Source organism: Lepisosteus platostomus, chromosome 15 (genome assembly GCF_059453375.1).
Source record: "Lepisosteus platostomus isolate fLepPlt1 chromosome 15, fLepPlt1.hap1, whole genome shotgun sequence".
Lineage (NCBI taxonomy): Eukaryota > Metazoa > Chordata > Actinopteri > Semionotiformes > Lepisosteidae > Lepisosteus > Lepisosteus platostomus.
In genome coordinates, this window is record NC_142625.1 from 15,250,109 (window position 1) to 15,394,287 (window position 144,179).

The following is a 144,179-nucleotide window of genomic DNA, read 5'->3' on the forward strand; positions in this document are numbered from 1 at the left end:
CATCCATCACCTGTGAAGCCTGGTCTGACTGACAACCACCGTGACTCATTTGAGGCAGACACACAAATAAAATGCTCTTTAACACACACAAAAATAAACAAATGTGGCTTCCAACCCATGCAAAATATAAGAAACTTCAGTATTCCGGGCCATAAACCACTTTCAGATGAAAACCAAGAAGAAAGCTAAGTCAGCAAACAAGACAGAGCGCGTGGTCATGAAGACATATTTCATTTCAACCCACTGTATCGTCGGCCCAGTTACCCATCTGATGTTTTTAAGTCATAGACCTGAATGTAAACAAATGCCCAGAAGATATAGACTTGTAATTTCAAAAAGAAATAATTTAATGCCATTACAAACTCTTATAAAACTAGAGCCTGTCTCTATACTGATAATGCCTACTGGATTTTGATCGACGAGGACAGTGGGGACAGTGAACGAGAATAATGTCAACTGGGCTGCCACTGGAAAACGCAGAAGACAGTTAAAATATTGCTGAAATAAAATCTAAAAGCGTATTTCACATTATTAACATTTAATTGTTACTTTTCTATTTTTGTGCCCCACTATCAGTGCCTCATGGGGTTTTACATTTGCATTATTGCATTGGAAATAAGTATCCAAAGAGAGACAATTTTCTAATTAAGTATAATATTGTCTGTCAAACTAAACTTTTTTGTTAATGTTAATTGGAACAAACATTCATCACAGAAAATATCAGTTATGTCAGTCTGATTAATTTAAAATACAGGGTGCCAATATATACTGTATGCTCACAACTCTATATTATAATAATAATTGCTTACACTTATATAGCACTTTTCTGGACACTCCACTCAAAGTGCTTTACAAGTAATGGGGACTCTCCTCCACCACCACCAGTGTGCAGCCCCCACCTGGATGATGCACACATAGTGCACCAGTACACTCATCACACATCAGCTCTCAGTGGGGAGGAGAACAGAGTGATGAAGCCAGTTCAGAGATGGGGTGTGGGAAATGTGGAAATGGGAAATGTGGCCAGGACACTGGGGTTACACCCCTACTCTTTTCGAGATAGGCCCTGGGAGTTTTAATGACCACAGAGAGTCAGGACCTCGGTTTTACGTCTCATCCGAAGGACAGCGCCTGTTTACAGTATAGTGTCCCCGTCACTATACTGGGGCATTAGGACCCACATAGACCGCAGGGTGAGTGCCCCCTGCTGGCTCCACTAACACCTCTTCCAGCAGCAACCTTAGTTTTTCCCAGGAGGTCTCCCATCCAGGTATTGACCAGGCTCACACCTGCTGAGCTCCAGTGGGGTTGCCAGTCATGAGCTGCAGAGTGATATGGCTGCTGGCAATTATTTTGGCTATTCATTCCAACAATGCTGAAGTACAGTAATTGGTCTTATTAGAACTTTTTCCAGTAAACTAGCTAGCTATTAAAGCTTAGACAAACAGGCACAAGCAACATCGCTGAGTTACTGACAATCCACAGCATCAGCCACTGTTTAATCTGCAGCATTAAGTAGGTCTGTAATTAGTTTGGCTTCTTAACTCTGTAAACCCCTACACAGCCCAAGAGACTTGAATTATTCCTAAACTACAGTAAAACTACTGCACTGATACTGGAAGCCATTGATGGCTCATTCAGAACTGCAGTATTTCACTTCACTACAGACAGTACTGTATAGTCAGCCAGGATTAGTGGAAACTGAGTTTTGAGAGGAGCAGCCAAACTGGAAGATGGCTTTGAACAAATTTGGTTTCAGATTAAATATAAGCACCAATGGTCATTCTACTGTTTTCCAGATTGAAGAGGGGAGGCAGGGCATTAATATCATTTTTGTAAGGCCGGAGAACTATTGGGAAGGACAGAGAATTGGCCTGTCCAATGTGTTTACAATGCTGCCTACCAAATACAGTATATGTGTAATTTCAGGTGGGGCCTTTAAGGGACACTATTTTGTAATAACTGATGCCTAAGGAGATCTTAAATAACTAAATTAGTTTTGACTGCTTTCTCCCCTTTGGTGTCAGAAATGGTTTGCTTCAGCTGTACTGTTGACAAGACATTTAGCAAACTGACAAGTAAAGGTTTATTCCAGGCTGACAAGAGAAGAAAATCTGTGGCTTCACAGCTGAAACATTGTGTTTCTTTTCTTCTCTTGTCAGCCTGGAATAAACCTTTACTGGTTCCTTTGCAGCCTACGCATGCTGATGCAACTACCTACTTGAACTATTTAGCAAACTGGTTGGTCTGTCCTCAACTAAATGAACACAGTGTTGCTCTCCTTGAAATGTTTAAACCACTTCACCATTCATTCAATCACTCTTATAATAAGCAATGTTAGTACTGCATGAGGGTCGTATGGTGGCATTGTGTTTAGCACTGCGACCTTGCATTGCTGGGACCCTGGGTTCAATGCCAGACCTGGGGTGCGATCTGTATGGAGTATGTTCTCCCTGTTTTCCCATTGGTATCCGTAGGGTGCTCCAATTTCATCCATCAGTCCCTAAACATACTTCTTTACTTCTGTGATAACTGGCCCTAGTGTGAGTGTGTGCAAAGTCTGTGTCTGTGTGTGCCCTGTGATGGACTGGTATCCCATCTAGGATGGACCCTCCTTCGCACCCATTGCTAGACTCTGTCTCTCCAGTGACTCTGAACTGGATGAAGCACTTAGAACATGGAAATGTAAATTTCAGATACATAGTCACTGAAACAACCTTCAATAATAAGGGGGGCAAGGAAAGTCAGCAGCTCTGAAGGAGATCTTGCTGATTTCTCATTCTCAGATGCCTTGTTTAAACGTACAGGATTTCAGACCAACGGTGCAGTTAAAGGACTTCACTGATTCAGAGGTCAGATAGGTCTGGTCAAAGACCAGAGGATGACCAGCACAAAAAATAAAACAAAACACCAGTTTAAAGGGAAGCTTTTGTTGTGTTTTCCCACTGCCCAGGTCTTTGTGTATGGAACCATAGTGGATCTATCTTCATTGTTTTATCTGAAATGAACATAAAAATGATTCCCGAAGAGATCTTTCACAGCAGAAGTATAATACATGAGGGATGGGGGTGAAAGTCAGCACAAAGCAGGTATCGGTTCAGAATTCCTCGCCAAGCAGCACGTGAAGCCTATCTACACTTGAGGCATAATACTTTTATCTGTACAAACACTTTCAATACACTTTCCTCTTACTTCTTGACCTGCATGATGACCATTTACTAAATGATAGTGCACTCCTACTTTCAAGAACTGTTCTATGAGCTCCCATTTTAATAACAGAGCCACTGTGATGTGAGCACAGTCCCCAGGGTTCGATAGCAACTGAATATAGAAATTGGTGACAATGTACTGAGTCTTATCAAGCTCCATGTTGTGAGTGCCACTTTAATAAAGCCAATGGAGGTACGAAGTTAAAGAAATTTTCCCTAGTAAAATTAATAAATTAACTCAAGGTGTCCAATATTGTGAATAGAGCATAAAATGTTTGATCCTTTACTAACAGAGACCATCCACTGTCAGTAAAGGTCCTGCACATGTGAAAGAGCAGGGGAGTGTAAGATTCCCTGGGCCACTGTAGTACTTCTTACATGCAAATCTCTGTTGCAGAAACAAGCGCACAGGAAAACAACAAAATGGAAAGAAGAAAGACAGCATTTCAAAGAACACAACACTTCTCTTAAATTCACAAGGTCTTGAGGTAAAAGTGAGCACAAAGAAACCAATTTACCACACTGAAATATGTCCAAATACATCAGCTAATGCAATAACAAACATGATTTGAATAATGAAAGATGTTAATGTTAACAAAAGGCACAAATGGTGACCCCCCAATTCATTTGTTTGTGTGAAGCGAAATATGTTTATTCTCCTTCCTGCTTGTAGGTGTACTGTTACACAGTGCCACAGCAGAGTGGAGCTCACAGTGACTGCCATCTTTGTCCCACAGCTTAGAGTGCCACCTGCTGGAGCTGTCACACATGGCATCTGACAGCACTGATCAGTCAACGCCCAGCCTGGTATTCTGTTCCAATGGGCTTTACCCTTTATATACATCAAACCCGTCTTTGAGGCAAAACAAATCGGTTGACAAAAACAAAGAATATGAAAGTGAATTACGTTTGATACATGTGTAGCAAAATACTGCAGCTGGGAAGCAGACCTGCATTTTTTCAGTGCAAAGCAATTCCATTAGAGGGTTAGAATACTGATTTGCCAGACAGGTACAGTACTTCACATTTTATTTTCAACACTCCAGTTTTTTGGATCTAGTGCTCAAAGTTACAATGGGCGTTTGTACCACTTTATTGCAAACTGGAATTCATCCTTGTAGGGCTCAGAGTCCTAAGGAACTTAGAAAAGAGCCCGATCGACCACTTTATTTCCTCCAACATACACAGTCAATTGCGCAGTCTGTTGGACAGGGATATACTTTAATACAGGCCCAACCTTTTCAAAGTACAGCTCTGACAATGCACATGAAATATTCCCATAGCATATTTTTTATCATAAAAATCAAATGACCCATGAGCGCCTATTTTATAATAAAGACCAAATCACAATTAATCCTACTGAAGAATGAAGTTTTTTTCATTGAGGGTTAGAGTTAGCTCTGTTCTGTTTAAAGATTTTAGCCACCATGATTAAACCAACAGCCAGTATGCAAAAACATGCTACATCAAAGAAATCCGAACTGTTTTTAAAGAACTTTTTTCGTTCCTGTTACATTTTGAATACTCAGACACATTGCCCAGTTAAGACAGAATCCCACTATTTGGTTTCTGATAATCCTTATATACTGTATAGAGGATATATAGGATAATCCTTATATACAGAGTATTTATACAAAAGCGTATCCAATCTGGTCATTTCCCCCAGAGCACAGGGGCTGAGGACAGTGGAGTCCTGAGGAAACGGGGAATAATGTTCACACCAGCGGAACACTAAACAAACCGCTGCATCTGAACCAGAGGAAATGCTATGTAACTCCATATCTCCAACAGCAGGTCGAATTCAATTCCACAAAACCAGAGCACTGGAACTAAAGAATCTCTCTTGCATTCTGCTCAAGCTTTGTTCTCAGACAAAAGCCAGAGTGAACCAACCCTACAGCACAAACAGATGCATATGGGGACAAACGTTCTTTTAGAGCATAGCAAGCTACCACATTATAAATACAATAGCTTGAGATATGGTCAGTAACCTCTCCCAGTAAAGGCCAGAGAACAGGATATTTTACCAGTGTCGTTAATTCAGGAATGACTAAAGACCTTGTGTAACAATATTAAGTTTGATGGGTGAAGAAAACATCCCTAGAAACCCCAAAGATCACCTCGGATAAAGCAACTCTCCTCAACAACAGAGTGCCTCAGAAAAAAAAGACATCTTTACCAGTAACGCTTCATTTTAAAAAGTACAGGGATATCAGGGTACATTTCACTTTTAATCTGTTTGAAAGCCAATCCTGTGAGCCTGCACACCTCTGTCTACACTTCTGTGCTCCGTGGTCAATCGTGGTCAATCACCTAATTGATCAATGAGCCTGTGGCTTTGCAGCTAGCTGTTTAGATGCAAGACACATCCTTAACAGCTAACTGCAGTGCCTCAGACTCAGTGATCGTCTACACTCTGCACTTTTTGCATGGTCTGGCGTGTTTTATTTCCTCACTGCTACATATTTATTGTTCTCAACAACATATTTGTTGTTCCTGTTGTTAATATTTATTATGTTTGTAATGTACTGTCTACATTGTGTGGTGTTGTCTGCTGTACTGGATATGCTGGTACAGCAGGGGACTCTCACTGCACCGTGTTTTAAACAGCGCTCTTACGCAACCTCCAAGTGAAGGTTACCGGTAAATTATTTTGAGATACATTTAGATGAGTTTACCCATCTCCTTTTAAAACACAAGTGCTTTTTGCTTTAGAAACCACGAACACCCTCTGCGTGCAATGCAACAACAGAGCCTCGTTAAGGCCTATAGTGCTTCATAGTGAAATACACTGCATCTTTTAATACAAAGAGATTAAATATGACAGTTATAGCCGCCAAGGCCGGTTGCTCGGACCAGCACCAACAGCCCCACGCCACCCTTCACACAAAACCATTTTCCGCATCTGAAGTTTGTGTGTAAATGAAGCTCATATCACGTGTCAGATGCGCGTCTTTGATTGGCCAGCCAGAAAAGCTGATGTATTTTGCAGCCAATCAACGTACAGAACCTTTAGCACCACCCTCCTGCCACACTTTCCCCGTTAATGTACACTACAGTCGGCAAAAATGGCAGCTCTGGGCGATTGCGTGGACCGGCTTGTTAGACTGTGGGGAAAAGCTCATCATTATTTATGTTACATGTTCATACTGATTTCATTCACAGGGTCCTTGATAAAGGAGATGCAAGTGCTCCCGGATGGGTTTTTCAGTGACAGACGAAATTTCCTGAACGTGTAAGTCAGTGCAAAGTGTGCACTTAAAATATATAGTACTCTGCGTGATCTACCTCAGACCGACATTCATTCACAATTTATTTATTCCAGTTGTCTCAAGTTTTGAATTAGCCGCTGTTGTGGACAAGGAACGGGCGTTACTCCCTGAAAGGTCCGTCGGGATTATACAGTATGTTCTTCTGTTGTCTTTAATGTGTTAGGATATGACCAGTCAAAAAGTTAAAACGTCCACAACATTGGATGGCTTTAAATCCTATGCTGTTAAAAAAAAAGTCTAAGCGATGTTTTTTTTTAAAAAAATAGGAAATACTTTTTAAGCGATTCAATTTATTTTATTTTTATTTTATTCATTTATATGTTATGGTACCCGTGTGACACTCGGAAGAGTGAGATGGGACACAGTGAGACTGTGTAAAGCCTAATTTCTGAAAATGCCCAGTGAAGAAACGCTACTAGTCCATGGATTGCTGAAATGGGTGTTAGTTGGCTACTGTAAAAGTTATTTCATCACGTACTCTAACTAAAGCCACGGTAACTATTGCATCAATTTGCTGCCTTTAGTGGGGCAAATGTCGCCACCCCGTTGTTAGACAAACTCGTTTTATGTATTTAAGTGTGCAGTATTATTATTTCTAGTGCACAATATAAAGATTTCAGTAAAATCCTTTCAATATTAATCTGCAGGTAGCACAGCGACCTCGGCTGGCGAAGTAAAAACATAATTCAATGTGCAGTATTGATCTCCATCCAGAAGAACAGCCGATATGATTACCTTCGAAATAATCTATGATCACTTCGCAAATACTGTACTTCCAAGCTAACCGGTCATATATTAAACCGCAAACACGAAAGAAGACACCTTGCACAATGGACAAACACACACCAAGGGCAAACAGGGCACGGTTATTTCTGCGCGGAGGGGCTCTGTCGTTTCTAAAAATAAAGTTGCAAAATCCGGCCTCTTTATGCAGCAGTAGCTGGTATGCAAAGGCTGTTTTAGTTCTCAGTCGCGGTGGTGGGGACGAGTACAGGGTAATGAAAACCAGACAATTGGGAATGCACATTCTGGGTTTACAGTCTGAAGAGCAGTGTATGAACAGGGCTCTCGCAATTTGACATATTAAGACAATCTATCCTTCCGTTTTCTAACCACTTCATCCAGTTCATGGGAGCCGGAGCCTATCCCTGGCAAACAACAAACGGGAGACGAGATACACTGGATAGGACACCACTTCGTGGCAGGGCACACACAAACACAGACAGGCTCACACCACGGCCAGTTCTCCCAGAATCCGGTTAACCTACAGTACCAGTGTGTATTGAGACAGTGGGAAGAAACAGGAGCAACCAGAGGAAACGCAGGGAGAGCATACAGTCTCCACCCAGGGCCAGAGTTGAACCCAGGGCTGCAAGGCAGCCACGCTGACTAGATTTTCAGTATAGCAGCCGAACTGGAAGAATCCGTCAAGTTAGGGAAGCTGAACCTGTGTGAAAATCACATTGTTGCAAAATGAATACAACCCCTGTTCAGGTCAGTTTAAATGCAAAAACTGGAAACCATTATTTTTTTTCCATCACGATCAAAAGGATAGCAACGTCCTTTTAAGATCATTAGAATTGTACACAATTCCATGCTGTAAGAAAATCATGTTCTGTTGCTCCTAGATACATTGTATTTCCTCTTGCTGAGCATAGCTATTAATGTTCTAAGAAGAAAATTTCAGACGGCAATATCTTTGTAGCAAACTGCCAGTGATAAGTTCTAATAATAATAATAATAATTGCTTACACTTATATAGGTCTTTTCTGGACACTCCACTCACAGTGCTTTACAGGTAATGGGGACTCTCCTCCACAACCACCAGTGTGCAGCCCCACCTGGATGATGCGACGGCAGCCATAGTGCACCAGTACGCTCCCCACACACGAACTCTCAGTGTGGAGGAGAACAGAGTGGTGTAGCCAATTTATAGATGGGGATTTTTGAGAAATGCCCTGGGATTTTTAATGACCGCAGAGAGTCAGGACCTCGGTTTTACGTCTCATCCGAAGGACGGCGCCTTTTTACAGTTTAGTATCCCCATCACTATACTGGGGCTTTAGGACGCACATGGACCGTAGGGTGGCCCCACTAACACCTCTTCCAACGGCAACCTTAGTGTTTCCCAGGTACTGACCAGACTCACACCTGCTGAGCTTCAGTGGGGCTGCCAGTTGTGAGTTGCAGGGTGATATGGCTGCTGGCCATAATATAATGTATCCTGTGTATAGTAGTTTGTACGCTGATGGAGTAGAATGTGAATTTGGTTGTCTGGTATCTAAGGAAATTACGAATTTAATTTAAGTTACTAATTCGAATGAATTTTCTGCTGGCGTTTGGCCTTCCGCAGGTACTTTGTCAAATTTGCCTGGGGGTGGACCTTGTTTCCCCTGCTGCCCTTCATTGCCATCTCCAACTACTGCTGCACCAGGGACGTGAGCTTTGCGCTGCGGCGGCTGGGCGCGCTCGCCGTGGGGACGGCGGTCTGGTACACGTGCACCCGCGCCTTCCTCTACATCGAGGACCTGACGGGCGCCTGCTACGAGCCGCGGCCCGGGGGGGCCCTGCGCAGCGCCCACGCGTCCAGGCCCGCCTGCCGGGGGGCTGGCCACCACTGGGCCGGCTTCGATATCTCTGGCCACTCCTTCCTGCTGGCCTACTCGGCCCTGCTGATCGGGGAGGAGATGGTTCCCATGGGGCACGTGAGGAGCGGCCGGGCGAGTGTCCCCCGCCTCTGCGGCGTGCTCCTCGGCGTGCTGTACCTCGGCTTGAACGTCCTAGTCGGCGTCTGGGTGCTGATGTTCGCCTGCACGGCGGTGTACTTCCACGACGCGGCCCAGAAGCTCCTGGGAACCGCGGTCGGCCTGCTGGCGTGGTACCTGACGTATAAACTGTGGTATCGACAGCCGTTTTCTCCGCGGCTCCCTCCACAGCCAAGAGAACGCAGAGCAGAGTGACACCGAGGCACCAGGGCGGTCAGGGCCTCGCGGGGGTCTTTGTGTAACACTACGCACATCGGAAACGTTGCCTTTTGTTTTCATAACCGGGTCCAGAACAAAACGCCTTTATTTTATGCCGTAGTATTATGCAAATGTATCATGGACAATTGTGGAGATGAGAATATTTGCAGTTTACTGCATTATATAAAAAAAGATAGCTAACTGCCTAAAAAGGGTGAAGAGCACTGTTTTAATAAGTACTGAGCATTGCTCCAGCTGCCTCACAATTACTGGTTTTAACTAAAAATGTATTTTAATGTCATTGGGTCCCATATATCCAGTACTGAAACAGAGGGGTCAGCTATGTTTCCAAATTGGGAGTAGAAAGTTACTTTACTCTTTTGAAAAATACTCTGCATATTAAACCATTGACATTGTATCAGTGTCGAAAGTGGCAGATTGGAGTGTTGTTTTCGGGAGCAGTTGTTTCCCAGCTGTCTAACGTGAGAACGACCTGGGTAAACGTTTTATCTTGCCAACCAAAATAAAGAGTGTTTTGTATTCTTTTATTTTTTAAATGCAGTAGAGGGAGTAAGAGAGAGTAATTTGCCTTGTTCTTGTAAATAGTGGTGGGCTTCTTAAGTATGTAAAGTGCAAAAGCCAGTATGAGGCAGTGCTCCAAAATGAAGTGGGAACAAGATTAAATTGTAAAGTGCCGAATGGAAAAAATAAAGTCTGTGCGGTTATCAATTTTTAAAAGTTTGAAATGTGAACTTGTTTTTGTACTTTTCTATCATAATACACATGTGGGAATTGCACCAGTACACTATGCCAGCAGACAGTACAGTATCCAGAATGTCCATGGTTGGAACATACTGTAGGAGAAAACCCATGCAGATGTGTGAACGTTTTACCCTTCCACAGAGATGTTAAATCGCCTCTTGAAACACGTCTAGGTTATGAAATGATGGAAAGCCTGGATATTTGAATTTGATAGCAGATGTGGTGAAAACCTGCAAGTACCAAGTTGCAAATAATATGAATTTATTCTGCTGCCACTTACAGTTCTGTGAAGCAGAGCGCTGAATACCTAAGAATTTAAAACTAGGGTGCTGCAGTCGGCTCCAATTTATTTATAGCCTTGATACAATGTTGCTGATAGCTGGTTTGAAAAGTGTGGATGTGATATCTGTTCCAAAAGTATACAGAAGCTTTCTAAAATAATTGCAGATGTATTTCTAAATACATATTCCATGTTATACATGGAGAATATCTCTGGCTTCTGATACTATGTCTCCTGCTTTCTTTAGTTCACACCCTAAAATGTCCTATTAGATTGAGGTGTGGAGAGTGACATGGACAAACAATAACAGTGATTTTATGCTCTTTTAACCATTTGACAGTAGAATTGAAGGTGTGCTTGAGACTGTTAACCTTATGCAAAGTCTTTGCAGGCTAAGCTTAAGCTTCTTAGCAGGGAACCGGGATTCTGGATAAAAGATCTCAGTAGACTTCGGTATCCATCCATCTTTCAATATTGAAAAGAGAACCGGGCTTACAGGTGCAGCAGGAAAACTGTTATGCCTCCATACTTTACAGAAAGGATGAAGAAAGGGCTTTTTTTAACATGAACCTTACCTTTCTGTGTCAATTGTTCCACCCCGAGGCTGCCGAAAAACTCAATTCCTATTTCATCCAGCAACAATTATTTGGTCCTATTTGCCTTAGGTTCTGAGCCAATTAGTTGCATTTGTAGATTCAAACGTTTTCTTTTTATGTCGCCATGGAAATCTGTTGCACACACCAAAGGTCAACTACGAAAGGTAGTCCTAGAGATATTGTATCCTAATTATACCAGTTTTGTTGTGAACAATTTTATATTCCCAGACAAACCATCCTTATATTTATATTTTCTTACCACTTTGCCAGCAGTGGGCGCAAGGCAGGATCCATTCCGCCAGTCCATTGCGGGGTAAGCACCAGGGCCGATTTCCCCAAGAGCCAATTGAATTACCATCACGTCTTTGGACTGTGGGAGGAAACTGGAGCACCCAGAGGAAACGCACATGAACATATGGAGAATGTACAAACTCCACACAGATAGCACCCAGGGCTAAAAACACGTAATTAAGTACAATTCAAAAACAACAATATCCATTTCTCATTCCACCTGATCTCCCTCATTATCTCAGGACTTCTGAAAGATTTCGGTGATTTTTGAAAGTTCCCAATAGCTGTCCATGAGTGTGAGCCAGGCTCACAAACCGCTTTTCAGCAGTTCGGTCAAACTAATTAAGGCAGACAAGGCATAGTGAGGATAATTGGGGTGACTCACCTGGATGAGGAGAAAGACAGTCCAGCTGTAAGGATGGAGGTGCTGGTCCCCCCCCCAAAATGAGGGATAAACCAGCAAGATGATACAAGCATGAAGCCTGCGAACGAGTAAAAGCAAGAAGCATGATGTTTTTACATACTGTAGGCAGGTAGAAGTGAGTAAGATCAGGGCTTGACCTCCACCTGAACCTTTGTTTAAAACTCCATTTCCCATCAAGCTTCAGTAAAACATTCATACTTCCTCTTCTTTATGGGATAGCAACCACCCATTACTCTTGAGTGTCCGGATGATGGGGACACCTTAGTCAAAACTAGGATATCTTATGGCTATGGATCTCATATTTGTAATTGTCACAAGTGTCACAGAGATTGATAATCATCTATGTCAGATCTCTGAACAATCCTTTGACTCCCCCTGTGATGTTGTCTTTCTGAGTGTTTTGCGTCTTTGTTCACCTTCCTGGAATACCCCATGGTAATCAAGATAACTATCCAGTATTGATAGCCTTACAAATGATCATATGTCCAATTATGTATGCAATAAATAATGCACATACAGTTGTATTTCTATTTAAAACCAATACATGGAAATTTCAGTTCAGTCTCTTTGAATCAAGGGCAAAAATACATTTGGAGCCAAATGTATGCTATGTACTGTAAGTACGAAGTCAAAATGGAAATGGGAGTTGTTTTGATTTAAATGGTAATATATTATACTGTCATATTGTATTGATCACTACACTTGGCAAACTGTGTAATATGTAAGGTTCAGTAACACTCAAGATATTACTGCTCCTTCTAACTCTTTGTTCAGTGATTTTGACCATCTGGACACAAAAATCAGATGGAAGGTTTAGAAGCTGAACTGCAAGGGAACCTGTTTCATCGAAAGATCATTCCCCTCTGAATAGAAGAGCTTTGATGAATATTTTATATTTTGCTTTGGATTCAAGATGAGATGCAGCTTCTCATCACAGATATCACAATGTTAGGAAGCAGATTTTATCATTTGTTTTGAAGAATGAACTTCTAATATGGAAAAAAAAAAGATCTGTTCCCATCCACCATGTAAAGTAAAATAGAAGAAACTGTTTGGAAGAAACAAATCCAGATACAAATCAGTGTAACCACCCAGTTTCAGTAAAACACAATGTTTTAATTCTAGTTTAAAATCCATAGATGATCCAACTGTCTGAATTGTCAGAAGTTTCTGAATCTTCTGTTGAAAATAACTGGGAAACTCAAGTTACATTCCTACAGGAGAGTTTCTCTTCTGAGCTGTAAAATTTAAATCTAAGATTACTGTAGGATCAATAGTATCCATGACATCAATAGACAATCACACTGCTTTTTGCCAAGGAAAAAATAACAAGGAATTGGACCTAACATATTAAATGTATAAGTCACATCAATAGCTACAATACAATCTAAAAGAACTTGTACACATGGCGATTCCTCCTTTCTGGCTTCACTAGCTGAAAACAACAAGAACAGATCATCCCAATCAATGTGAGGATTTTTTAAAATCTTAGCCATGGCTTTTCATGAACATGTCTCAGTTGGATCATTTGTCCCCGCATGACTTGATAAACCCAGCATTCCTTTAAGATGATGATCCATCATCAATGACCCGGTACCGGGTGGGGTAAACCAAGTCACAGTAATGTTGGTTAGAATGCTGCAGAGGTTTAATCTCATAATTTTGCAAAGGAAATGTTCCTGAATGAGCACAGGCAGAAGGCGTTAGGTGTGACCCAAAACGACAGATCTTCATCCAGCTGTGCAACAACACATGATGAAGGGCTTAGTGTTCGTTTGGGCACAAGGCCATTGAAAATACAGTTTTCAGCAAAGATGATGCCTAATCCTTGGCACATGCCAGTTAAAAGTTGTAGCACAGTGAAACGGAGATTTCTGCTGCCTGCCACAAACTCCCTATTCCAGATGATTCCAGGGATGTGACGTGACGTTTTTGTCGGACTCAAAAAATAATGGCTATAATCCATACTTTCTCCTGCAGTGTTAAAAAAAACCCTGGTTGTCTCTTTCCTGAACCCATCACATTCCCGAAAATAAGCAGACACTGTACTGGCATTCAACCAAGTGACCAAGTCAGCACTAAAAAAATATTTCTTACTTGTGTATGTTACCTTTAGTTGTATGCTCAGTATGCTTTTTTATTTTTGCTTTCTGCTCTATTCCTTTTCAAAAGATGAGTATGACAAGGTAAAGAACATATGATGGTGAAGAACTGGTAAAGAAGGCAACACCTGATGACTGGGCCATAGAAGATTTTACTCATGCCCACTGTCCTTCTCGGCACTTCTTATACACGAGTAACAAAGTTCACCTGGAACCTAGTGTCGTTCCACTCCACTAAAATAACTGCAACACTTTCAGGAGAATCTGTTCTACAGGCTAGTTGACGAGTTAGAGGAACAGAAGTACTGAGAGATCACCCCTGGGGTTTATTTCACACTGAGACCATGATAGGGTTTCATCTGACCACACTGCCTATTTAGATTTTTAATATCAAGACTGCACCAAGGCTTTAATACCTGTCTGTACAATTAATAATCATTCACTGCAATGACTACAGTGCTTCCCAAGTCTGCAATGTGCTGCACAAGGCCTGCTGCTTAATTTGTTTTAGATCCTCCCAAGAACACAAATCATCATTTCTGAGTAATAAGTCACATTAGTCAGCTTATAGAACAGTGTCTCCCCCAAGATACTGCTCCCAAAGACAAAAGCACTATACCTGAAGGACTGTACTTCCATAAATGATTTGTATAAACAAAAGGAAAAGAATACAAAACGTGTAAACTGTTCATGGTTTTACATTCTGTACCAGGACATGTCAAATTGTACAATTGGTACCTACAGTGTAAGACTTTTGCATGTCCTTGTTGATTTAAAGAACCTTACCTATCTCACAGTGCTCAGCCAAGTGCGTCATTACAATATGTCACCTGGCAAAAATAGACCAAATGTGAAACAAGAAACCCAACACGACTCAGATTCTAGTTAACAGACCTCAATGGAAAACCTGAGTGAACCATATTATTTTCAAGGAGAGGGATTTGTCAGGGAAAGTCGCTTGTGCCTAAAAAAATAAACAAAATCAAGGAGGGATTAAACCGGCATTGAGTGATATGTTCTGTGAGGCCCACTTTGGAACACCCAAAAACCGGCTAAAAACACCCTTCCTTTCAATTCCAAACTCGGACTTAATTTATCCCACGCCCCCCACCTAAGAACCACAGAGAACTAAAGAGAAACGTGGCTAACTCACTGCGTTTCCCAAGAAACCACAAAATTAGTGTCAAATACACAGGTTTGTCACAACAACCGAAGGCATTAATCATCAGAAAAGCATGTGCTGTAGAGAATTCCGTGTAATGGAATATACCTTTTTTTTTTGTCGTTGATGTGTTTCTTATCCCAGATAAATATGACTATTATTTATTTACGTTTTTTTTATTTTTTGTCGCCGTCGCCAGACATCGTTACAGTTATTAGGCTTGAGACGTCACACAAGTACACAGACTCTAAACACAACAGGAAGCGTTTACTACATGTATTTCTTTTTTAAATACCAATAGGCAAAATATCCCATTCCGCCCAGGGAGCCCATGAGGAAGGAAGCCCCGAAGAAGGAAGGGGGCTTTCTCTTCACCATTCGGAAAGCGTTGGGCAGCACGGCCGACAGCAGGGTGGTGTGGATGTCTCCCAGGACCTTGCGGAAAGCGTAGCGTTTCTGCACGCGCTCAAAGAAAGACTGGAGATTGGGCCGGCTCCCATCCTCCCAGTATTTCTTTGAAAGTCCCAGGAATTTGAGGCGGTGCAGTGTGGAACCCAGTGAGATATCGGCGAGGGTAAAATGTGGCCCACAGAGCCACAGCTCGCACTTTTGACCTGCGGGGGAAAATGAAGCACATTGCTCTTATCTGTCTCCCCACATTCCTAAGCGTGTTCTCAGTTGTGTCGTATCAGGCCAGTTAAGGTTCCACACCTGAGGAGCAATGTAAAGAAGACGAGCAGGAAAGCGAAAAGAGGGATGAGGGACATTATACAGTATCAGGATATCAGGTGGTCAGACTGACTGTGTCTTCGTTTACTTCAACAGAATGACAGACAGACACACGTCCCTGAAGTCCCACAAGGAATCCTGTGTGATTCTCTGACACATGTGAAGAACACATCGGTGAGGCGCACACTTTTCCCCTCTTAGCAAACACAGAGATTAGTTTCCTTATTAGATAAAGACATTAGGACACTAAAAGACAACAAAGATGGACACCTGGACATAAAATAACCACTGTTATCCGCTGCTTTTGCTGATGTTATTATATAAAGCAATTTACAGGTGTTTCAGATACCTATTTTCTGTGCATAGAAATATTAATGCTAATTTTAACAGCTGGGTTCGCTGGAGCATTGTGGGTAAGGTACCTTGCTCATTGAGCCAGTAGCAGTATCCCCACCTGGGATTTTAATCCTCAACTCTAACCCCTACTCCACAGCAGGGACAGAGAAGTACAGACAGACATGAAGCCAGACACAGGCAGTTGAAAAACTACAATAACAAACACTTCAATTAGTAACCAACCTTGATATTCTAGTTTCCTCTTCTCCAGTTCGGCTTCTACTTGATCAAGCACCATGGCGAGCTCACTGAGGATTTTCTTCAGGTAGTTCACGTTGTCATGGTCAAGAATCTTAGCCTAGACACAAAGACAGGAATAAGCGGCAGCCCTGCAATTGCACCTATCACTCCTAGATACTGTCATGCCAGCTGTCAGGGAAAATGCTTGTTTGTTTGAGCTAACAATTCATTTTAAGAAAGGCAGGGAAGTAATGCAAAATTCGGCCTTGTGCAATGTCTGCTGTTGTAGAGAAAAGCTTTCCTTTCACGATCAATCTAGTTTTTAATTTCTAATCTTTAATGTCTGCATCAGAGTTCAAAGAAAATAAAGTCCCGAGGGTCTACAGTATATTTTGTGTTTTCAAGAACTTTCACCAGCCTGTAGTAATAAAAACACAATTCTGACCCTTTTTGTGGTCAAGACAGTGAAACGTCTACCACAATTAATTACTGATGCCTTGTATCTCTCTTTCCTCTAAAGAATCTCTTTATAGTTACTGTGCAGTATGGTCATATTCAATCCAGCAGCCTGTGATCATATAAGACACTGATTGTTCTGGCTTTTCCTAAGAGCCAACAGTTGCTGCACAATTAAGAAGTGCTGCCTTACACACTGCAAAACCCATCAAAATGTCCCCTTTTCGCAGCTCTTATAGAGCAAATTGATTTTTTTATAACAGAATTCAATTAACTTCCAATGGATAACAAATTCCATCTTAATTAGAGCACAAAAAGGAGTGCTTTGAATTTAAAAGGAAAAGGTGTTTGAATTTATGAGACTCTCCAAATTGCACAGAAGCAACAAGAGTTTTCCTCAAACTTAATAGCTTGAATTATGTGGGTACAACTGGATGGGCATCTGTGTATTGGTGCCTGCTGCTGCTGTGAAGACTCTACCACATGTCTACAATGGAGGATGAACCATTCCCTTACCATGAGTTTTTTTTGCTTGGATAGATATGGCTCTGTCAACTGAGGCTCCTCGTGGTCCAGCTTCATCAGTTCTGAGGCAGCGTTGGCCAGGTGTCCTGAGCAGAGACAGGGAAACCACTGTGACAAGGATCATGCCCACCTGTTCCTCAGAACACCTGGCTTGCCCATTCAGAAGCCCCCCTCCTTCCCTGCGGGGGGCTTTGATCAAATACGACAATAATAATAATAATTAATCATAATTGCTTACACTTATATAGTGCTTTTATGGACACTCCACTCAAAGCACTTTACAGGTAATGGGGATCCCCTTCACCACCACCAGTGTGCAGCCCCACCTGGATGAAGCGACGGAAGCCATAGTGCTCCAGAACGCTCACCAAACATCAGCTATGAGTGGGCTTCAGAGCTGAGTAATGAAGCCAATTCATAGAGGGGGATTATTAGGAAGCCATAATTGGTGAGGGCCAATGGGAAATTTGGCCAGGATGCCGGGGTAACACCCCTACTCTTTTCGAGAAATGCCCTGGGATTGTTAATGACCACAGAGAGTCAGGACCTCGGTTTTATGTCTCATCCGAAGGACGGCGCCTGTTTACAGTACAGTGTCCCCGTCACTATACTGGGGCATTAAGACCCCCGGCTGGCCCCTCCCACCTCTAAAGCCATTTCTCCTGTCAGCAAGCCCTGAAAAAGTCATGGACAGAGAAAGAGGACCTGAGTGTAACAATGAGAGAAATAAGTGTGGAGGCACATCTGCTGTAAATGAAGAGCTTTGGAAATGATGAAAAATACATTAGATACACAGAGCACTTGAAGGCAGTTGCAGAGAAATCTGAATTGCACTGGCAGAGCATAATTAGGCTTTTTTGGAGCTTTATTATTATTTTATTTGTTATCGTCCAGAGCTACTGTAAGTCCCTGGGAAATGCAAAAGACTTGGCCAGGATCACACTGAAACTGAATTGTTCAAGAAACCTGGGTTTCCTGATCATTTCTTTCTATGGAAATTGATAACATTTGTTTAAGGAACTATTCAATTAGACACACCAAGTAGATTTTGCCATGAAGTTACAAAACATACTGCCAACTTTGCATTCTCCTGGCAGGGAAAATTGAAGAAGAAACCATTGCACAGCATTTTTCTGAGGCTGAGCACAAGTAATACATTTTGTATTTTGCACAAGTGCTTGATGCCAGTGAGTGGGTTGTGGGCTCGGTCGACAATTCTGAAGTTGTATACTTCTGAGAGATTTTTGCTTTAATCCAGTTTATGCTGCATTTGTCATTGATCAATTAGAAAAAATGAAATTAGTCGCACCAAATAAATTCTAAATAAATAAATAATGCCCCAGTATAGTGACGGGGACACTAAACTGCCAGACTTCACATGTAGCTCACAACTACTTTTAGCAGAAAGCCCAGATACTGTAGGCAAACGAGTTAACCACAGAAGAGAATTGAACATGTACATGAGAAAGTGTCATTGCGAGTCACTATGGTCTCCGAAATATGATATGCCACTGGAAAAATAAATTAAGGTAAAAAATGTGTTCCTGTCTTATTTTTCATACAATATTATATTTCATCTAGAGTATTCATGGTGGTCGCTGGGAATTCAAAGTAAATGACCCGTCAAAGGTAGCTAAATACAACCTAAACATGATTAGTTGAAGGATTTTACCCCCACAATTCCTTGTTTGAGCAGGTTTGGATGTCCAATTGCCATTTATTCTTTTGCACTTTCAAAGCAATGAACTGGTGCCAAAAATGCCACTGTTTTCTGAATAGTGTATAGTGCATAAACATAAATTTTCCATTTTGGGAAAAAAAGGACAACCCTGAGCCACCACAAAAGACTCCGTCGTAAACGACATGCCTTGCGTGCACATTGTGATCGCGCTGCCTACCCAGCCTGCTGACAAGTTCGCAGACTGCTATGGAGTTGTCATAGGAACACAAGACGTGTTGCAACTGAGAGAAGGCCAATGCAGAAGCTCTTCCAGCTGCTGAAATGCACCAGGGTGTGGGCTGCACAGCTTGGCAGGAAAATCCAGACCAACGAGTGTAAAGAAGTAGGTGAATTTTGAAAAACTCTCTGAGATTCCTTTGTGACTGGGAATTGACGAGGTCACTCTTCTTTGAGCTTTGGGCCCGGGCGGCAGTGCCTGTTTTCCCACAGGTCAGTCAACACCGAATAGATGCTTCGCAATCGGAAGGCACTGAAGTCTGCAAACTGGCATCACTTACGACGTATTTCAGCAGTGGCGTACTTTGGGATCATGGAGTCGGTGGTCAGCTCTGGGTGCAGGATGCAGCCGTGCGTGTAAGCGTCCATGGGCAGGGTGTCCAGGAGCTCGCGGTACTGCAGGACTCGGGCATTGAGAGGAGATCCAGGCTCGGGGATCAGCTGGGGGACGTTCTCTGAAACCGAAAACAGACACACATACAGTCACGGGATGCACGACAACGTAATTTCTACTTCAGAACACTGTTTATTTAAAAGATCAAGCTAGTCTAAATAGTTCTCGTGGTTTTACTTCTTAAATTGATTGTATGTAGTATCTGCACCTTCATCAGCATGAAACCAGATGGTGATGTCCAGCACTGCCACTGGGGGATCACAGCTACTGGCACTTCCCAGGCTGAAGCTGGAGATGTCTGGGCTACAGGCTTCAGACTGCGCTCTGTAAGCGGTCCTCTGCAGCTTGAGCCATTCAGGAGTCCCTCACTTGTTCCTCTTTTACACCTGTAACCCACACCTCACTTCATGGCAATTGAAGCTGCTCGGCTTGGCGGTGTGTGCAGGGGAGACTAGAAAAAATGACTTCCTATTTCTCTTCACTGCTGTGGCAATGATGGGGTATTTTCTGGTGGCTCACCTAGTAGACTCCTGCCTGCTGTAACCCACACCATCTCTCACTCAACAATAGTGGCCATATCTGTGCCACAGAACAAGCTCCAGCAGTATAGAGATGTCCGACCGTCTGCACAGACACCCTTGTCTAAATGCATAGCAGCAGCTCGTGAGAGACTAGTCAACTTAGAGTGTGCAGCGATGTGAACTGTGGCTGGCAACTGCCTGGCACTTCAACTTCACTGTGTTAAAAGACACCATTTCCCGGACAGTCGTCCGTGAACGATTCACTGCTTATATTCTCATCCACTCCTTTTAGAATATATTCACTTACACTCTTGGAGGAGCTTACTAGTATATAGAATAAGAGAGCATTTACTTCCTTTATACCTAAAATCATTCAATTATTGAACAATAAAAAAAAGTGCTTGCAGGCAGGGATCTTCATATTATTGATTTAGACTCTTTACAAGCACATTGTTTTTATTAATCATATGGCCCTGGAAGAGTTCTGATTGAGTGATGTTGTTGAATGTTGTTTTGTATTATGGTAGTGTACCGTGGTTTGTATTGTATTGTTGTCGTACATGTTATATGTTTATGAGCTCTTGAAGTGCAAGACAAATTCCCTTAGGGGCAATAAACGTTAATTCAATTCAATAATTCAATTGTCTTCAGAAGTCGAATGGCAAGGGGGGTATTATGGTGATGTAGGCTGACAAATAATAAGCAGATCTGATTCTGGCAGACAAAAGGTGATGAGTCAGAAATAAAGCATTTAAAACAAAAACGAAAAAAATAACATGTTTTGCCTGTTAAAGCTCTTAGCTGCTTGACTCAATAAAATAATAAGTGAGATAATTATGTAAGTTAAAAAAATAAATTAGTAGAAATTAGAATTCTTCCTTGAGGTCCGCTTTTCAGTAGTATTTAATGGTTAACTAATATCAAGTAATCTGGGTTGTGTACCTTAGTAAAACAATTTGTATGTAAAAATAATTGTGTAAGTCAATTTGGATAAAAGTTTCTGACTTCTGAAGCGATAATGAATTCATAATAAAGTTGTTTACCAGCTAGAATCAACACTTAATCAACACACTCTACACATGCTGACATATATGGTGTTGCACCCATATGGCTGATTTGTGATTAAAAAACAGTGGACATTTCTCATACACTTTACTTTTTTTAAACATTGTGAAGCTATAAGATAAATGTTTCAGAAACTAAAAAATAATTTGAGGTGTGCTGCAAAATGACTTGCAGTATGAGTCACATCCCAAAACCGACTCTGGTCTTCTGCCTTCCTCCAGCTTCCACAAGTGATCTGTGTTTCTGGCAGGAAGGCCCTCATACTCCTTCATTCACCTCCAGCGGAAGACCAGAGTCACAGGTGGACACCTACTTCCTTAGGAACCAGGTGTTTTCAGATTGACAAACCTCCAGATTTTCAAATGTACCAGCTCCACAAGATCGATAGTCTGTAGGTCCTGACACCTGCAGAATGATATCTGAAGTAGGGTTTTGGAAATTGCATTTCTAAATATTTTCCAAATAAAAGAAACCAACATAATATGCATTATGTGCTCAAAAAAACTCAGACCCTCTTCATAATAAATGAAACCTTGCAGATCTGACCACATCTACTAAAGACAGAAGTTAGATCTTTAAGTAGAGATCTTTAGCTCCTTTTATCATCACTTAATGCTAATGGATGCAATTCAGGTATTTCCCAGCCATATTAGAAATGCAGTTAGGATCCTATAAGTAGATAATGCACAGTCAGTTGAGCAAGCTGACTTCAGTCAGCAGGGATTGCATTTAAGTGTAGTCCCCTGGGTTCAGGTCCATATGACTTTACAGCTTTGAAAATCATGAGCACAAAATAATATGAAGATTTTTTGTATATATAAATGAAAGACCTTTTTCTGAGATTTGAACGAAGATGGTGACTTTTGGACGATATCCCTAGCCAAGAGTCTAGTTAAAAATTGCTAGGCATCAAGGAGGACACTATTATACTCAATGGAAATGGATTATTGTTCATCCCTGGGTGAAACACATTACATTTCCGTAGTGCCAAATGATTCATTCATCCAACGATTATCAAGACACTGCTTACTCCTGATTTGGGTCTCAGCAAACAAGAGTCTATCAGAAGCACTGGGTGCAAACAGGATTAAACCTGGAAGAGACGCTGGGTTTTGGCGTCTCAGTTGAAAGACACAAAAAGGAACACACATAAGCACGGAGACAACAATTATCCCAGCGAGCACAGTCTTTGTAAGGTAGGAGAAAACATGATAATCGGGCAGCACACAAAACCCACAGAGACCATGCAAACTCCACACAGAAGGCTCCCCAATCTGGAACTGAACCCTGGACACTAGAGCTGTGAAGCAGCAGTTGACTTTTATGAAACCATGTTGGCCTACAATGATGTTCAGCTGACTCTTATGAAAATATTTTGTTTTGTATTCCTTCACAATCGTTGGTTTTCAAGGGTGTTCAGAAATCACAGTGATTAGAACACTACCAAATATTAGCAGCAGTTTATCAATGCCAGCTCTCTGATCTGCTGTGTCAGCTCTCTCTAATCTTACCGATTACAAGTTATTATCCATTCTTAATTTGCTCACTGATGGATTGATGAGGTGTAATAATTAAGACGCAGTCAGCGCTAAGATGGATGGTGAAGACAGACATCATGAAAATGCATTATTCAAAGCTGACAAAAGGACGTGACTTCTTCTAAATGTCTACAGTAAAAATAGTCCTACGTGGTCCTCTCCAGAAGCATTGATGACTTTACAAAAGTTACTGAACTTTTCTCTTGTTTCTATACCCTCCCAGTGTGGAAGTACTATCTGTGAATTAAACTGTGTTATTCCTACAACCTCTGTACCAAGATGGAGGGATCAACGCACATAGAAGCATCTTCCTAGCAGGAGAGTCCACTTGGACTAAGGAGCAATACTGCTCTCACAGCCAGCTCTGCCACGTGTGACTGATGGCTCACAGGGGTCTCTGGCTTGGGGCAGAGCCAGTATCTATCCTCTTGCACTCCCAGGGGTCTCCAGTCAAGTGTGCACCCAGTAACACTCAGAACACTGGTGTCTCTGGACTGCAGACAGGAGCTACAGACAAGGGCCTCTACTCGTTGAGCCATTTGGGACCACTTAGTACATTTCCTTTGGAATTAGTAATAATTTTTTATTACATACCCACTCAATTTGTTTAATAGTTGGCTCTCAAGCTATGAGTCCTGTAACTGCGGTCAGAACACAAGACTGGATGCGAATGAGAAGAGACCATTCAGCCCGTCTAGAATGTCTGGTAATTAACAGCTACAGTAATTAATTAAGGCTAACAGCCTCCTGTTCTTGGCTGGAAACACATTCCACAGAGCTTCCACCCGTGTCCCGTGTCCCGTGTTCAGTGTTTCACATCTCATTCAGAACGCAAACTTGTTCACCGACCTACCAGAACTATTCGTCTTGGATGGTTGAGTATGAGGATCTGGAGGAGAGGTGCGTCTCCCTGTGGGCAACCAGCAAGTCACAAGTGTTGCAGTTGTCCTAAAAGTCCAGAACATACAAGCCACGTGGCACCCATCCCATCATACTGTATTTCAGCACCTCAGCCAACTGTGTACTTTTATTGGGGAATCTCTGTCAGCCTATGTTATGACCCTGGCTTAACTCACCAATATCCAGGCCACTGAGAGTTCACGCCGTGCTCAGAGTGAACAATTTTCCTGTATGAGATACTCAGGAGCTAATTTTGTAATGTTCAATATTTTATCCCATGACGCAAGAACCTACTAACGTGGGCCAGAATAAAAATCAGGAATGAAGCAACTGGAAACCCCATCTAACACACACTGTATATCTGGGCTTACCCCTTGCTGGCATTTTTATTTCAGATCTGCATAAAATACTATATCACGTCAATGGGCTTTTCTTTAAAATCCATCCATCCATTTTCTAACCACTGTATCCACTACAGGATCGCAGGAGAGCCGGAGTCTATCCCGGCAAGCAATGGACGCAAGGCAGGGCACTTCCTGGACGGGACACCTGTCCATCAGGGGAAAGAAACAGATGCAAACACACACACTCACACCAGGGCCAATTTGTTTCAGAAGCCAATTAGCCTACCTATGTCTTTGGACTGTGGGAGGATCCTGGAACATCTGGAGGAATCCCACGTCAACATGGGGAGAACATACAAACTCCACACAGATAACAGCCTGGGACCCCAGCACCATGAGGCAGCAGTGCAAACCCTTATATCTCAATCTTGCGCTCAAAAAATCCCTACCAATTGAATTTATCAGTAGACCGTAAATAAGAGTATTACAGTTCTTGGGTCTCTTATATAAAGAATACCTCTTGTGTAGTATATGGGGCTGGCAATGACTAGCACAAAAGCATGTGGATTCATAACAGACAGGTTAAGGGTTCGAGTCCTTGCTGCAGACACTACTCTACTACAAGTACAAGGATCAGAGTTGCTGGGGGCAATCCATGGACTGGTGGTGGACTGGTGTCCCATCTGGGGTGAGATCACATGCTTTCATTAAGCTTACCAGACAACCTGGATGAGCTCTGTTCCAGTGAGCCACTGTGATCTGGTACTGACTTTGTCCTCACCTTTGCCTACATAACGTACTGTAATATCTGAAAGACTGCAAATATGCCTAAATTATCAGTGATCCTGGGTTTCCCATTCAATCCATTTAATGTAAGAAACAAAATGAAATGTTAATCAACTGGGGTTGATTACAATAAATAGTTATTCTCCCCATGCAATGGCCACACCAATAACAATTATTAGAGTTGACAAAACAATTACCTTTAAAGGTAATATGCGTGCTTAATATGCACGAGCATTTTAAAATCCAGCTCAGAGTAAAATTCTTTTGTGCCTGCAGGCACAATGATTTTGTAATCTTGGTAAAGAGAATAACTTCAGAAACCCTTAATCCCCAAATACTTTGTTTAATATACTGGATGTTCAAATCAAATTGGGACAGAAACAAGCCTTTGACCATGTTTTCCGTACCGCTTAAAACATCAAATCTGGAAATCTGAAGCTAACCTCTACTGAAATCGGAACAATTCAAAGTTTGGCTGTTACTACAAATTGCCCTTTTCAGCTGGGCTTAGTTCACCTGAAATGACTACAGAACAGTAACAAAGGACAGGAATACTAAGGCATGCTTAAGCTACAAACCAAAACCTCTGAGGTCTTCTATAATAGAATACATAGTGTGCCAACACAACAGCAGGCTTGTGATATCACCGTGTAATTTTGTTGACTGTCGACTTTATTAAGCCTCTTGGTGTCAAGGACATCTTTCAATGTCTTAAACATTAGGGTTTTTAAGTTGAAAATAATCATTGCAAAGACTCCTAATTCAAGGTAATTTCTTGGTATATTACTGTCCTTTAGAGTGTAGATGGTCAGGGGATACATAGAGAGCTGTCTCATTTCTTTTCCTCACTCACATATAACAAAAAGAAATGAAAGGGGCATTTGAATATCTAGGAACACATAAAAGTCAATTGTGAATAGTTCTAATAGTTGAAATGAGATCTGCGTTACCTTGCCCAGTCATGAAGTTCTAGTTTGTATTGCAAAGCTGTTAAAGCAGAGCTACCTCTCTCCAGTCAGTTCTTGTCATGAGTTACTTCTTCTACAAGAGGTTCATTAGGCCTGGAAGTGTGTTGGAACATTTTAAGTAAAAAAAGATCAACGTTTCCCCCTATATTTTAGTTTTATGAACAATATCTGCTACACAACACGAATGATTATCTGTAAGGAAAATTAAATTAATAAATAATAATGAACAAAGTCAAATTCAGCACAAGCATTACATTTAAAATAAAAAAACAATACTTAAGTGTGAAAATACATCAACAGTTCCTTCTCTGATTCTGCAAAATTGCTATTCAGGAAAGATACTTTTCCAAGTCGACCACATTAAGGCCTGTAAATTACTGATCACTCTTGCCAAGCATAAAACAGTGGTGCTGAAGAACAGATTGCATATACTCATACAAAATGCAGAGAGAAAAAAAAAAGAAACGGTAAGACTTTGTTATTTTGAATTTAAATACCTCCCACAAAGTTTTTCTCTAAGTAATCAATAATCTGGTTGTAGTCACTGACAATGGTGTCGCCGTGGATCAAGACGGGCACCTCCTCGCCCAGGTTGAGCCGCATGAACCAGGGCTCCTTGTGCTCGGTCAGGGGCAGGCTCACGTCGCGCTCGTCACACAACAAGCCCTTCTCGTTGATCACCAGACGCACCTGGGGCACAGGGACAAGAGCAGAGTCAACCCGGAGGCCAGAGCACAGACCCAGTAGCGCCCAGAAACCCAGAATCACCACACCTGAACTCCTCGAAACCACTTCCTTTTGCCTTGTTTACAAATACGCTTCTGATGGGATTAGAATTAGCCCCCGCTGTCTTGAAGACAGTCATCATCTACTCCTTCCAGTTACCAGAAGCTCTACATCCCGGTTGTCTACTTTTATACAAAGTGACTTACAGCGTGTATGCTATGCAACACGATGCAAACATTGTATAGAGGAGAGGACAACTGCAAAGGCAGAGCAGAAAGAGGTTCAGTGCTTCTCTCATGGTGATGCAGTGAGTCAAGACGAAGGCATAGAAGGGGAAATTGTACAGTGGCGTGGGCATTAATCATGTCAAAAGAAATTTTTTAATCTACTTTTATCCGAGGAGCAGTCACAGTGGCTATCACCCTTTTGTTCTAGCTGGAGTAGAGGGAAGATACTCTTTATTGACCATATACAATTTCTTGCATTAGGAGTTTGTCTTTTCACATACCCCAGCTTGCTCTCCATTAGACACACAGACAAGGGGGGAGACGCTTGGGGTCAGAGCGCAGGGTCAGCCATTTAGACCAGCGCCCCTGGAGCTGTTGGGGGTTAAGGGCCTTGCTCAGGGGCCCAACGGAGTAGGATTCCTCTGCCGGCTGCGGGATACGATCTGGCAACCTTCCAGCCACAGGCGCAGATCCTTAGCCACAGAGCCACTGCACCGCCCAAGAGCACAAAGAAGCACGAAGGAGATCAGGTGATGACTTGGAAACGATACTGCTGGACACCGTCTACACTTTTTGGTTGAGATGAGATGCTGACGGACGATGGCAGATGAGAGCCAGCACTGGAAGGTGGTCAGGGACTGGGCAGTTCTGATTTCTGTACTGTTACAATTCAGCTCCAGCAGGATACAAGTACACAATAGCCCGAAACGTACTAACAAAGTCAACTCAGCAGATTAACCCAGAAGACATGAGCACAAAGGAGAGTAATCAGGATTAGGAACAGGAGACACTTTCTTTACATATAAGGAGCTGGGTACGTGGAATAAGATGCCAAGCCATATTGAAGTAGGGTCCTGGGAATCTTCATGAAAAGGTGGGTAAGCCTCGGTAAATGGCCTCCTTTATTTGTATCCTTCACATGTACTTTGTTGCCAACAGAAAACAGGTGTGTTGAAAAACCTATAATTGTATTTAAACCTTCTTTGAAACTGTGGACATCCAACACAGAATACAAGGTTACAATTTCATGTGAGGTGAGCAGGTGCCCTCAGAAGCCGACCTCATTTAAAAACACACCACTGAAGTCGAGTATCAGATTATGGATTATTAAATCATTAAAAATTTAATTGACAGTTCCTATGAGCAGCAGGGTTTTCCACAAGAACTAAATAATTAACCCGCAACAAAAAGATCACATATTTCTGACCTACTTAAGGTTCATGTTACAGACCATCCTAAAATGTAGTCCAAACTGATAAAGTTCGTACACTGCAGGAAGATTTCAAGAGCAATTTGAACTAGAATTTCCTCTTGTATCTATAAGGATTACCTACTACACCTCTACATCCATCCATTTTCAAACTGCTGTATCCAATACAAGCACACAAGACAACCAGAGCCTAACTCAGCAACTCAGGGGTACAAGGCAGAATGTAACTTCCCAGTATGTCTTTGGACTGTGGGAGAAAACTGGAGCACCTGAAGGAAACCCACCCAAACAAATTCAGTCGTCTCCGAAACCATTTGCACCTTTGATAAAGTTGATCAAAAAAGGCTTTATAACATAAACAACACAGGTACTGAGCTGTATTGTATGCCAGGAAATATGGAAAAACTACATTTTTCATATTGAAATACAATTGCTCGGAGAAAAAAAGTTTTTGTTAGTACGTTTTATGCTCAAAACATAGGCTTTATTGGCACCCCTGAAGTTTATAATAAAATTCAAGAAACGTCAATCTGCATTAACGTTTTAGCTTTCTATGTTCATCTTAGTCTTAAGGAACGATACTGTTGCCCTCCATGGCTTCCTGCTTGTGGTATAAAAATCCAGAAACAAAGTCAGATTACTTTAGTCATCCGCCACCATGGGGAAAGGCCAAGAACTCTCACATGAAAAAAGACAAAAGGTTGTTGACCTTCATAAATCAGGCAATGGGTAGAAACTTTTAGTAAAAAACTACACATACCACTTACCACTTTTAGGGTAAAAATTAAGGCATTTAAAATCACTGCAACAGCTGTAAACATGCCTGGTAGAGGATACTAATGTATTTTACCCTTCTGCACAGTGTCACTTGGGAGGCAAAACAATCCAAGGGCCACATGCTGCTGAGTTAACTGGATTCTGGGTAAACTGGCCCTGGTGTAAGTGTGTGTGTGTGTGTGTGTCTGTGTGTGCCCTGTGATGGGACTGGTGTCCCATTCAGGGTGCATTGGATAAAGTACTCAGAACATGGATGAATGTGTATATAGATATAAAACAATAACTACTTTTATATTCAAATGCTAATATGCCAGGGACCTTTAAAATGTAAATGTTGACAATCTAGGCAGATTAGCTCCAAATGGGTTAATGAAAGCATTAATCATTTCCCTAACACTCATTTTTCAGGACACATCAAAATCGTATGGCATTCCAAGCCATTAAACTGTGCTTGTGCCTTCATCTTCATAGTAATCTTTCCCTTTGTTGGATTGGCATGTTGTGTCAGATCATGTAAATACAGTAGGCATCAGTTAGTCTCTGGGGAGACCTGTCTTTAAGCTGAAAAGCACTCTACTGAGCTCTTTTTCAACAACACAAAATCAGGTCTTGACAGAATTTACTACTAAACATTTAATCTTGTGGAGTACGACAGAGCAAACCTGAATGATTCTGAAAGATTTAGAAGTCCTTCCTGCAACTATGCCATTATTTATTAGAAATAACACAGTTTAAAAACGTCTCTGTTTTTGCTTCAAAAGACAGATCCTTTTTTCTCCTGAAGGTTTTAAGAAGGAATGGTTTTTCTCAATGTCTGGCATAACAATTTACTTTTTAGTGTTTGTCTTTTTGCATAAACTATCAAATGAATTTACAATTCAGTGCCCTGGGTGTATATTACTTGAATAATACTTTATATTGCGATGACATTTATTTAAAATGTGCATTTTGAGAGAGTGTGTGTCTTTATTATCCCCATGGAGCAACTTGTTTTGCAGCAGCAGACAACAGAAAGAAAACACACACACACAAACAATATACAAACGTGCACAAGACAATCAACTATGGCCACAGATACAGTACAAATGAGAACTTGAACCTGTTTGTTTTTAAACTGGGAAATCTGAATATGCATTCTAAGGAGAATAACTGGACATTGTCTAAAAAAGTGATGTTTGTCTGAAACCAACACACAAGTATTTATTTATAGTAGTTTAAGGAGGTAGCTACGTCAGCATGCGTAGGCTGCAAAGGAACAAGTAAAGGTTTATTCCATGCTGAAAAGAGAGGAAAAGAAAAACAATGTTTAGACTGTTGGGCCTTAAGACTGCATAAAGGAATGCACTTGGAATATAGGTATGATTTGCCAGACAAAGCCTGTACTGCCATGATATGTCACTATTTAACTTTTCCCAAAACGAGCACCGCAGTATTGGAGAAAGGCAGCACGAGCCCAGTCTATCCTAGTTAGCCACACACGTGGACTAGGAATTAGGATCACTGATCACAATGTACCTTCACACAGTTCAGATTATGATTCAAATAAATAAACTCAATTAATCAAAACAAGTTTTACTTTCAGATATTTTGGCTTATCCTCCTCGAACTAAAAGGACATGAGTACATGTTAAAGATTACAAACAAGGCCATGCCATCGAGCTTATTTGGCTGAGGATCTGAGGATCTCATCTAGCTTTGGTCTGGAAGGAAACCAAGGTGTCATCTTCACCTACTGGTCCACATTTGCTTGTTCAAGGACTCCCTGCCCCCTGTTTGAAATAAATAAATAAAGCCAGCAGCCATATCACCCTGCAACTCACAACTGGCAACCCAGCAGGTGTGAGCCTGGTCAGTACCTGGATGGGAGACCTCCTGGTAAAAACTAAGGCTGCTTCTGGAAGAGGTGTTAGTGAGGCCACCCTACGGTCCATGTGGGTCCTAATCCCCCAGTACAGTGGGGGGAACCTAATACTGTAAACAGGTGCCGTCCTTCAGATGAGATGTAAAACTGAGGTCCTGACTCACTATGGTCATAAAAAATCCCAGGGTGTTTCTCGAAAAAGTAGGGGTGTAACCCTGGCGTCCTGGCCAAATTTCCCATTGGACTTTACCAATCATGGCCTCCTAGTAATCCCTATCTATGAATTGGCTTCATTACTCTGCTCTCCTCCCCACTGATAGCTGGTGTGTAGTGAAAGAACTGGCGCACTATGCCTGCTGTTGCATCATCCAGGTGGGGCTGCACACTGCTGGTGGTGGAGGGGAGTCCCCATTACCTCTAAAGTGTCCTGAATGGAGGGTCCGGAAAAGCGCTATATAAATGTAAGCAATTATCATTATTATTAAAAGAACCCCCTCTTCTACCCTGTTGTGCTCTGTCTTAAATGCACCATTGGTAACCAATTTTGTTCTGTGCGTCATGTTTCGTGGATGATCTTGAAGCTGTTCAAAAGCTGTTGCTTTGTCAACATCTCTGAAGATTTTGAATGTCTCTGAGGACATTCAACCTACACCCACTTATGTAAAAATCCTCTTTAAGGGCATTTTAAACATTTTCAAAATTTCTTACATTTTCATTTGCTATTTTCAAAACTTCATGGAGGCTTCTAATCTTATTCTATATTGTCCTTCTTTTAGAGGAGATAGCACCCTTGTTTTCTTAAGTTACTACAAAACCTGAGCAAAGTACTGAAATATCTTGTCAATGTTATCCAACTAGGATAATTTCTTTCTCTGCATACTGGAAATAGGAAAAAAAACACGTTCAATATTTGCTGATATGAAAAAAACTCTTAACATAACTTCAGCTCAAGTTCATACCTGGATACATCTTTTTCTGTAAAAAAGAATATTTTTTATGATCAGTTCCCTTCTCTGCTCAGTCATTCTGAGTTTAATTACAATAGCAGTCAGAATGTATCCTATTTTTGGTATAAATGTTTTTAAAGACAAAAATGTTCCTTCCTGAGTTTTAACCAATATGCTCCAAGTGATTGAACAGTATAAAGGTGTTGAAAACATGCATATTGTTATCAGCAGGTCTTTAATAAGAGGGACCTGACATTAAGCTTTACATTTCTGTTTCTCTTTCATTTGATGATTTTATTAATGCCAGCAATTAGGAGCACACCTCCATGGGAGATCTGAGACTGGAATTACCATCATCTCCAAGGTTTTATGTACAAGTAGGAGGTGCAGCCAAAATGAACAAGCTCAGCAACAGCCGTTTCATGTACAGTATGTAATGGCAAACAGAATCATGTGCTTGGAGTTGAAAACTCTATGGGAATAGGAATCAGGAACCGGAATGACATGATATGTTCAACCCAACAGCAAGACAGATCACAACAATCATGTCAAAAAGAAATCTGAAACTGTCTGTCCTGGGGTGTGTGAAGGCAAGGCAGTGCAGAACACAACCTTGGGATTCTCTAGCACAGTAGCTACTGACAATATTTTGAGTCCCGAAACACTTTGAAATCAGTCCAAACACAATTAAACAAATTACTTATAATCATATTAATTGTGCATGTTAAAAAAAAAAAACATTTTGAATGCAGAACTACAATGCCCCATTCTCATTATCATTATCCTCTGCACTAAGACACAAGCTGATAAAACAGATTGCAGCCTGAATCATGTTTGAAGCCTGAATTCAATACAGTAAATATGGAAGGGCAGGCAGTTATTAAATTACATCTGATTTAACCAGTCAGCTGCTATTGTTAGGAATTCCCAGAATGGTACAGTACATTAGCATGGCTGGCACTGAACTGAAGATCACAAAAGAGGGTTTTAACAGAGGTATCCAGTACCATGATGGAAACAGTTTTAGCAGAGACAGAAGAACCACAACTCTCTCAGCTCCCAGACAGATGTCCATGTTTACAACTGTGTGTACAATTCTGATCTCTGAGACACGAGAAAGATATTGCTGCTCTGGAATCAACCCAGAGAACAGCAACCAGTTTCAATCCTTATCAAAGGAAGGTCCCATACTGAATCTTTTTAGTCCTGAATGGAGAAAATCCTGAGAACCTGGTTCAAGGATTCATAACCCTTAAAAGCATTTTCAAAGTCAGTAACAAAACTCAAACCAGGAGAAACAAGTGAAATTTACATGGAATTATATTTTTTTAAAGAAAAGAAAGCTCTTCAGACAGTTCAGTATACATTGTAAAGATCAAATGCTCTTTTTATTAGTTTGTTTGATGGTTAAAGCATACTTATTTGAAGTAGTGTCTTGGAATGAAGTAAAATTCATGTAGTGTATGATACTTGTACTTTTTGCCTCAGTTTTAATCAAAGTCCATGAAAATACGTTTTGGAGAACACAGGGGCAGAATAATTTGAAAGGTTTAGATGTTCATGTTTACAATCTATAGTACCTGACCATGTTGATCTATTTCAGATTACCTACAAAGGCAGCTTAATGCTATAACACACTATAACCACTGCTTGTAAAACCCACAGGCTGAATGAATATGTCTGAATTGACATGTTAGCCTATTCTACTGTTACCGTCAGTGATGCACATGAAGGAAATGGACCAAAAACCTTAGCTTCTTCTGAGGTCACCTACAGTATATTCGCCTCCTTGTCCACAGCACAGCACACTGAAGAAAAGGATGATCTGCTATGACTAAGATAGTCTTCAGGGACATTCTAGTTGGCTGGCCACATCCTCTGCTTTGGTCACAAATATGGAACATATTGTAACACATACGGCCTCCATTGCTTGCGAGAGCTGGCTTACCAGCGCGGTGACGTCACCGCCCTTCCCTGTGGATAGCAGGGACCGCAGCCGCGGGGCTGCCGGGAGATTTCCCTTTGGCTCAAGAGGCTGGGTCCCTGTTGAGTGACACTGGAGGCCTGGGTTTGAATCCCCGACGGTGGGGGCCGACCTGATGGGGCAGTGGTGAGGGCGCCCACGTGACCCCCGAAGCATTACAATATTCTCCAATAATAATAATAATAAAAGAGCAATGTTTAACTAACAATTAGAAGAATAGGTTGATTGATTCATTCAGGTAAAGGGCTTTTCACTAGGAGATTTCCACTTAATAACTACGTGTGGTTGATATGCAGCTCACCACCTAGTTTTTGTAAAGTGACTTTGGATTAAAGAGTCTATTAAGTAAGAGCTCTGTATCTTCTGTATAACACTGCATTGTTCTGCAGTCAAGAACGTAAAACAATTGTAAGATCCTCGAAGATGATGAAATGCAACTCCTTAAAAAGGAATGTACTGTAGTTACAAAAATAAATACTTCAAAGTGCCAACCATTGCTTCAGATTTTTTTTTATCATGGGCTCGTCACTAAAGGTTTGACGGAAGGGCGGACAAGATTAATATTCCCCATTTTACAGAACGATTCTTCGAGTAGTGATTTTTGGGGGTTCCAACAGTCGAAGCCGTTGCAAAGGGAAGACTTCTCCCACCTAGAGTTACAGACAGTGTGCTGAAGCAAGGGGGACCTTCTGCTTCTCATACGGTCCAGATCTCACAGCTAAGATCATATCCAGTGCACGAGGATTTTAATTTTTGTTTTAAGCCTGAGGAGTTAAGCATCCTCCCCCGTTTAAACAAAATGAAATTCTACACCATTAATCTCGAAATGATGACAGACTGACTCACACTCCAGTAAGTAAGCTATGGATTTTTAACTGAACATAAAAAAAACATCTAGTCACCACAGTCAGAGTCACACTCAGGTGGTTGTAATTAAAGAATAATTCTCACAGCTCACCTGTTTTGTTGCCTACGATTTGGCATTTTTAAAACTATGCACTATTGGCAAGCTATTTTCCTCAATATCTATTGAAAACATTTGCCCACTTTGTAACCTATAGATTACTGCATGTCATTAATTCAGAGGATTCTTTGAAAGCAGCCTTAAAGAATAGATACAAAATAGATATAAATAAATCTTTTAATTTCATTGACCTCTTTGGATTGTTTCACTTCTTCTTAACCTATTAGTATGATTGACTGCTGTTCCTCCTGTCTAGATCAAATACCTCAACCTTATTCATGAAAAAGGTTTGGGATTTCTGCAACATTTTACTTTTTTATTCTGGAGACGTACTTACTGTACATTGAGTAAGATTTATATTAGGCAATGTTCTTACAACTATTAGTAAAGACCCCTCAGCTCATATCCTCTTATCCTCTATAGCTGCTGCTACCTACAGATTGAAGCCAAGTACTGTAACTGCACCTTTCAGACATCAAGCTCCATTCACAACTACCCCTTTCTACTCCCTATTTCCTATTCCTCCATATTTAAGCAACCCAGAGAAGATCAGACAACATTTTTGTCAACCCATCAAGGGGAACCCAATTATGTGTGGTTTAAAATCATGACAAGAACAGTCTGTCATCAACTGGTTTCTCCTACTTTCAATTGCTCAAATCGGCAGTTTTAAATGGACAGAAAAAGATGAGCGTAGTCTCACAGTCTCAGATCCGAGCACCAGCCCAGCACACAGGACAGGGAGCCAAAGACGGAGCAGCCAGATTCACCAAAACAGAGCCTGCCGAGATCCTGCTGCTGCTGGTTAAAACCCCAGCCCGTGATCTTAGTCATGTGCAGGGTGTAAAACTGGACAGTAGAGAAAATTGAGATCTTCCAACATTCTTCATGGATCCCATCTTTTTAGACATGAGGTTTTGGTACCAGTCTTTGGGTGAACACTGAATTTCTACATTGCTGCTCTCTTATTAGCCTTGGGGTGGTGTTAGTTCAGCACCACTAACACTGTAGTTAAAGTTATAGCAAATGCAACAGTTAAATGATCAAGATCCACCTTGTTCTGTTTGTTCTGTCTGTTACCTTCATTTTACATGCTGGACATGGTAGTAGTTTGGAACCAAGGCACTAATATAACAGATGTATTTGACATAATTGGAGATTTTTTAATATTAATCTTTTTGTAGGGCCTTTATATTTTACTTCATGTTTTGGCTTCAGTATTAGCTAAGAAACTTAACTTACTGTACATTGATTTGTGGTTGAGATGAGCATGCATTTTTAATTGTGTTGACATTCTCTTGTCCACTTAAACTAGGAGAACTGGGAACTAAATGGTGTGTTTAGTTCTGAGAATGTCTGTATTACAAGAACATAAGGTTATAAATCGGCTCATCTAGCTTATTTGGTTGCCAGCAGTGGAGCAATCCAAGAACCTCATCACTTCTTGAAAGAAGCCAGGCTACCAGCTTCAACAACATGGCTGGCTGGTTTGTTCCAAACCCCCACATCCCTTTGTGTAAAGAACCACCACCTGTTTTCAGTGTTAAATGGACTTCCCAGTGGCTTCCACCTTTGTCCTCTTATTGGTTTATGAACTATAAACATGAATTAGAAGATACAATGCTTTGGGCTTTTCTTTTAAAGGTCATAATAATGCAACCTTTAGTCACTAGTGCAAGTGTTTGATTGGCTGGCAATAACTGCAGAAATTATTTTCATACAATCCATCCACTTTCAAGTGCTTTATCCAATACAGGGTTGCAGGGGAGCCGGAGCCTATCCCAGCAAGCAATGGGTGCAAGGCAGGGTACACCCTGGATGGGACACCAGTCCATCACAGAGCAAGACACACAAACACATACAGTACACACACACACATTCACACAGGGATAATTTCCCAGAAGCCTATTAATCTACCAGTAAGCCTTTGGACTGTGGGAGGAAACACTCACAGACATGGGGGGAAAAGAACATGCAAACTCCACACAGATAGCACCTCAGAAATTGAACCCAGTCCCTCAGTGACGCAATGCACCAATGCTAACCACTGTGCCAACATGCTGCCCTCTTTCCTTTCAATGAACATTGAATTGACCTATAGATGGCTACATTTAGAAAAATAAGAAGTATTACGGTATATTATGCAGAGCTTGTTTCAGATTGTCTGCAGCTTGAGATGAAAAAGGAAACAGATACAATTCCATGCCAAGTCATGTTTGTGCCTTGTGGCAAAGAGAAGGAACTGTATATTTATGACAAGTGATAATTTTAGACAGAAATGTCTACATTTTCAAACAGCCTGCAGTGGAGAAATTTAATATCCTTACAGGAACTGTAGACGGTCTGTAACTGCAATTCCTCCCCAAGTCCAGGTAATATTAAATTATGTGGTATCTGCCACAATGAAAGACTCACTCTTCAGCAGCAGTGATACTAATTAAAAACGTTTGTCTTATGACAAAGGCAAACAACCACTTAAAACACTCTTATCTTCTGTCAAGTCCCCACAATTTACACCAAAGTACCTCCTGGATAAAGTGGTAGAGTAAGTCCTTTGATTCAAAGCTTGAACAGTTGATGAAACTTAAAAATCTTAACTTGAAAACAGGGGGTATAAAAACATTTTTTGTGCTGGAATTAATAAAGTACCATGTACAGTACCTGCGACTGAGCAGGTTGTCAGGATTCCAGGAATCCAACACAAGCTGTTAGTCAGCGTTTGGACGAACAATACAAAGCTGCATTTCTTGAAAGTTGGACCAGACCTAACTGCCTTGTGCTGAAATTATTATTATTATTGAGCTGGCTGGTTAATAAGGTTCAAAAGGCTCTATCTATTTGTTACGTACAGTACAACACGATTACAAACACACAACAGAGGACACGTCGAAATACAGCATAAGCAAGACGTATCTGTGACATTTAGCCGGTCCTGCGGATAACGAAAAATATGACGGGGGACTTCCATTCATCGCTATCTTTAAAAATGTTCAGGTAAAAAAAAAGCGTTTCTTTGACAGTCACTTGTAGGGGTTTGCCGGTGACAAAAAGCCGGCTTCAGGTTGCAAGCCGAGCAACAATTAGGAAGCGCTCGCCATGCTTTTCCTTTTCAGTGGCCAAGTTTGAAGTGGTCTGATTATCTGTGCTCATATGCTAGTCTTACCGATCCAGATTAATGCAATTTTAATGAAAACCAACCACTGGTCGCGGCTGTTCTGCGATGTAACGGTGCTTCAAATACGGATGCAGCACTGGTCGCTAGCTACTCCACGTACCTATTCCCAATGAATTATTTATGCTATAAAGTCACGTTTGAGGAGCAGTACAAAATGCACATCTAGGGCGTAGTTCCTTCGGGAATAAACAGTGCAGGATTTGCAAACACAATGAAGAATGCATTCCAGTGTTTGAATCCTTGAGATGCCTTTGGAATATCTGGAACAATATTGATCACGACCTTAGAGCTACGGATATTTTATACACATGCTGCAGTGATCAGCGCATCTACAGATCAACGGATGCCGGCAGAATGACGTTACCAGGTGTGCCGTAATTGTACGCCTTCGGTAAAATGAAACACACACATGTGAAAACTGGTCATCCCAGTTTCCATGACTGCCTAGTTTGAAATTTCCATGGCAAACACGAAAACACAACAATGCCACACGGCTTTACCTTTTGCGAGTTGAAAGACTGCGTCCAGTGGTACAAAACGAGCCTGTTTTTCGAGGTGGGCTTGCAGTCTAACGCTGCTTCCTGACTTTCCTCACCATCCGCGATCTTGCCGTCTTCGTCTATGGCTGAAATTGGCCACCAGCTACAGTTAGTAGGGGTAACATTGTTGGAAGACGCCATGACAGAGTGTTCGTGTGGATGTGTGGGGAGCGTAGGAGAGAGAAAAGAGCGAGAGAGAGAGGGGGGAGACAAGAGACGGAGACAGAGAGGGAGAGAGAAAGAGAGCGCAGGGAACTTCAGCACCACGAACAGAGCATCATCGAGTCGGCTGGCCGGCTGGGGACAGCAGCATCGCAGGAAGCCGAGCAAGTTCAGCGAGGCTGTGCCGCGTCAACGTCCCGAAAGCCGTGAAAACGATCAGCGTCACATCCCTGCCAAAGCCCAGGTTCGCCACAGCACCGTGGAAAACATCAAATCAATTCTGTGTGTATTACATCACAGCGACCCCGCACAGTGCATGCGCAGAGAAACCCCTCTTTGTATCGACATGCTGTGGGCTGTACCTTGGCGGAGGGGACAAGGTCATCCTTCGTAGAAAGGAGTCTCTGCTCTCCAGTCATGATAAGGCATAGGCGTATGGTGTCTAACCGTGCGCAGATTATTTATGCTTAAAAATAACCCACGTATCATGCATTATATATAGTAGTGAAAAACACTATGTCCGATCCATATACACAAGAAATACACACATGCACACGAACGTCACACTCCGTTATCCAAGATATGTTGCCAGGGGCTTCTAAATACGGGTTGCGTTTTCTATCGTTATATGTTCTGCACAAAACGTAAAGCCCTTCAGAACAACCTGTATGGGACTTGGGGAGACGGACTGGCGACCTCTGCCTTTCACTCCTCTCTCTCCTCCCTGTCTCTCTTGGCTGTCTGCTTCGGCCCATCGTATCAGTCAGCTCAAAACAGGGCGCTGAGTGACGGCGGTGTGAGCCAGACCGCACAAGGAGGCACGGAGCCAAACCCCAGACGGGTTTCTCTCGTTTGGTTTGGGAGATCCAGTCTGGACTCCAGCATCAGATCTACATCTCAACAAAAGGATTTCTTCTTCAAGGAAGAAGTAAGGCTGTAGACACTGGGATCCTCACGCACGTCTGGGACAGCTGCCATACTTCAGGGAAGGAAAAAATGAGTGAAGTTACTTTGTTGTGTACATTTTTTTTTGCCTTTTAGCAAAATAAAAGTAAGCTGTGGTCGCACTCACCTCTGGTTCAAGCCTAATTATTGGGGTTGAATAAACAAGATTTCCACAACAGGACACAGCAGTGGGTTAAGGCATTAACTTGCCACACCAGAATTAATGTCCCTGACATGCTTTGCACACAGTGAAGATAACTATACTGTTCATAACATAACATCACATCACTTTTTTAGCCCTATACAATTTCTTGCATTAGGAATTCGTCTTTTCACATACCCCCAGCTTGCTCTCCATGAGACACACAGACACACAGACTGGGAGAGGAGCCTGGGGTCAGAGCGCAGGGTCAGCTATTGTACAGCGCCCCAGGAGCAGTTGGAGTTAAGGGCCTTGCTCAGGGGCCCAACGGAGTAGGATTTGGATTTGAGCTGGATTTGAACAGGCAACCTTCCAGCCACAGAAGCAGATCCTTAGCCACAGAACCAAAATTCCTGTCCTCCTCTCCTCTCACAGTCCAAAAAGGGTGATTGCTGCACTGAACCATAAATACTGGAGAACATACAATAAGTGGAAACTACTGGGAGGTGCATCTAGCACTGAGGGTAGAAGGTTCATCTTAACACAAAGGGTTGTGGGAGTGTGCGACAAGCTTCCCGGACATGTTGTCGAATCAGATACCCTGACTTTTTTCAAGAAATGGCTGGATGAGATCTTTGGGTCACTTGACAGTACATTTCCATCATTTTAATGGGAGTGTATATTTTAAAATGACAGACCATCACCTTATTTTCCACAATAATTTGATTACTTTTATACAAAAGACGGGGTTGACTGTTATCTGCATTTTTCTCAGAAGCTTGTTTAAAATGGGGAAAAAGACCAGATCTACATATTTTAGGATTTTGTTTTCCATTTTGGGGATCAGAGTCCTAAAGGAATCTAGTTATGTAGGATTTGCAGCTTAAAACTTACATTTTTCTCACAGAACTACCTTTTCAATATGGAAGCACGTAATTAGTTCCAGAAAATAGTGAAGTTGTATGATGGAATCCAAAATCTGAGATTAAAAAATATCCTGTTGTTGTAAATTATTCCATGACGGATAACCCTCTGTGAGCAGCATTAGTTAATGTGTTGATATTCTGTAAATGCAACAGGTGTGATGAATTTAAAAAAAAAAAACATGCAGTCAGTAACATGTTACAACCCATGACTCTTACAACCCACTTGAGTGCAATATGTTTTGTGATGTGTTATAAATGTTACATGTTGTTATGTGTTATACCGTACATGTGCATTAGAGTGATGTGCAATGTTTTTCTTATTTTTTTGTAATAGAATAATGTGCAATGTTTTTCTTTTCTTCTCTTTTTTTGTTTGCATTCTATTTAAATGTACAGGAGTGCTGGGTGTCCATAACGCAATTTCCCTCAGGGGTCAATAAATCTGATCTTATCTTACAACCCTGGTTTTCTAAATTTAAATTTTATTGTATGGTTCATTGTACATGAACGAACCTCTTCCTTTTAGCGACCTTGCACTATATTTATAGTTCTATTCTTTGTCAAACAGTAGAAAAGGAGATAATACTGTATGTTTTCGCCTGGGAATATTTCGGTTTAATTACCTCTCAGCCGCACACCTGAGACATTCTTAATGTAAAGATAACCTTTTACCACTAGAGGGGGCCATCCGGTGTGCATTCCAAAATTATAAAGAGGATCTCATTTAATAATTGAAACACAGCACTGGGAAAAATTAAAATTTTCAGTGAATGTGATAAAATCTGAAAGTAAAAAGCAAGTTTTAAAGGCATTTACAAACACAAGTCACATATCAATGAATAATCGGAAATTTCAACTACAGAGTTCTGCAATTTCAATTTAACTACTGATACTAATTATACTAATTCGGGAGCTCCCCCTCTATGAACACGCAATCAATTCTCTCCATGCCACGATTTCTCTCTGTGCAGTAGTTATATTACGATCTTAAAGATGGTCTTTGTCTAGGCTTCACGCCAAAAAAACAACGGAAGGAATGTAGATTACGTTGGAGCTGCAGAGCATCAAATTATTGAACGGTGACCAAACAGCCTCTCCACTTTTTTTTAACCACCAAGGGGCAGTTAGGAGAAGCAGTACAGCCCCTCCTGAAATTTACCTGGCCTTCTGGGGGGTCTTTTTCATTGAACATCACATGACGGCACACTAACTCTCAGGAAAATGCACAGGAAAACTGGAAGTCTTTTTCTTCTCATCTCTTTAAAAACTGCTTGCGACGAAAGAAGACAAAATTCTATTTATAAGGTCTTAATTTCTTATCATATTCCCCGTGTAATGCCTTGGATAAAGTAATCACCTGTAAATAATGCAAATATGTGGTTTGAGCTGCTGCACTATCATAATAACGGCAATATCAGTAGCCTCAGTATCAGTGACCTACAGTAACTCAGGTATCAAGACCAGAAGATTATCGCTGAATGCATTCCGGTAAATTGTGCTTCCTTTGATAAAGAAACTACTGTATGTACATGTATTGTAACTCTCTCTTCATAGAGAAGAAACAAGAACGGAGTTTTCCGAATTCGACAGTACTTCTTAACCACATTTCGCTGCTCGATTCAGCTACAAAACCCAGGCAAGGCGATGAAGAGATTAAAAGGGATGATTTGCGACCAGTATTACTGAGAATGGACCACTTCGTCACAATTCTTCGACACTCCGATCGTCTTTACTTTTTGAAACAAGATCTTTTTGTCAGGATTTTTAGATTTATACTCCGCTCAGTGCGATACCCGCAAAACTACAATAGCATACTTTGCCACACAGGGAAAGAAAATGATGCACTTCTCCGCATAACGTGAGATGAACTGGAGAAAAACGCTGAAGGTACAGTACAATTACTACAGCAGCGATCTTGAAATGGGCACATCCGTGCCCAGCCCCTTCGTGACAAGCATTCTGGCCCTCGCTTTAATAAGAGCCACGCAGCGGAGAAAGGATTGGGCATTATTTTTGGAACAGCGCGGGTAGCCGATAGCCTTGTTAGGTCTGAGTTAGGACGTTTCCAACATCCCTGGTCTGGGAGCGGAGAGAGCGACAGGGGGAGAGGAGCCAGGGAGAGAGGGCAGAGGGGCTTTTCTCAGCTTCTCCTTCAAAAAGATAATAATAATGCCCGCCAAATCGACCGAGAGATTAAAAACGGATCTCTGGAAAACCATGTAACCGAGGTGGGGGGGGGGAAAAAGTTGTTTTTACCTTTCGCAACAGAGATCGTCTCAAAACAAGAGTGGAAGCCTGCATCTTTCTTCAAGAGGCATGTTGTGTTCTCGACTGGCGAGCGACAACCGAGATGTGCTGAAGTTTTGCAGAACTTTGCAGCTCAAGAGCTAGCAATTATAAAAGTGGAGAAGAAGAACAAAACGCGTTCAAAACGGGCAGGTTTGGAATAAGTCAAGCTAATCTGTACGCGATGGTCTCCGAATACTTTGCTGTAGCTAAAAACATCTGATATTGTGCATCGCAAATGACTAAAGGTGTTTCAATAGTGCTGCAAGCGGATTCTATATACTGTGTCTTTTAATCACGCCGCATGTAAGCTTGCACATAAATGAATAACTGATTTAAATCACCGCAGTCAAACGTTTGGAAAGCATGAGCGGGGGTCGCTTTGAGTTCGACGACGGCGGAGCCTACTGCGGCGGCTGGGAAGGAGGCAAAGCTCACGGTCACGGTATCTGCACGGGTCCCAAAGGACAAGGGGAGTTCTCCGGCTCCTGGAACTACGGCTTCGAGGTGGTGGGCGTCTACACCTGGCCCAGTGGAAACACGTACGAGGGGTACTGGTCCCAGGGAAAGCGTCACGGCTTGGGCGTCGAAACCAAAGGGCGCTGGGTTTACAAAGGAGAGTGGACTCACGGTTTCAAAGGGCGGTACGGAACACGCCTGAGCCAGGGCAGCGGCGCAAAGTACGAGGGGACCTGGAATAACGGCCTGCAAGACGGATACGGGACGGAGACCTACGCTGATGGAGGTAAGATCGCTTTTCTGATTCCGGTGCTAAATGCTACAACTGTTTGCTTTTATAGCAAAACCACATTTTGTTCCTGGTCCTTGAGTAGGCAAGGTCCTCCATTTCTGGTGACACCTGTAGTGAGACTTCCCTGTAACACAGCAAGAGGCCCTTTTCACCTTTTTCAGATTATCCAGTACCGCACAGTAATTTACAGTACGTTACAAGAGCAGAGTGGTAAACCACCTGAGTAAATGTGGATGCTCTTTAATGACTCTTCTTAGTTGGAATTCATCATAGAGCTCACAAGTGCCCTGCTGGTGCCTAGCTGAATTGTTGAAGATCTGCTTAACCACCAGAACCTGTTCACACTGTACACATGTGAGTAGATTGGAAGCAGTTAATCAAGTGTTATCAGGTGAGCGAATACGAGACATGAGAGGTCTATTGTTAAAGTTTCACATCACTCCACTTTCAAAAGATACTGAGAAAAAAAAACATCTATAGTATTTCCTTTTGTTTTGATGTTGTTTCCCATGTTGACTGAGCCTTTTCAGATGTTTCAAAAATGAATCGGTTCCTCCAGGTCAGGGTTGTGGTGGAGCTAAAGTCTATCCCAGCAAGCAACGGGCACAAGGCTGGATACAACCTGGGCAGGATGCCAGTCCATTGCAGGGCACACAATGACACAACAACACACGCACACTCGCACTTAGACCAATGTTCCCAGAATCCAATTAACCTACCGTATGTTTTAAAACTTTGGTCTTTCTTTTTGGGAGAACATGCAAACATAGGGAGACCATACAGACTCCACACAGATAGCACCCCAGGTTCAGAATTGAACCCAGGACCTTAACACTGCAAGGCAGCAATGCCAACCTCTAACCAGTGCACCACAGGGCCACCCTTCTGCTGCTTCTACCGGTTTAAAATAGCATTGAGATCTGGAGATTTTGACCGGGGAAGGTAAAGGTAGTCATTTTGACTATGGTTCCTAAGAGGTGTACAGTACTGCCGTAACAGCACATCAAAACTATTTAGCAACACTCAAAGTGGACATTTGCATCACCTGTACAGTATTATCAAACAACCTTTCATCTGTCCTTCATTAGAAGAAATCAGTCAGTCAAAAAGGTGAAAATAATATATTCATATTCCTTGTGTTCATAACTCTTTAAAATTCATACAGGTGATATCCAATGGATGTCATTGGCAATTATATTGGATATGCAGGGAAACATGAGAAAGTTGTTCTTTATTATATTATATCAATGTTTTAGGATTTAGTATGAAGGGAGATTAAATAATTCTATGGAAACATCCAGGCACTGCCTGTGAGCATATTTCAGAATCTCCCTGGTGATAGTGTGTGGCACAGGATAGAGTTTCAACGACATTAATTCATCTCCCTTGTCAGGAGGAATTTCTCAGCTTCCCTTGTCTCCATTTCAAGGTCTTTCTGATATTTCTGGTTGTGTACAAAGTCTAATCGATAGCAGGACTGATGGCCTCTCAAAGTTCAGATTACTCACTGCACCATGTGGACTGCTGGTTTATCCTGTTGACATGAATCTGAAAACGTGGGTAAAGGGCTTGTGAGTAACAAGAGAAAGGCTTTTTCTGTGTGTGATTTAAGCTGACGAACAGGAGAAAGGAAAGATAAACCCAGGGAAACCCAAAGGAGTTATAGTGTGAACAAGTACAGAACAAGCAACAGTGACAATAGTTTTTCCAGAATATACCTCTGCCTCCATTTTGTCAAATATGACTTTCGATTTCGATTCATATGTCTACGATTTTGACTCTTTGATGCTCTTTCATGTTTCCTTGTGACCTCTTTCCTTTTCACAGCTTTGGAAAAAACAAGAGCAGCAACAGAGGGCTTTATTGCTGAATTATTTATGCTTTGTGAGTGATTCTGTACTGGAGGGCCAGAATGACTACACAGCTAACACAACTTTGAAAGAATGTAATTGCGACTGCTCATTTAACTCATGTTTGTGCTTGTGCTATGCTAGGGAAGTCTCTTTTTAAGACAAATCGGTACATTTCTGAGGGAGTTGAGGAGGCTCAGACTGCACACTTACTACTGGTTTCCAAAAGGATCATTAATACACAAATGTCATGTTAACTTTTTTCACAGGACCCTGGTGACTTGGGAGTTACTGAAAGGCTCGGAAAAATGTTCCATGTCTTTCAAAAGGACTTCCTGTCTTGGGTCTTCAGTTTCTCATCTCAGGTTTTCACTTACAGTTAAAGGTTTTCCCTATTGCTACAGTTAAAAACAAAACCCAGTTTGGAAAAATGTTGATTGTAACTTGAAAAAATAAAAGCATTGATAAACTGCGTGAAATAGCTTTTAATGTGTACCCAAGTCTTGTCTTGAAAGCTGAAATTGAAGGTTGAGATTTGAGTTTTTCAGATTATTTTAGGTTTGCATCTAATTTGCAGTATTCTTTCACCAATGAAAACGGTGTTCTATCAATTTATGGTCATTTCTTTATTTAAAAAAAGGAAAAGTCATTTTAAAAGAAACCAAAGAAATACTAGCTTTAATTGTAAACCAGAGATGCAAATCTTGATTTCTAGAAACCTCTTGGAGACTTACCGACAATCTGGGAAATCTGGGAAAGAAACATTCATAATTTATCCTTTTATGTCCAAAAGGTGACTTAAGCTTGAAATAATGAGACATGTATCTCCACATGTTGCTGCAGATGGTCACTGGGATTTTGCCCATTGCTAGGGCAACAAACTGGCCAGAGAATAGCAGAGGGGGTAGGCATGTTAGAAGTGACAATGATTAGTATTCTCTGTGAACTACAGCTTTGAATAGACTGTACTCATTGTGCCACACAAATCACCAGTGTGCTTTAAATACCCTGTTTTCCAAAGTTCAGGTGGTGTAGAATTTTTATTTTGCGTACTTTTCCTCTTCCATTTTAACGTAGATCTTTCAGGATACAATATAGTTTATGCTTCTTTTATTGTTTTTTCTTTTAGTGTATATTTATTTGAGCCTCTTCTCTCTAACCCTAACAACCACGAATGTGATCTTTAAGACGTTTGTACATTTCTAAGGTTACATGGCTGACTGAAAGGTACTGCATGAAATTCTCAGTTGAGCACTCCCATACTAAGTCTTCTGCTAAGTAAGAACTTTTTTTAGCTTACTACTTTCTTTACTACTTTTGAAAATCAGTCTTTGCTGGTAGTGGTCAATTCAATATTTTTTTCAACTAGAAAAGTAGTGGTGCTACAGACATTTCCAACTGAAAGAAGAGATGAGGTATTAAAATAAAGAAAACACAGTCTGAAATCGGTCTCTAAGGATAAATAAAGAAGAGTGAAAAAAACACTGGTTAAAGATTCTAACGAGATGGTAAGACGTGCTTTTGAACGATGTGCACTTTCTGACACAAGTTCGCTCATTGCCAAAATCATCTTAGCTACCTTTTGCTCAGATAAATACATCTTCAATAAACCCGAAAGAGATATCATTCAAAATTAAGTGTACTATAGTAACCAGTATGTGCTGAAATGAATGCATCAGCCTATGACTTTGTTTCAAATATGGGGACCCAGTGCTCACTTACACAATCTTATAAGAACTACAGTAAGATCAAAACTTTCACTTCATCACATAAATATACAAAAGAAAAACCGCTTCCACACATGATTAGATCCAGCGAGCACTGTTCAGATAATAGGGAATCCTCCAATGCTGAATACAAGCATTTGCAATATTATGTATTCTAAAGCTGTATCAATGTGCAAACGATATCTTGGGCACTGTGATTTGACTGCATTGCAGGTTTATCTTATCAGTGTTACTGGAGACGCTAAATACGAAAATTTCCACTGCCTCGCATAGCAGGGACAGTATTAATGTGCATAAAACCAACTGTAGCTAAACACTTTTTTACGTTTACTTAGCTGGGAAAGCCCTTGGAGAAAACATATCTAATTTCCAGCCCGGATGCTTCTTGGAAGAATTTCAGTGCCAGGTCTCACTGAGACACCAGAAGGTCAAACTCTGTGCCAAAGATCATGCAGGGAGATCTGTTTCTGAACAGGAGCTACTTTGCAATGAGGAACTTACAGAAGAGTAGATGGGTGAATGCCATATTTGCATTTTATGGAGAGTAGAAGCTAGTGGAAAAAGGACAGTGGCGCTGTACATATGGCTATAGAAACTCGAGAGTGGATCTTCAAGAATTAAAGAAAAAAATTATTATTATTATTATTTCCAAAAGATATATCTTTAAGATCCTTTCTAATCTTGATATTTATTTATGCATAAGTCTTAACTGTCACCCTTAAAATGTAAACATAAGTTTGATATAGATGTGTCCTGATGTACCAAGGTCGATAGTATCATTTTTAGAATCAATATATTTCTACATCTCCCAGTGTATATTAAACATTTCTGAAGACATTTCTGTTAAACACAGTACAAAATGTTAATCTAATCTAATTTTAGGCAAATTATAATCTAATTATAATCTAAATCAAAGAAAAATGCTATAATTTTGTCTTAAAGGGAATAGATACTCAGGATTTTCTTAATTTCTGGTAAGAGTATTCAATGCTTTTGAAGTGAGAGGAAACACCACAGAATAAGTAATTGCAAAATATATTCTTGAGCTACTTTGTGGATGCTTTTTTATACTGTTTAAATTCTTTCTTCCTGTCTATAGAATATACTTCACACAGGTCTTCTGAGCTGCAGAAAGCACTAGGGATAATTGTATAGAAGGCAATGTTAACCTGTCCTGCTTAACTTGGATCTGGAGAGCTGGACATCAGGCTCATACTGTATGTGCCTCAAGCCTAACCATGAACTACACAGCAACAATTTTGAGTTATAGGAATCAGTTCATGCTGCCTCCAGAAATACAGTATGTCATTACACACTAGTCATGTGTATTGTTCCTAAATTACACCAGCAATAAAGCTGGAGGATTAGAATGTTCACAGCAATATCCTGCTAATTATGGAACAGAATAGACTGTATAGTATAGTTTAACTTACTTCTGAATGGTGAAAATGTTTACATTTGTTATCCTTTTTAAGACTAACAAAAAAAAGATATATACAACTTCTGTCTTTGCATCTTGCCAGGGGAGACATTCAACTTTTAATGGAGAAAAAATATTACTCATTTATCATTTAAGGTAGCATTTGGTCATGATGAGGATTCTCTAGGCTTTTAAAATATTTGTACTTTTATATATTTTATATACTTATATAAAACTTTACTTTTATATATTTTAAAGTATATTGCAGAAAACTGCCCAGATAAAAATATAACCCATCTGACAGTCACTAATTCTAAACCCATATTTGATGCTAGATTCATAAAATCAGGCCAAGGGTCTTGTGAATCCCTGGTTTCACACACACACCTTACTACCTACAGTTCCACCCAACACACACACACACCTTAGTGCCTACAGTTCCACCCCACACACACACCTTACTGCCTACAGTTCCACCCCACACACACACACCTTACTGCCTACAGTTCCACCCCACACACACACACCTTACTGCCTACAGTTCCACACCACACACACACCTTACTGCCTACAGTTCCACCCCACACACACACCTTAGTGCCTACAGTTCCACCCCCCACACACACACCTTACTACCTACAGTTCCACCCAACACACACACACACACCTTACTGCCTACACTTCCACCCCACACACACACACCTTACTGCCTACAGTTCCACCCCACACACACACACACCTTACTGCCTACAGTTCCACCCCACACACACACACCTTACTGCCTACAGTTCCACCCCACACACACACACCTTACTGCCTACAGTTCTACCCCACACACACACACCTTACTGCCTACAGTTCCACCCAACACACACACACACACCTTACTGCCTACACTTCCACCCCACACACACACACCTTACTGCCTACACTTCCACCCCCCACACACACACCTTACTGCCTACAGTTCCACACCACACACACACACACCTTACTGCCTACACTTCCACCCTACACACACAACTTACTGCCTACAGTTCCACACCACACACACACACCTTAGTGCCTACAGTTCCACCCCACACACACACCTTACTGCCTACAGTTCCACCCCACACACACACCTTACTGCCTACAGTTCCACCCAACACACACACACACCTTACTGCCTACAGTTCCACCCAACACACACACACACCTTACTGCCTACAGTTCCACCCCACACACACACACCTTAGTGCCTACAGTTCCACCCCACACACACACCTTACTGCCTACAGTTCCACCCCACACACACACCTTACTGCCTACAGTTCCACCCCACACACACACACCTTACTGCCTACAGTTCCACCCCACACACACACACCTTACTGCCTACAGTTCCACCCCACACACACACACACACCTTACTGCCTACAGTTCCACCCCACACACACACACACCTTACTGCCTACAGTTCCACCCCACACACACACACCTTACTGCTTACAGTTCCACCCAACACACACACACACCTTACTGCCTACAGTTCAACCCAACACACACACACACCTTACTGCCTACAGTTCCACACCACACACACACCTTACTGCCTACAGTTCCACCCCACACACACACACCTTACTGCTTACAGTTCCACCCCACACACACACACCTTACTGCTTACAGTTCCACCCAACACACACACACCTTACTGCCTACAGTTCCACCCCACACACACACACCTTACTACCTACAGTTCCACCCAACACACACACACACACCTTACTGCCTACACTTCCACCCCACACACACACACCTTACTGCCTACAGTTCCACCCCACACACACACACACCTTACTGCCTACAGTTCTACCCCACACACACACCTTACTGCCTACACTTCCACCCCCCACACACACACCTTACTGCCTACAGTTCCACACCACACACACACACACCTTACTGCCTACACTTCCACCCCACACACACACCTTACTGCCTACAGTTCCACCCCACACACACACCTTACTGCCTACAGTTCCACCCAACACACACACACCTTACTGCCTACAGTTCCACCCCACACACACACACCTTACTACCTACAGTTCCACCCAACACACACACACACACCTTACTGCCTACACTTCCACCCCACACACACACACCTTACTGCCTACAGTTCCACCCCACACACACACACACCTTACTGCCTACAGTTCTACCCCACACACACACCTTACTGCCTACACTTCCACCCCCCACACACACACCTTACTGCCTACAGTTCCACACCACACACACACACAACTTACTGCCTACAGTTCCACACCACACACACACCTTAGTGCCTACAGTTCCACCCCACACACACACCTTACTGCCTACAGTTCCACCCCACACACACACCTTACTGCCTACAGTTCCACCCAACACACACACACACCTTACTGCCTACAGTTCCACCCAACACACACACACACCTTACTGCCTACAGTTCCACCCCACACACACACACCTTAGTGCCTACAGTTCCACCCCACACACACCTTACTGCCTACAGTTCCACCCAACACACACACACACACACCTTACTGCCTACAGTTCCACACCACACACACACACACCTTACTGCCTACAGTTCCACCCCACACACACACACCTTACTGCCTACAGTTCCACCCCACACACACACACCTTACTGCCTACAGTTCCACCCCACACACACACACCTTACTGCCTACAGTTCCACCCAACACACACACCTTACTGCCTACAGTTCCACCCCACACACACACACCTTACTGCCTACAGTTCCACCCAACACACACACACCTTACTGCCTACAGTTCCACCCCACACACACACACACCTTACTGCCTACAGTTCCACCCCACACACACACACACCTTACTGCCTACAGTTCCACCCCACACACACACACACCTTACTGCCTACAGTTCCACCCAACACACACACACACCTTACTGCCTACAGTTCCACCCCACACACACACACCTTACTGCCTACAGTTCCACCCCACACACACACCTTACTGCTTACAGTTCCACCCAACACACACACACACCTTACTGCCTATAGTTCCACCCCACACACACACACCTTACTGCCTACAGTTCCACCCAACACACACACACACCTTACTGCTTACAGTTCCACCCAACACACACACACACCTTACTGCCTACAGTTCCACCCCACACACACACCTTACTGCCTACAGTTCCACCCAAGACACACACACACCTTACTGCCTACAGTTCCACCCCACACACACACACACCTTACTGCCTACAGTTCCACCCCACACACACACACACCTTACTGCCTACAGTTCCACCCCACACACACACACACCTTACTGCCTACAGTTCCACCCCACACACACACACCTTACTGCTTACAGTTCCACCCAACACACACACACACCTTACTGCCTACAGTTCAACCCAACACACACACACACCTTACTGCCTACAGTTCCACCCAACACACACACACACCTTACTGCCTACAGTTCAACCCAACACACACACACACCTTACTGCCTACAGTTCCACCCCACACACACCTTACTGCCTACAGTTCCACACCACACACTCACACACCTTACTGCCTACAGTTCCACACCACACACACACACCTTACTGCCTACAGTTCCACACCACACACACACAGCTTACTTCCTTCATCTGTGGATGAATTTCTGAATTTATATTTATATTGAAAAACCTGGTGGTGATGTTTGATCCAGGCTTGACATTGAACCCACATGTGTAAAATTTTGTAAGTTCATCATTCTACTCTGAAATATCAGCAGACTCTGTCCTATGTTGTCTCTGACAGTAGCTGAAAATCCGGTCAACATATTTGACTTCTCCGGAAGTCCTATTCATTGGGCTACCTCAATCCATGCTGAACAAACTTCTGTACGTCTAGAATTTGGCCACCAGAATCCTGTTCAGATCATGTGTGAGTGATGGCATTACTCCTGTCCTGGAGTCCTTGCACTGGTTTCCTGTCAGGTTTTGTATTGACTTCAAAATCCTCATGCTCCCTTGTATATGGATGGGCACCTCACTACCTGTCTTACTTATCTTCTTACTCTTCATCTTTGTTCCTCTGACTCTGGTGTCCTATTTGTCCCCCATGTTCATCTATGTACTTTAGGTGACAGGGTCTTCTCCTGTTATGCCCTAAAGCTCTGGAATTCCTGTTGCCAAGGATATCAGAGAGTCACCTATCACGATTGCCTTCAAATCCAGACTCAAAATCCTCTTCTTCAGAAAGGCTTTAATTTAATTGATGTCTGTGTCTGCTCCATTGTCTCTTCTACTACATTCTAAACACTTCTGTTTCTTTGTGCTAATTTTGTTATCTCCTGTCTTTGGTACAGTTTTTCATTGTTTTAACTGTTTTGTTTTACTCTTCCTGTAAAGTGCTTTGAGAAGATGCTTTTTAAATACAGCAAATATTAAATACGATTTTATATTCATATAATAATATATTATAAGCGCAGGGTTTCCAGGAAAGTCCCTTGACAATCACATGTACTGAAATCTACATATTATGATTGGGGTTACACTAATTTAAAGGTACATTTCCTCCTCCTTAATGAGAACTAATAGGCAGAACTTCTATAACTTGTTTGAACAGCAATGAAAAAGGAAGAAATGTGGTTAATTCACAATAGAACACAGATATTCCTCACAGCACACAGGAATTACTGTATGTTCCATGTTTTCTGCTGTCAAGGGTTAGAGGAGCTGAATCAGCAGTTTTCAGGGCTGGTAGATGATCGAGATGTTGCAGCACCATATGTCAGGAAATAATAATAGAACTTATTCTGTTCCTTTGACCCCCAGCATCTCAGATGGTTGATGGAATTCAGACATGTGTGCACCCCAGCAATGATAACCCCTGGCATGCATTAGAGGGTATAAATAGTTCTGGATATTTTCTCCTAAAGACATATAAAATTTTATTTATTAATCCTGTGAAACAAACTCAGGAATAGATCTTTGTCAAACGTCATGACATCATGAATAGGGAGTCGTACTCTCTAGCCTACTGTACTGTATCCACCTCAGAAAAGCAATATCTTAATGTGTATGGTTTTATAAAGCAGTTTTCATCTCTGATTTGTATAGGACATATTTCTTTTCTGATGAACACCCTCTGTGAATTAGTTCATCCTTTTAGCCTGATTCGCAGAAAGGGAATTCAGGAAAGCTTCTTCAAGTAACTGATCTAATGAAGTAACTATATAAAGCACTACCTTAAACTTTTCCCAGAAGCAGGATAAAAATGCATTGCTTGTCAGAATATTCTCTGGCTCCCCCTTGACCCCATACTGGATAAAGCAGTTAGGAAACAGATGTTGTGTCATGAATTTGATTTTAGGAATTAAATAAAATAGTAACATACTGTAATGGATGGACGGTCTATTACACTCTTTTAGATTTTGCTTGGAGCAAATCTCTATCCGTCAGCATAGAATAAGATAAGAGGATTGTTTTTACTTTCCCAAAACTCTCAGAACAGTGAAACTTAAGGAAACTTGCAGGATTGTTTTGTTTTTCTTTTTTTGGTGCCAGCCGTGAAATCCATTTTCTCCGTGCCGGTCACAGCACAGATCATATCAGTGTTTTTATCATTTTTGCTATGGTGACAATGGCTTAAAAGATATATCAACAACGAAAATAAAACCAAAAACACAGAAATTCCTGGAAAGCTACAGTACGTTCTGCTTTCAGTTCCAGTTGAAAATACCAGAGCCCTTAAAATTGCTTTAGTGACTGTCTTTACTTGGTTCCAGGTTCTGTTAGTCAAAAATTGTTTAATGTTTTGAAAGGTTGTAAGGGTTTCTTGACAACGTTGTGTGAAGCTATGAAGGTCAAATTGTCCTATAAATCCCAATATTGAAAACCACAGGTAAATATCTCGTTTGTTGTTTACCTGTATACAGTCCTGTACCAATGTGCTGTTATCCCTCTTTATAATGCTCCCTGCTCACACTGATTTAAAGATCAGATGTGTTAATATAGATTGTATTTGTAAAACAATTACAGTATGTACTGTATACTGCATTGGGGACCTTGTGGACATGCAGCATACAGTACATCTAATTACAGGCTATAAAATGGCTCTCTTGTGTTATTAGTTATGTACTTTGAAGTTTTATGATCTCAAAGTGGGTCTTAGGGGGTTTGTAGTGATCCACAAGCCTGCAGGCGTTGTAGCTAAGTTGTAATCATCAGATTCCCATAACCAAGCGTTTTCAAATTAAGAAGTATGCTGTCCAATTAACTGGGTTGGAGAAAGTCCATCTCAAGGTGGAAAAGTTTTCTTTCTAACTGATCTTGAAAGGAGAGAGTTATTTGAGATGAAAGTACTTCTTGTCTCCAGAAATGGATGCGTTTTCTAAATTAAATTAATTAAATAATTAAGCTAAATCTTTCTTGAGCTCCTCTGGGGTGGATATGAGGTTCTTTTTGATAGTTGGGGACAGTCAGGCAATACTCTGCTCTCCTCCCCACTGAGAGCTGGTGTGTGGTGAGCGTTCTGGCGCACTATGGCTGCCATTGCATCATCCAGGTGGGGCTGCACATTGGTGGTGGTGGTGGTGGGGAGTCCCCATTATCTGTAAAACGCTTTGAGTGGAGTATCCAGAAAAGCGCTATATAAATGTAAGCAATTATTATTATTATTATCATTAGGATCTGCGAAATCTGCTGTTTCACAATTAATGGAGCATTTTTGTGCCATAGTTTATATAGCCTCTGAGATGTACAGTACCAGCTTAAATAATTGATGTGATGGCACTATTTTTGTTTGAGTATTAGGTCAAACCGCAATTTGCATTTCGTCCCTTTGGTGTACTAACATTAAATAGGCCATAATAGAGTGTATTTCTTCATTTGATAAAGTCCACATCTTGGAGGCTGCTTTCTTACTCAGGGGCTCTCTAGAAACAATATTTTCGCATACGGGAACAATGGCATTTCACTTTATCACGAGTCGTGCCACCACATCTTTGCCCTTGTTAATTTCAAAAGGAGAAGTCACATTCTGAGGCAAGGTGGTGCCTTCTCTTTTTCATGTTACACATGGTCTTGGCTCCGTTCTTGCGTTGCCGCCAAGAACTTGGAAGATTCATACGAGTCTGGAGAGTTTTCCTCTTGTGACCGACGTCATTGACAAAGAAATCCGCAGTCCTTTGCGCTGTACCCAAAGTATTTCAGTGTAAATCACTGCCATGTACCAGCATGGCTGGAATTTATCACACAGTAAATTACTGCAATGAACTCAAGTCCAGATTCTTAGCCGTGATATCTGTATAGACTGTAACTGATACCTGTCACTCTGCACACATGTGCAATGCCATTATATTCCTCTGGGTCTCTTTCAGGCACTTACCAAGGACAGTTCACGGGCGGCATGCGCCACGGTTACGGGGTGCGCCAGAGCGTCCCCTACGGGATGGCGGCGGTGGTGCGCTCTCCCCTGCGCACCTCCCTCACCTCCCTGCGCAGCGAGCACAGCAACGGCACCCTGCTGCAGCAGGACGTCCCGCTCATCACCGCCACCAACGCGGCCGGCCAGGAGACGCCCCTGAGCCCGCCCTCGGCCAACCCCACCCGCGGCGGCTTCGCCCTGACGCTCCACGTGGACCCCGAGGCCCCCAAGCCCAAGAAGAAGGGCCTGTTCCGCCGGGGCTCCCTGCTGGGCAAGCTGAAGAAGTCGGAGTCGCGCGCCTCCCTGTCCAGCCAGAAGAGCAAGGTGAGCTTCCTCAAGAGCGAGTCGGGCCTGAGCTCGGCGGCCAGCGACGCCAACTCCACCCTCAGCCTGGGGGAGGAGACGGAGGGGGGCGAGGACTTCCCGCCGGTGGAGTCCGACATCGACGCCACCACCACCGAGACGTACATGGGCGAGTGGAAGAACGACAAGCGCTCGGGCTACGGCGTGAGCGAGCGCTCCAGCGGCCTGAAGTACGAGGGCGAGTGGCTGGACAACCAGCGGCACGGCTACGGCTGCACCACCTTCCCCGAGGGCCGGAAGGAGGAGGGCAAGTACAGGAACAACATGCTGGTGAAGGGCATGAAGAAGCGGGTGATCCCCCTCAAGAGCAGCAAGATCCGGCAGAAGGTGGACCGCAGCGTGGAGGGCGCGCAGAGGGCGGCCGCTATCGCCAAGCAGAAGGCAGAGATCGCCGCCTCCAGGTGAGTGGGGCCTCGAGAAGCCGGGGGGGTGGGGTGGTTGAGTGCAGAAATGTGAGCTTGGCTCGGCTCCAGGGTTTCCGTGCAGCGGAGCAGCAAATTTCTGGGACAAAGGATTTTGTGTGACGCTGGAGAGGAGGACGGAGCTCCAGAACAACGATCGCTTGATGGAAGTCTCTAGCTCCCGGCCTACAGGCACGGACGCCAGTTGCTCTGGCGACACGCAGAGCCATAGAAACAAGGGGAACCACGGAGAAATCCGGGACCGAGGTGATCCCTTGAACCTGCAGTGCAGCAGCCAGACTGTAAATATACCGCATGGACTGAAACAAAGTGTTTCTTTATTGAACGTGCTGGCAAAGTCCGAACAGTAGTTGCTCTCACGTGTTTGGAACAGCACCGTTCTTTATCTGACTCCTCGGCGTCCTGTCATACATAAATATCCAGTTCTGTTTATTCCAAATTCAGCCTTCTTCTAACTCGTGCAGAGTCCAGGTCGACCCCATATTTAGAGCTAGCTTGAACGTGCATCCTGAGTGCATCTTCTGGTAGCAGAAGTTTCCTAGTGAACAGAATTTGATCCATCTATATGAATATTAATTCGTTTCGACCAACATTGGACTGACATTTGACAATGCTAGAAAACTAAACAAACCTCTAATTCTGCTTTGTGTATATAAGTGCAAAATCAGCAGCCATGGGCTCATCAGTGTGTTTAGCTGTTCCTTGACCAAGGAAATGGGCTTATATACTGTATGTACCTTTCAGATGTTTTTTTATCAGATACTGCTCTCCCAGAAAAATAGTAGAATATTATTAATTTAAATTATTTGTCGTAATACATTTTAATAGCATTAACATATCGACTCGCAGCCACTGTGGGGTGAGGTGCACCAAGATGACTGGCTTCATCAGCACAATGCAAACCAAAGGGAAAAACAACAAAATCAATAACTGCCTTAGGTAGAACAGAAAAAAGAAACATGCTAATAATTAGTCCCTTTCTTAAACGAAGCAGACATTTTCAGTTGAATAGTTCATTCAAAGTGCTGTGTATTGAGACAGCCCCTGCCTGACAATCACAACACAGGTCTTGCTTACAATTCTGGCTCATGGTAATGAAATTTCACTTTGATTAATCAGATAACAAAATGCTTTTTTTCTGTCAGAAAATAAGGCCAACCAAAAACAAAACTGGTTAGAAATGAACTTGCAAGATCACTTATTTCTAAATAAAGCTAAATAATAATTAATAACTACGTATTAAATATTAACCGTGATATTAGATTATACAACTTTCTTCTAATCTCCAGTTTCCTGAATAACCCCCAGGGTGTAGACTAGGCAAGTGTCTCAAGTTTTAGGTATCTGTGCTCTTTTCTGTCTGTTGGCTGACCTTGTTCTTGCTTGAGAGCAGCACCAGACCTGTGTAGAATCCAGGAATCACTTAGCCCCACTGCTACACACAGCACCTATTGCTTACGGACTGAGTATTCGCAAAAGGATTAACTGCGTCTTTGTGTTCACATCCTCACAGGCTGGTTGTAGAATTAGTCCACTCACCCTCTGTCCTTAATACCCCTGATTGATAGCTTCTACAGTGTGTATGACGATGTGGTCACATCTGCAAAGTGGAAGCTGTTTGATCTGTTGAGTTCAGTCGTTATTGTGAAAGAAAAGTATTGGTTTGACTTTTGATTCCCTATACTGTATACACTTAAGAAGTTGTGTGTCCCCCCACTGCATGTCCCTCTTAAATAACAGCTTTTCTGAAAATTAAACTAATGCTAATTTCAATATTTTATATGGCTGCAGCGCTGAAGGAAATTTCCTCTCTTGGTAATGGAAACTAAGTATTATTCCAGACTGACTACACCACCTTGCAAAGAGAGTTTAATTCATAGCAGATTCAAGTCAGTTAGGAACTGGAAAATATGACTTTTATAGACTTTACACTTCTTCCATTGTTTTATTTTTCCCCCTGATCAACATGGCCATGAAAAACTGCTGAAACATAAAGACCACAAAATAGTAGATCTATGCCAAAAGCACAGGCACCCTGAATTGTGCAAGAAGGTGCAGCAGTTTTAAGAGAGATAAGATCACTTCATTGGCCATATACAATTTCTTGTATTAGGAATTGGTCTTTTCGCATACCCCAGCTTGCTCTCCATGAGACACACAGACAGGGAAGCTTGGGGTCAGAGCGCAGGGTCAGCCATTTATATGGCACCCCTGGAGCAGTTGGGGTTAAGGGACTTGCTCAGGGTCCCAACGGAGTAGGATTCCTCTCCCGGACGTGGGACACGAACCAGCAACCTACCAGTCACAGGCGCAGATCCTGAGCAACAGAGCCACCTAACCGCCATACAGGAATAGTGTAGATATGTTCAGCACTTAATAACAGTGATTAATACTGTATATTCTACAGCAGGTCTAATATTTCTGTACCATTTTACTTTTTTTATTTTCCAGGTACTTACAGTACCTGATACACACAAAGCAATATCTGTCACAAATCTTTCTATCTTCATTTTACTAATTCATTTTGTGCCACAGTGTTTAGCACTGCTTCCTCACAGCGCTGGGACCCTGGGCTCAATTTCTGGGGTGCTATCTGTGGAGTTAATATGTTCCCCCCCTGTTTCCACGGGTTTCCTCCAGATGATCTGGTCTCCCCTCTCAGTCCAAATCCATGCTGGCAGGTTAATTGGGCTTCTGTAAAATTTGTGTGTGTTTGTCTCTATCCCTATGTCTGTGTCCCATCCCTAATGCCCAATGTTTCCCAGGATAGGCTCTGGGCCACGCCCTAGGCACTTTCACTCCGAAATCTGCAAAAAGAGGGATAAACGCCAATTGAATGACGTCGATTGACATGATGCACTTTAAACTATCTAATGCTAAACCACGTGATCGATGGAGAGAGTCGAGCGACCATCACTTGGATACTTCTAGTTTCTAGAACAGCTGCAAGATAGAGTATGGTTATTGATTTGGAGCACCTAGAGTCGATCACAAGCATGGAGTCACTAGTGTTTCCCTCCTTCGTAGGCCCTTAACATTTCATAGGCCCTAGGCACTGTGCCTACAGTGACTAATGGGAAATCTGGCACTGCTATGGGCCACTATGGTCCTGAATTGGGATAAGAGTTCTTAAATGTGATGTTTTCAGGTGAATGCATTTTTTCATGCTGAACCCCACTTCTCCACACTAGTCAACTATTATTTACAATATGGTTTATCAATATTCTGTTTATAAACTTAGAACATTGAGTAGATAACATGGATTATCTTCAACAGCAAGGCAGACTAAGATGTTAACAAGTACAGAATTCAGCTTCCCTTTGCACTTTGAATTTTACTATTGAATTGAGAAACATGATAAATGTCAAAAGACCCGTTGTGCAAGCGAGACCGTTATAAGGTAGCTGGTAGGAATTATTGATGTATACTTTAAATCTCTAAAGCTTTAGTGCAACAGTAGTGTGCAGAATTTAAAAAGAAAACAGACCACGAGGGCATGAACCTCACCTCACAAGCAATGAACAGTGGCAGAGAGTCCTGGGTTCACAGTCAACAGCAGGAGGATTTTTATACTCCAAAATTCTAAAGGCTGAAAAAATGTCTCTTCTAATTCTGCTCTCCTTACTGTCCCCCAAGCCCGTCTACATTGTATGGGTGACAGGGCCTTCTCCTGTTATGCCCCCAAGCTCTGGAACTCTCTCCCCAAGGATATCAGAGAGTCACCTTCTCTAAACTCCAGACTCAAAACCCTCTTCTTTAGAAAAGCCTTTACTCAACTGGTTCCATTCTTCACCCCTCTGCTTTTCTTAGTACCACCATCCAAGGTCTCCTCTATATATATATAGTCATCCTATAAAGTGCTTTGAGAAGCCACCTTTAAAGGCGCTATATAAAATAAAGTATTATTATTATTATTATTATTGTTATAAGTATAGGAAAATGTTGCCTAAATTGTTTAATGGGGAGATGTTGGAAAAATCAGTAGGAAGAGAATGTTTATAGCATATAGCATATAGTATACTGAGCTACAGGCACAGCTGATATAGTAAACTAGTAGAACTGAACAGAACAGCTAACAGACAGCAAGCAGCAAAAACATGCAGCGCAACAAGGGGTTATTTATAGCTCCCAGCTAGAATATTTCAGCTGTCACTAAAAATGGCAGTAGTACTCACAAATGGAAGAGTTGCAAATCTAACACCAATTCATAAAAGGGAGACAGAATTGAACCACGAAACTGCAGACCAATCAGTATTCTTGCTAACATACAGTAACTGGCAAAAACGGTTCTAACTAAAAAATGAAAACTTACAAAATAATGACCTTTAAAGAGGCATGCATCTCTGGATTTTTAGAAAGGGCAAGATCTGTTTAACTAATTTAGTAGAGTTCTTCAAACAAGTGACAAGAACAGTTGATCAGACTAAAACTTTCTAGAAAGCCTTTGATAAAGTCTCTCATAAAAAAGGGGTTTAATTCATAGATCAGAAGTTATAGAAACCCAAGGTAATGTACTGTATGCACATGCGTAGAGATCTGGTTAATGAACAAGTAATAACATTTGTACTTCAGGGGCACAACCACAAACTATGCCGATGTAAACCATGGTGCACGGATTAATTCTTGACTCATCGGTCTTTCCGATCTGTATCAGTGATTTAGATTCTGGCATAACATGGCGAACGAGTCATGATACACAGAAGAGGGGAGTGTCAAAAACAGGACTAGTAACATGGGGATTAAAAAAGGCTTGATAGTTGTGATCCATACAGGAAGCAGGAATGTACGCTGTGCAAATGAGATGTGTGAATCTGAGCTGCAGGAGGGCCACATGTGATTTGAGTGTTTACATAGATCCTTCAAGATATATAAATATGTGGGGAAGAAATAAAACAATAACGAATGCTTATTTAGCAAAATGTGTAAAAATGTGAGCATGACATGAAACAATTCAATTAAATCAGTGTTTTCTCAGCCTTAAAGAAATGGCTCAAACAACAAATACAGTGGGGAAAAAAATGTTTCTAAGATTTCAGTTACTTCCCTGATTTTCTGGCACACTGGGTGCTTTGTAATTGATCCCTAGTTTAGCTTTTCAATCCATCTGTAAAGTCTTTACATGAATACATCTAGAACTAAGAACCGACTGTAGGCAGAAGGTCTTTTTAAGTGTATCCACTTTCCATTTTTTCGTGTATCTCCATACAAGGAAGAAATTCTTCATTAGACAAGCAGCCACCGAAATTAGCATGCAATTTATAACCTCGGGAAAATTGATGATGATTCCCAGAACATGTCTTGACCATCTTAAAATATAAACATTGTACGGCTGAAGCAAACGGTATTACCAAGTCATAAGCTCTCTTACATCATCTGTGAAGCCAAGCAGCAGACTGAAGACTCCATTAAAAGGCATTATAGTATCGTCCAAGTGTCTGTTTACATCTGCTGAACCCAAACAGGCAGACAGGAGGCTCTGTTTAATTATGTACAGTTAGGTGGTCTTCACCCCGCACACAGCGAAGGCAAGTCTACTTCACAGAATCACTGAGAAATCTGGCAGAAATTTCACTTTTGGACTGTTAGGCAATGGGTTAATCAGTACCAATCATATTGTGTGGTCTCTTCAGTGCTGAGATAAGGACATTCAATAAAAGATACATATCCATTACAAAATACTACTTTATTTTTATAGTACTTTAAGCTAAAGTACTATATTCTTGTGAAACTGTTAATTCATTATTTTTGTGCTGTTATATAAAACTGTTTAAGTTATATATAAATATTAAAAAGCAAGTATTTTTGCACTTTTCCTGTATAAAAATCCTACAAGGATTTGTCGTTTGATTTCTTCAAAGTAAAGTGTGGCAGGCTCAGGGGAGCTTAACAGCTATCTTCAATAAACATGTAGTTAAGTGCAAATGTTCAGTTTTAGAAACTGTTGAATGGCCTCATTTAATTTGAAGCCTTTCTCATATTCTTAGTAATGGGCATAGACATTCTGGTAGGTTATTAAATCAAACACAAATAATTTCACATATTGGTTGTTTTCTAACAGGAATTTTGGCACTTTTAGGTGAAAGACTTTTGAGGAGGAAAAATGCCTAAGGCCTAAGATAGCCTAGGCTGGAGCCATTATTCTCTAGACTTCATTAACAACAGCACCTGCACTTTCTGCGATGCTTCAAGAAATGCGGTGTGGGGAAACGGCTGTTCATGAACTTTTACCGCAGCACCATAAAAAGTGTCCTCATCAGTGGCATCACTGTGTGGTACAGCAATACTATCATGCATGACAAAGATGTGCTGCAGAGGGTTGTGGTAGCAGCACAGAGGATTATGGGATATGATTTACCATCAATCGGTGAGATTGCTGTCGCTATAAAGCCCAATCCATCATTCAGGATCCCAACCAACTCTGGTAAGCAGTACCGAGTGTTAAAGCAAGGACCACTAGACTCAAGAACAGCTTCTACCCTACTGCAGCTAACTGCAATGCCTCAGACTCAATGCATGTCTGCACTACGCACTTTTTGCATGGTTACCCATGTGCTACAGTACTACATATTTATTGTTTTTTTGTTATTACAGTATGGATTCAGTTTGTAAAGTACCGTCTAGATTGTGTGGTATTGTCTGTTTTACTGTGTTGTCTGCTGGACTGTGATTGTCTTGAGCAAAGCGAATAAAGATTCCAATGTACTTATACATATGGCAATAAAGTCTACTGCTGACGACACTGGTTTAGGTCCTGACCTGCTCTCTGAGCTCAGGACTTCAATGGTTAAACCACAGCAGTCCTCCCACTAATGTAGAACTTTTATGAACTGTACAGTATGAGTACTGAGAAGGAATTATTGATATTACAAAAGAGAACTAAAACAGTATACCCCTAATCCGTACTATGAGGTGTATTTAAGGTATCATCTTATGCATTTTACTTTCAATATGTACAAAATCAAACTGAATTAATATATAATTCATTAATATTACGTTTTGTGCTTTATTACATGCTGTAGCAACTTCAATTCTACGCTGCAAGTTCCATCATCACACTAGATTTAGAACAGAAAAAAAAAACATTTCTAACACTTCAACTGTGCCGGTCAATGCGGTTCACATGATGACATGGATTGACGTCCAACCCAGGGCTTACCAGAGCAAAGCAATGACAAAACACTTGGGTTACACTCAAACTGATCCATGTAGGTCAGTAGAAAATGCCGCAGCATGACCTTCCCAGCAGTAGCTCAGCAGCAATAAGTCTATGCACTGTGCTCTCAGAGGGCATCTGTACTGAAGGGACTACAGAGTATCAGACTCCTCTCTCAGGTCTGCAGGAACCCTCATCTAAAAGGTCACAGAAGGCAGACGTCCCTTCTGCTGCTTTTTTCCTTTGTTGTTTTGGCTGCATCATGGGACAGCCTGTTTTTTAAATAGTAAAAATTCAAAATCCTTCTTCATTTGGAGATATTACATTATTGTCAGTGGCGCCCAATGCCATAACTTGTTTTGGTGGTTTGAAAAGTCACACTGCAGGGTCAACAGTGCAGGTGACTCCAGTGGAGTCAATTTATCTTCACCTATCAGTTGTAAAGGTATTCATTTCCTTACGTATCTCACGTGAATCTGAAAGATGGACGGTGACGTGAGTTACCTGTATTTGTCGAGTCTAAGGGGAAGACTGTCAAAAACCAAAAGAACAAAATTATTGTTCCAAAGCAAATTGATATGTTCGGTATAAATCCAACTTTTGAGGCTGAAGTGAAAATCTTAGGAAGAAAGATCCATACTACTTGTGGCTGATTGAGAAACCCAGAGAGTAAATGCTGTGGTGTTGGAGATTAGACCTTACAGAAGTGGGGCCAGCTGAACAAGGTTGCTTCAGCAGTCTGTGTGCCTGTGATGAAACCAGGCTGGGGTGAAACATGCTGGTGACAGGCTGCCTGGAATGCCAGCGCAGCAAGGACAACTTTGGTGAAGTCAGTGATTTATAAATACTTTCTGCCCATTCAGTAGTCAATCGAGCATTAGCTAGCAGTTCCTGTTGACGCTCAGGATTCGGAGTCACTCTTTCCCGGTAGAGGAATGAGAGACTCCTCCGAGGCTGAGAGTTGGGTGTGAATGACTCACAGAGGCCCTGGCGAGGCCTGGTGTCAGAAAAGAGGCCTGCCCAAATAAGGAAAGGCACAGGCCTACTGCGCCACAATCCCAGGGGAATGCACAACAGCTGATAGCCCTCGTCCTCACATGCCAATCTGAGCACCAGCACACAGGCGGACGTGTTGGTTGCCACTGTGGTCCGTCAGGCTGTATGAAGAAGGCTAGGAGGTCCAAAAAGCCTGACCAAATCTAAACAGAATGTGTCAGTGTTTACTGTCTGCTCCTTTCCCAAATCCATTAAAAACACTCAGTGGGTATTTAAGGGATGTGTTAAGTTGAGCCTACATAAACTTATGAGATATCTTTCACTCAAAAGCAGACAAACACTCTTCATTTATTATTTGTGCGTTCATATGCTGTACAACCTCATTTTCCATAAATGTATACGGTCAGATCCTTTGTTAAATGAAAACAAGGTTTGATTTGTTATTGTAAATGCTTGCGTGCTGTATATATTAGAGAATACAGACTGTAGCAAAGAAAAAAGAAATGCCTCACATTTCTCTGTAGTGCTCAAGTGAATCGTAATAAGCAGAAAGAAAATATTTTGTTGTCTGATCCCTTGGAGTGCCATGTCCTTAAATTGTCTGATGCATTGAAAATGATTGAACATGTTTGTTTTTTTTAATAAGAAAAGTTCTCTGGACCATAAGGCCAGGAATGTGCAAACATTTCAAAAACAGATAATCAGATAAACCTGCTGTAATGTGGCTGGTACATACAGCCACACCTTTAGGCCTTCTGTTTTTTTTTTAGGAGTAGTGCTTTGTTGTGACAACACTCCCGTTAGGATTAGTCCTGCTAAGTGACACCCAGTGCTACATAGGAGACGGATTAGTGTTGCGTCAGCAGACTTGTCACACAGATCCGTATGTACCCCATATAAAAGGCCAAGAGGATACTTTAGAAAGGAGCTAATAGGATTTCTGGCAGTAACTTTGTGTGTAGAGACTGGCAGTGTATTTGTTTGGTGTTATTGTGTTCTGTGTCGCTGGCATGTCATATACAGTGCCCTCCGGATCTATTTGTGTCTCCTCTCGTATAGATACTGTACATCCTGCTGAAGGATATAAACATGGGATCTTAATGGCCTTGCGTGGTTCAAAATCATATCCATCCATCCATTTTCTCACTGCTTCAGCTGGTTATAGGGGCGTGAGGGAGCCAGAGACTACAGTATGTTGGCAAGCAAGGGGCACAAGGGGGAACACCAGTCCATCGCAGGATGCCTACAGACACAGACATACCAGGGACAATTCTGTCTTTGGACTGTAGGAGGAAACCCATAGGAATATAGGGAGAACATGCAAACTCCACGCAGATAGCACCTCAGGTCTGGAATCGGACCCCGAGCCCAGCTGTACCACCACACGGCCCTCTAAGTCACATCTTTCAAAATAACTTTAGTGCAGAAAACAGGAAGGTTATAATTATTCACACCTCTGTAGCTAGTATTTTGAAAATTCTCCTCTCACAGGGATTACACAGGCAGGACATCACCTGTAGTGTGCTATACATTTCTGGCACTATTGACAGTTTTTGACACGTTCTGCAGGCAGAATTGTTCTAGGTCTTTTGGACTCTTTGGAAACTGCCTTCTTTGAGTTTGAACCTCAAACGTAGGTCTGGAAGTTGAGAAGAACTGTCAGCTATCAAGACTTATACTTGCGTGCAGCCAGGAAGGGACGCCAGTCCATCACAGGGCACACACACATGCAGACACAAGCACACACAAACTCAGACTGTGTTTCCTAGAAAGCCAATTAACCTACCAGTATGTTTTCTGGGCTGTGGAAGGAAACCGGAGCACCCGGAAGAAACACACACAAACTCAGGGAGAACATACAAACTCCACACAGATAGCACCTCAGGTCCAGAATTGGCAGAGTTAGCAGTAATGCCCATTTTTTGTAAAACTGTCATTTAGACAAGGCATCTGCTGTTCACATACCCAAGGTCAAGAACCCAATTTAATCTACCCTGGCTTCAGGAAAGCAAATTAGCTGGGACTGCATCAAAAAAAAAACTCACCCTTTGCCGTATTTCTCTTATAACTTTAGAATCAGCCGTTCTTTTTGTTTTTCAGCTCGCAGCTACAGACCTCACAAACGCACACGCTGTAGGTTTTCCCATACGTATGCTCCACTCATGTCATGGTAATGGGAAGCTTGTTAAGAATATTGCCCACCACACAAGAAGGTTTGTGAAATTATGGCTATTTGCCCCGTTAAGTACAGAATCTACAATGCAATACAATTTTTTGCATAAAAAACATAGTGTCTCAGAGCCTTTACAAAAATAAAGCAGAAGATAGTACCTCAGCAACCTACATTTATGAGGAACACCAAACCAAGACTTTACATTTACTTACAACCGAATCCTAATGTCACCTCTGCTAATGTTGACTGGAAAGGATGCACAGTTGAGGAGCAAGAAGCTGAATGCTCTACTTCCAACGCCACTGAAAGCAATTCGCAAATCCTGAGGCAGGCAGGACCTTAACGCTGAAATCCCTTGTCTTTCGGACTCCTGCTGATACAGTACGTGCTCAGACGGTGCATGTATGACCCAGCCGTGACAGCACACTCCACTGGAAAGTGAGTGCGATGTTTAGGGTGAGAGATAAGTCCTAGAATCAAAAGGACAAACTTACTGCTTGTTCGATAAGAAGCAGAGTCGTGCACCCTGCATGTCTGACAAGGGCTTCAGAATCAGCGTGCTGTAACCAGATGCATATGCTAAGGCTTCACCATTCGAACAGTATTCCTACTGACCATTCACCAAGATAGTCACCCTGGGAGGACTGCTGAAAAACAGGCCCCTGGACAACTCCACTTGCAGCTGGGCCAAGACAGATTATGTGTTGCCTGTTGCCTTCTTAGCAGCATAACATGACTAAACACAGACAGTCTTCTGCAGCCAAAAAGCCCAGAGACTGTCAAAACTGCCTCAGAACTGTGCGAGTCAGCCATGTAAGGCAAAGGCTGCCCCCATTGTGATAAAAAAACACTATTAATTTATTAGGCTGGCGCTTTTGTACTTGTAATTTCAGCTGGGCATTGTAGTGGAGCAAAGTGAGAGCAGTACAGTCCTCACGTGCATGTCAGCAGTGTCCCAACAAAAATCTCTGCCCACAACCTTCCTATTGTAAGCCCAGAACCAGCTTTCACACTGCGGCCTTGTTTAAGGTTAGTGCCTAGATAGAGGATCATGTAGTAAATACCCTCTTTCATTTTGTATACAACAGTCAGAATGCATATATTTTTATAACTCATATTTTAATTACCCTAAAATCAGTAGACACTAGGGGCAGCTAATATTTCATAGCTATCTCCCATTACTAACCCCTCTCCCACTTTTAGTAGTACGTGACAGGAGTATTGACTGCTTTAACACTGAAAATACCCAAGTCTTGTAGTCCATGACTTGTGTTCCAGTCTAGGTTAAGCCATTAACTGACTGTAACCCTGCCGAGCGTGATATTTCTGTCTTGCTGCAAAACAGCAACACCTAGGACTTTCCATGCACCCGTGAGCTTTCAATACCAAATGTAACAGGCACACGTCACCTCTGAATCTGTGCTCATTCTCCCAAGAGAGATTCCACACCAAATCGTAGTGAAACAACCAAGAACTACAATTCTTAAAGCCGTAACAAGATTGTAATCAGTAGGACACATCAGCTGGGTTTTTAGACACAGCCCTGTAACATGCTCAGGTCAGAGGTCAGATTAGCATACATTAACAAACAGCCACAATGAAACAGCCTCTCTAGCTTTACAATTCTGCTTAAAAACTGGTAGAACTGAGCTGTACTACTGTAACCTGCGTCAGTGCTGTTGCAGGTTGGTTGTCGAAGTGCCATCTGGTGTAAGCTTCACCTCCCTCTGACTGGCAGTGGGAGACTGAAGTGGCCTGTAAACAGATCACAGCAAGACCAGCGAAGTATACCATACAGGAAACACTCATGTGAGGCTTGGCCTTTTTTCAGAACACAGTTTTTACAAATCACAGCTTTGCTTCCAACATCTGCTTAAGACTTGCCAGTAGAGGAGATGTGACTGAGGTGAGGAAAAAAAGGATGTGCTTTCTGTTTCTTACATCAGTTAATCTGCTGTGCTTTATTCGAACACCTAGGCATTATCATCGTCACATGATTTCTTTAATTGTACCTTAATTTATGCACAACACTGTCTGTTGTTTACGTAATTGGCCTGTCAGATAATTGAGGATTAGTCAGAAATACAGGCCTAGAAAAGAACAAAATGTGGCCAGTTCTTGCTCTTGAACTAGCGTTTTTTGGATGAAAAAATTCCTTAGAAAAAAATACATATAATTCAAAAAACATATTTATTTAACTTAACAAATCTTGTTTCAAATACAGACCACTCGTGTACGTACAGTCTGCAATGGATTTACAAATCATGTAAGTAACTTTTATCCCTAAACTACTAAACAGGATTTACTGGAACTACAGGGTTTGACCTTTAATCAAAGCTCAGTCTGATTGCGTTCTAAAACTTTAATAATTGTTACCAGCTGGCACAATCAAATTGAGTTCACAGAACATACACTGTGAAATTTCCAGTCATACAGTACATAACCAGTTTGTGACGGCAATATTGATCCTGTGTATGGTGTCCTTCTTAATTTGATTATGTTGGGCCGGGCCCAACAAAGTGTTGAAACGGGCTTGGTGGAAATTAGAGTCAATGAGCCAGGATATGCAGCAATCAAAGTTATTTATTTGAAGACTGAAGACTGAAGACTGAAGACTGAAGACTGAAGACTGAAGACTGAAGACTGAAGACTGAAGACTGAAGACTACTGAGAAATACTTCTGTGGACCTGAAACTGAGACAAACTCAAGGCAGGGTTAGTGACTCAATGTCTGAGCCCTGAGGGATGATTTCTCAGGGCTTAAATACTGTGTGATGTTCCCTAATTGGCCTGATAGGCCCGGCCTGATCTCGTTGAGGATGGCCCCAATGAGTCTCCAGCATGTGCAGAATGCGCATTGGCAATTGGTGGAGCTAATGTAGCAGTGCTGGAGCTCATTGAGGCATAACAGATTAAAGGTCTGATTTCCTTTCTGCTTAGAACTGTGATTTCTAGAGTAGGACATGGAATGAGAAATAATTGTGGTGGACTGTCAGCACCATTTTCCTATAGGCCCCAGAAGAAAAAACGCGCCGACGACACTAAATTGTATTACCGCCCTTCTATAGCATTGAAAAATACAGGGAATATAGAAAAGCAAATCCATCCAGGGTAGTTGCCCGTAGGTATTCCTTTTTACTTTCAGCTGCCCATTGTTCCCCAGATTCTAAATCCTAAATATTATCAAGCCTGTGCTCTTCCATCTTGGAGTGCCATGCCGTTTCAGTCTTGATAGAAAACACGATGATTTGTAACAGCCTGCTGCCCATCCATCTGATGGAGAGATTAGTGTCTCTCTAATTGTTCCATGGGGAAGTGTCTTTCCCTTCACAGACATCAAGTGGGAGTAGTTATTTCGGGACGAGTGTAATGTTACAGCATTTAAAGTATTCATGGAGTAATCACAATCGGTAATACTCCCAGCGTGACAGAGATATTGGTAATGCTGAACTTTACTTCCAAATCCGCAGAGAAACCTATAATTACACATCAGACAGCTGCTGTAAAGACAATGATTTTTTTTTTTAAAGGGGGAAAGCCATATAAGCATTAGCAATTTAAAAACATGGAACAGAATGCCAACAACTGCCTCGGCCCCAAATGAGTGTAGCTGGTAGGGAAATAAAGTTTAAATGGATTGTATGCTTATAAACAGAGAAAACGTGTGAATTTAAAGAAGAGGAAGATAAATGTATCTCATCTGACATTTGAAAATGTCTTTTCAAAGTTTGCTGCAGACACAAATGTTTTTTTCCTCACAAGCAGAAGATAGTAGACTAATAACCACGTCTTTTGTTAAACCTCAGAGACGGGCTACGCTTGAATCGTGTCATTGTGGCAGGATCAGCAACAAAAACAAGTTCAGTGTTTGCTGCAGCAATGGTGTCTGGTATAATCTTAAATCAAACACTGAGTTAAGACAGCAAGGGCATTAATCTGAGTCAGCTATAATTAATCGCCTCACTGCATCAGAACAATTCTATTTTTCACCTGTGCCTGTCTTGCTTTCATATAAACGCCAGATGTCATTTGCTTCTCCTTGGGTTTTGCACCTGCTTTGCTCCTGGGTTTCCCAGGGTGTTACTCTGACACTCAATGGATAGAGTCTTCCCTTCTTCGAAATTAGAAACACATCATCATCATTCCCATGAATTATGGAGTTTGGCACAAAGATGGGTGAAAAGGTTGTTTATGAACGCTCAGCAATACGAATTACTGTCGAGACTGGGGTGTTCAAAATGCCCTTTGTTTCAGACTGGTTGAAAAAGGACCTCCATTTCTGTCAATATTAGTGAGCCACGTGAACAGCACTTGGCCATGGAAAAGAAGAGATATTAAAAATATGTTCCCCATATGATCTATTTTTCTGACTCCGTGTCAGAGTCCTGTACTGTATATAGTGCACTGCAGTGGGTGAACTTTATACTGCAGGCCATCAAGGGCCTGTTTACAACGCTGAGTTCAGATGGCCTGACATTCAATACAGCCGAGATCTGGCGAGGGCAGGGCTCCTGAGGTGATGGGAATGTCCTTATTTCTTTTTATAGTCCGGAAAAGTGCCGAATCGCCCCTCTTAATACAGGACCAAGGAATTCCTGAGGGATCTTTGGCTTGAGAATATTTAACAGGAGCGCTAATAGAAATGGGCGTGTGGAATTCTCCAGGAAAGATGATCACTTAATGTATTTTTTAGAATAATTATAATTATAATTATAATTATAAAATGCAGTCTAATATTAGTTTACCACATTATACTATAATTTCACTTGGTTTAGTACATTTAACTGTGATTTTGTCTTTAGTTTAAACATACTGGACCATAGTAAAGCTGTGAAAAACAGGCACAGTGTCTGCTTGGATGATGTCATACACATATGAAAGATGAAAGATGAAAGCTGTGTATGACAGATAAAGTATCTTATTATATAGTATCATTATTCTACATTAGGAATAAATTAACTCGTGAATTTGCCTGGACTGTAATTGCATGTGCAATCTGTTTCTTGAACATTCCAAAACAGGTTCCAGTGGATCATTTTCTGACCCATGCAGTTTTTTCGGACATTTACAGCTTTATAAAACTGCTTACCCGACGCCCGACCTACAGTACTTTAAAGTCTCAATACTTTTATTTCTTCAGAACAAAGATGTTCAAAATGATCAATCTGACTCATTTCCCCCCAAGAGGCTGAAGCCGAATTTATTTCTTAAATGTATTAACTTAATTAAATTAAATTGTAAACTCTCAATACTTTTACTTCTTCAGAACAAAGATGTCCAAAATGATCAATCTGACTCATTTCCCCCCAAGAGGCTGAAGCCGAATTTATTTATTAAATGTATTAGCTTAATTAAATTAAATTGTAAACTTACAAATTTACTACATAAACCTCTGCTGCACTGGCTTGGTGTTCTGATTGAGTTCTCCCCTTTATGGTCAGTGGAGCAGGAAAAGATATCAACCACTCTGCAAAACTCTTGACACAGCTCTCCCTGCACAAACACTCCGCTTTGTAGAAGCTCCCGTATTCCTGCATTCCGAGACAATTACCTAAACATTTACGTCTCTGCAGTGTGGAGCGTATAGGCCAAGCAGCCCAGCGGTGAAACTTCAAACAAAGACTGTAATTCATTACACATCTGACGTGTGGGAGAAGGGGGTATAAAATAAACATTTTTGCAAAGATGTGAGCTACTAAAAGTGCCAAGTGCCAAAAGACCGAACCGCTCTGCTTTGATAACCAGAACAGCAGGCTCTTTCATAAACACTGTTGCTGCATGAATGCTATGTCCAGAGTACTGTAGTACAGCACACAGCGCAGTTTGGAAGGTGCCTTTCCAAGCGCTTGACGTCTTCTCATACGGGTGATCTCTTTTCAGAGCTTATTGGTGTTTAGACACTTGACCTATGGACTGTCTCCCCGCAGGACGGCGCACGCCAAAGCCAAGTCCGAAGCAGCAGACCAGGCCTCTCAGGCAGCGAACAACGAGTCCAGCATCGCCAGGGTGGTCGCCAGGGAGCTGTCGCCTTCCTTTTACCAGCCAGGTACCCAATCTGTGACGGCAACAGGCCTGACGCTGCCAAGCTCCTCTCTGCCACTACGAATAAAGGTCCCACAGAGATACAGTCATCAGGAAGGGTGCAGTCATGCAAGCTGTGAGATTTCTGGCCTAGAGGATCCATACACAGGGGTCAGTGCTGCCGTGAAAACACACTGTCATGTTATCTGCGTGAAGCCTTTCCTGTACAGCATGTGCTTCCATTGGCTTTGAACTTTGTAGATAAAAAATGATGAAAGACCAAGGTGACAGACTACATGCTTTACTACATGTGGAGAAAACATAAACTCCCAATACAAAATGGAGCAGATGTGAACCCTTTGAAACTGATAGCTTGGAGTCTTGCAGAATAATCACACACATAATATGGATAGACAAAAGTGGGACTGTAAAAACTGACAGTTCAAGCACTTTTGAGGGTGCTTACCTCAATATGGAAGTTGTGTCCTGTTTAGCCTTTTTCAAGAAAATGTGAAAAGACGTACATATACTGTACATGATTTGGGAGGTTACTTTTGAAAAACGGGGTATTAGTTATAATTTGTGTAAGGAATTTATCAGATGTCCGTCTTGTGGCAATACTTGCACAACAGAAGCCCAAATTAATTCATTTCAATTCCACAAGGTGGTACTATTGAATAAAAACATCACATGAAACCTAACTCTCTTGGAGTGTTATCTACAGTACGCTTTAGGTTGGGTCTTCCGGCCTATTATAAGGCAGGCAAAATCCTGTTCCTCACAAACCACAACACAAAGCTTCATTGTGGATGGTCTACCTTTTCCATTGAAACTCATCACCCTCAGCCTCAGCTTCCCATGTCTTCACCAAAAAGACACCCCTGTCTGGCTATACAGGTTTTATGTACTTCAGCCGGGCCTTGATTACACAAATAGTGAGCTGTCAGTAGCCATTTTGGCTCAGTGACTACTACCTGCCCACACAAGAGCCAAAATGGCCCCCTGTCATTAAGGCCACCCAGGGCCATCACAGCAGAATCTACCATTCATGGATATACTGTAGACTCTTGCACAATATTCTTTTTTTAATGAATAAGTTTGTGGAAAAACTTTTAATACTTGACAATGATCTCTAGTACTGCGTAGGAACTATATGAATTAGCACACTAGAAATAAAATCACTCAACCTTTTAATTATTGATAAAGAAGTATCTAATAAAAAGGAATTAACTTGCTACTGTAATGTATGACTTTTAGAGGTAAATTTCCCCCGTTCATATTATGTAGTAACAAGTCATGAAATCTGATACACTGACTGTAAACCACACAACTGTTCTGTGTTAGCAATCCCTGGACAGGTTATTAAAGACAATTAAACAATTTCTGAGGTTTTATGGATTAATAAAGTATCCACACAAATTATGAATCAGAGTTCTGTAGCTTTAGATATTGGCATTAAACTTATTTTGTAAAATGTATGTAGAGAGCGCAAGTTGTTTATAATACACTTTGCTTCTGCAAACAAACATTTCAAATCATGGTGACCGTCGAGGAAAAAGGAGTACCCCTCCAGTACTGGAAGGAATACAAAAAATAATCCGTAAAGCAGAAAAAAATAGTTTATATACTGTAGTTACACTGCTTATGACAACACCCCCAAATCTTTGTGTGAGCTTCTGTTTTTACTGGCATTTGCTGTATTGTTTGACTTTCGAAAGACAAAATGCTCAGGATCTCCCACTCCTCTGTCTTTTTCCAAAATTAACTTCTTTCTTCAGTTGAGGTGAATGAAAAGAGGGTTGAAATCCTTCACCAGATGCAGCTGCCGGGGACTCAGAATGTTTAAATTGTTATACCGTATTGTCCTGAGAAAAGCTACCAAATCAACTACCACACTTGAAGCTAGTACAGTACATAAATAAATAGCCTCAAATAATTTTTGGAGGTGTTATTGTTAGTTGGTATACTTACATAATATAGAACGTTTAGTAAAAAAACAGTATTTAGACTGCACATCACACACACTTGTGCAACATTGTGCAGGGAAAACTGTGTAAAATGGCCACAGATGTGATATTTAGAATGTCTGAAGATGGTGTATAAATTCCAGATCTCGATTGGGGAAAAAAAAAAGACTTTGTGTCAGTTTTCAGTATAGCATTTTCAGGGGAAACAAGGAAATAACAAAACTGAGGGTTAGTTAAGGGTAAACCACAGCTCCATCAAAATGATTGTTTCGAAAAAGTTCCTGAAACATAGCACATATATTTGTCCTGTGGAGGGACGATTTGAGATAGATTTTGAGATATTGAGAATTCACAATAATATTTCAAATAAACTTAAAGGTATGTTCATTTTAAATGGTCATCTGTCTACCTTCTCAGGATTCCTCAAACATTGCACCTTCTGATCTACACATGCTCCAAACACAACCCTGGTGTCATTTTAAAGTTCTTTACAAACCTCTTTAGATTGTTCATGTCAAGGCCCATTAGATCTTGATGAATATTAACTATCTTTTCAGGAACAATTTTGCCTTCTGAAACCATTCACCCAATATTCCTAATTCTATTTTAGCAACTACGGTAGCACTGGAGCTCTACGACACTGTTCTGATTAAAAGAATTACCATAAAACGAATGAATAATTAACTAAGATACCTTGTGCATGACCTCCATTTCATTTTTCATTGAAGATATTCATATGGAATTTGTCCTGGAAGTGAAAAGCTACTTGAGAAAATGTTAGAGCACGCCGACAATAGACAGACTGACTCCTGGGTTTTCATTCTGATGCAAATATAGTTTAGAAATCAACAAGGTGACACCTCTTAATCCATCTCCATCAAAGAATACTTTCACACAGGCCTAGAAATCTCATGTAAAGTATTTGATAACTTTAATAAAGATCAGTGCAACAGATAATGTTCCATGGTAGAAGTTATTTTTGGGATGAACATACAGGGAAGGTCAAGCAGTTGGTAAAGATTTATTTTTATAAATACTGATTTAGACTACAGCTGTACCACATTCTCATTTTAAGATGCTAAAGTACGAGGCGGGGATCTGAAGATATATACAACTGCAGACCATGAGTACTGTAACCTTGTATCCTAAATTTACTGGGACCATATTAAATAACAGGCAGCCTGGTAGCAGAGAGGTTAGCATTGCTAACCCAGAGGCCCTGGGTTCAATTCTGGGCTGCTGCCTGAGGAGTTCATATGTTCTCCCCACAGTATGTGCATATGCTAGGTGCTGAAGTTTTCTCCACAAAGATACACTGGTTAATTGGCTTCTGGGAAAAAACTGGCCCTGGTGTGAGTGTGTGCACAGTATGTCTGTATGTGTCCTATGATGGACTGGCATCCTGTCTAGGGTGTATAATACCTTGTGCCTGTTGCTTGACAGGATTGGCTCCAGCTCCCCTTTAACTTGTATTGATAGAGTATTAAAAATAAGTACTATTTAAAACATCTCTCTACAAAGCACTATTTCATCTAGATGGTGCCGATCCCACATCTTTGATGTTTAATATTAAGTAATGCCTGGTATCTCAATACAAGGTATTCTACTTCTAATTCAGAATGTCCTTTTGAATTTTTAATTAACAGACTACATCATCAAGACAACAGCTAATGTCTGTTTACAAATTTGACTCCAGTCAGTTGTCTGTGCTTTTTTTGATTGTCTTTTCTTGACGAAAACAAAAAGATAATTCCATTGTATCCAGGGGTGAATTACTGTAGCTTCTTGTATTTAGATGTTTGATTGGATTGAGGTTTGGAGGTTTGTTTCTTGGAGTCAACATGTTGTTTTTGGATTTGTATGATGTTCTTGATCATTGTCATGATGGAGTGTCTATTTTCAGATTGATCTTCTTGGCTGAGGGAATCAGGTGGTTTTTTTTGTTCCAAAATGTTCTAATACTCTAGTGTTGGAGATAGCTGGAGTCTTGGAGTGTTATTCCTATCTTAACAAGAGCTCTGTGATCCGTAGATGCAAAATAACAACAAAACCTAACAGAATCTTTTATAGCCATCACCCCTGCTTATACAAGTTAATGACCTTTTGCCTGCACTCGCCTGAATTCTTTAACCTTAATCTTAGGAGGACTCAGTGTGGTTCCAGATTCTATTCCACTTCCAAAGAGCAGGACACTTTGAGAGACTCATTTTAATTTTATTTTATGTAAAGGAAGACTTAGAAATTTGAATACATATACTGTACTGTAGCTCTTGTGTTTCCTGGAATTCAGTGAATTATTTATGACAAAAATGTTTTAAATTCCCTCTTCTAGATGATGCTTTTTTGTTTCCGTCTCAGGGGGAGTAGGATTAATTTGGTGGGCACTGTATAGATATCTTTCAGATATCCATCCATCCATTTTCTCCCAGTTCAGGGTCGGGGAATAGCCAGAGCCGAACCTAGCAAACAACAGGCGCGAGGCAGGGTACACCCTGGACAAACACACACACACGCATACCAGGGCCGATTTTCCCAGAAGCCAATTAACCTATCAGTATGTCTTTGTGTGTGGGAGGAAGCCAGAGCACCTGGAGCAAACCCACACAAACCCAGGGAGAACATGCAAACTCCACACAAGACAGCACCCCAGCTCCAGAATTGAACCCAAGACCGCAGCGCTGCGAGGCTACGAGACTACCGACTGCTAACCACTGCGCCACTAGGCCGCTATAAAAGCTAAAAAAAAAACAGTTTCAAGTATGCTTTGCTTTTCGTTGTAGGCCCAGAGTACTTGAAGAGACGAATGCTGCAGGAGATCACCGAGAGCAACGAGAATGCAGACAACGCCGAGCAGGAAGTGCCGTCTACAGAGGAGCCGCCCCCCACTCCCCCCGAGAGCCCCCAGCTGCACGAGAAAGACAGCGTGGGGCGAGAATCGTCTCCTGCCCGCACCCCCTCGTCCAGCCCGGCCGGGACCCCCCCGGAGGGCCGCCGATCCAAGCAGGGCGTGCGCCGGGAGGACCCCAACCGCCTCAGCCCGGGCAGCTGGAACGGCGACCAGGGCAGCAGAGGCGGAAGCCGGGGCAGCAGTCGCCCAGGCAGCCGGCCAAACACCCCGTCCAACGCGCTCGTCTCACCGGGGGACGAGAGGACGGCCCCCGGCAGCCGCCCTCACTCCCGCCCCTCCAGCCGGCAGAGCAACAGGGGCGACCCGAACAGCGGCTACGAGCTGGAGATCAAGCCCCTGCAGAAGATCGAGGCGCCCGAGCCGAGCCCCGCCGACGTCCACCGGAGCTTTCACAGCTACCCCGTGAGGACCACCATCATCTATCCCCAGGAGGAGGAAGTAGCTGTCCACGTCTCCAAAGTGCCTTCCACACCTGCCGCCCCTGAGCCCGCGGCAGAGGTCAAGCCCAGAGAGACCCAGCCAGAGCCCCCTCCCCAGCGGCTGCCCACGCCGGGCCCCCACAAGGAACCCGAGCCCAGGGCGGTGGTGAAGGAAGAGCGGAAGGCGACACTTCCCAAGCCCGCTTTGAAAGCCGAACCCTCTCTCCCGGCCAAACCAGAACCGAAACCCCCCGCCAAGCCGGAGCTCAGAGCCTCAGTGGTGAAGCAGGAGGCTAAGCAAGTGACTAAAGTGGAGCCTAAGGCTGTGGCCAGGCCTGCTGCCAAGGCAGCCTCCAAGACAGAGTCTAGAGCTGAGGCCAGACCAAAGGCAGGCACCAAGTCCCGTGCTGAGGTGAAGGACACGTCTGCAGATGAAGAGGTTTGTCTGAGAATACCGAGAATCACAAACAGGTTTACAGTACGGGAGATGTGCTGTTAAACGCAAAGAGTCTCTACTAACCTTTTTTTCCCCCACCCAGGGTGATTACTGTCCTCTCATTTCTGGGAGCCCCTGTAAAGTTGTACACCTAAAGTAACTAGTGAAAACGTCGTACGTCTTGTGGGTGTGGGTCTCGTGTTCTCCGTTCTGTCCCAGTGACAGGGCAGGGATAGACTCCAGAGGCAGAGGATTCCTTTGTGCGTCAAAGGGGGAAAAAAAGAAGGTCTTCTGTGTGCCAGTGGTGACAGAACACTATGTTTCCTCAACTACCGAGCACTTACGAAGCCATTCTGTAGACAAAGCTTTAGTCTCACAGAGCTCTGGTTTCTGTGTGCTACTTGAACTTCTCTAACCATCCAGTAAAGCACATCTCATTTCTGTGATTGTCTTGTATGTTTACACCATGAAAGACTTCTTCCTGATTCCTTCAGACATGGGGACACAAACAAACCATTCAGGAAATCAGTCCTTTGTGTCTCTATACCAAGAAATAAAATCAGGCAATAGAAAATAGCTGTTATAAAAATACGGGGGAGCTTTTTTTTCTCTCCCAGGTCTATTCAGTGTTTTGTACAGTATCTACATTTCCCCTGAAGCAGAGTTAATTTTGGATTGAAAAACCAGCATCTTTTCTTTCTTGTTTCCACCTGTAACACCGTAAACTAGCGAACTACCAGATATTGTATTAAAAAAACCTGATATGAAGAGCTTATTTTGGCTGCGTAAAGGGATTTAGAAAACAAACAACATACTGTTTGTTTAAAGCTGAGAACACTCACTAAGGCTTACTTCACACTTATTTCAGAAATAATATTCACTCCTTTATTAAGTATAACACTTATTGAGTTTAAAACTGAGGTTAATTTTAACTTAATAACCTTGATTAACCATTTTGTGGCCTGACTTTATCAGATCATAGAAGCTGATCAAGGCTAGAACTGGTCGGTACTTGGAGGGGGACCTTTAGGAAAAGACTTGTTGCTACTGTAAGAAGTGTTGTTGACCAGTAGGTGGTGCTCTTCCCTTGACCATAATTACCAAAGCAATGTCCCAGCATGATGACTGTGCTGTAGTTAGAACTATTCTGAAACAGTAGTGTAGAATCCGTGTTTAGTTTACAGTACATATGATGCACACACAATAATAGATCTGGTAACATTTTTACAAAACAGTTTCCAGTACTTACATAATAGTTTTTAAAATTGAAGGTTCCTCTGTTTTCGGTTTGCATGTACAATGCCACTCACCACAAAGAGGTGAAAACTGAACATCATCCCTCCGCAATTAGGTACCGTAATGAAGGCCAGCGAGTGCTCGCTGCATCTGCAGGCACTATGGTGTTGGGAGAGGTCAGTCTGAGCAAACGTCATGTGGCATCACTGTGAATGCGGGCAGGTGATTTTCTATGAACCTGCTTTCCTATGCAAGTCTTTTCCTTATTTATTTACCTGGTGGTTTGCTGTCTGAAATTTGTTTTCACTCAAATTAATCGGAAGGGCTGTTCCCAGTCACAGGGGAAATAGCTTCTATGACTTGTAGACTGATGGGAAAGAAGGGAAAGTGACTCAGAGGTCCAGTGGCAAAGTTCTGTCCAGGGACAGTCAAAATCATCCCACACCCTCATTTGGACAGTAGCTCAGTAGATATTGAAGGAATGCAGCCCCAGATAAGCAGTGGATTGTCTGCATTCTCTGGGATCAGTTAGCTGCTGGCAGCCAAATGAGGTAGATGACTCAAACAGTTATCTCTAGTTTGTTACCTTTCCCATGTTCTTATAATGAGGATCCACATACAGTACTGAAGAACGAGGCTAACGCTGACAACCCCAGATCATTTGTAAGGAGGGCCCCAGTTCCATGGGTTCAATACAGGAAAGCATTTTGTTGTCCTGAGTGCTGGATTGAGCCTTCTCTGTCTGTGGACATCTACGGAGGTGCACTAACACACCCTACCAAAATGTTTTTTTTTCTTGTTGAAGTGAAAGTTTCCCTACTGCTTGGCAGGGAACATGTGCCCTGATAACCTGGCATTCATCCTCCATCAATTTTCTAACCGCTTCATCCAATTCAGGGTCACAGGGGAGACGGAGCCTATCCCAGCAAGCCACGGGGCGCAAGGCAGGATACACCCTGCCTGACGGGACGTCTCTGCATCTCTGGGCAAACGTACAGTACAGTAGACACACACTCACACTAGGGCCATTTTCCCAGAAGCCAGTTAACAGGGCAGTTGTATGTTCTTCCAGTATTTGCATGGGTTTCCTTTGGATGCTCCAATTTCACAGCTCAAAGACATACTGGTGGGTTAATTGGCTTCTGGGTATGTGTGTGCGCCCTGTGAGGGACTGGCATCCCATCCAGGGAATACCCTGTCTTGCACCCATTGCTTGCTGGGATATGTCCTTAGCTGGAAGAAAGGGGTAGACATTGGAAGGATGGATAAGAGGTGGAAACATTAAATAAATAAAAGAATTTCCTTGCATTCGTTCAGTGCTTTGCATATTGGAGGTGATCCTCTTCACCCACTGCTGACATGCCACAGTCACCTGGGTATCTCACGTTACACATCTATAGCTACACTACACAGTAGATCAGGAAGAGAAGTGAGCAATTCCTTCGCCAATTCAATTAAGGGGAGAATTTGAGCAAAGTGCGTTAAGCCCAGAGTGGAATTTAGCCAGGACAACCCTGCTCTTTCAAACATCTTTAATGTTTGAAATGGGATTAATGGGACCCGTGATGCCCATTTGCTCCGTGATTAACCACTACCTGCCACGTGGAGCAATAATTTAAAAAGCACAGGACAGTTATTTCAAATTCAGTACCTGCAGCCATGTCAGGGGTTTTACTGATAATAAATTGAAAGCACACCTAAAGCAATGAAAATCAATATATGTACAAGGAAATCCCATACTAAAAATATGTATTCCAACACAGTTGAATTGTTAAACTTTCAAAGGATTAAAGGTGTATAAAAAATCATGAAAAATCAAGTTGAAGGGAGGGGAAAACACAGAGCTCCAAGGTTTTACGTCTATTGCTTTCTCCCAGAAGCCTCAGAGTAATACAGGGAACACATCTGTGATCTCAGAATCCAACGTGTTCAATTTTATTTTATTTAAGTGAATCATCACTTTCTGTTTTTATCATCAGCTTGTAGATTAACAGTCACACGGCACTGTCACAATGAAAAACTGCCAACATTTCTGCAGTGCAATTATTTTGTTAAGGTTCTCTCTCAGACACCCTTGCAATGCAGTAAGCAGAAGACTTGATCTGAGTAGCAGGGCTCCTCGTTAAAATAGCAGCCTATCTTCCACTCAGTTAACTTTGTACCAGCTGCCAGTTTTTCCTTCACAGTTACAAAGACTTTTAATAGAAACAAGAAAAAACATCAGTCTGAGTGTTATGATGGGAGTTCTGGCAAGGGATGAACTGCCTCACAAAAGCTTTCTTCCAGTCACAATGGCACGTTACCAGTGATCCTTGAATCTAAAATTATACCATCACACAATGAACTGAAGATCTTAGATAACTTCTGAGAGTCAGGCCTTCTTAAATGAAAGCGGCAAATGATACATTAGTATTTTACAATGGGCTTAATTGTAACAGGTTTGCCTTCCTGAAAACTTTTATTTCCTCCATAATTATTACTGGATATGAGGATGGGCATATTTCATATTAAACTGAAAGCTCATGCAGAACAAGGGTTTTGTGTAATAATGTATAATAATTTGTGTTTCATGTGTCCTGCTACTAATGAAACCCATTCATTTCAGCCACCTGGATCTGCATGTGGCATGAGGTGGGATCTGCCATCTGGTTCCAGGATAGTTCCCTGAGATAGGGTCTCTTTCCCTTGCCAGGGGAGTTGCATTGTGGAGTCTCTGATGTGTGGGTAGGAGAGGCAGATAAGTGGGATTTCAAGTCCGGGACTAAAGCATCTCCATTGAGTCTCAACTCTTCCTTACCCATTTCCTATTAGCCCTTAGTAAAGGGATCCAGGCCAGAGGTCCCAACTTTTATACCTGTCTCATTTGCTTTTGTGTTTTGGAGATTTTCATAGAAGGTGTACCAAATGTTTGCGAGGAGAAAGGATATAAATGCCAGGCATCCAGCTCTGATGGCCTGTATGAAACTTTGACCTGAAACTCAGGGAAGTCCCTGTTACGTATCCTGAGACGAGCTAGCCCTGGGATGACCCAAGAGTATCTGCTGTCACAGGTGCAATCAAAGCAGCGCATTATGGTGGTCTTTACAGCAGTCATTTACTCAAGTCTGGGCAAGGCCCACCAGAGCATTTTTCTACAGGATGACAGCACTTCCAGAGAGCACTAAGCCTTCAACCATATCACCTTATTGCCAGCAGCCATATCACCCTGCAGCTCAAAACTGGCAGCCCACTGAAGTTCAGCAGGTGTGAGCCTGGTCAGTACCTGAATGGGAGACTTTCTGGGAAAAACTAAGGTTGCTGCTGGAAGAGGTGTTAGTAGGGCCAGCAGGGGGTGATAACCCTGTGGTCTAATGCCCCAGTATAGTGACAGGAGACACTATACTGTAAAAAAAGGCAGCATTCTTCAGATGAGACATAAAACTGAGGTCCTGTGTTCATTAAAAATCCCAGGGTGTTTCTCAAAATGTGTAGGGGTGTTACCCCAGTGTCCAGGTCAAATTGCCCCCTGGCCTTTTCCAATCATGGCCTCCTAATAATCCCCATCTATAAACTGGCTTCATCAGTCTTTTCTCCTCCCTTACTGAGAGCTGGTGTGTGGTGAGTGTGCTGGTGCACTCTGGCTGCCTTTGCATCATCCAGGTGGGGCTACACACTGGTGGTATAGGAGGGGATCCCCATTACCTGTAAAGGGCTTTGAGTGGAGTGTTCTATAAGTGTAAGGAATTATTATTCTTCAATCGGTCTCTCACAGACTGCCAAGCAGCCACAGACTACTATCACTTTTACCACATCACCAATTTTTCCTATTTTAAACCACAAGAGGGCTCTGTCACCACACTGTTACAGACTAAAAAGCAAGACAGCAGTCATCCCGTTTTCATGTCAATGTTGAATGAACATTATGAAGTTGTAGAGTGATTTTGCCCTAAGTGAGTTTTGGTTGAGATTGATCCATATTAAGTGGTGTAATGGGCGATGTTAGAATATAAGTAGTGGTATTAGCATTCAAAATATTAAACACCGGCACAAATAAGGTTTGGTAAATAAGAAGAAAATGAATAAGGGGAAGATACTGTGAAACTTGAGTTCTTGAATTTTCAAACCGTGAACTTATATCTGTAATCAGAATCCTCTATTGATGTCAAAACTGTTAGGAAGGTTGAAGGTTAAAGGTTAAGTACCTCTTCTCCTCTTTCCCCAAGGGACCGAACACAATCATGATCTGCATGGTAATCCTGCTGAACATTGGCCTGGCCATCATCTTTGTCCACATTCTATCATGAGAGACCGAGATTCAGGTGAGACAACCTTCCTCCCACACACCCAGTCTTCCACAGCACAAGTAAGCAGAAGCCTTGCAGTTTCTAGCAGGTGTACAACAAAATTCAAAGGGATAAACCAGCAGGGTTTGTTTTAAAGAAAACAGCAGTTCTGCAGGGTGATTGCAAGACTCCAAGATTTTCTCAGTACCCTGTGTATCTACAAGGAATAACTTTACATTTAAATGTATGGTGAAAAGCCAAATCTGTTGCACACTCACTGCATAAACTACTACTTTATGCTTTATGTAGAGGCACATTTCACAAGAAAGGCCTCAGAATGCTCCTTTCTGCCTTGCATTTTCTGCTTTTATGTCTAATACAACAATATCCTTTTATCTTTAACAATATCCTATCATGACATATCCTTTGTCTTACATACAACCTTCCATCTCATGTTTGTGCAAGACAGTAAAAATATCAGAACAGCCATTTCACAGGGATTTTATGGTCTTACTGATAAAACAAAATGGCAAGAAATGGAAGCATTGATTTTTCCCAAGAGAATGATCCTACTGGTGTAGTGTTAAAGAAACATTTCCTTTCTTACGTACAATGAATTTTCCTGCCTTAGGTTTTATCTGGTTAGGTTAGACCAGGCCTTCTGATATTTTCCAGTTTTAAGATCTATGCCAAGACATGTGGTTTACACACGTATTAAGCTGTCATTATTTTTTTCTTGCGCTCCAAGAAAGGTGTTTATTGTTTGGCTCAGACTAAGTTCTGTCCCATTCAATACCATACCTGCCGGTCCATTTAAGGCAGTGCAGGCATACAGCACATTCATTTTCCTTTCTCCCAGAATGGCTGTGTCGCTAAGTTACAGTTGTTTATATGTAAATTCTGTCGGCTGAGCACAGACTACCTTGGGAAATGTCAGAGCTGTCACTAGAATCCTCTTGCAGCTATTACAGTAATGGCTTTCAATTATGGAATGTCTCCTTCAGGCTTTTATAAACTGCAAGGGATGTTTAATGATTATTTATCCTATACACACTAGTGTGCAGATTTATTAGAATGACTCCACATTTGTTGATTACTGGGCTGTGCGTACAGAAGCATGCAGCAATAATTCATTGTGAAAATTAATAATTTTTGCAGACTCAACTTACATTACAATAATTCAAATACAAAACACACAGTTTGAACATTTGGTTAACAAGTTTTAGGTGGTCATTATCGTCTCGGAATATGAAAATCTTATAAAATCATACAGTCTGTTGTTTTTCCTCCAACATGATTAAAATACCAGCATGTTGATCTGTGACTCCATCGTAGGTAAAGATTACAGTTACAGTATCTGTGACTCCATCATAGGTAAAAATTACAGTTAAGTAAAGATGACGATAAACAGTACATTTCAAAAAGCTTCAAGTATATTCGACAATGGGTGTTCCCTTTCTATTACTGACTTAAGTTAATCACATGTGTGATGAAATAATTAAATGTTTTATTAGTACATATTAAAATTACCACAAAACAATCAAGAACTGGCCAATTATAACATTTTTTCAATATCATCCGGTCCATGCGAGCTTTAATTAATTTAGCAAATAATGTAGCAGCCTTAATCTAAAGGCCTTAATCCTACATCCAATTATTGAACAAATTATACAATATTATAATTCAGTACACGATTATAACAATGCAATGAGAGATACAGTAATCGAAGATGTATATTACCTATTGAAAAAAAAAGAAATGCGGCACGTGTTACAGAATGAATAATGGTGTAATGGACGAGTAAGAGGCGAGCAATGTAAAAACTAAATGGGCATCTGTAGCAGATATCAGGCAACAAAGTGCTGAAGAGGAACAGCAGGTTTTCAAACTGTGCAGACAAATCACAGGTTCTGCATGAAAAGATGAGATTTGAAAATGTCCCAAAAGTTAGACGAACTGATACTGAGACAAACAAGGAAGGTGCTTAGTGGTATAGTAAATACTCTGTAGAACAGCTCTCTATATTTGAAATGTGACAGTTTTAAGAGCTTGGACCATGGCTGTAATTTTATGCTACAAGAGCGATGCCAAATCACATCCCGAATGAGGGTTTTTCTTGTTTTCCTGGCAGGGGGATGAATGACAGTACTCGCAGCAGTACTCGGAAAAGATGGCTTCCTTCCGGTCTCTGTCCCAGACGAGAAACACCACCTGTGGATGCCAGCAGCCATGTTGCCACAGGACAGGACTACAAGCTCGCATTTTGTTTATGCATGTGTGGAGTTCACAAAATACAAAGTATGCCCTGAGCTCCTTTGTTCAAACAACAATGGAGAGGAAAAAAGCTAGGAGGTGAATCTGGACAACTGCTGTGGTTATTACATATGAAGGACTGCCTTACCAATCATTGTAACCAAAGATTTTGAGCCACATTCATCCAATGTGACCAGATGGATTTAATGCATGAGTAGCTACAATTGTACTAGAAAGCCTTCCTTTTGCTTCACTGAATCAAAAAACACAATTAGAAGTCCTGCAACAGAATTAATTTTTAAAGATTGTAAGAGTAACCTTTGCTCAGAAAACACTGGCTTTACTGAAGGTGAAAGCACTACTCCATGAAGCAAAAAAAAAATCCCAATGTACATCTAAAACTAACAGTTTAACTAAAATACATCCAAAACCTTTAAGGATTTTGTTATCAATACAGTATAGATATTTAAACGTTTTAACAAAAAAGTTCAAACTTCAAAATGGGAAAGAGTTTTTTTTTATATTTAGTCCTTCTGCATTGAGAGTGGAATCTGAGACAAGCGTCGTCAGGGGTTTTGTCACTTCGGAGGCTGTGAAGAAGTTTGATTGGTTTGAATTCTACAGAGTTCTTGGCAGAGAAGGTTGAAAGTCAGGTGTTCTTTCAGTAGAGATGGCGCGGAATGGAGACAGAAAAGGATTATTTAGTAAATGATGTACAGAAGGAAAGATGGTAAGAATTAATTTCTTCCCAACAGAATGATAATTCAGAGGGTGAGGATAAGTCATAACTCCCATTCATTTTCCCCACTAAGATTGCTTTTCAATATTTAGACAAGTTCCTTGGGTTAAAACCAATGTGATGCAAGTTGCCAATAGATGCAGATGTTTGTCCAGAAGCAAGGAACTATGGGAACCATCGAGGATGGCTTCATTTTCCAAATGGACATAGATTTTTTTTTTAAGAAGATAGGCACCAAAATGTCCATGGCAGAAGAGAACCAGATATTCCCAGATTGGGACCTTGTTTGTGATGTTCATTAGCTAGCAATATTTTCTATAGCCTTTTAAATAAAATACTGTATGTCAAATGGTACTGAAGGATAAAATACAAAATCCATAGTATGCACAGATTGTTTGAATCTAGAATATTGCCATTTTGCTGAAGTCAAATGACAAACCTCTCACTGAAACAATACATAACATAATATATAAGTGCTCAGTTTTAATTCTAACATGAAGAACAATAATACAGATGCTGTTGGATTGTGAGATATATGTAAAAGTAATGTTAGCAATGCAAACAGCATAAGTCTGGGTTTTTTATAACTGGTGTTTTTTCAATATACATTTGATATGTAAGATTTTAAAAATGGTTTCCTAGTTCAAGTGAGAACACACTACGAATCAGCTTTTGTAAAAATTTTGGTCATGTGTAAAACCTCTGGCTGGGAGCCCTTGACACTGAAGATACGCAGAGCAGCTGTGCTCAATTTGCAAGACCACAACAGAGACAGAGTTCAAACTGTCCTTATTAATGAAAGGTCATTCAAAGAGCTGAATGTTCAAAAGTGTTCTAGGGCACTTGGTGTGAAATCCAGGTACAGCAGGAACAAAACATCAGACATAACTTATTCTTTTTGAACCTGGGCACTTCAGAATACACTGAATAGTGCAGATATCAGCATAACCATCAGCAAGTGGTGCTACACACCATGTACATTAGGAATTATTGAATATTTTCTAATCATTTTTCCAAAAAGAAATCCATAATTGCTTCTCTGAAAATTTCTCATTTTTGAGACAGTCTGCAGGGTTGTGGATTATCTAAGCATAGGTATACAGTATTTGTGCTGTATGCATTTTGAGGTTTTTAATGCATTCTGAACGCTAGTCATCTTGGTTGTGAGCACAATGGCTCGTCCTCTTTTTTTTAATCGTAGGACCTGTACAGGCAGTCATTGAGGAAACGAATTGGGCAATCGCTGTTTTTATGTTAATCCATCTACTGTATTTTCTGATCGTGCATTCAATACAGTGTCATAAGGGAGCTGGAGCCTGTCCCAACAAGCAATGGGTGCAAAGCAGTACACACCTTGGATGAGACGCCAGTCTATCGCAGGGCACATACAGACCCAGACACACACAACCGCACACACGCACAAGAGGGTCAATTTTCCCAGAAGCCAATTAGCCTACCAGTATGTCTTTCGACTGTGGAAGGAAACGGGAGCACCTGGAGGAAACCCACGCAAATGCAGGGAGAACATGCAAACTCCACACAGATAACACCCCAGGTCTGGAATTGAACCCAGGGCCCTAGCACTACAGGGCCACCATGCTGCCCTTTTTATTTTAATACCAATACTATTTCCATAAAGGGTTTAATGTACTTAATTTAAGGCTGCCTATTCAGGATCTTCCTAAATTAACATATATACATGTATTATTGCACAATAAAAACTGAGCTGTGTTAAAACACCTTTTACTTTTTAAACTGTAATGTAATAAAAAGGGGAAAAAAGATCCTACACATGATCATTTTTAACAGATTGATCATTGTGTTTTAAGAATGATATTTAAATAAACATGTTTTTTTACTGTTTGCTATGCAAAGATTTAAGGAAAAATAGTAGACTGTGCTTTGTTAATAGTTTTTAGCTTCTGTTGGTCTGTTTATTGTGGAGATGCAAACTTTTAAAAGAACCATAAATAATTGTTCTAACCTTTATTGACTTTCTGTACCAAAACTAACCAAGTTGGCTTTCCTCTCAAATTTTGTATGCATGCAGGCACTTTTATAGTGTGTTTTATACCCCTTAAAAGCTTTTACCCTTTCTTTTCCAAAACTCCCAAAATCCTGGCTTCGTTTAAGTGAATGACATCTATTATTATCAACTAGTAGTATCCTTTCCCTTATAGAATGTATAACATTACCTCAGGCTTGAAAGGTGACAGAATATGTCGTATGTTCTTTTTTTTAACTCCAGGTCTTATGAGATACATTGAATTCGAAAACCACTCAAGGAAATACTGAAGTCACTGTACAGTATGTGCCAAAGAACTAGGGAATCACAGTATGTCATCAAATAAAAAAAAACAACACAAAAAGCAACTGGCAAATGATGTTCTTTGGATAGAATAAAGAATTCATATTTCAGGACTGCCACTATGTATAAAAAAACCTTAAATAATTAATAAATATACAATTGTTTCAAATAAAGATTGTAATTTTACAACTTTTACAATTTTTCTCTCTTTATTCAAATAAAGCCAGCATTCTTTTTCAAATAAATAAAACATCCAATAATGAAGCTATTGAATTTGCTTGGTGTCTTCTGTGCATAGAGGTCAACAGAACACGTTTCCAGAAGAGCAGTGTTAGGTTTCTCAAACTCATCACACTTGACAGGATGACACTGTATACTGTGCTGTATGTCTGTTAGAAATACAGATGTATGAATTTTGGAGCCTGGAATGTACTGCTACTGCACATTATTACCATCAACTGAGAGGACACTGTGAGATCAGATACAGAAAGTCCATCTGTGAGGGGGCTGAACAGCACGAGAGAGACCTCTACCATTTTGCAGAGGACATACAGTAACAGCAGAAGAAGAAACCAAATACCACTGTCCACTATCACCGCCCACACCTCAGCACAAATAGGACATGTGTCTATCTCCTGGAAGACACAAAATGTTTGCACGGAATGACTTTCTGTCTGGGCCACCAGAAACTTTACTTTCTCTGAATATCTTGGCTCCTGGACTGCTTTCAATTACTGCAATTATCATCTGTTTGGTGAACAAAACCCATGTTTTTTCAGAAACTTCATCCATTTGTATCATTATTAGTGAAACAAAAATACTACTTGTTCTAGTGGACAGGTTTGTAAATACTGTAAAGAAGCAAAGCTATAGAGTATATGTCTGTGCATATATATCTTATATACAATGCATATACCTATAGATGTACAATACAGGTAAAAAGAAACTATACAGCAATGTATGTTTTGAAAAATCCATTTTGAATATTGTTCAAATGTTTTTGTTGTTAATTTGATCAATTGATCACTCTTGACTGACCGTGATATACAGTAGCTGGCTTTGCTGGCTGCGTGAGCGCTTGGTCACCCTGTTAATGAAAGAGTTGAAATTGCACAGGTGATCAGGTGATCTAAACTGCTACATATCAAGAGAGGAACCACTTCGTATCAACAGAACGATGTCTGATGGATGCTAAAGGAATGACTCAGCCGTACACATTTACTGGGTTGGATGCGTTTACATTTATCAATTTCAAACCTAAAATGTAAAATCATCATTGACAAATCATGACACCTCAACACAATTAGCTCATCATTATAATTTATCATTGGGATTGTTTTCTCTTTGCCAGTTTTACTGTATCAGACATGCCTCTCACAGCAGCAGCCTTAGCTTTCCCAGGAGGTCTCCCATCCAGGTACTGACCAGGCTCACACTGCTGAGCTTGAGTGGGTTACCAGTTGTGAGTTTCAGGGTGATACAGTATGCCTGCTGAATGAGGAATATGCAAACAAATACTTGTACTGTGTATGGAAAATAATGTTCCCCACTCTGATCTGTGTACACAAATAGTGAATATTGTTTGATACTGTAAGTTTTGATCAAATACTAAAGCAATCTAGGTAACTAGGTTCAGATAAGAATTAAAATGCAAAAAAGAGGAGTTAAAAATTACTCAAAACCAGATTTTCACAGATGTTAGTTCTACTATCCAAATCAAAAAGCTTATCTGATCCAACCTCAGTTCTCCACTTGTATCGTTTTCCTTTAACGTGTTGCCGTTTGGCAGAGGTCCAGGCAACACCTCCCAACCGACATATTTTCTTACCACTGTTTCTGCCCGTGCTGTTAAGCCCTTGAAAATGGAATTTTACATTTTGTGAAGCAGGTTTTCAAAGCAAGCACTATTCAACTCATGCCCCATGTTCTGCTCCACCGGTGGACTGCTGAGATATGCTAGAAACTGATGTCACCTTGCTGATATCACCTTCAGAGTTGAAAATCGTCACCAAACAGCATCAGTATTGACTATGAAGAGCTAGAGAAAGGCTACGAAGAGGAAGAGGCCATTCGACACGGTAAGCCCAGTTGGAAGTTATTACTGAATTGATCCAAGGATTTTAACCAGGCTTTTCCTGATGGTATCAACTTCAACCACATTCTCCACCTATTATTTTTTTTGCATCTTCCAAGCTTACTGTACTTACTGTAAGTGAGGGAGACATATTGTTCGTAAAATTCGAAATGACAGTGCGCCAATCTGCTTTAAAGTAACCATTTTCCTGTTTCTCTAGTGTTCTGGTCCAGCTCCTAAACCACTACAACTAGTAGCACTAATAGTAATGAGCCTGCTGGAGAAATGTCATGCTTCTATGCTCCCATGAGTATCCCTGTGTCATCAGGGCCTTTTGTTGGAACAGGTGCGATGCTTGGATGGTGTACTGAGAATTCTACCTCAGATGGTAGCTGGAATGTGGGGTGCAACTGTATATTCTATACTGGAAGCCTGACCTGGGTCTAGTAGAACAGATTTCAGCCCAGTGCTAGATTGCAATACCCCATCTGGAGCCAAACTCTTAACCCTTTAATAGCTGGAGGGCACTGGCAAATCTGATAAGTTCCTTCCTCCTTCAACAGGAGGTAATGATGATGGTATCGTAAGTTATTCTGCAGCTCCCTTGCAAAGTTCCATGTAAATTAGGATATTCATGTATTGTGTGAAAGTGCATTTCAGAATGTCAGAAATTAGACAAGGACCTGGAATCTAAAATTTCAAAGGCAGTGGACGACTCATTAATGACAATCGGCATTTCATGAAGCAAAATCTGAGATACAAATTCAATACTGTAAGTTCTGGTCACACATCTCACTTCTGAACTAATAATCACTTCACATTTCTCCTGGTGCTCTGCAAAACAAGACTGGAGATTCAGATATAAAAGCAGTACCGCCACTGTAGTAAGACTGAGTTGAATAATTCTCAGTACATAAACAAACCTCAGGGCTTTAGTGGAAATTCAAAGGAGGTGTGTTTATGATGGATGGCAGCAGGCATACAAAAAGTCTTGTGGTCAGTCATGGGATTGAAATTGTCTCTCTGGGAAGTCGATTTTATTACATACTTGTAGAGTACTTGGTGGGTGACAGTGGTGTGGAAGCTACAATAGCTCCGCTCCTATAGAAGTTTCAGGTCCTGGGTTTGATTTGAAATTCCTTCTGTGTGGAGTTTGTATGCTCTCACCATGCTCATGTGGATTTTCTTCTGCTGTTCCATTCTTCACACACCTTCGAAAGCCAGGCTGGTGTCTCTGCAGTTTATTGCCCTGGTGCACTTGTCTGTATTTGCCCTATAACCCATCCTGGCTGCAGTCTGGTCTTGGGTCCTGTGTTTTCAGGATAGTCGTTTGGTTGCCATGACACTTGCCAGGAATAAGTAGCTTCCTCATGATGGATTGGTGGACTGGTGGGTGAGCAATGCTTTACAATGACAACAAGTCAAAATTCAGTCACAGTAAACAATCTCTTGCTGCATTCATCCTTTAATCTCTCTCCTCCTCTGAACCAGCGATGGGAACTGAAGAGCAGTGCTGTCAATGCTGGCAACCCAGATCAACAGCTGCTGGCATTGAAACAGACCAGACAGGGATGGTGATCTTCCTCTCATTTGTAACCTCTTCTTAAGTGATATTCAATAATACTTTTAAAGACAATGAAAATAACGAATAACTAAAAAAAGAATTGAATGAAATTGCTTATGGAAGAATTACGTTTTATATACTGTACATCCACCCATCCATTTTCTAACTGCATCATTTGGTCAAGAGTTGTGGAGGGAGCCGGAGCCTATCCCAGCAAGCAATGGGCAGAAGGCGGGGTACACCCTGGACAAGACGCCAGCCAATCACAGGGCACGCACAGACAGACACACTCACACCAGGGCCAGGTTTCCCAGAATCCAAATTAACCTACCACGACTGTGTCTTTGGACAGGGGGAGAAAAACAGAGCACCCGCAGGAAAACCCCGCAAACATGGGGAGAACAGGCAGTACAAACTACAGGTACTGTAGCACGCTGGGTCCAGAATTGAACACAGCGCTGCAAGGCAGAAATCTTAACCACTGTGCCACAGTGCCCCCAGTTTTATGTATATATACTGTTTATTCAGCCCTAATATTGATTGGATTATTTATATTGATCAGAGTCTAAAAAACAGCTGAATAAAAATAAAAACAGGCTCAATGTCGATTTGCTCATTGTTCTTGAACAGTGCTCAAGCACTGTGTCTTTGAAGAACAGTGAGCAATGAGCATGAGTGGCATAAAGGAAGAGTCCATGCTTGTTTTTAGATCTGTTGTAAAAAGGCAACCGGGGGTAGCAACAAAGGCAGTATTTTTAAACCACACCTGTCTGCTGCTTTGATAGATCCCTGCATGACACAGCACACGTTGCCAGGCCCCATTTTAGACCTGAGTTACAAACAGAGCTTGCAATATGCCTTTCAGTTTTTTTTAATGCAGAATGTATAATTCAAACACAGGAACGGATTTACCACAGCTGGGTAGGAGAGCATTAACCAGATTATTTTGTGTAGAATCCTGGTGCGGCTACACATTCTGATATTATTATATTTTTCATGACATATCTGAACAGAAATCAGAAAGGTCTGGTATAAATGTAGCCAAAGCTTTTCTGTACAAAAGAAAAAAATCGAATTAACGTCGTAAATGCCATTATGTTTTTCCTTTTGTTCTCAGAAAAATACTATTAAAAGGTTCACATCTCCAAATTATATGTCTTGAATAAAAAGGGTTATATATCTAGCAGACAGTATATAATATTGCAGAGACCTACCCTGCTATTTTGAAATTTTATATTAAATGCTTCGTGGCATATTTCTATCTGCAAGAATCTTCTTATATTTGCCTTTTGAAGTACGGGGCTAGGTAATTTATATAACCTTGTGGACTGCAATTTTGATTTAATCAGCCACAGAGTCTCATCTATTTAATATTAATTGCATTTTGAGAAAACGCTATTAACTCAGCTGCTTTACAAAACATTGAGAAATCACTGACTTCACTATACACCCAGAACCATTTAAAATCTCTCCACAAGCTGTCACCATTTTAATCTCTGGCAGTGAAGACGGAAAGTGATCTGCAGTAGTGTATTGGGAAAAAAAAGGGTTTTCAGAAAATATTCAAACATACATTTCATTCCTATTATTCTCAACCTAATAGAAATCATGAAGCCATACAATATACAGTAGTTTGCTAGTGTTAGCTTAGTTATCTAACAGATAACTGGCAGGAGTTACACACACACCTGGCCTCTCGTAAGGAGACAACAACATTTTCCAGCCTGCTGCTTGTAGTGGAGTTTTCATGTGAAAGCAGTGAGCATTTCACAACTCCTAGCAGTACAGTGCTTGCAAACGTGTCACCAGTCAATGACATTCCACAAAAACATCAACACCATTTTATAACAAAGGGATTAGTACTGTATACTTTATGATTACAAACTGTTAATTAACAAACAGGTTAAGACAGTAAATACAATAGAGTAGACAGTAGTTTACGCTTCTGTTTGTCTGTTTAATTTTTTAGCAGAAACCTAAAAATTGGGTGGTAGTTTTTGTTTGTGATATACAAACATTTACATACAACATTTTCTTCAATGTTCTTATCTTCTAGTGTTGTATTTAGAAATACTGTAGTTCTATTCTTGGAGTTACCATTAAACACTCCTTTTCCTACACATACATATTTGTATGCAGTCAGCATTACAGTGTTGATGAATATGAAGTAAATGCTGTTCAGATTCAAGGCTTTCAAGATTTATGTGGATTTAAGTCCAGGCAAGTCTAGGACCGACACACAGAACAGAAATGGACCAGACCCAATGTATCTGGCAGTTCAGCAACACTTATACAGCAATAAACTTTTCTTCATGTCTTGCCATCTCCATTTATAATCATGAGCATACCCTTAAATGTTTGTATTTGACTGAATATTCTTTTCTTCCACAATTAGAATTGTTAAAATCCAGAGCCTGTGTACTTTGATTGATCTTAATACAATCCTTTATAGCAGAGGTCTCTCAAAGGTGCTCTGAAGAGCTGTAGTCCAGCAGGTTTTATAGATCAGTAGCAAATAATCAATTTCTAGAGGACTGGAACAATTTAATCGAGAACCTTAAAATGGGCGGCATGTTCAATAAAGTAACTAAGAGATCATCTGGAACAGATATCTGGAAGCCCTTCTAACCTCAGAGAGAATCCTCTGGAGCATATGGAGTCATTAAATGGACAGAAACAAAGATGAGAAATGGAGACAGCTGAATTGACAGTTGCAATGCAAAGTGAGGTGTCTTTGCAACTGGAACCATTTTAGAAAAAGAAAGGGAGCTGCAATTAAAGAGCTGAAAAAATGAAATTAACCATAAGCCAAAGGCCCTCAATACAGTTTACAAAGTACTAATTCCTCCCATGGATTAACTCTTCACATTCCAGGTGAATTAACTGTGTTTGTGTTCAGTCAGAAGGTGTCAGTGCGGCCTCAACACAATTTCATTTGTAGTAGTATTTGCCCACAGACAAGTCAGTGCTTCACAAAGTTTAACATAAACTGTTGTTTCAAGACAGGGCTTATGTAGTTTATGAGTTTAAGTAACGGAAATACAAAGGGTTTAGATTACCTGTTGTGGTCTTGTTTCAAGGGGTGCCTTGGTTGATTCTCGCCACCAGGGGGACCTCCAGTCTTTTGGATATTTTTTCACGCGATTCAGCTTGGTTAAATTCGGTGTTCTGTCTCCCCCTAGAGGAAAAGCAGCACATCACCACCTCAGAGGGAACAGGTCGCAAGTACAAAAGGCTTTCAGAGAAAAGCTTGACATTTTTGTGCTCCATTTCTGAATAGCTGCAAACAAAGAGGACCAAACAGCCCAAATTAAAATCTGAACTAGATGGCCTGTAATACAACAAAGAGTGTTCTCCTCCTCCACTGGAGCAAGCAAGTGGATTTTTTTGTCAGGTCAGAGTACAGCCCCTTTACACGGATGAAGGGACCTGAGAGAACCTCGATCAGTGGCAGAAATCTAGACTAATTGACTCCATATCTGATCAGTGAGGATCTAGCTGTCCTTCAGTCTTCGGTTTTGGTCCAGAAGAACAGACACATGTCAACTTTGCAGGATGTCTGCACTACAAGACTAACGGTTTCTTTTACCCAGTGAAGAAAACGTTTTTAAATGTATTCAATGCAGAATTCCTCCAACATTTTATTAAAATCTTCCAATTTTTCCCAAAGGCACTTCCCTACCCAAATACATTGCATTTATCCCCTGATAGTCTAATCCTCAAGATGAGTCCAAACAACATGTTAATTATACTTGCCTTGACCTCATAGACTGCAGGGATAAATCCTTGTGATGGCACTACACATGAAACTTGTTACACACCTGAAAAGGGCATTTTCCTCAAGAGGTAAGGCAAAACAGTCCTCTAAATCATTGACAGCCCGTTGGATCTCATTAATTGAATCATCCACTGAAGTAGAGGGCAGAAGTGGAAACTACGTGGATGTGGATATAAAATTAAGAACAGGAAGGGCATCCTTACACAAAGAGATGTGGGAGTATGGAACAAGCTACCTAACCATGTTGTTGAAGTTCTTACTCGGACTTCTTTCAAGAAATGGCTGAATGAGGTTCTTGGATCAATTGCCTACTACCTGCCAAATGCGCTTGATGAATCCATCATTTAATACCCCTTATCATTCAAATGTAAAAGTTCCGAAGGCACATCTCTCACATGAAAAAACCCCAAAAAAGCAAATAGAATGAATTTGATTAAACGATAAGTTTCAGACCAGAACAAATAGTTTTTTTCTCAGAGTATTAAATTGACTTCATCTTTCTTAAAAAAAAATCATCAGGCAGAAAAAACACAAAGGCCAAAAAGATAATAAATTCAAGGTTTTGGCAACAAAGCCATTATCAAGAGTGTTTTGTTTGCCTCTCTGAAACATTTTTGAAAGTTTGCCTGAAGGCAATATTTAATATGAACTCAATGAATCTCTCTCTTCTGGGCCTATGAAAAGCCAGCAGATACAGTGCCTTGCGAAAGTATTCGGCCCCCTTGAACTTTTCAACCTTTTGCCACATTTCAGGCTTCAAACATAAAGATATAAATTTTTTATTTTATGTGAAGAATCACCAACAAGTGGGACACAATTGTGAAGTGGAACGAAATCTATTGGATTTTTGAAACTTTTTTAACTAATAAAAAAATGAAAAGTGGGGCGTGCAAAATTATTCGGCCCCTTTACTTTCAGTGCAGCAAACTCACTCCAGAAGTTCAGCGAGGATCTCTGAATGATCCAATGTTGTCCTAAATGACTGATGGTGATAAATAGAATCCACCTGTGTGTAATCAAGTCTCTGTATAAATGCACCTGCTCTGTGATAGTCTCAAGGTTCTGTTGAAAGCGCAGAGAGCATCATGAAGACCAAGGAACACACCAGGCAGGTCCGTAATACTGTTGTGGAGAAGTTTAAAGCCGGATTTGGATACAAAAAGATTTCCCAAGCTTCAAACATCCCAAGGAGCACTGTGCAAGCGATCATCTTGAAATGGAAGGAGTATCAGACCACTGCAAATCTACCAAGACCTGGCCGTCCCTCTAAACTTTCAGCTCAGACAAGGAGAAGACTGATCAGAGATGCAGCCAAGAGGCCCATGATCACTCTGGATGAACTGCAGAGAACTACAGCTGAGGTGGGAGAGTCTGTCCATAGGACAACAATCAGTCTTACACTGCACAAATCTGGCCTTTATGGAAGAGTGGCAAGAAGAAAGCCATTTCTCAAAGATATCCATAAAAAGTCTCGTCTAAAGTTTGCCACAAGCCACCTGGGAGACACCCCAAACATGTGGAAGAAGGTGCTCTGGTCAGATGAAACCAAAATCGAACTTTTTGGCCACAATGCAAAACGATATGTTTGGCGTAAAAGCAACACAGCTCATCACCCTCAACACACCATCCCCACTGTCAAACATGGTGGTGGCAGCATCGTGGTTTGGGCCTGCTTTTCTTCAGCAGGGACAGGGAAGATGGTTAAAATTGAGGGGAAGATGGATGCAGCCAAATACAGGACCATTCTGGATGAAAACCTGTTGGAGTCTGCAAAAGACCTGAAACTGGGACGGAGATTTATCTTCCAACAAGACAATGATCCCAAACATACAGCAAAATCTACAAAGGAATGGTTCACAAATAAACGTATCCAGGTGTTTGAATGGCCAAGTCAAAGTCCAGACCTGAATCCAATCGAGAATCTGTGGAAAGAGCTGAAAACTGCTGTTCACAAACGCTCTCCATCCAACCTCACTGAGCTCGAGCTGTTTTGCAAGGAAGAATGGGCAAGAATTTCAGTCTCTCGATGTGCAAAACTGATAGAGACATACCCCAAGCGACTTGCAGCTGTAATCGCAGCAAAAGGTGGCTCTACAAAGTATTAACGCAAGGGGGCCGAATAATTTTGCACGCCCCACTTTTCATTTTTTTATTAGTTAAAAAAGTTTCAAAAATCCAATAGATTTCGTTCCACTTCACAATTGTGTCCCACTTGTTGGTGATTCTTCACATAAAATAAAAAATTTATATCTTTATGTTTGAAGCCTGAAATGTGGCAAAAGGTTGAAAAGTTCAAGGGGGCCGAATACTTTCGCAAGGCACTGTATGTCACAGACATTTTACCGGGGCACCATTTCAGAGATTAGAAGGCTGAAGATGCCATTTTGTCCATGAAGATCTTTTGTGGGTCAAATTCACTACTGTCCTTAGATGTGCGATTGACATGATAAGAAAAATCATTTTTGTACATAATACATTTTCTTGTCTTTAGATCTGTGAAAATGGAAAGAGGCAAAGAATAGGCAGGACACATTCTAAACAAAAGACAAGCAAAGCCAGGTGCTTGTAATTCCTGGCTTATGTGTTCATTAAACTACTAAACTAGAAAAAAAAAATTCTTCGCTGATACAAAATATAAGTGAATTATCTTCACTGAATATTTTTGTACAGAATAATTTAATGTTCAGTACTTAAATTGGCCATTTCTGTTGGTGTCTCCGTGGTCATTGTACTGCGAAGGGCGTTCTTGATTAATTTGAGCGCTATTTGACAATTTTCTTTTAGGCTCCTGTTCTCACTCCTTATTTTGGTGCTTTTAAGCACCACTCAAATAATACATTTTGCTTCCTGTCAAACTCTGGCTTACATCAAGCAATAAAAACTGAAAACTGCTGCTCATCTTTTGAATTTCTCCCTCATAACATTCACCTGCCCACTGAAGCCGATTGGTTTAGATTGAGGAAATTACTGGGGAAAAGCTGTAGGCTATACTGTACGTCAGAAATATGACCCTTATCTGGGAATTTCATTAGCCTATATCCTCATATATAGGTTAACAGTTTTTCAGAAGGATGAATCTTTTCTAGCATGTGTCACAGTCCATAATCCTAACCGCCACACTGTAATGGAATATTTCACATGCTGTAATGAGTGGTGTGGGAGACCTCTTGTCAGTTTACTCAGTGCCGCTGATCTATAAATAATGACCTATCTGGGTTATGAATTGCAGTTCCTGGTGCTTTTTAAAATGCCCTCTCCCACAACTCTCAGTTATTTATCATTTACTTTTAAAATTAAAACATATGAGGAGACTGCTAGTTAAAACACTCTGCCTTAAAAACCAGTTTGGGAACATCTGCATCTTCTTTCTAAAATAACCAGGGAAAAGATGCCTCTGGCTTGCAACAGCAAACAGAAGAGGGGTGCTGAAATATTACCTTGACGTCTGTTTGCTATTGTTTTATGGTGATGTATCATATCTCAAGGGGTGATTTTTTGGTTAACACTACAAAATCACCCCTTGAACCTTAGTGTTCCTCTGTAAATAGAGGAACACTATTTACAGTGTAGACACTGCCTTTTTCAATTAAATTTTTTGTTCATATGCTGTTTGAAAGTTTAGAGTACTTTAGTACTAGAGTTTATAGTATGAATCAGGTGTACGTCTGTCTTTAGATCAGCATTATCTAAGGACAGGAGACAAAGCTGTTCAGCTGCTTCAATCCAGCCAACAAAGAGATCTTTAAAAACTGGATGAAAAAGCTGCACAATGGTGTTCTTAATATTTAAATCTTTGCTAGTGGCTGTTGGGGCATGACACAGTTTCTTTAGATTTGATTAGTTCTAAAATACATGCAGGGCTCTCACACAGCTGTGCATCTTTTAACCTGTCTGGTTCTGGAAGTTTATTTTGCACCTGCTACAAAGATGTTTGACCAGGAACACCAGAGAAAGGTTGGTCTGGAGTTCTGTTCCTCACATTGAAATTGTTTATACAGTAGTGTATGATGGACTAGCACACACACACAGTATATATTGCAGATATTTCCAAAATTCCGTCAGAAAAATATTTAAATTAAACAAATCAGAAAACAAACATTCTTTCAGATGAAGACTGCAAATGCAGTATGTACTGTACAGTACTGCAAATACAGTATTTGCCAATCCCTAAAAAACTCAAGTTATATCCCAATAAAGCTTAAAGATAAATGTCACCATGTTAAAAAATATTGTAAATAAAGCCCATATACTGTATATTTGGTGATTTAAATATTGGAACAGTATATGTTAGATTTAAATTACATAATGGATTTAAATGCCGAGTGCTTGTTAAACATTTTCAGCTTTCTAAAACATATCCAAAAGCTTAAATTAGATTTAAACTCATGTTTTCCCTTGAGAGATATGTACTGTATTCAGTTCAATCAGACAAAACAGCTTCTCAGTTATATTTGATATATAAGGCAATTTATGATAAATGCTGAAGTTTCCAATTCAGAGATCTAGAAAGGTCCTTGAAATTGGCTGTTGGGATTATATGTATCGTATATATTGCTCAGGTGTCAAAAGTAAACCTTCCACTAGGCTGGAGATTTTGCCAGCGCTGCTACACAGTGTTTGGCTCATTGACAAATGCCGCTTGCCAAATGAAACAGCTGGCGAGCTACTGACCCGAGCAATCCAATGTAGAGTAAAAAAAAATGATTTCGTTTCAAGAAATGCTGCCATGATCTTGTATGAGTGAGAAGTATGGACACATTACTAGAGTACTGTGCCCCTTGTAGCTGTAGGCTGATGAAGCAAGATAACTCATTCTGGTTGCCTCAGCAAATCAACTGTGATAACAGCCAAACCTATGATGAACTATCACCTCACCAAAAGGGAGTTTTACTGGGAGTCCACTACAGAAACCAGGATGTCCTTGGTCCTGTGGACTGCTGGTGAAAGAGTTGTACCACAGGCAGCACCAGATGACCACTGTAAACTTCAGCTCAGGTGTGGAGCAGCAGAAGTCATTGCAATTCAAGATGGATCACGCAACATGTGTTGTTCACTGTAGGCCCCAGACAGCTTAATGGCCTGCTAGTGTAAGGAGGAAACAGAAGTTAACTGGTTTATTCTACAGTACCCGGTACTCCGATTTTCTGCTTTCCAGTGATACCAGCTGTACGAGAACTTTATTCAAACACGCAGCCACTTTCTAAAAGCAATCGAGAATATAAGAAACAAGGAAACTGAATTTATTAGTGGTATGTTCTTAAGGGGGAGTATTTCATCCTTTGTCCCAGTGAAGTTACTGTAAGTGGCCGCCCACAGGCTTTTCTGACACACGGACAACACCCTGGACAGTGCCAGTCAAGGGTGTTTCATGGAATCGAAAATTTAAAGAACCAGAGTTTAAGATAATAATTAATATTGAAATGTCTTACTCACTTACTCAATGGTCTTACAGGTTTGTTTTACAGGTTCACGGGCTTGGAAAATGATGTTGAGAAACAGTGATACTTGAACAGATGAAAGCGGGTGTAATGTGTAACGTGTTAGCACAATTTACTACGTGGAATTTGAAATTTGAATTGACAATTGTCTCCCAGTGAGCAGCAAACACAGCATACAGAACAAATTGCATATGTACACAAAAGAGGAAATATCTAAAAAACTGGACAGCAACGGACAACAAGAAAACAATAATTTAACTGATGTTTAAAATGAAGACAATTTGCTTATTAAGATGCTGTCACATAGCCTAAGACATACAGTACAGTACAATGGGACCATCACACAGGTGGCTTTCTGAGGTACTTTCTGAGCTTTCTTGTGGAAAACGGATCAACTATGTTGAAAAATCAACTAATTGGAGCCAAAAGATCTGAAGCATCTTCAATATTCAATATTCAAGCAATGTCAATATTGTGATCGCAGAGAGCAAAGTCAGGATAATCATATCAACAGATAATGTTTAGATAAGGTTTCCACAAAGACTAAGGTCTAACAGAAATTGCACATTCTTTCATCTTTTAACTTTTTCACTTTGTGAGCTTATGCTGCTTGGAAAAAAAAGTCAAGATATGTATCTGGAAGTTTCTGTATTGTGAATAAATGTTAATTTGCTCACTTTCATATTGGACGTGATTTTCCAAAGCTGGTAATGACTTTACTCATGCTAAGTAAGCACATCACAGTTTGAAATGAAAGTGAAACATTTTTAAAAAATCTGTCAGGACCTGCAGGTGTGCAGAAAAAAAAACAGTCATAAAAGAAAGGTATGGTTAAATATAGAATACATTTTTAATTTTAAAAAAGCAAAGAGTAAAGAAATTTACTCCAAACCATTTTTACAGTAAGCCTTTGGCCAGATTTTGACCATCTGGGCCATTGTGTATATCCTCTTTTATATAGGAAATTTTAATAAGATTTTACATCAAGGTCACAATAATAAAATTACTTGCAGACCATTTTAAACCTTTGTCCTCTTTAAAATTCTCCTCTAGCAGTTTTAAGGTACAGTATTTCTTTTGTTGTGCTGGAGAAATGTATATTTCACCGATGGGGCATGGTGCTTTCATTTACATTCAGTAAGAATCCCTGATCACATTTCCATATGACTTTGTGGGTATTTTTCATTCCTCTAATCTCGTTGAGGAGTTCCACAGATGCATTATCTGACCCATGAAAAATTGTTTCTATTACTAAGTCTTTAAATACTGAGCTTAACTTTGAAAAGAAAAGAATATCTGACAGTTTCACTTTGGAATTAATCTGTTTTAGAAAAAATGGATACCAATATTAGGCATAATTAGGAAATCAGGTTTTATAATGGTAATGGAAGTTGTACAGACAGGGAACACACTTTGGTTAGACTAAAACCATTAAAATGTTTTTATTTTCTCATTTAATTGTGGAGATAGGCCTCTGAGTGGAGAGCCTATCTTGTGGTAATAATACAGGCCCTCAGTTTAATTTAATTTATTTTGACAGAGCATTTTATTTTACTGGTACTGTTGTTTCCAAATTAATCCCTTCACTAAACACATTGTCTTTAATGTACTTCTGCACCTGTATTTGAAAATGTGAAAAAATATGAAAATGTGGAAGCTTTTCCTTCTAAATTTTTGTTGCTGGAGCAAAAGAGTAATAGGACACAGGAGCCCTGTGGGTACAAAATACTACAAAGTCAGCTGAGAAAAATAAATTGTAGCCAAAACTGGGGAAAATGAAAGGAAAAGACTTGTGATAAACTTGACTGTTGACTTTTCTATAATTTTTATTTTGCAGATTGTCTCCTTTACGATTACAAGTTTAACTCATTTTGAAAGACACTTTGAAGGCCAACAGTCAGTTACAAAAGTAGTTTACGATTGCAAAACTTGTTTTTCTCCAAGTTGGTTTGACACCCACTGTACAGTATGTGTACATTTTCAAAAGCAATTCACAGTGGCTCAAAGCCAGAGCCTTTTCTGGAATGGAGTAGTCCTTTCTGTCTTTATTTCTGTTATTATTTAATCTTAATCTGCATGATGCTTTAAAGTTCTTTGCTGGGTCCTGACATTTTTTAACTGGGAAGGTTGCATCTAGCAGAATCTTTTGTCAAACCTGAGTCACAACAGAGCTAACATTCTGGTTGCTATTTCTGTCATACATTAGATAAAAAAAGTTCTTTTAGCATTCCTTCCTGACTGCAAGAGCAGACACAGACTTTCAAAATAGCTGTCACTGCCCAGGACTTCAGACAGCAGTTTCTGAAAAGCAAGCAGTGGTACAGAAAGGGCAGCGATATTCTGATTCTACTGTAATCTGCTCCACACGTTCCTTTCACAATGAGCTGAAACACTTCTCCCAGAGGTATTTGGACAGCACGATGCCTGCTGGAAGGCTTAAAATAAACTCATTAACACCATCCAAAATTCAGGACTTAGTCTCATACTGTACCAACAGATTCAGCTGGGATTTGGTAAACTCAAATGATTAGAGCATTACAACAATTTCTCTTTGAAAAAAAAGGTGCTTTGAAATCACTAAACATTTGCAGTGTCTTGAAAAAGAAAAAAATAATGTTTTAAATATCTCAAATGCCACATGGGTAAATATACACTTACTGTAAATGGAGTGAAGTTTTCCAGCTCAGTTGTTATACAGTAGCTTGTCTTACAATGTTGAGTTCCTTAGGGTTGTGTACCGTGTAATTTGCCTATAGTACAGTACTGTACATGAGGCTAGGTTTTTCTCATGTAATTCTTAAAATGTGAATCCTCATGCTTGCTTTCTGTAATCAGGTTTGGGGAATTTATTTAAAAAAGCTTCTTCTTTTAACATTGATTCATCAATACTACTAAAATAATCAGGCCAGACTGATTCCTTCATTGTGGTCTCCAGGTAGAAACACCTTTGCTACTCTTTCAGCCCATACAGTACAAATGTGAGAGATTTTGCTTCCAAAAAACACCAATAAGGTGTCTTAACACATTTGTAAAACATATAACCTACGGTATCTAGTAAGGGGTTCAGGAATTCTCAGTTACATTACTGGGCCTGAAGTATTTAACCCAAAAAGTACAAGGCATTGCTTTGTTATGGAGATGTACTGTATCTGACAGCAACAAGCTCTACTTTCAATAATGTACTTGTATATTAATATTAATTAGATGCCCCTTATTTTAGCTTTTTCTTTCTGTTTCCAGAATGGCGAAACTATAGACTTGTTACAGTTTATTTGTTAAAAGTTAAAAGTGATATTTTCATTTCCATTCTGCTGTAAAAATATGATAATGCTATTATATAATGATATGATATTATCAAATTAATTTAAGTTTTGGATATCACAGCTGTATTAAATTTCGTCATATTTCATTTATAAAACATGTTTAACTGCCTACCTAATTTACCAGATTAAGAAGTTCAATTGAAGTATTTTCTTTTCCCTATCAGGTGCTAAACAATTACAGTAGACAGTAGTCAAACTGGATAATAATTACTGCATTTCTATGTATCATACAATTAAAACTTAATCAATAAATTACTTTTTTAAAAAGTTGGTTACTAATCAATCAAATAAAACCAGTTTATTTATCAAGTGCACAATACAGTGTGCTACAGTACTTGCTTTTCTGCTAATGAGATTTTAAGTAGTTTAAGATCCAGATTATGCAGCTTCATACTGATATTTCTGACTAACAAAACCAGTTAACGAGAAGACCTTTGGAAAAGAAAACAATGCAAAACATAATGCAGATAATTAATTTGAATGTTGATTTTTTCAAAAAGTACTTTTTTTTTAGAAGGGAACCATGCACAACAGTCTTAAGAAATCAATCAATAACTAAAACATCTCTCAGACTCTGCATCAGAATCACTGCCTGAAGAAAAATGAAGCAATGGTTTCCATATATAATTCTTCTGTACTTTTCCCATAAGGCTTTGTGCTTTTAGTCTCTCCATTTCGTCAGCCTCATGGTTGAAATGTTTCAAAAATTACATTCCCAGCATACAAAGTAGGTCTGCTATGTAATCAGTAAGAGTCTATTTTGTATTTTTGCTTCTGAGACAGATGCAAAAGCAGATCAGGAATTGTTTCACGCATCAAATAATAGAGAGATCTGACCTTTAAATTACACATCTATTAAACTTTTCCATGTTGTGTTGTTGTTCGCAGACGAAGCTGAGCTTTATTTGAAGAGATGATGTCTTTTCAGAACAGAACACTATGTTCCAAAACGGATCACCACTCTGTAACTGGTCCAGAGAAGAGAAAACATTCCCAGTCTTAAAGACATATCCTACAATGACAGGCTAAACGAACTGAATATCTTGAGTCTTGAATAGTGAAGAAACCCGGGAACACAAGTAGAAAGTAACGGCACTTTCTCACACGAAGAACGGCGGGAGTCTAGACGAGCTAACCAACCATGTTATCAAAGCCGATATCCTAGCTGCTTCAAGAAAAGGCATCGTTCGATCCTTCGATCAATCAGCGACTAGTAACCATTAAGTTTGTTGAGCCTTGCCTTGTTTGTAACCTTTCTAATGTCGTTGAATTCTTATGCTGAGAAAGACACTCTAGGGCAGGATTCAGGCTGGAGTGGTCTTTTGGGGCGCAGGGTAATTATGCTCAGAGCACTATCTTGGCTGGAAGTGGCTCAATGACAGAGCACCAGGTCAGTGACAGATCAGGGTTTATATATCCTGAGCTTGATGGAATTAACACCCATTAATTGGAGGCAGGAGGTTGGGACAAGGTACAGAGTTCAGGGAGGTATTCAGCTCTGTGTACAAATATGCCTGGTTCCCAAGGAGACCAAGGGCTGTGAGCTCTGGCTCGTCCGAGCTGAACACTTAACAGGTGTTAAATGCGTATCTGATTGCACTCATGGGATTAAAGATATCGAACCATATATCAAAAAATCATTAAGATGTCCTCAATACAGTATAAAGACAAAATATCCAAGGTCTCAGTGAGCCACCAGGCATAATGTTCATTTAATAAGGATAAGTCCTGATGGTTTGTTGACTGTGTCAAATATTAATATGCGTAGGGGAAGTGTTATTGTACTAATAATATACATTAGTAATACAGTTTAAGTAATAATCATATAATAGTCATATACAGTATTAGTCAGTCCTGGCACTGGCTTGAATTCTAAATGTTAATGAGCTAATTCTAAATGTTAAATAATAAAAACACCCTCACTGGTCATTGAATACTGAACAAGGACATGAGGCTTCTTCAGTTTTCTGTCCACATCTTTGTAGTTAAGTCAAACGTTAAGGTTTTGGTTTAAAAGACGATGACTTATTAATCAAAACTAAATCAAGAAATACTAATCCAGCCTTCACCTACTCACGTATTAACTTCAACCAAACAGTACAGTAAGTTTTCATAAAGTAATCTTCCACTTCCAAAGGTATGCTTTCACTCTCAATTTCTCCCAAAACAAGATAATATTTGGTCCCCAAACACCATCCAATTACAAGCAATAGTGACTAACATAAATAATTCCACAAATACAGAAAACGCAGCTCCTTTCCCTACAGCTATGCTGCGTCCTTCCGTTGCTCAAAACCTGCTTCACAATGAGGAGTCGGAGTGGTAGAGATTGACTATGGATCTATGAATTGGCTTCATTACTCTCTGCTCTCCTCCCCACTAATAGCTGATGTGTGGGGAGCGTTCTGGCGCACTATGGCTGCCGTTGCATCATCCAGGTGGATGCTGCACATTGGTGGTGGTGGAGGGGAGACCCCATTACCTGTAAAGCGCTTTGAGTGGAGTGTCCAGAAAAGCGCTATAGAAGTGTAAGCAATTATTATTATTATTATTATCTGGAGCCCTGTCACCCCAGTCTTCTCTTCCACTACCCTCAGAAGTGATCAACCCACTCAAACAAGGTTTGCTTCTATGATCAGAGACCCCTGAGCTGTGCAAATACACTCTGTCCATCAATTCAAATTAAACCAATTCCTCCAGCCAATTACGTTTTTGATCAAGTTCACACAGAATCATAAATGTGGATAAAAATTAGAACTTATTCTAGTTTAAATATTCTTCAACTACTTTAGTGATATAACCACGAGCTGAACAAATACCTTCCTTTTAAAAATTCAGAAAACGGGATCTTCCAAACAAATCTTTAAAGCGACAGTGTAAAAGGAAGGAGACATGGAAGAACAGAGAAACCAGCTAACAAAAACAACTAAGTCTGATCATTCCACTGTTCTACCAAACCTGTTGCTTTGACTGACTTAGCAGCACTATGAGACTTAATACAACACCAGTGAGGTTAGTAGGGTTTATAGACACACCAACAACCCCTGTGGCTTATTGACTCCCTTTGCTTGCAGTGTTATTAGATAAGATCACTTTATTGGCCATAAACAATTTATTATATTAGGAAGTTTTTCTTTTCACATACCCCAACTTGCTCTCTATGAGACACACAGACAGGGAGAGGAGCTTGGGGTCAGAGAGCAGGGGCAGCCATTTATCTGGCACCCCTGGGGTTAAGGGCCTTGCTCAGGGGCCCAACTCGCCGTGGGATTTGAACCGGCAACCTTCCAGCCACAGGCACAGATCCTAAGCCACAGAGCCACTGCTCCGCCTGTTATCAGTGAGAACTGGATCATTTACATTTTAACAAATGTTTGCCTTTTTATAGTGCTTTGCATATAGGAGGGGAAATACCTCCGAAGTTCTGCACTCAGCTGGAAGATGTGTGGCCCCCCATTGTGCACCAACTGCCCCACCAGACAGTAGATCACATACTGTAAATTATCCCCCTATGGAGCTGAGGGAGATTTAGGGGGATTGTGCATGCTGAAATTGGAGTTCAGTCGAAGTCGGGGAAAACTCCCCTATTCATATGAATGGTGCCATGGCATCTTTAGCAGCTAAGGGGTTAGGACATCAGTTTAACCTTTCATTTGAATGAGAACCCCTTTCACAGAACAGTGCCCCCAGTTACCATGGTGAAGCATTGGTCTGGAAATTCTAGTCCAGAGGGAAGAGCACCAGTTACTGTTCCACCAACACCACTTAAACATTAACCAGGTTTTCATCAGAGGTTCCTTATACAAGGCACAACCTTGATTAGGTTCTGAGATCTGATTGTCTGTATGGTTTTGCGTTCTTGTTCCGTCAGTAAATGGTTGGTTTAAGTCACTTTCCACTGCTTGGCTTGAGTTCTGATGATCACTTCTCCAAGCACACCTCAGCAGCACGGAGAGAGAGGTACATACTAGAAGCTAAACTGCAAGCAACAGCACAACAGACAAGGCAACAGCATCGCAGACAAAATGGTGCCAAATGCTGACCTTAAAAGAGCAACAAAAGACACCTTACTCTTTTTACTTTTTCAGGTGAAAGAAGAATATCAGAGGAATGGTGCAGATACAGGTTGACAATGGTCAGGAGTCACAAGGAGCACCAAAGCACTGAACTGAAATGATGTAGAAGGCAGCAGAAGTTAAACAGAACTGTCAGGCTGTATTAAGAGATTACCGAGCACAAAAAGTGAGAACACAAAAAGTTCACAACTTCTTCCTTCAGCTGGGCCTAAGCACGTGTTGCCTCAGTAGCAATAAATCAAGTGGGAAGATTGTGTATGACAGCATACAGAAGAAAATTATGGACAAACCTCTCAGGCTGTTTTAAAAAAAAAAGCAATGAAAAGGTTTTCATCTCAGCTAGAACTTTGGAACTTTGATTGGAGGCTTTTATAGAGATTCTCTCTCTCATCAAAGAGAACTTGATTGAGCCAGCAAATCCACAGACAGGTTTCATAGACTGGGGACACATGGCATATTTATTGGAAAAAAGGTTAATTACAGAAAGATACGGCTCATCTCTTAAATTAAGTTAAAGGCTAGTGAGATCCTATTCACATTTTGAAAGCAAGCCATTATCTATGTACTAAAGCAGAGTAGGTCTTACTAATACCAAGACACCATAGCATAATTATTTAAAATCAGTAACACATTACAAAATCCCAAAGGTGCACTTAAATGTGTGCCTTCAAACACATTAAACAGCATCAAAAGCACATTTGAGATTCACACATCTAATCTGAAGGAAAAGCTCTTTGAAAATACAGCATTAAGGTAGTTTTCTTAAATAAAAAGAGACTTAAAATTGCCAAGTTCAATTTATCATAATTACTTTCAAGATTTCTAGATACTTTCTCAAATGTGCAGCAGTTCAATATATTATATTTATAATGAGTACTGTACCTGTATATTATGTAATAAGCAATATATAATCCATTAAGAAGTTTCAATTTTAATTAGATCAATTTTTCTAGGCTCAATTAATGATTATATAAATCATATTAATCTGATTTAGACTTTGTTCATAATGGATACTATTGTGAGCTGATTAAAGGTAAGATGAGGCATGAAAAAGAAGGACATTTTATTGGTATAAAGTAAAGGCTGTGTCTGTGGATTTCTCTATGGGTTTCCAGAGCCACTCAACTTTCATTTAAATTGTATTAGTATTTCAATGTCCAGAGCACAGAGATTTCATAATGACCCCAACTATTGTATGTGTGACTCAATTTGTGTGACTAGAAAACTGTATTAAACCAGATGGAACTGCTTATTTCAGGAGTAGCAGAACAATATGCTAAGAGGGTAATAGAAATGTCTTCTTCGGACCTCCCTTGTGGCGACCATATCCTTATTTGAAAAACATGCATTTTTTTTAGCTTCTCGGCACACACCTCACTAGGGCACAAGAATTGTTTTTTGCTTAAACATTATACTGTACATTGAATGTGCTTTATAATGGTTTATCTGCCCCAGATGTGTTCTGATGGTGTGAAACTATAGCAGGGGTGGCCAATCCTGGTCTTAAAGCTGAAACGCCCAAAGGGTGGGCAGAAAAAGTAGTCAATAATCTGCTAGTGTAGCTTGTGAAGAGAGCTTGCATGAAGAGCTGCCGACACATTACTCCTCCAGGATCAGGTTTGGACAACCCTCAACCAAATCGATTCAACCAGGGCCTCGAGGAAAATGAATAATGTCAGACAGAGGCCAAGGCTGGTGTAGTTTTTTTTAAGATAGGGATCGGAACAACTGTTCGGGAAAATGAGAGACAATTACAAAATGAATGTCTGTTTTTTTAAGGACGAAACATTTAGAAACCTGACTGAACTTTGCATGCTGCACAATACATGACAAAATCATAAACATGGTTAACGGCAGGTCGTCAAAAACCGTTGTTCGCTGAAGATGAAGACTAAGAGCTACAGTATGCAGGACATAACTCTTAGGCCTCTGGCTATGATGTTTCAACACCAGTGATTTTGCACTGTTAAAAATCAAGGGGTTCATTGAAGCATTTGTGATAATTGGTCCCATCTTTTTAAATTTGCTTTAATAAATTTATTGGGAACATCTGTTTAATTGAAGGGGAACACAAAATCACATTAATAAATCTGTTCAAACATACAGTACATGAAACCAAACTGCCGTGGAACTAGAAAACTGGTAATCTGTTTTCTGAAAAACAAAAACAATAGAAAACAGCAGACTGTGTGCACGAAGTGACTTTGCACATTCAGTATTCGGTACAAGGAAGTCTGTTAGAAATCTACACTTTATTTAGAACAGCTTTTCCAATCAAGTGTCTCATGAATAATGTTCTAAAATGTAGTTTGTAAGTGCAGCACTCTCATACAGTGCTGGAGTTCAAGACTCCCCCGTCTCTTACTCTATATTGCTAATTTCTTCTGGGACCCTTGTAAATGAAGCCCAAAACAATGACGATTGACCTGTCACTTTAATTCACCGGTCTTCCTGCTTAGCAGAAATTGATGTTGATTAGAAAAGAAAAATCAATGTGGAAAGGTATGTTACTGTTAGTTAATTGCATAATTATGTAAGATGTTTTTAATCTCAATGCATTTATTTTGTGAGTAATATTCCAATTTAAACTGCTTATGCATTGGTCACGGGGAGGTAGAACTCTTGTACTGGTTTGAGCCCATTAACACCAGTTTGTCATTCCTTTGTAACTGAAAAGACTGAACCACAACTACAAGGTGCTGAATGCTGTCCAAAGCCTGAATCTCCTGCCAACTAAACAGATTAGTGTATTAGTTTTGTAGCTCGATCTGGTTTGCTAGGAGGAAGCAAAATGTAGGTGATAGAACAGAGCGTATTAATTGATTTCCTTGGGCATCAGTGCCCTGTTGATTCCAATTATGCAATTAAATTAAGATAATTACTTTTAAAAAATCTGACATTTGGTTAAAACCAATATATTAAACCTGAAAATGAGAGCAATGCCTTTTTGAATACCTTTCATTTACGGACAGGAAAGTCCCTTTCTCGACACGGAGTGCAGGTGAATCGAAACTGTCTCACAGATCTTGATCCACTTCAAATGCTAAAAGCTTTATCCAGTGTCACTGAAACCTTATTCCTAGATAACACAAAGGGAGTGAGAGAATTTTCGCTTTGTACAAATCTAATATTGGAAATCCAGGAGGCTCGGGCTCAAGACTTCAAGAGGTAAATTGCCACACATTGTTGAAAACAATTGTGAAAACTCTTGGATGACGAAGAAAGAATACATTGAGGTCACTGCTCATGTCACAAAGACTTGGCTGTGCAAGAAGATGTATTCAAAAATATAGTCAATATTAACTTATTATTAATCTGTTGATTGAAAATGCAATTTGCAATTTTAAAGAGCACAGGATAGAATTTTACATTTACACGGCGATTGCCCTAAGAAGTCTTTATTTCATTTCATTTTGGGCAAATTCTTATCCTCCGTGTCCAGAATTACTTTATCCCTGTAGCCATCTTTGGAAGAATGCAGTGCACAGTCAATATTGCTGCAGAAAGGTACAGAATATTTAAAGTTTCATTATATCTGGATAAAAAAGATCCTTTTTTGTAGTGTGTTTGTCAAAAGTCAAGATTCATTTTTCTAGGAGAAAGTACTGCAGTAAATTTGGAGGGGTTTACCACAAGAGCTACTCTTAAATTCTAATCTGGTTCTGTACTGTCCACTTCTTCTGTAATTTCAATTCTTATTTCTTTGATGCCGCCTTGTGTCTGTGTAGCATCTCACCATGAGATCAATAACTAATTCAAAAATTTTATTGAGCCAAGAACACTGTGCAACCCTGAGAAACTTCACAATTTGGCATTTTTCTCCACATGTTGTGGAGGTTGAGTATTCCACAAGCGCCCTTTAAAAATGAATCTGCAAGAGATGTCCACTTCGGTATTTTAGCGGGTTAAATCCAAAGCATTAAAAATGTGAAGCGTGACGCAAGTGATAATGTGGATCCCAAGAATAACAAGACACTTATGTAATTAAAAACGTGAAAGTGATTATACAAATCAGTCTTAAATTTAAGTCTTAAATTAACGGAAGCCATGCAGTGCATTAAAAAGTGAAAATCTGATGAAGAATGAAATTGACAGAGAAGAAGCAGATCAAAAGGGATGAACAGAAAAAAGTACAAAGAGCTGTTTACATAGAAAGATGAAACAGTAATTGTAGACATGCTGTAGGCCCACAAAACCCCCTTCCTCATCTTTGAAATAGCACTTTGGTATGGGCTGATGAAACTTGCTTTGTTATTAATCTTTACTGTGGCTTCCTTACCATTAGGAGTGATGTGGAATTCACAGTTGCAGACAAAAGTATTTGGGAAATTTAACTATTTCTCCTGATCTGGAAATGCAGATTTATTAAATACTCTATATACAGTAAATATAGGCAGGCTGTAAGATCGGTTTGCACTAATCAATTGTAAGAAAATAAGGAAAACCGCATTTTCCTGTTGCCATCTCATGAGCTTTAGCAACCAATGTCATTAAGAAAAGAAGAGGCATCCTTTCCTTTTCTTAAAAACCCCAATACCTTAAAACCTGGCATACAGTAATCTCAGATAGGGTGTTACCATTTTTAAATATTTCTATCGCTGGGAATATTCAAACTCTTGACAAGCACCACATCTTCAAACTGCTGTTCTAACCCTGTTTATTCTCACCTCAATGTGACAACAGAAGCAATCCGGTAGCTCAGCCAGTGTCGTCTCGGTGAAGGTTTTTACAAGTTCTGCAGTTCCTAGATCCCCAACACCTCTCAAAATCGAGGACAAAAAATCGTTTGAGCTGCAGGTAATACAGTGTGATCAAGGTCACCAGGTCATTATTGAAGAAATCATTGACCTTCTGAATGCTGACTGGAAAAGAAGCATAAAGATGCTTTCTAAGCTTAAAAAAAAGTAACTCGCGTCCCCATATGATATACAGTTCACAAACAACACCTCTGCAGGCTCTTAGATAACTGGAAAAAAAACACGAAGCATCATTTCCCTCCAGCTCCTTTTGGGTATGAGTTTGCTAGATGCAGCTTTAATCCTTCAGAGCAAGAACCAAAAAAATAACTGAATAGTAAACTTTCATCCCCTATCCCCCAAAGCCAGTTTCTTTTAACACTCAAAAGTCTGAAAGTGGATGTAACATATGAAATGCTCTAAATTTTAGAGCCAGAATAGTAGGGGATTTTTTCTCCTAGAGCAGACCAGGCAATATTAGACTTTTCTGTGTTTTTTTGGGCTGGTTGTATCAGGATTGCCCAAATTATTAAGACCACCTTGCTTGTTTTTTTCTATGCAATTCTTCACTTTAACTGATTGCTCACTAAATCACTTGGCCTCCAGGACTAGAATGGGGGAACTGCTGATTCAATTGGCCACAGATATCTCTAGGGTTCAGTGATCTAAGACCACACTTTGAGCACCATTTGTGTGGGCGGATGTCTAGGTTTGGAAATGGAAAGTGATGTTTAAGCCTCAAAAGGTGTTAAAAATCAGGGCTGTGACATGTGTTGTTCGTGAGAGAAGAATGACCATGCTTCTCTTTTTCTATGCAGCTTTCATAGAAAAGCTCCATTGATTCATGGGTTCCCAGTCCTGGTGCTAAGGATCTACGCCTGTGGCTGGAAGGTTGCTGGTTCGTATCCCACGGCCGGCAGAGGAATCCTACTTCGTTGGGCACCTAGGCAAGGCCCTTAACCCCAGCTGCTCCAGGGGTGCTGGATAAATGGCTGACCCTGTACTCTGACCCCAAGCTTCTCTCCCCGTCTGTGTGTCTCATGGAGAGCAAGTTGGTGTTTGAGAAAAGACAAATTCCTAATACAAGAAATTGTATATGGCCAATAAAGTGTTGTGATTTTATTGAAGTCCTAATTGAAATAACAAGGTGTTTGATTGGAATATTTGGAAGCTTTTTTTCCCCTCCTCAGAGGTAGCATAATTTCCTTATGAAACCCTGTTATTAATTAATTAGGGGTTCATTTGAGTAACCAAGAGCTCGGCTGAAATTAAAACCAAGCTGGGTGTGTGGGTCTCTGGAATTCGGATTAGGAACCAATTCTCCATAACACAGCCTAACTCTCTTTCCCAAAAAATTCCCTATCTAAGCCCGTGGTGGTCATTTCCTGGCTTCCGAGCTGAACGTGACCCTGGTTGTGCCTCACTCTTAGAAGGCCACGGTGGTCTTTTGAACTTCAACCCCAAAGACTGGATTTAAGGGATTTCAGGCCTTTCAAGAACGCAGGTTAGTGATGTCATCCTAACAAGATTGTTATGGGTTATGCTATAAGTCTATAAACATCTGAATAAACCGTGGGCATAAAGCACAGTTCCTTTGTCAGTGCTGAGAACATGTAGTTCTGAGATTGCACTGGCCAAGTGTGTTTTTCGATTTCAGTGTCCTGTTTCTCTTTTGCTTTTGATATCCTCATTTATGCAGGAGTAACATATGAATATCAATGGCATCTGCTGCGAGGTATTAAATTTATAGTTGCCTCTCCACAGCTGAGAGGCAGCAGCATGGCTGTGTCACTCTGGCGAGAGATGCTTTCTTAAGAAGGGTCAGGGAGAGATGGCAGGATAGGCACAAACGGCTGATTAAAGCCATCAGAGATGGGGTGCTCTCTGCTGCATTCATTACCCTTCCATCTGAATTCAGGTTGGGATTACAAAGAAATTCAATAAGCGTAAAGCAGGAATATCTGTGAGAAAATGAGATGCAGGCTACTATCCTTGCATTTTTTTTTGCAAGAAATGTTTTTTTTTTCTTCCAATTTGATTCAGCACAGATATGACAAACCTTGTTATTTACCTGACACACAAGCAAAATTGCATGAGGCCTCAGCTGGATATATTTCAGGACTAGTCTCAATCTGCATAAACAAGAACAACGTGAGGGCTCATAAAGGCCATGATTCCCTCTATTGTTCCTGTATTTTCCTTTGTTGAAGTGTTAGTGCGGAATTTCCAGGATGCTGGACTTAAATCTGGGTCTGTCTGTGTGGAGTGTGCATGTTCCCCTCACATCACCGTGTTCAGGTATCCCGGTTTCACCCACAGGCCAAACACATTTCCCCTGGTGTGCATGTGTGTGGAAATGTGTCTGTCTTTGTGGCCTGTGAAGGACTGGCATTCATTCCAGGATGCAGGCTCCAGATCAGTGTGAACGTCTAAGGATATAGAGGTCGTTGATTTGGGGTGGTGGTGGAAATGAACTGTTATTAGTCACTAGACTCAGGGCGGTATCTTTCACTAGTTGCCACAGCTGATGAACTGCCTTTGGCAATGCACACTGGGACAATGTTGTGCCCAAATTGTAAAAACAAATGACAGAAGATGTTAGATTTACTGATGTGCTGCAGGCTTGTGCATGATCACTGTGGTATATCAGGTTAATCTCAGAGTAAAGTGATACCCAGATACCCTGGTGAGTTCAATGCAAAATACTGTAAAGCAAAAGTATGGCTAAACCGGAAGCACTTTTCACCGAAAAGATATTAAAAGAGTGAAAACTGGCCATGTTTAACTCCGAGGGAGAATTAAAAAATTCTATGGGATCAGCCAAGGAAGAAGTAATGTATCTGGGAAAAGGAAGACAATAGACACTTCCTGCATTTTACTTAATTTTAAAAAACAAAGGTCCAACAAACACAGATGGCTGATTTTGTCGCCATAGCACCTGTTTATAATGTACAGTATCTTTCCCTCTGAAGCTAGACCTTTCATTTATGAGTGAAACAAGTAGTTTTGATTTTAGTGCTAGACCCTGCAGGTCTCTACCCCCTGTTGATTAAGTCCTGCCTATTGTTTGCCCCCCACAGTCTCTATCATAACACAAAAAGGAAACACTGTGAAGTTCTATAATAAGATGTTTTGTGGTGACAAGTCAATAGACTAAAAGCTCATAATCATGATTAAATTATTTGACTTAACAGCACCTAATCCCAGACCAATAGCATGTTTATAGCAGACAATGTCCTGATGAGAAAGGAGAAACAGAATGCCTTTGATATTTTTTTCTTGTCTTTTGTAACTATCCACAGTCCCATTCCCTCCCTAGATGCTATTGACTATAAACAGTAGGTTATATATATATTTTATAAACATTGTAGACAGAATTGATAATTTTTGATTCCCCTGCACAGGAACTATTTCTCCAAGCAGACTGTGATCCTATGAAGAATAATTCCTTTTAAGACTTCATTCCACTGGCAGTTCTTTAAAAAGCAAGGCTCTGACTAGTCTGGACCAGGGGCTAGAAATGACAGGTTATCTGCTGTACAAAGACAAGGTTTAACAGTGGATGTATTGAAGCTGCTTAGAGACATGCATTTGCAGATGTCTAAACTGCCTTTGACTCCCACAAAGGTTGTTGCCTTGTCCTTTAAAACTTCTTGTGCTGGGCTGTTCAAAAGATAGCTCAGGTCTTTATCAGAAAGAACGAATGGATGGATTGCTAGAGGAGTAAGTAGAACTTTGTGGTAGGACAGAAATTAAGATGTTCCTGTATCAATTACTCCCATAGCACCACCACTGCACTCCTCACAGATGGTCAGTCATTGTCATCAAGTGTGAAATACGCTGGAAACAACACGCTTCTCTGTGGTGAGACATTTCTTTTTTCTGGCTGCAGGTATTTTTTTTACTTACAATGTTGCCTTGACAACATTTTAATTAAATATGAAACAAGTAGCCCAATGCCTAAAAAATGTCAGTCAGGTTGTTATTAATCGCCTTGTGATTCACCACCGCAGCCCTGTTTCTCTTTTGTACAGCGTATGGTTGAGACTGTCCATCCATCCATTTTCTAATTTCCAATTCAGTGCTGCAGGGGAGCCAGAGCCTGTCCTGCAAAGCAAAAGGCACAAGGCACCCTGGATGGGATGCCAGTCCTTTGCAGGGTACACACACTCATGCCAGCACCAAATTTCACAGAAGTCCGTTAACCCACTAGTAGAGTATGTCTTTGGACTGTGGGATGCAACCGGAGCACCTGGAAGAAACTCTTGCAAACATGGGGAGAAATACAAACTCCATGCACATTGTACCCCAAAAATTGAACCTAGGGCCCCAGCACGGAAAAGCTCTAATGTACTGCCCTGTTTGAGACTAATAGTCTTCAAAAGGTGGTGTAATTCAGTTTTTAGTGGAGATTCACTGCAAGATGTGATGAAAATGTCATGTAGAATTAGTTTTCACAAGAGCCCCAGGCAGTACAATAACCCCGCAGCCGAGATCTGTCTCATAGAGAGTACCAGCCCATTGATTAAGGAATTGGGAGGATATCAGACGCATATACAGTACTGTATACTGTGCCTTACAATAAGCGAAAATAGCTGATCATATGCTGTACATCTTGTTTTGCAATAAACCTAATTTTACAGCTCAAGCCTATTTGGTATCATAACCCTTTGTGGTTTTCTAAAGCTCTCTAAAAATATTCCCAGTGATCATTATTAGATTGTTTATTATTGCAAAATACAACTTCATCCCCCAGTCCTTTCGATTTCTACTCCCTGAGACTTTCCCGCAGGCCCTTCGAGAAATATCAAACTGGATAATTTCCTATTGACTCCAGGACTTCCGTCACACTGCCTAATTTGCAGTCCCTGACACATCAGACCCCTTCAGAGAACTGCTTTCTCGGCTTGCAGCATCAGAGCAAATTAGCTGTGAATAGGTTTTTGGAACTGGGGGAAATGGAGAGAATAGGGTTTGATTTCCTTCTCCCTTGTCTTATCTCTGCTCAATTGATTTCCAGTTTTCTCTGACCCTCTCGACTTATAAACTATAATACCAGGGAAAACACTCTTCTTTCTCACAGAACATCACAATAAGAGACTGCAAAAGTATTTATAATAACCTACTGTAGGTTACTTATAATAAGTACCCTAAGAATAATAATGGCAACAATGTAACTCACCACCAGTCTTATTTCGGTGTAATACCATGTTTCCTGTATCCTCCTACAATACAATATCAGTTTCCACCTTTCCTAATAAAAATAAGTACTCTGGTAAATTAACGGTGAAGAAGTTGTTAGCAATGAGCTCCAACTCAGAATGCGCAGGCCACATTCTGTGAAGTCCTTATCAAACACCCTGATCTGCAAACTGCACACTTGTAGAGAGGACAAATCAGTGGGATCTACATTAGCAGCATAATCAACAGTGCTCCACAGCGAATATATTGAAGTATAACATCACTTGTCACACAACTGGTGATGGCATCCTCTTTCCTCAACTCACACTGCTCCTGTTTTGTTGTGATCTTTGCGACCACAAATAAATCAACTTTATATTTATTTGCAGTGGCAACAGTGTTGAAATTAAAAGAGACAGATGTAAGGGAAAACAATTTTTCAGTCTCTTTCCTGTCAGGTTCTGCCATGTTTTGTCATGCCCCAGGTGCATTTCTCTGAGTGATTAGAAATGGCATTTTTAAAGGGAATGGGGGGAAAAAAATCAATGTATAAACTTATAAATCAACTATTCCCTTCAGAATTTTATCCTGATGTTAGAGATTAACACAGGTATTTCTTGCTCGTCATGAATTAATTCTGTGTGTGGAAAAACGTATCAAGAAAACATTAAACCTTAATTATCATTGTGGAAAAGGCCAGCTTCCATCCTACTGTAGTATTTTAGCCTTAACACTGTCATACCACTCTGCTTTGGCTTTTCATTTTATTGCATTGAAAATTATGTGATAAAACGTGCCTTTTGTGTGGTCTACCCTGGAATCCAGTCACATTCAACCAGATATGAAGCAATGAACAAAAAAGTCCATTCTTGAGAAGCAATGGCATTTTCCAGTCACTTCAATTTTTCTTTTCCTTCTTCTACCTCATTTGGATAATTCAACACTGACCTTCTGAAACTCACCTTTACATTTTTGTCTGAACCACGTGGCTCACCCAATTCTCTCAAAAGAAGCTTTCTGTCTTTCGGTATCTTCTTTGTGTGTAAGCTATTGGTCCTAGTATTGTACTACAGGTGTTTGCTATGAAATAACTTATGAATTAATTGAAAACACTTTCAATTTCATTAATTTAAAAAAGAGGCAACATAGATAACAGTCCGTTTGAAGTCAGTAGCCTTACTGACAAGGTCATTACCTTTACAACTTTTGCAGAAATGTCCTCACTAAGTCAATTCTCAGTCTTGAGAATATACTTGGAAGAACTGCCTGTGATATTTTATTCACGTGTTACTTTTTCACAGCCTATAAAGGATAGATAAATCTCATGAGATAAAGAGCTAGTTGTAAGCAGGACATGAAATGCCAAAAAAAAGGCAAATCAGAAGCTGATCTTGTAGAAAATTCTCACAAAAATCCTACAGAATAAATCCAATTGTTTTGTTAGTCATAGTGTACTAATCACACAGTAAAATCTAATCGCACTGCTGTTAGTTTGAAAGCCACAAATTACAACATGTTGAAAGCTGACACACTTTTTGCCAAAACTGGTAAATGTAGAGGATTTTGTTAGTGTTGTTTAATGGTTTCATAGCAGCAAAATAACAGAGTGATGATAACGCAAGTAGTTTATTTGAATAAATTGCTGCTTAGAACACCCTATATTATCTCAGCAATATCTCAGTAATTTATGCCTTCTTGAAGAATTGCTTTACAACATGTGGTAAATTACAATTCACTGAAGTTATGTATAAAAAAAATAAAGTCTGAAATTTACAGGACAGACTTTCTAGTTATGTTTACTCATATGCTCTTTTACACAATGTACCTAAACCCTTTACACAGTGTTAATTTTACAGTCCAATTTTTAAATTTAAACATGAAACCCCAAAATGTTACCAAATGAAGGTAAATGACTATTTATACAAAATAGTATATACAAAATGGAAAATAGAAGTGTCAAAGACATTTGATTCTGAAAGATGTGTGCAACTTCTGAGCTCTTTTTGTGTTATTTTTGTGGAAGGAAAAGACAGGTGTTGATTTAGCGTGATGGTAAATGTTCTATAAACAGAGTGTCTCATTATCATTTTCCCAGACTCCTTGAGTACAGGTCATGAGAATGTTCTAGTGCTGCAGGTGTGAAGTAGCACAGGATAGAGGCCCTGAAGTAACTTTACAGTATAAACAGTCTCAAGTTGTGGTGATTACTGCAGGAGAGCCAGGAGGGTGAACCACATATCTGAGTTTTTTTGTTCCATTAAATGACATGGTCTCTCACCTTGCCATTTCAATTATCAGCCAAATGCAGGACCATCTGCAAGGCTCTTTGCCAAGATTCAGTGTCATGTCTTGAAAATCACGTCTGGAACCTTTTTAATAAGATTCCGTCAAGTCAGTCCTTTTGTCCGAAGATCAAAGGCTCCCTTCCCGTAGGCAGAACAGAAATTTCAGAGAGTCTTACTGCTTTATTTTAAAGAGCAGATCTGGCAGGTGTTAAAGCAAAACTGTCTACTTTCTGATTGAATTCCGCCAGCCTGCACTACCAGGCCAGTGACGATATGAGTGGCGTACCATGATGTCTTCAGAGAAAGGGTATAGGCTTTTGAAGAGCAACACTGAAGCTCCTCAAGTGCAGAGGCTTGTAATACAAAGCATCAATGGCAGAGATATACATTACATGAGGGACCCACTTCTTCCACCAAAGAAATACATCTTATCCACCTGGGTGTTCTGTGACAGCCATTATGTACCAGCTGCCCCACTACACAGAAGATCAGGAGGGTAAAGGAGAAACTGCTTCACCGAGGACATTAAGGAAAGGAGTAATTACTGGCCAACCCCAGAGAATGATATAGCTGTGAGTCTGGGTTTGACAGCCCTACTTGTATGGTGCGTGCAATGGGATCTTTAATGCCTAAGTAGTCAGAGACTAGGTTTAACATCTCATCTGAAGGACGTTACCACTGACAATAGAAATAAAGTTAACCTGTCTTCTCTTAATTTTGTTAGACTTTTGTCACCACGCTTTCCCCCTTAAGCTTTTAAAATGCAGACCACCTGTTGTAACTCTTAACTCTCACCAAGGCCCTTGAAAAGCGTTGATGTTTGTAAACAGCTGGTGATTTTTGGTAGAGTTTGCATTTTAGCGCTAGTGTTTAAATATGTTTGTTCTTTCTTCATGACACACATTCCAGTCTTCCACGGTGACTCAGTTGACAGCTGTCAAGGGTCGGTGTCCCTCTATTCAGCTCAATGGGGGTGGGCTATATAATAATCTTATACCAAAATGACAATGAACTACACTGTGACTTCTTTTGTCAGTGAAAGTTCTGCATGAGGGCCCAGTTTCCAGTCATAAATCACTAGTCCCCTACTTGACAGCAGGTGTCCATGTAGCTCAGGTGGGTAGCTGCGTCAGCATGCGTAGGCTGCAAAGGAACAAGTAATAGGTTTATTCCATGTTGAAAAGAGAAGAAAGAAAACGTTTCGGCTGTGGAGCTTTCTTCAGGTGTGAGCATGTCTACGTGTCTATGAAACCTAGTTCTTTTTTGCCTCATGTCACGCATACTGTCCGATGTATTCTTTGCACAATCCTGTAAAGTAAATTGCACTATGCACATTATGTACCCTGTACCTTGTCAGAAATGTCTATGTCTACATTGCCTATAGCATTGTCTTGTCTGTATTCGCACCATAGACCTGGAGAACGATATCTCGCTCCTCTTTAGACTTGTATAAAGGCTATAAATGGCTGGATTGGCAAATAAACGAACTACAGTATGTGGAAGTAGCAAGAAAGCTCTGTTGAACATGCTATCATCATACTTTTGTGTGTGTTGCAACTGGTGCTTGGGTAAAACTTTTGATACCATTAGTGGCCTCCTGAGAAGAGGTCACGGACTTGATTCTAGCACCAGGTTTCTAACTATAAATGAGTTTTACACTTTATTCCATTTGGATATTGGGATCAGGCAGAAACAATCCCAAACAAAGAGTGCTGGAGGAGCAGTGAGCCTTGGTGAGAGAGGAAAAACAAATTGCTGTCACACAGATCCAATCTCAGAAATAGATCAGAGACTCACAAAGATGGAGTCAGCTTCTGAGATCCCATTCCTGATTGGAAATACTGTCTAAAACACAGATTGTATCTACAGTATATATGCACCCTGCTCTTTTAATTCAAAAACCATTATGATATTCCAATACTACTGGCCAAACTGTAACTGATACAAAGCAACATACAGAAAAATGACCTTTGTCAACTCATCCCTGAGCTTCTCCATTGACCAGGCATCAATCTGTGCCAATTACAATGAATTCTGCACACATCACAGACACAATTTGTTTTAAGTAAAAGTAAAATGCCAGGGTGAAGTTAGAATAAGTCACAGTTTATAGATTTTATTGAACAGAAACTAATTTGATGGCTCATGTTGTGGTTTATTGCATTAGGAGAAAACAAGAGAAACAGCATTGTGGGGAACAGTTAAGTTTGGCTCTATAGTTAAATATTGAATCCAGCAATTTCAGGATGAGTGAGCAGAGTGTTCATAGCTTCACTTAGCACAAGAAATTACAATACCTGGCTTCTCAGAGAAATATGCAACCAATGGTTAATTTATGGCTATATCACTCACCAAATGAATTCTATATAATGCAATTTAGATTTATTTAAGACATCTTGTGCTTTGATGTACTGTAGCATCAACATACAAAGTTATAGAAATCACCACTGTAATGTACAATACTATAGTTAAGAAAATAAACATTTAACTAAACATTAAACACCCAATCTCTCTTTAAGTACTGTACTGTACGTTTAAAACTTTCCAGAAGTAACCCTTCCATCTCCTTTGAGGTGAGCCACTGAAGCACATCCTTCACTTTTAATTTCAGCTTCACTTCCAGCAAAGTTTTCAAAGAGTCCTTTTATCTCTTATTAGGGGAGAAATTGTAAGCGCTTCACCATTAAAAAATGACAGCGTTTCAGTATTTCAGAAGGATCGTTTTTACTGCTTATCTAACCTTTAAAGTACAAAATTAAGCCTCTTCTTTACATTCTGATCACAGTATGCAGGAAATTAACATTCAGTACAATATTACAGTTCTAGGTTAGTCTAGAGTTTAGTCTACAGCGTCTTTCACACTCATATATATACACAGTCTTAAGGAGATGTCATTCCTTGTGTATGTTGATACAAAGGGCAAGCAGAATATTGCTGCTGTGGGCCTCCTAAGTGACCCAACTGGCTATGGAGCTTCCCCGATTGCAGGTTGAGCACTACAATCAAGGGGGTTATGGGTTTCAGCCTGGATAACGCTGCTGGCCGACCATCCGATTGTGAGCAGAGATTCCCCAGGCGGCACCTCCGAAGGTAGGTTGGGGTTTGTTGTCCAGGCCTTCCTCAGCTCTTGGAGCCACGGTGACCCCTGCTACCTCCTGAAGGCCTGCAGGCACGTGGTGCCGTCAGTGAGGGACGTGCCCTCCCCCTTCCCCGTGGGACTGTGCTGCCTACACCGTGTGAAAAGACGAATGGAGGTTCCACGTCCTCCCACTTTTTGAGGTCACTGAGGCTCTGCGGTTTCGCCTTTGGCGGTTCCAAAATTAGGTGGGAATTAAAAAAAAAAAGTGGTTTTGCTAATGAAAAAAATTTGCTTAGAAATTAGAAAAAAATAAATAAGAATATTTACAAATGTCCTTTTTTTTTTTTACAAGTACTGCTATAAGCATGATCACTTGACATTGACAGGAGTGACGATCAAAAATATACACCCTCTGCCCACAGCTTTAAATCACATGGATGAGTGTGCAGGGAGCCATTTAGGTAGAAGGCCAAATGTGGGAATAAGTGTATCAGCAAAAATCAGTCTCACTTAATGATAAATAACCCACTCAAAAAAGACCAACGTGTTAAATAACGTCCGTATGGGAGTACCTGAGTTATTGCCTTTTCTCTTCTATCTGTTCAATTTTGCTTTCTTATGATGGCACAAAGCCATTTATGCACTCATTTATTTTGTTTCTTTGACCTCACCAGTCCAGCCCTTTTTGCTTTTAGCACTTGGTAATTTTAAGTATGCTGTGTCTAATATAGAACACGCTCAGGATAAACAATTTAATTACAATTACAATTTAATTACAGTACAAGCTGCTTGGCTCTTCTCATCACCAAAGTACAGGGTAGAGTTGTTTTTGTTATGTTATTGTGTGTTACATCATACAATTACTATTTTACTGTGAATGTCATAGTTAACTTCAACTAAGGGAAATTCTCAACATCACCTTGTACTTGTGATTGTGAAGGATGTGCACACATCCAGGAGTGTTTTCTGAAGATAATTTAACTGTAGAATAAATATCCTTATGATTTACTGGTAATGTGGACATGAGCCCTCAAGCATAACAGTTAAATGTGTATAGAACTGTTACATATTTTAAGCAGTCAGAAAACATGTCCCAAAATTCTGGAGTTAAAACTCAGTTTATTAAAAATGACAGGAAATGTATGTTTTTGGATAATATTTTCCTGAAGATATCACACAGTGATGCCATATGGTTTTGCAAAATGTATTTAACAAGCTTCTACTACTATCTTTAAAAGAAGCGATTCTTCAAATGAAAACTGAGCACATTCATTATGCTGGTTGGTTTTTATGTTGGGCTTTAACATCATCCATTAGGAGCTTCTGATGTTAGGTGAAGGGTTAATATGCAAGAAACTAAGAGCCAGTGGGAGGAGAGACATGTGCACACCTACTAGGGGACAGCAGCATTGACAAGACAGGAATGATTCATCCACTGAAAACAAAATTCATCTGCACAGAAACAGAGCATTTTTTAACCCAATGCAATTCTGTACTGTATGGAAGTAATATTAATTCCTTAGTATATCTGACAACGATTTGCATCGATCACCGAAATGAGTCTTTATGCTCACTGCATTTAGCCCAGTGCTACTGTAACTGTGTCCAGACAAAGCTATGTGCATGTGCACTTCATGAAGTAAAAGACATTGAGAGTATTATGCATCCATACTAATGTTCTGTAATAGAAATGTAAGAACCTGTGCTCTAGCATTGTTTAGAGACTGCGTGGTTATTTTCCCTATTTCCTATATACTTTCATAGAAACTGCAAGGCACAATGCGATGCAGAAAACATTTGTCTATATACTGTACACTGTATACAGTATATTATACTGTTAGTTCTAATGCTCATTAAATGGACTTAGTATAGCTGCTGTACATGACCAATTAAGCATGCTACAGTAGCAGAGCATTCTAATCCAAACATCCCATACCGGATATGCACTCAAAACCGGCACATGTTCTCAGTAACAAGTACAAGCACTGATGTCTCTCTGCTTCATTACAGTGAGCAGAGTGCTGGAGCATTGCAGATCCTGATCTGGGGGGAGACAGCAGATGCATTGCAATCGAGGCTCTAGTGCGTGCACAATGCCACCTGTCTCTACATAATGCTGGCATCGCTTAAACTCATGCCATGGCATCTGTCAGTGCAAGTGGGCAGAGCCTCACGGAACGAAACAGTCCCGTGATAGGCCAGAAGAGAAGAGGGGAGTGGCACATGGCAGAGCCAGACCTGTGTGCCATCACTATTTGTGCATTCTCTAGTGTTATGTTTTTCTAGGAGACATTGAATGCTGAATTCAGGAAGGTGTGCCATAGAACCAAGGACCATGTGGCTATGAAAAGAGCTATAACTCATACTCACTAGTATAGTTCCAAGTTGCTATACTAGTGTAAGCACTGATGCCACTCTCTCTTCTCCATGTGCGTTGAATATTGGAGTAGAACATGCTAATACTGGGTTGCCACACAGGCCTGGAGGTCAGAGAGAGAAAGAGACAGCCCACCCTTTCTTTAACCCGGCATAAATTCCTAACTTCTCTCGAAAGTCTGTTTTTCAGAGCTCGGATACAAGTTGCTTCGTTTTATAAGGCTTTAATCAGGCAGGATTTCTCCTGGGAGTGTTGAAAGCCAGAAATAGATCCTGTCTGGAACATCTGAGACATCAGATTGATATTCTCAAGATTGTGTCTTAATCCATCACATAACAAATGAAACACACAGAGGCTTCTGAAATAAACAACGTCCTTTTCCATGAGTCATGTCAGGAGAGGCAAATGCTGCTGGTTTGTAGGCATCACATTAACAGTGTATGGACTGGGTTTGTTCTTTATTTTCTTTTCCCTTAAGGATTTACACCTGAACCAGAATAGTAACAGCTACACCAATCTTTAAAATACAGCATTGCTCAAAGTTCGTATGTTCTCTTTGTGTTTTCTCTGGGTGCGCTGGTTTCTTTCTGAGAAAATTGTCCCACCATTGGAAGACGTAGTTATAAAATGGATGGATGGATGGATGGATGATTATTCAAGTTTTCAGACCTGGTTTCTTACAGGATAATGCAAGGAATAAGACCGCAAGGATTTGTTTCAAATGACCCAAATGTTTGAGAGGGGATTAGCATAGAATGCACAAATATACTGTAGATCTAAAGGTTGAGGGTTTTTTCAACATTTTGAATTCTGTGCATTAATTTTACTGGATCTACTAGGAGGTCATTCACAGCAAGTCATTCATAATACTGTGTTGAATTTGTCTCACTTGATGTTTTGCTTTCAGTAAGGTACTGCCCTATTTGATTTCAATAAGGTCTACTGACAGCAGATGTTTTACAATTGATCGATTTTATTCAAATACTGACTAACATGGATAGAAATGCTCCGGGTTGCTTGTGCAATATTAGTGGAGCTAATTTAATTGGGACTTCCAATGATCTCAACATCTTTAGGTCTTAGACAAAATCTTAGCCCCTTGGCAGACAAGGCTCTTGTTTAACTAGGGGATAACCATATCTGCGTACAGATTCGGTAAAGAAAATGTGTGTTACAGTCTTAAAAAACAAGTCTTTCTGCACTCATTTAGGAGATTTTTCTCATTCAATTGTATTGGCCACGTGGGAGGCTAAAAGGAACATCTTTTCTGACATTTAAGAAAGAGACTTACATCTTGTGGGAGAAAAAGGCTCCCTGGAGTTATTAGATTAATTTCCTTGCTTAATGACTCCTTCTTGAAGCTGGATAATTAAGTTATTATATACTAAAAGAGAGAGTGTCTTCAGAACAGAATACAGTCTTTGTTAAGGTGTGAAATCCAACAGTAATTGGATCAGATGATATTATACGCTTCTTGAAGACAGCTTAAGCATGACTCACGCATTTGTAATCCAGGACAATGTGTTTGCACTGTGTTTCAAAAATTAAACTAGATGTTTGGGTGAAAAGTCAGAATTACATGGAAGAAATCCAGCATAGAGGAGGAGGGTTCTGTTAGCATGGACTCTGCCTTTTTTGAATTTGTTATCTGGGGTATATATATATATATCTTTATTATTTTTTATAAGAATACACATTTATGTTCCTTTTTTGTAACACAAAGTCACACATGCAGTACAAAAGCGCTCATTTCATCAACCTTTACAATGCTGCAAAAAACATTTGGTGACGGATTAGGTAGCAGCAGTACTTCTGCATAGCAGATCAATTGGTAAAGCTTAAGGTTAAGATTTGTGGGGAGGCTAGATTGCACAGAGTGTAGTTCAGCCAGGATCCCTGTGTTAACACCCCCATTCTCACTGTGCCATGTATTTTTAATGTCTAAGCAGTCAAGAGCTCAGCTTATCCAAAGGTCAGCGTCTCCTACAGCACACGGTTCCCGCTATTCAGGCTGAGGTATTGGTTTGGTAATTGTGGTCCAAAGAGAACAGTGCCGCCTACTGTCCAACATCACCACTGACGGTGGTAACCTGGCTTTCTTTTGAAATCCTCCATCTAAGATATTTGGTACAAATGGTTTTCAACTTATTTATGTTAGATGAAGTATGGCAGATGCCAAGTTTTCTTGTTAGAACTGACACCCACCTTTCGGTTTAATTTTCGAAGAGGAATGATGTCCCGATGAGAGAAAGCATTTCTCCGATTTCTTCTCCAGCAGTCACACCGTGCGAGCCAGGAAACGTGCAGCTGCTCCCACAAAAGATCTCAGGCTAAAAATATTTCTCCGGGTCTGGAAGGGAGGTCCGATGGGAAGACAGACATACTGTGCACAAACACGAACACATGCAGTTACTTTCTTGCTTTTATTTTAAAGCCCAGTGGTGGGTTAAAACTAAATACAATGTGGCCTTGGGGATTAATTTAATTCTCTGTGTATGAACATGGACCCTAGATTCAAATCACTATCCTAAAAATAAAAAAAACATTGAAAATTAAGTTGAGATGCTGTCATTCGACCTACAATGCCCATTCAGTTATTTGTAGCTTATTGATCCACAAACGTAATACAGAAAAGAGCTTAGAAAACCCTAAAATAGCAACACTAGTCCCCTCTGACAACTGAAATGTAACAGTAAAACTTTTCCATTACAAGAAACAAGCAAAGAGTGCCTGGTTTGCAGACAAGCATCTCTATCTAACACTGCTAGTTTTAGAGAGACGTACTTTTTTGTTTTTACAAAGGAAACACGAGAAAGACTCCTTCTCATCCCTCCAGCTTCCCAACCCAAACTTCTGGAACTGTTACAAGTACTGACATTTAGTGAAAAGATGTTTCATACATAATTCACACCACATAGTAGGAACATAATGGCCACAAACATCTTTCTGCTTTGTGAAGTTGCAGCTCGGGACCTGCTCCTAGACTGCCCACTTGGGAGTGTGGGGGGAGGGAAATTAGGATGTTCCCTCTGCTAAGCGCCTGTGGAGGTTTCATACCACCTGTCACGTTTCGATGTTTAATTAATAAGCTGAAATTCTATCTACGAAACAGCAGGCAAGGCAGTCTTGAAGAACAGAAGCTTATGTGGAATAAACGGTGGCAGATGTGCTGACCGGGTCGCATGAAGTGCTTACAGCTCAGAAAGAATATGCTGACAGCCCATGTGTCTCGTCACTGGAGAAGACATCTCTTGCTTCATAAAGAGCACCATTTCTATGAACTCCACATAAATACACCTATTTACTCCGAAATCCATTGCCTGACAAGGGATTTGTCTTTTGTCAATTTTTTTGTCAATATAAAACTGCAGTTACACGCGTCTTCTGTTAGTGGAAACATTCTGGAATATGCCTTCAATACAGTTAAAAAAGGACATTGAAAGAATGTGCAGAACTCCAAAGATGGGTTAAAACTGCAGTTTCAATAAACACCAGCTACTGTGAGTCTTTAATGGGGAAGCACAAGTGCTTCTGCCTCTTTCCTATTAAGATTCATCCACATCTGAATACCTATGTTTCAACTACTGTACATGCAAGTCAAGGTTTACTTGAACAGCACTGCAGAGTAAAAGCACTGAGTCAGCAGAAAAACGTCACATGACTACAGAAAGACAAATGTCATTTGTTTTCCACAACACCTGCTGAGCATGTTGTTCCTCTAATGTGTATGATTTCTTTCTCTCTTGCAGCAACATTCAAGTCAATGTTGTTAAGAGAGAGAAATGGGGGGACAGGGAGAAATAAGATCAAATATTACCAACAGTTATTATATATAGTTGGCTACAAGCAATATGGTGTATTTTGTACACAGTATATTTAAACGTGATTTAAAAAAGTCATACTGAGTAAATAAATGACAATATTAATACTAGTAAGAAGCTATTTACCAGATACTTTTGTCTGAAATAACACACAGAGATGAAAGGAAGAACATGAACATGATGTACTGCTGCAGTCACTTATTATAGTCTTTAGGTATTAAACCTTATTCACCTGGTCTGAACGAGGTCACACATTCTACAGAATGTCACACTGTGAGTCATTTACAGAAACTAGGGCTTGGACTGGCAACCAAGATTCTCTGTGTAACATTCATTAACCCCAACCGCTTAAACAAACTTTGCACAATTTGGGTTTATATGATTCTGTTCAAGATGCTGCTTGCCCTAACACAAAATCACTACTGCAGGAAACTCAATTTGAGTTTGTACGCTTTCAACCAGAAAAGCGCAAAAAAACACTTGATGAGAAGTATGTGTGGAAGCCAACTGGACAGGGAACTTGATGTGAGCATAAAGCAGGAGATGGAAGAGATGGAAGTTGTTTCTTTACCATATCGTCAAGCAGTTGTTATAGTCTGCTGTATTCTCAGGAGCTTTTTGCAATATTTTGGTACATTTTGCACTTTCATACAGTACTTTAACACTGAGTATTGATTGATGGATTGTAAACAGAGTACAGATAAGGGGTGAATACTCAGATTGTGGTGATGTTATTCATCATTTACTGTCTTTCTACACATGGCACAATACAGTATTGCATTTAAAGAGCTAGAGTGTTTTCCTGAGACCAGTTTATTAAAATAGCACTTCTGGTGCACTTCCCCCTTATTTTGTACTACTATGAAAACATACAAATTAGTACAAATAATATTTAGCATGAATAAGACCTCCTTTTGAACATAGTGTACACCGTCACAATAAAATATTGTTGTCCAGAGAAGAGTGACCATATACATTCTGAATACTGAAAATTCTGAAGATGTGAAATATGGTCTACTTTTTGATTGAGGTGAAGAATCACATCTACAGTATTTACAGTTACATAGGATTTCTTTTTCTCCACATTGGTTTTTCAAAGAATTTTCTCTTCATGAGCATAACAGTAGACTTTTTTCTGTCTGGACTGGGACGTTCCATGCTGTTTAATTATAATTTAACCACAAATGTTTTCTCTCTGACAGAAAATGTGTTATTCAAGAGAATACTTGATGTGGAAGATGCATAAATTATAATGTTGACAGTTATACAGTGTTGTTGCTTGCAAAGTTTGTGCTAAAATTTTTAATACTGAATGGACTGGAGTGGGTCAAGTTTTACAACACATCTGCTCTGTGATACAAGACCTGTATTATAAGATATATGATTTGTGCCTTGTGTGAAATTACAACTTCAGGGAAAAATGACAAAACAGCACTTCTTTTATAGGCTACAGTATATGTTTAGCTTTTTTAATACCATTTTTATTACCATTTAATAAATTTAATTTCAGACACTAATTTTATTAGTAGATAATAATCTACTGATAATCTTTCTTTAATTTCAGAACCTTTTTTGGTTGATAATATACTGGACTTCACTAACTTGTAGAGAAATGGCATACTCCTGGTAAAAAAGCTGCCAACCAGACTGCTTTGAAGATTTCCAAAATCTTGTCAAAGACAGTCACAAATATTCAGTGCTCATAGATGACTACTAGTAAAAACATTTACTTATTAAACGCAAAATAAGGAGAAAGACCAAATTGTTTAATGGCGTTTGTCAGCAGAAAGCAAACGGGAGTGATGCTTTCTAAAAGGACCCTCTCAGAAGATGTGTCTTTTTCATTAATGGTGACATACGTTTTCACCATGTCCAGTTGGGAACGAAGATTGCCCAAATTCTAAGGATGCTAGATCTGTCACAGTATTGGCATGGTGGGAAAGTCTGAATGTAAACTCAACTGCGTTCTGCTGTTACACTTTCCTGCCCATCACTGTCCACCTCAACTTCCACCCTGGCTATGAAGCTCATGCTGAGCTTCTGTTTGTGCTGTCTGTTGTTTCACATGTAGACTATATGCCCAGTGATGCTAATTACTGGAGCATTGAACAATGTGCAATAAAAAAAAAAACATTTCAGTGGCTAGGAGTGTTCTTCATGTACAAGTGGCCTTCAGGCACTCACTAGGACCACAATGCTGTAAATGTACAGTAAAGCAGACAGGTGGTAGGTGGAGAAAGGAGATTGTCTGAATAATAGTCCCCAGAGAGCAATGAGGAATTACCTCCCACTTAGACATCTGACCAATTAGTGAAAGACTATTGGTAAGGTGACATTTAAAAACAAGGAAATGGAGGCTTTCAGTGCCTTCAACCTCTGCTGTTTAGGAAGGAGAGCCTGTTATGCACTGAGAGCAGGGAGCAGGCATCTGACCAAACAATGAGCCTATGGGCATATTGGAGGATAGTGCTTTGTGAGGTTTTTTATAAAAGTCCTTTTGAGAAGAGTTTGGAAAACGTTTTTTGTTGTTGTTCTTGTATGAAGCCAGTAAGCAGCATAGAGGACCAGATATTTATTGATTTTAGGTGGAGCTCAGCAAGAACTACGATTTTGTTTTGTAAGTGTTTCCCCACATCGTGTCAAAAGAAAACACTTTGTTTTTTACCTTATGGCTACTGCATGTGTGTCTCTTTTCCTCCAGGACCCCAAGGTAAAGATTCTTTATGGTATTCCTTACCTGAGTATGACAAAATATTTTTCTCGCTTTGTTAAGGTGTCCAAAACATACAGTATTTCAATTTCTTTATCTTTTCTACTTCTTCCTCACTGCTTTGTCTTCTGATTAAGGCCTCATTACTGTCACTGCAAAGCTTTTGTTCACATGCACTGGGATACCAAATACCAAACTAAATACAAATACTGCTCCTGATTTGTACATCTCAATTTATTTTATTTTGGTAGGAAGAAGCATGTTAACCTTTTGTAAAGCCAAGACTATTTGGGAAGGGGGTACTCACTCCATTTCCAAAACACTTATTTTATTTCCCAGGAAAGACTTAACAACAGATTCAAATTTTACAGGCATTATATAATGACCAAGCTCAAGACATGTTTAAAAAAACAGAACAAAAATTAACTCGCATCCAAATCCTTCTCACCTTCTGTTAATCTACATAATTATCTGATGAATTATTTGATGAAATTAGATCATAATTCAATCCAAGTCTCAGAATCAGGTTTCGCCTGTGCAAAACACTTTTCTTGATTGTTGTGTTTAATACTGTCCTAAGACCTCTTTGCCTTTGATACAATACACACAGATGCACAAAAACCCTACGCAATACTGTCTCACCTTTCTGTGCTTTTGCATCGTAATCAGATCATTAGAGCTGACAGTGACAGGGCAAAAACCTGAATAATCAGGGAGAAAGTAAAATCGCAGCACACCCATTATTCTCGGAACACAGAAAGTGACCATTGGGCTATGCACATCACACCTGTCCACCAGGTATTGGAAGTCACCAGGATTAAACAATAATGAAGGGAAACAGAATTACAGTGTAACTTCTGACTGGTTAGCAGGAGAGCAATCTGTTGTATTCTTTGCTCTTATCTAGTTGCTTCTACTATTCTCTTTGCTTTTTTATCCTCTACTCCAAGTTGACTTTGACCACAGTTCTGTTTTAATAACGATAGGATTTGAGGCTGTAGGACAGTGACTGGAATGTACAGTAACTGGATGACTTCTGCACCAGATTGAGACGATGAGGGAAAATCGCCTTGGAACCCTAAGATGACGATACAGCCATGTTTTTCTCCATGTGAGTTGTGCCGTCTTTTTATTTGTCCTGTTAGAAAGGTAACTGTGAGCTTGTCTTCCAAAACCAGTCTAGTCTTGAACATCAACCACATCCGCTGGTCAATATAGCTCTATATTAGGTAATACTATATTTTAATTTTTAGACAAGAAAGAAGAATTGATCATGAAAGCCCCCACTTGTTTCTCCTACAATTAAAATTTACTACAGCTTACTGTCAGTTCATAGAAACCAAAACCTGTCCTTTAGCAATCTTTAAGTAATATTAACCAGAATACTGTAAATGATAAGGTGATGAGAAGGCAAAGGTACTGTAAAATACTCATGGCTAATCACGTGAGGTGTTTTAGTAGCTAATCCACTCTATTTACCAATCCAATCAAATTGATTTACCTGAAAAAGGTTTAGGTGTTCTTTGCCATTCACTCATCCATAAAAGTAATGGATTTTTCTGTCACAGCAGAGCTAAGAAAACAGTTGTTTCTGCTAGATCTATAAACACAACAACCAATATTTAAGAAAGAAATCACCATATCATTGTGTCTGGATAAAAAGGAAATGTTAAGAATGTTAACACTGAATGCTAAGAAAAAAGCAATGAAAGATAGACTTTTGCACAGCAGTGTATATTTAGCATAGCCTGAAATAATGAAGTATCACCTGTTGACAGCCACAGAACCATCAGAATATGTGGAGAACAAATATCCTGAAGCAATACTAAGTGAACCTGCAGAGAAGCAGAGAATGTCCCATGGCATTTTTTGGTGTTCCATGTTCTTCTCATTTAGATAGCTTTTGCCCAGTAATGGGCAGCCATGTAAGGCTTTTCTAGGCCCTTCGAGAGGGACACAGATTGACTGAATTAATTTCATCTGCTCACAATCCCCACTGACTCTGACGTAGCACCTGTATGGACGAATTAGTCACTTCTGCGTGAAGCACAATTACTCAGCAGAACCCCGTTAGGATATCAACACGATTCAGATGATGCCAGATGAGGCTCAGCAATGCACAAAATGACCACTGTCAGTGTGTAAAGAGAAAAGGAGGGGTATATACAGTATGTGTGACAAAGTGAGTCATTGAAATAATTCGCACCAGCTCCTCTGTACGAGAAAACCACAGTCCGTATTCTGAACATTTTTCTCCAAGTGATGCAAAGCGATCTTGATGTAGATCAGCGGATGTGCCCAATGAATTGTTGCTAAAAAAAACTCAGGGAAATATTTAGACTTTTACAGCAGAACAACGCACAAATATTGTAGGTGAATTTCTCAACAATCAGAAACAATCTTTTTCCTGTATTCGGTGTGGGCAAATCACAGAGCTTAATGCTTTCTGACAACAATCAGTTTTAAACAATGTAGCAGTGGGATATGGACTAGCAGAGTTTTTCTTACAGAGCTGCAGAAAAGAAACATAATGAAACTTGGTATTTGCTTCTTGTAATGTGTAAAACAATAAAGACCCTCACTGTCACAAGTATATACTGTATAGAACTGCACTGTTACGAGCCGAGAAACACATGACAAATTTGGTTGTAAACATTTTAGAACTTTTTCACAACAAAATTGCAACTGGGAGGCAACTTTTAACATTCTCTTTAACAGCAAATATTCCAAATAAAGTTCCCAAGGTAGAAAAAAGAAAACTACTTCAGTCCTGGGTATGTAAAATAACAATTGTCCCAAGATGAATTACTGTTTTCTACAACTAGCACTGCTCTACTGCCAGAAAGAAAAAAGCTCCTTGATTTCAGTTTTATGAATATGGAATTTATCAGCTTCAGGAAGTAGACAATGTTTCATTTTCTGCCCCATCTCTCCAATATTTTAATTCTCTTAAGAAAATACTGGCGGAAACTATATTAATAATTTTCATTGTATATAGTATTACTTATATATTACAGTACATACTGTATATATAGTAATAACAATGTATATAAGTATTAGATATACTTTATTTATACTATATTTTACAAAATCTGCACAATGCACTTTAAAAGCACTTCTGTGGCACCAGAAGTACAGTTTTGCAATCAATCTTGCTAATTACAACCTAAATGAACCAATTGCCATGCAAGTTAAAAAAACTTCATATTCTGTTGTTAATGAGCCAATTGCAGGGACTCTTCAGGTATGTCACTGACTTAGGCTTTGGAAATAATTGCATCTGCCTTGCTAGTAGGGCAGAAATTTTCTGGTGAACAATTTTAAGTAATTTATCACTAGCACTCTGCCTAATGACGAGATATTTCATGTCTCTTTGGCACGGAGAAGGTGCTCACATTCAAAAATTCACCCCACTGCATTTCAATACGAAATACATCAATTCATGTATTTGGAAAATACATGGGGAACAGGAAAACACCCTTGATACATGAATAATTTAAATACAGGGAGACTTTATAAAGCTCTAAAAATAAGTCTTAAAATTAATCTAGAAAACAAATTCAATTTAAAAATAGTCAAGCAAAAGCCAAATGTTAAAATGTTAGTTTTAAAATGAAAAAAAAAACTCCTAAACCTCCTTTTTCATAATTATATAGAATTTTAAATTGCCTAGTATAATGCAGTATCCTTTCTTATAAATATTCTTTATGCGTCCCTATTTTTGAAGTGGTCATAATATTAGGTTCTATACGTGCTTTCTGACATAACGCAAATATTTCTCTAACTCTATACACTCAGGTCTTATGTCTATCACAGACTGGCAATTCCAAACCACCCCCCAACAGCTTCAGAAGAATTACTTCATCAGCAAATTTGTACTTCAGGCTTGTGTGAATATTGAATATTACAACCTATCACTTACACTATAAAGAAATTAGTTGTATGTTCTAGGAGAAGACTGACATGTGTGGTCAGTAATTTTAACAAGCTCATTTGGTCCTAGATATTAACTAAGAATTTCTGTGAAAGGAGCCTAATAGCTCTATCAACCTTTTGAGAGATAGAATTAGAGTTTTTGAAATGGACAGCCTTTTGTTTATTTTACTGTGCAAGGTTGTATTATATTTGGAAAATCTGAATCCATAGCAACACCGCTGTAGAGCAAAAATGACAGTACTTATTTAAATACTACATTATATTAGTGTACAGTACAGTATGTGCAGTCACTGAAAAATCTGGAGAAATAAAATTGCATAAAAATTAAGAAGTTGAAGAAAAAAGAAAAACACAGCTATTTTTGTTTTACATGTTTTTTTTTCCTTAATTTATTTTTCCTGGGAAAGTGGCTAATGGGAACACAGGCACCATACCAAAAATTATGGCATTTTATTCAAAGAAAAACAATGTTCTACTGAGCGAACTAGTACTGGCTGGATTCCAAATGAAATTCAGTAACTTTTAGCGTATCCAAAGTGATTAATCATAAACAATATGGAATAAAGAGAAAATCTTGCATTTTTCCCCAAATATAATTATATTGGAGACACAGACGCATCAGGAGATGTTACCAGTAATTTCATTACAGTAATACATAAACACATTGATTAGTGTATGCACCAAATGGAATTGCTTTACTAAACAATGAAGGAAATATCTATGAAGAAGCCAAAAATAAATGAAAAGATAAAAACTGTGGAACATTTATAATAAAGGTCTTACACTGTTAATCCAATTAAAAGCTTTATTTTCAATTTCACGCTTTATTTGTTAAATCAATTAAAGTTTATTCTAAATGGGATTGATTCTTACGAAATTCTAACTAGACAGCTAGCATCAGAAAACTGCGATTGTTTTGAAAGGAAATATACACTATACAGTACCTTACTTGTCTTTTCTGATTTACTAGTATCTGATGGGACCACAGTAAGTGATACAGTAGGTTGCCAGTAATTTAACTTAATCTCTTCCAATAACTATAGTGTTTGGAAAAAAATCACTTTCATGGTCTACCTACAGGATTTAGTTATTGTTTTTTTATTGAAATATGTAAGGTGATTAATTTCACCATTTGACATACTGTTAGATACATGTAATCTAATCTGAAGTACCTCAGATGTAATTAAACTTTTTTTTGTCTGTACATACTAGGCAACGTTTGATCAAATACTCAGTAACTGAACTTTCAGGAATCCCTACAAGGAAAAAAACCACATGGACTCAGAACAGAAAAAAGGGGTATCAGGTCAGTCTTCCACCAGGGATATCAAGGAGCAAGTTAGGAAACTCTAGAGCCAGAGCTGTGAATTTCAAATTCTCCATAGAATTTTTTTTTCAGCACAGTACAGTTCTCACTCCAAAAATACAATTTTGTTTTCCACAAAGAAGACTACTTTTTATTCACGATGTATGATGTTATCTTTTAATTAGCACATTGACGTCTGGGACACCAGCTTCTGAAGTTGTAATTTTGTTCCGTTATCTTCAGGAGACAAAATTGCTCCTCCCGTGGCTTCATACGTCACAAAGATTTGAACGATTGTATTGCCAAGATTAATAATAAGAAAATAAGCCACTGTACTCGTCTGTGCTGGGGAAAAAAAAAAAGCCATTTACCCATCATACAGGAATGATCACAGCCAGGAATGAAAGTTTATAGGCAGGAGACTTGAAAGTCAGCAAGCAATAAAGATTCTGGTCTTTTCTCTGATTTCAGAATCGCTGCTGAAGAGAATCATGGGTGCATTATGGTATGGACCTCCAACAGAAATGATGGATTCATCAAAAAGACTGAAATTTCGTTGCAATCGTCGCTGTGTATTTAATCAAAGAATATAGAGTTGGTATTACCATACATCACAGGTCCATTTGTACATTTATAAATCACCTAAAACAGTTTTAGAAGGTGCTTAAAACCATTAAATCTTACTTTAGATGTCACCAATAATATTTTACGTTTCTAATAATCAAAGCTTTCGTGATCCTTCACAATTCTGCTATTATTATAGTTAAAATCATCTGCATTCTTTTCTCATAAATGGCATGAACTAAACAAGAAGTTGCCTTTTTTACACCAATACCTAAATACTGACTCCATTCAAATATATCATGATTACAGAGCTCTATAACAGAAGTCCTCACAAATACTGTCTTTGAAAGTTTATGCAAATGCTCGAACACATTTTTATCAATTAGACTCATACTAATCATACTATATTTACTGCAGTATAAACTGCACCAGTGTTAATGTGTTAAAACTAATATGTACTTTAATACCTTGGTGACACAAATGGTGTTAGGCTTCATAACCGATGTCTAGACATAAAAGTAAAAAGCAGACATACTTAGAAATAAAAAAGCACTGCAAAGATACTTAAAATACCAGGCATCTGCTCAATAAAATGGAGATCAAATACATTTCTATTCTGCACTTACAGCACAGGGTACACTGCAGGGCCTTCACATTATCTGAATATTGCAATGCTAGTTTCGAGCTCAGCAAAATAGATAAATATGCAAATAACATCAGCAGCCCAATGAAAGTGGTATTTCTGTGGGAAGGTTATTGAGTTAACAAAAATAAGCAATTGCAACAAATACAAGGTTGTAGTGAATCGAAGTTTGACAGGAATTCTCGAAATCCCTTAAAGAATTTGGTTCAGGAGAGGTATATTTGCTGCATCCTGCATTACATCTGACCTCTGTTCTACTTTGAGCACTGTATTTGAGGTGTTAGCCCAGGCAGTGCCATGAGGCCTCTCTCATAACCTCAAATTCTGGTTAACAAACATACTGTATATTGTACAGACTCAGAACTGCAATGTGTGCACACGCAAGTTACAGTACATAGATTCTGAGTCAGGTAGCAACAGGCTGACATATTAGTGCGGACTGATCACCGTAATCGCCTTTTCAGACCCAGTAAAGTCTTGCCATTTCTGCTTCCATAATTAATGGAACACAATTTTTTTCTGAGTGACACAGTGAAGCGGCATTCGAGGAGGTTGCTGAAGCCAAGTACACCTTTTTTTTTTACCAGGAATAAAAGTCACAGAGTCTTGGGCATTTCTACTTCAGCAGCCTGTCTCATAGCAACTGTCTTTTAATGATACTTCTATATCTGATGATTGATCGCCAGGACATTGTGATGTTAATGATTCCAACTGCACAAAGGTCTTCATATGGACAGTGTTAAAAGAAAATGACATGTTTCTGCTTGGCAGGAACTTTAACAACAAACCCCGTTGTCATATTTCAGCTTTTTTTTTTTATCAAGTTAGAAGGTAGAAGAAAAAGTGTCAATTGAGACCAAAAAGACAAAAGTAAAAACAGAATCATGTCGAAGTTACTGTACATATTCATGCAACATAAGGATCAGATTTCTTCACCAATATCTAAGGCATCCGTTTTCTGCAATCACTTACAAATTTAAGGCTAACAAGGTTGAATTTACTATGTAAAGTTTATCGATACTATTTGTATAATAAACAGAAAATGTTCCCCACATCACTTGCTTATTTCAAATGTCAGCATATTGTATAAAAGGAAAGTCAGTTCAAGCTACACATATTTCACTTTGCTACACCTGTATTAGAAAAAAAACCTTTTCAACAAACCATGTCTGGGCATTGTTGTGTTTTTAAAACAAATCAAATTAGCTAGAGAGCCTACCACACAGAGATAGCAAGTGAAGCATCAAGCACAACACTACTAAATAAGTCACTACGCCCCGCCATCTGAAATAAACCTCAACTAATTGGTGAGGCAAAACATTTAGAAACATTGCTGAAGATAGATGCGTAAATGAGCAAGCCTGCAGGAGAAATTGTGCACCAAGATGTGCTCTCTCCCGAGAACCACTTAACGTTTAAAGCACATTTTGACCTGGTGGCACTCTTCAGAGAAACATGCCAGCAAATCTAATTATCTTGTTTTCAATTAACAAATGTTTATCATCTTTACTAATATTGTCATATAATGCTAATATTGCCATCACTGTTTTTCTTCGTCTATTTTCTTACTGGTGATGGCAGTCGCACAAGAGCCGTAACTACTGTATCAGTGCCAATGTTCCAGAAATGGCCGTTTCGAGCACTAATTCAACATTAGTCACATTCCGCGTTACTACCAATGACAAAGCAATTCTGAACTGTACGAGGAGACCGATCAGGTCAGCATGGGAAATTCTTGAGTTGTGCTTGCTGGTCAGACATACAGTATAGCAGGGTTAAGAATGACTGGCAAGGAGCACAAGGTGTTTAATTTGAGGACCACGCATGACCCAGAAGCACAAATTATTTTCCAAGAATCGCGTGAGGGTTGTTACAGCAAACAAATCTGGGAGAATTTCTGAAGTTCATGGTGTAATTGTGGGTCAATTAAAGTGACCTGAGGCCTGAATCCAAGGGCACCAAAGTCACTAAGGATTTCTGAGAACGGAGCTCGAAGTAAAAATAAGGCACACAAATCAAGGACTTTAGTAAAGCGCAAAGCTAAGGAAGGTATAATTAAATGGGGGTTTCATTTGCATACTGACAAAATACTGTATCTATGTATCTTTAAATTAATAAATTCTCTGGCAGCATTGGGATAAGAAATGAAGATCGCACATTCAAAACCTTATTTTTACAATCCTTTATTTAACCACAGAAGTCAATTCAGAACAAATTCTTAACTGATGTACTAGAAAATATTGATCTATTCAGTAGGTATATGAATATTCTTTCACCATCAGCTGGGAATTTGAACCCATAACCCTGTAGTGAAGAGCCATGATGCCTGTGGTTGTTTGGGGTACTGAGTTTGTCCCTTGCTTGTCGGGGTACCAATCCCAGATTCTATGAATTTCCAGAAAGTCCTGCAGATTTTCAGACTGGGCAAAACATCCTTTTCCCCACTGTTCATAAGAATACTCATCACCCACAAAAGGCAGTTCTAAAACAAAAACTTTCTTGCAAGCATACTGTATGTATCTAAATATAATACAAACTTGACAGGGGCAATTCATAAAATAGCTCTTGCTTGAACAAAAGCAAAACTTTAAAAACAACTTTGACAGAATAAGGATATAGTCCGGAGATAATTGATTGGAATTTAACACAAATACTTTAATTCAAGACAAGCCTTCTTGATATTTTCAGAAGTAAAAATTCTCAGAAGTACTTAGAGCAATTTTGAAACAAAGTAAAGTTTAAATTAATTCCACAGCAGCTCAGATATCTTAGTGTCTCTTACTGTAAGAAGTGGTGTCAGGCTTGACACCAAATTTAAATACCAGCCACAGGAACAGTACAGTCACCACTGAAAAGCTCTGAAGTGATATTTCATAATGCCAGTCAGTCACACAAAAAGACTACAATTTTCTGTAAAGGTAGCTGTCAACTTTTTAGTGAGTTAATGCATTCAAATTTCTTTTAAAAACTTTAAGATCCCCTTCCAAACTATTATGTACTACTTTTAATTCTAGATATCATAATCCTCAAGATCCTCCCACTGAATGTATAATACATAGTTTGATTTAAACATTTGAGCCAGTATGGTAGGTTTTCCTACAGTAGGTCAAGCAATAACAAACTTCACCAAGTTTCTGCTGCAAATGTCTCTATCAGCCCCAAATCTGTTCCTTTACAAGCACCTTGCTTCTCTTTTTCGACAAACAGTAGCTTTCAAGCACTTCATTTTGACTGATTGCTCACTTAATAACTTAGCCTTTAGGACCATGATTGGGAACCTCAGACTTAATTGGCAACAATATCTATAGGATTTAGAGATCTAAGACCATACTTTGGGCACCAAAGGTCTATGTTTGCAGCTGTATAAACAACTTAAATAACATTTAAGTATCAAAAATTGAAGTCGTGACGTGTTTGGTCACAGGAGAAGTATGATCTTTTTTTCCCCCTAGTTTCAACACACATGAGTACTAATAGTTGTATTTGCAAAACACAACCACACAAACAGCTTAAACATAATTAACAAAAAAAAAACACTGACAAGATCTAGAAAAGATCAATATTCTCTTATTCAAATCATACAAAAGGGGATACATTTCCAGATAATTTCAATTTGCTTTACTGTCAAAATTAATATGCATTTTTCTTACACTTTCTCCATTTTAATCAACATCTTTTCTCACAATGTTGGTCTCTATTTTATCATGGAAGGTAAGAGTCATTTTTCAC

At 40.3% G+C, this 144,179-nt stretch overlaps 3 protein-coding genes across 4 annotated transcripts; 2 read left to right on the forward strand and 1 right to left on the reverse strand.

Annotated features, from left to right (window-relative positions):
• Nucleotides 1-6,237: 6,237 nt before the first annotated feature.
• fitm2 (fat storage inducing transmembrane protein 2) lies at nt 6,238-10,182 on the forward strand. The gene is made up of 2 exons (XM_088608064.1): nt 6,238-6,444; nt 8,835-10,182. The coding sequence occupies exons 1-2, from the start codon at nt 6,278-6,280 to the stop codon at nt 9,439-9,441; spliced, it is 774 nt and encodes a 257-aa protein (XP_088464190.1). The 5' UTR covers nt 6,238-6,277; the 3' UTR covers nt 9,442-10,182.
• Nucleotides 10,183-15,218: 5,036 nt separating this feature from the next.
• On the reverse strand, nt 15,219-112,789 carry gdap1l1 (ganglioside induced differentiation associated protein 1-like 1). Of its 2 annotated transcripts, XM_088608308.1 has the most exons (7): nt 112,768-112,789; nt 96,257-96,375; nt 26,318-26,510; nt 19,586-19,759; nt 17,339-17,433; nt 16,370-16,484; nt 15,219-15,675 (listed from the first exon to the last, which is right to left on the reverse strand). In XM_088608308.1, the coding sequence occupies exons 1-7, from the start codon at nt 112,772-112,774 to the stop codon at nt 15,332-15,334; spliced, it is 1,047 nt and encodes a 348-aa protein (XP_088464434.1). In that variant the 5' UTR covers nt 112,775-112,789; the 3' UTR covers nt 15,219-15,331. The 2 variants fall into 2 exon arrangements, with proteins under 2 accessions (XP_088464434.1, XP_088464433.1); XM_088608307.1 differs by lacking the exons at nt 96,257-96,375; nt 112,768-112,789 and adding an exon at nt 38,192-38,693.
• On the forward strand, nt 41,829-89,757 carry jph2 (junctophilin 2). Its single transcript, XM_088608305.1, has 6 exons — nt 41,829-43,436; nt 55,857-56,667; nt 72,938-73,056; nt 77,779-78,764; nt 84,200-84,295; nt 86,391-89,757. Exons 1-5 carry the CDS (start codon nt 43,058-43,060, stop codon nt 84,278-84,280), a joined length of 2,376 nt encoding a protein of 791 aa, XP_088464431.1. The 5' UTR covers nt 41,829-43,057; the 3' UTR covers nt 84,281-84,295; nt 86,391-89,757.
• Nucleotides 112,790-144,179: the final 31,390 nt, after the last annotated feature.

Bases quoted from the DNA above. Each gene is read 5' to 3' on its own strand.
- gdap1l1 (XM_088608307.1), bottom strand. From the start codon at position 38,371: ATGGCGTCTTCCAACAATGTTACCCCTACTAACTGTAGCTGGTGGCCA. The intron at 19,760-26,317 runs GTATTTAAATTC...TTTCGGTTTCAG, and splicing joins AGAGAAAAACTTTGTGGGAG to AGAACGTCCCCCAGCTGATC. The intron at 16,485-17,338 runs GTAAGGGAATGG...CTTTGTGTCTAG, and splicing joins CCAAGCAAAAAAAACTCATG to GCTAAGATTCTTGACCATGA.
- jph2 (XM_088608305.1), top strand. From the start codon at position 43,058: ATGAGCGGGGGTCGCTTTGAGTTCGACGACGGCGGAGCCTACTGCGGC. The intron at 73,057-77,778 runs GTACCCAATCTG...TTTTCGTTGTAG, and splicing joins GCCTTCCTTTTACCAGCCAG to GCCCAGAGTACTTGAAGAGA. The intron at 78,765-84,199 runs GTTTGTCTGAGA...TCTTTCCCCAAG, and splicing joins ACACGTCTGCAGATGAAGAG to GGACCGAACACAATCATGAT.
- fitm2 (XM_088608064.1), top strand. From the start codon at position 6,278: ATGGCAGCTCTGGGCGATTGCGTGGACCGGCTTGTTAGACTGTGGGGA. The intron at 6,445-8,834 runs GTAAGTCAGTGC...GGCCTTCCGCAG, and splicing joins AGACGAAATTTCCTGAACGT to GTACTTTGTCAAATTTGCCT.